Source organism: Oncorhynchus mykiss, chromosome 9, assembly GCF_013265735.2.
Source record: "Oncorhynchus mykiss isolate Arlee chromosome 9, USDA_OmykA_1.1, whole genome shotgun sequence".
Lineage (NCBI taxonomy): Eukaryota > Metazoa > Chordata > Actinopteri > Salmoniformes > Salmonidae > Oncorhynchus > Oncorhynchus mykiss.
Genome location: NC_048573.1, coordinates 4318844 through 4463022, shown reverse-complemented (window position 1 = coordinate 4463022; position 144179 = coordinate 4318844). Strand labels below are relative to the sequence as shown.

The 144179-nt window shown below is 42.3% G+C and overlaps 3 protein-coding genes and 2 long non-coding RNA genes across 9 annotated transcripts; 2 read left to right on the top strand and 3 right to left on the bottom strand.

Moving 5' to 3' along the window:
* Nucleotides 1-15021: 15021 nt before the first annotated feature.
* Nucleotides 15022-17299, top strand: LOC110515470 (endonuclease domain-containing 1 protein). Its single transcript, XM_036989234.1, has 2 exons — nt 15022-15979; nt 16375-17299. Exons 1-2 carry the CDS (start codon nt 15647-15649, stop codon nt 17062-17064), a joined length of 1023 nt encoding a protein of 340 aa, XP_036845129.1. The 5' UTR covers nt 15022-15646; the 3' UTR covers nt 17065-17299.
* Nucleotides 17300-42463: 25164 nt separating this feature from the next.
* On the bottom strand, nt 42464-44600 carry LOC118965973 (endonuclease domain-containing 1 protein-like). Its single transcript, XM_036987130.1, has 2 exons — nt 44056-44600; nt 42464-43830 (listed from the first exon to the last, which is right to left on the bottom strand). Exons 1-2 carry the CDS (start codon nt 44383-44385, stop codon nt 43252-43254), a joined length of 909 nt encoding a protein of 302 aa, XP_036843025.1. The 5' UTR covers nt 44386-44600; the 3' UTR covers nt 42464-43251.
* A 25108-nt stretch (nt 44601-69708) lies between these two features.
* On the top strand, nt 69709-119529 carry LOC110515469 (butyrophilin subfamily 1 member A1). Of its 5 annotated transcripts, none has more exons than XM_036987122.1 (5): nt 69709-69864; nt 108620-109003; nt 109339-109623; nt 109746-109888; nt 118116-119529. In XM_036987122.1, exons 1-5 carry the CDS (start codon nt 69789-69791, stop codon nt 118239-118241), a joined length of 1014 nt encoding a protein of 337 aa, XP_036843017.1. In that variant the 5' UTR covers nt 69709-69788; the 3' UTR covers nt 118242-119529. The 5 variants fall into 5 exon arrangements, with proteins under 5 accessions (XP_036843017.1, XP_036843020.1, XP_036843021.1 ...); XM_036987125.1 differs by having other exon boundaries at nt 69712-69864; nt 108620-108940; XM_036987126.1 differs by lacking the exons at nt 69709-69864; nt 109339-109623; nt 109746-109888; nt 118116-119529 and adding exons at nt 84360-84526; nt 89414-89734; nt 94368-94649; nt 94767-94899 and having other exon boundaries at nt 108620-108703.
* On the bottom strand, nt 108386-137845 carry LOC118965972. The gene is made up of 2 exons (XR_005053145.1): nt 137675-137845; nt 108386-109852 (listed from the first exon to the last, which is right to left on the bottom strand). It is a non-coding gene; the product is annotated as an uncharacterized LOC118965972 (long non-coding RNA).
* Nucleotides 120028-120501, bottom strand: LOC110531312. The gene is made up of 2 exons (XR_005053144.1): nt 120465-120501; nt 120028-120389 (listed from the first exon to the last, which is right to left on the bottom strand). It is a non-coding gene; the product is annotated as an uncharacterized LOC110531312 (long non-coding RNA).
* Nucleotides 137846-144179: the final 6334 nt, after the last annotated feature.

Sequence of the window (144179 nt, the reverse complement as noted above, 5' to 3'; positions counted from 1 at the left end):
CAGACAGACACACAGACAGACAGACAGAATGACAGACAGATACACAGACAGACAGATACACACACAGACAGACAGACAGAAAGTCAAGATATCAGACAGGGGAGGTGATATAACACTGATCAAATGAGAATGTTTTGGGATTTTCACCCTCCAGACATTATTCCCTAAAGGTCTTAATGATGAAATGTCCATGCATGTTATGTTGTAAATGTGGACATGAATTAATGCCTCCACTTCAGACGACTCTGACATTTCTAACCTGTTCTAACCTGCTAACCTGTTAACGTTAGTGATTAAAACAGTAGCCTAACCTAACCTGATAACGTTAGTGATTAAAACAGTAACCTAACCTAACCTGATAACGTTAGTGATTAAAACAGTAGCCTAACCTAACCTGTTAACGTTAGTGATTAAAACAGTAGCCTAACCTAACCTGATAACGTTAGTGATTAAAACAGTAGCCTAACTTAACCTGTTAACGTTAGTGATTAAAACAGTAGCCTAACCTAACCTGATAACGTTAGTGATTAAAACAGTAGCCTAACCTGATAACGTTAGTGATTAAAACAGTAGCCTAACCTAACCTGATAACGTTAGTGATTAAAACAGTAACCTTTTCGGTGGCAAACTACAATAAGAGGATGGGGAACGGGGAGAGAGTGGAGAGACCAAGGCTTGTCGATTCCAAGCAAAACGATGCAGCCTTCTGTTTTTTTGCGGCAAACTATTTTCACACGAGTCCAAATCTGCGTTGGTCAGGGATGGAACCAGGGACTGGAAGAATCAGTGTCACCTCATCAGCCTCTCATGAGAAGTCGCATGACCACCCAGGTAGTTTCCAGAGGTGGAAGGAGCTGGAGATCAGGCTGGTGTCCAAGCAAACTCACATGATTTGATTTCAGGACCCCGGACAGCTACCGAGAGAAAACATCTCTGACTGCAATGCAGCACCACAGCAGAGGAAAGAGGTCACTACACAATAAATACATGTTGATGATGGACAATCACATTCAACATGTAAATAAAATACATTTGTTAAGGCTATTTTACACTGCTCCAGCGAAACGAGGCATTTATAACGAGGCCCACCATGTATTTATAACGAGGCCCACCATGTATTTATAACGAGGCCCACCATGCATTTATAACGAGGCCCACCATGTATTTATAACGAGGCCCACCATGCATTTATAACGAGGCCCACCATGTATTTATAACGAGGCCCACCATGCATTTATAACGAGGCCCACCATGCATTTATAACGGGGCCCACCCATTTATAACGAGGCCCACCATGCATTTATAACGAGGCCCACCATGCATTTATAACGAGGCCCACCCATTTATAACGAGGCCCACCATGCATTTATAACGAGGCCCACCATGCATTTATAACGAGGCCCACCATGCATTTATAACGAGGCCCACCATGCATTTATAACGAGGTCCACCATCCATTTATAACGAGGCCTTGATGCATTTATAACGAGGCCCACCATGCATTTATAACGAGGCCCACCATGCATTTATAACGAAGCCCACCATGCATTTATAACGAGGCCCACCATGCATTTATAACGAGGCCCACCATGCATTTATAACGAGGTCCACCATGTATTTATAATGAGGCCCACCATGCATTTATAACGAGGCCCACCATGCATTTATAACGAGGCCCACCATGCATTTATAACGAGGCCCACCATGCATTTATAACGAGGCCCACCATGCATTTATAACGAGGCCCACCATGCATTTATAACGAGGCCCACCATGCATTTATAACGAGGCCCACCATGCATTTATAACGAGGCCCACCATGCATTTATAACGAGGCCCACCATGCATTTATAACGAGGCCCACCATGTATTTATAACGAGGCCCACCCATTTATAACGAGGCCCACCCATTTATAACGAGACCCACCCATTTATAACGAGGCCCACCATGCATTTATAACGAGGCCCACCATGCATTTATAACGAGGCCCACCATGCATTTATAACGAGGCCCACCCATTTATAACGAGGCCCACCATGCATTTATAACGAGGCCCACCCATTTATAACGAGGCCCACCACTCATTTATAACGAGGCCCACCCATTTATAACGAGGCTCACCCATTTATAACGAGGCCCACCATGCATTTATGAAAGCGCTTGTTACCAAAGCTCAAATAATCTTACTCTGTTTTACAGTTCGACAGTAATATTAAAATATATACTAAATATGTTATATAAAGGTGTTTTTTCTATTGTAATTGTAACATTTATGGAGTCGTACCATGTGTGATAACAGGTGGGATATTATTAATCAGAAACTCATCCTACTGTAGGTAGTAGGTTACATAGTGACAGCAACATTGTAACTACTCGTTGTCCTACTGTAGGTAGGAGGTTACATAGTGACAGCAACATTGTAACTACTCGTTGTCCTACTGTAGGTAGTAGGTTACATAGTGACAGCAACATTGTAACTACTCGTTGTCCTACTGTAGGTAGTAGGTTACATAGTGACAGCAACATTGTAACTACTTTTAATCATTTAAACCAGGTGATGTCATCGCATGTGTGATAGGTGGAATTAGTTTTAAATAAGGCGTATTGAGTAGGGCTGTAGGCGCCACAGTGAAATAAGGCCATAGTCACTAACCAAAACAGAAATGGACAAGGCATATTGACGTTAGCGAGAGGCATGCGTATCCGAGTGAATCATAGGAGTCCAGTGAATGGCTTCAGGCAGCTAGAGGGCCGGGGCTAGCAGAAAGGGCCTTAGAGGGATGTCGCGAAGGATGAAAGTCTGTTGTGGCCCCCTCGTGCTATTACGTCGGCAGATGTATCAGCAGGGCTCCGTGTGGTAAACCAGGCCAATTGGCAAAATAGGTATGGTGGCCAAAGAATTTGTCCGAAGGGCCTCTGGTTTGAGTCGTGCTGTGCAGACTGGTGAAAGTTGTCCGTGGTAGCTGATGACCGCAAGCAGTGGCTAGCTTACTACAAGCTAATAGCTAGTAAGCTGGCTAGCTTCCATTGGGGTTCCAGTTCGGAGGAAGGATCAGCAGGGCTCTGTGTGGTAAACCAGGCCAATTGGCAAACTAGGTATAGTGGCCAAAGAATTTGCCAAATGGACCGCTTAAGCTAACAGTCCGATGTGCTTTAGACAGCTAGCGGGCCGTGGTTAGCTAGTAGCCAGTTAGCTGGTAGCCAGTAAGCTAGTAGCCAGTTAGCTGGTAGCCAGTTAGCTAGTAGCCAGTTAGCTGGTAGCCAGTTAGCTAGTAGCCAGTTAGCTGGTAGCCAGTAAGCTAGTAGCCAGTTAGCTAGTAGCCAGTTAGCTGGTAGCCAGTTAGCTGGCTAGCTTTTGATGGGAATTCTGGATTCTTAAAAGTATAAAAATAGCAGATCCACATCGGGTGAGGCGGGTTGCAGGAGAGTATATTCAGTCCGTAGATGGAAAGTGAGATTAAAATGTATCCGAAATACATACGAAGAAAAATATAGAAACATGGGACGGGACAAGACAAACAGACGTCCGACTGCTACGCCATCTTGGAAGATACACGTCATGCATTTCATTAGGTGAGGACGTGTTTACAAACACGTCATGCATTTCTACAACACTTATTTTTTTATTTTTAGAAATAAGCGAATGATCATCAGTTATCAAATAATGCTTGCTGGTGTGTGAACCTATTTTGAATGATTTTATTGATTTATGTGTAGATACATTTAGTCAATTTAATCAAATTAACTTTGAATTAAATTGCCAGTTGGATGCGGCGCCCTGCCTCTACCCTCTCTCTCTCTTTTCTCCGTCCTCGACCTATTCTCTCTCCTCAATCTATTATCTCTCCTCGACCTATTCTCTCTCCTCAATCTATTATCTCTCCTCGACCTATTCTCTCTCCTCGATCTATTATCTCTCCTCGACCTATTCTCTCTCCTCGACCTATTCTCTCTTCTCGACCTATTCTCTCTCCTCGATCTATTATCTCTCCTCGACCTATTCTCTCTTCTCAACCTATTCTCTCTTCTCGACCTATTCTCTCTTCTCAACCTAATCTCTTCTCGACCTATTCTGGTAGAAAAACGTTTTAGGATAAAAACATGGCTTTACTCAGCATAGAGTCTGTCAGAAGATACACATCACACTATTACAACAGTGGGACTGTTCTGGAATTACGGTTGCTGAGTTCACATTCAGTAACATCATCAAGGCTTAGCGCCTCTGACACAACAACTCAAAGAAGTAACACTTGCATTTCCCTTGACCAGCAAGTCAACATATTTAGCATGATGTCTCAAAGGCCTCACATACATTACAGATACGTGTCCTACTGAATGAAACAGAGGAAGATGTGTCCAACTGACTGAAATGGAGGAAGATGTGTCCAACTGAATGAAATGGAGGAAGATGTGTCCTACTGAATGAAATGGAGGAAGATGTGTCCTACTGAATGAAACAGAGGAAGATGTGTCCTACTGAATGAAATGGAGGAAGATGTGTCCAACTGAATGAAATGGAGGAAGATGTGTCCTACTGAATGAAATGGAGGAAGATGTGTCCTACTGAATGAAACAGAGGAAGATGTGTCCTACTGAATGAAATGGAGGAAGATGTGTCCTACTGAATGAAATGGAGGAAGATGTGTCCTACTGAATGAAATGGGGGAAGATGTGTCCTACTGAATGAAATGGAGGAAGATGTGTCCTACTGAATGAAATAGAGGAAGATGTGTCCTACTGAATGAAATGGAGGAAGATGTGTCCTACTGAATGAAATGGAGGAAGATGTGTCCTACTGAATGAAACGGAGGAAGATGTGTCCTACTGAATGAAACGGAGGAAGATGTGTCCTACTGAATGAAACGGAGGAAGATGTGTCCTACTGAATGAAATGGAGGAAGATGTGTCCTACTGAATAAAACGGAGGAAGATGTGTCCTACTGAATGAAATGGAGGAAGATGTGTCCTACTGAATAAAACGGAGGAAGATGTGTCCTACTGAATGAAATGGAGGAAGATGTGTCCAACTGAATGAAATGGAGGAAGATGTGTACAACTTGATGTATTCTAATAATGGATGTTTAATTTATTGGTGTTGTTTATGTTGGTGTATCTGTAGTCTGACCACTGCTGAGTTTATCACCAGTAACTGAAGTGGTTCACAGTAACAGCTGACACAAGGCTGTGTATGTAGAGTTAGAAAATGTGTTTCCTAACAACACTGTGGTCAGAGCAGCACTGGGCTGTTTAACACCTCAGACTCAGCAGCTGTAGATTCTTCAGTTGAGGCCTTTTCTCAGTAAGAGTAGAGGAGACTGGGGAACAGACTAACACTTTTAGACTTTAGACACTAAGTATGTTCCCAGGAAGTACCAGTCATTTACAATTCAACCAAAAGTGGTGGGAATTAAATGTTACAATTGACCCACAACAGATATGTGTATTTATTTTACCACAGTACCCTCTGATATGTGTATTTATACTACCACAGTACCCTCTGATATGTGTATTTATACTACCACAGTACCCTCTGATATGTGTATTTATACTACCACAGTACCCTCTGATATGTGTATTTATACTACCACAGTACCCTCTGATATGTGTATTTATACTACCACAGTACCCTCTGATATGTGTATTTATTTTACCACAGTACCCTCTGATATGTGTATTTATACTACCACAGTACCCTCTGATATGTGTATTTATACTACCACAGTACCCTCTGATATGTGTATTTATACTACCACAGTACCCTCTGATATGTGTATTTATACTACCACAGTACCCTCTGATATGTGTATTTATACTACCACAGTACCCTCTGATATGTGTATTTATACTACCACAGTACCCTCTGATATGTGTATTTATACTACCACAGTACCCTCTGATATGTGTATTTATACTACCACAGTACCCTCTGATATGTGTATTTATTTTACCACAGTACCCTCTGATATGTGTATATATACTACCACAGTACCCTCTGATGTGTATTTATACTACCACAGTACCCTCTGATATGTGTATTTATACTACCACAGTACCCTCTGATATGTGTATATATACTACCACAGTACCCTTTATGTGTATTTATACTACCACAGTACCCTCTGATATGTGTATTTATACTACCACAGTACCCTTTATGTGTATTTATACTACCACAGTACCCTCTGATATGTGTATTTATACTACCACAGTACCCTCTGATATGTGTATTTAAACTACCACAGTACCCTCTGATATGTGTATTTAAACTACCACAGTACCCTCTGATATGTGTATTTATACTACCACAGTACCCTCTGATATGTGTATTTATACTACCACAGTACCCTCTGATATGTGTATTTATACTACCACAGTACCCAACCCTCTGATATGTGTATTTATACTACCACAGTACCCTCTGATATGTGTATTTATACTACCACAGTACCCTCTGATATGTGTATTTATACTACCACAGTACCCAACCCTCTGATATGTGTATTTATACTACCACAGTACCTTCTGATATGTGTTTTTATACTACCACAGTACCCTCTGATATGTGTATTTATACTACCACAGTACCCTCTGATATGTGTATTTATACTACCACAGTACCCAACCCTCTGATATGTGTATTTATACTACCACAGTACCCTCTGATATGTGTATTTAAACTACCACAGTACCCTCTGATATGTGTTTTTATACTACCACAGTACCCTCTGATATGTGTATTTATACTACCACAGTACCCAACCCTCTGATATGTGTATTTATACTACCACAGTACCCTCTGATATGTGTATTTAAACTACCACAGTACCCTCTGATATGTGTTTTTATACTACCACACAACCCTCTGATATGTGCACTTATACTACCACAGTAGCCTCTGATATGTGTATTTATACTACCACAGTACCCTCTGATATGTGTATTTATACTACCACAGTAGCCTCTGATGTGTATTTATACTACCACAGTACCCTCAGATATGTGTATTTATACTACCACAGTACCCTCTGTTATGTGTATTTATACTACCACAGTACCCTCTGATATGTGTATTTATACTACCACAGTACCCTCTGATATGTGTATTTATACTACCACAGTACCCTCTGATATGTGTTTTTATACTATCACAGTACCCTCTGATATGTGTATTTATACTACCACAGTACCCTCTGATATGTGTATTTATACTACCACAGTACCCTCTGATATGTGTATTTATACTACCACAGTACCCAACCCTCTGATATGTGTATTTATACTACCACAGTACCCTCTGATATGTGTATTTATACTACCACAGTACCCTCTGATATGTGTATTTATACTACCACAGTACCCTCTGATATGTGTATTTATACTACCACAGTACCCTCTGATATGTGTATTTATACTACCACAGTACCCTCTGATATGTGTATTTATAATACCACAGTACCCTCTGATATGTGTATTTATACTACCACAATACCCTCTGATATGTGCACTTATACTACCACAGTACCCTCTGATATGTGTATTTATACTACCACAGTACCCTCTGATATGTGTATTTATACTACCACAGTACCCTCTGATATGTGTATTTATACTACCACAATACCCTCTGATATGTGCACTTATACTACCACAGTACCCTCTGATATGTGCACTTATACTACCACAGTACCCTCTGATATGTGTATTTATACTACCACAGTACCCAACCCTCTGATATGTGTATTTATACTACCACAGTACCCTCTGATATGTGTATTTATACTACCACAGTACCCTCTGATATGTGTATTTATACTACCACAGTACCCTCTGATATGTGTATTTATACTACCACAGTACCCTCTGATATGTGTTTTTATACTACCACAGTACCCTCTGATATGTGTATTTATACTACCACAGTACCCTCTGATATGTGTATTTAAACTACCACAGTACACTCTGATATGTGTATTTATACTACCACAGTACCCTCTGATATGTGTATTTATACTACCACAGTACCCTCTGATATGTGTATTTATACTACCACAGTACCCTCTGATGTGTGTATTTATACTACCACAGTACGTTCTGATATGTGTATTCATACTACCACAGTACCTTCTGATATGTGTATTTATACTACCACAGTACCCAACCCTCTGATATGTGTATTTATACTACCACAGTACCCTCTGATATGTGTATTTAAACTACCACAGTACCCTCTGATATGTGTTTTTATACTACCACAGTACCCTCTGATATGTGTATTTATACTACCACAGTACCCAACCCTCTGATATGTGTATTTATACTACCACAGTAGCCTCTGATATGTGTATTTATACTACCACAGTACCCTCTGATATGTGTATTTATAATACCACAGTACCCTCTGATATGTGTATTTATACTACCACAGTACCCTCTGATATGTGTATTTATACTACCACAATACCCACCCCTCTGAAATGTGTATATATACTACCACAGTACCCTCTGATATGTGTATTTATTCTACCACAGTACCCAACCTTCTGATATGTGTATTTATACTACCACAGTACCCTCTGATATGTGTATTTATACTACCACACAACCCTCTGATATGTGCACTTATACTACCACAGTAGCCTCTGATATGTGTATTTATACTACCACAGTACCCTCTGATATGTGTATTTATACTACCACAGTAGCCTCTGATGTGTATTTATACTACCACAGTACCCTCAGATATGTGTATTTATACTACCACAGTACCCTCTGTTATGTGTATTTATACTACCACAGTACCCTCTGATATGTGTATTTATACTACCACAGTACCCTCTGATATGTGTATTTATACTACCACAGTACCCTCTGATATGTGTTTTTATACTATCACAGTACCCTCTGATATGTGTATTTATACTACCACAGTACCCTCTGATATGTGTATTTATACTACCACAGTACCCTCTGATATGTGTATTTATACTACCACAGTACCCAACCCTCTGATATGTGTATTTATACTACCACAGTACCCTCTGATATGTGTATTTATACTACCACAGTACCCTCTGATATGTGTATTTATACTACCACAGTACCCTCTGATATGTGTATTTATACTACCACAGTACCCTCTGATATGTGTATTTATACTACCACAGTACCCTCTGATATGTGTATTTATACTACCACAGTACCCTCTGATATGTGTATTTATACTACCACAATACCCTCTGATATGTGCACTTATACTACCACAGTACCCTCTGATATGTGTATTTATACTACCACAGTACCCTCTGATATGTGTATTTATACTACCACAGTACCCTCTGATATGTGTATTTATACTACCACAATACCCTCTGATATGTGCACTTATACTACCACAGTACCCTCTGATATGTGCACTTATACTACCACAGTACCCTCTGATATGTGTATTTATACTACCACAGTACCCAACCCTCTGATATGTGTATTTATACTACCACAGTACCCTCTGATATGTGTATTTATACTACCACAGTACCCTCTGATATGTGTATTTATACTACCACAGTACCCTCTGATATGTGTATTTATACTACCACAGTACCCTCTGATATGTGTTTTTATACTACCACAGTACCCTCTGATATGTGTATTTATACTACCACAGTACCCTCTGATATGTGTATTTAAACTACCACAGTACACTCTGATATGTGTATTTATACTACCACAGTACCCTCTGATATGTGTATTTATACTACCACAGTACCCTCTGATATGTGTATTTATACTACCACAGTACCCTCTGATGTGTGTATTTATACTACCACAGTACGTTCTGATATGTGTATTCATACTACCACAGTACCTTCTGATATGTGTATTTATACTACCACAGTACCCAACCCTCTGATATGTGTATTTATACTACCACAGTACCCTCTGATATGTGTATTTAAACTACCACAGTACCCTCTGATATGTGTTTTTATACTACCACAGTACCCTCTGATATGTGTATTTATACTACCACAGTACCCAACCCTCTGATATGTGTATTTATACTACCACAGTAGCCTCTGATATGTGTATTTATACTACCACAGTACCCTCTGATATGTGTATTTATAATACCACAGTACCCTCTGATATGTGTATTTATACTACCACAGTACCCTCTGATATGTGTATTTATACTACCACAATACCCACCCCTCTGAAATGTGTATATATACTACCACAGTACCCTCTGATATGTGTATTTATTCTACCACAGTACCCAACCTTCTGATATGTGTATTTATACTACCACAGTACCCTCTGATATGTGTATTTATACTACCACACAACCCTCTGATATGTGCACTTATACTACCACAGTAGCCTCTGATATGTGTATTTATACTACCACAGTACCCTCTGATATGTGTATTTATACTACCACAGTAGCCTCTGATGTGTATTTATACTACCACAGTACCCTCAGATATGTGTATTTATACTACCACAGTACCCTCTGTTATGTGTATTTATACTACCACAGTACCCTCTGATATGTGTATTTATACTACCACAGTACCCTCTGATATGTGTATTTATACTACCACAGTACCCTCTGATATGTGTTTTTATACTATCACAGTACCCTCTGATATGTGTATTTATACTACCACAGTACCCTCTGATATGTGTATTTATACTACCACAGTACCCTCTGATATGTGTATTTATACTACCACAGTACCCAACCCTCTGATATGTGTATTTATACTACCACAGTACCCTCTGATATGTGTATTTATACTACCACAGTACCCTCTGATATGTGTATTTATACTACCACAGTACCCTCTGATATGTGTATTTATACTACCACAGTACCCTCTGATATGTGTATTTATACTACCACAGTACCCTCTGATATGTGTATTTATACTACCACAGTACCCTCTGATATGTGTATTTATACTACCACAATACCCTCTGATATGTGCACTTATACTACCACAGTACCCTCTGATATGTGTATTTATACTACCACAGTACCCTCTGATATGTGTATTTATACTACCACAGTACCCTCTGATATGTGTATTTATACTACCACAATACCCTCTGATATGTGCACTTATACTACCACAGTACCCTCTGATATGTGCACTTATACTACCACAGTACCCTCTGATATGTGTATTTATACTACCACAGTACCCAACCCTCTGATATGTGTATTTATACTACCACAGTACCCTCTGATATGTGTATTTATACTACCACAGTACCCTCTGATATGTGTATTTATACTACCACAGTACCCTCTGATATGTGTATTTATACTACCACAGTACCCTCTGATATGTGTTTTTATACTACCACAGTACCCTCTGATATGTGTATTTATACTACCACAGTACCCTCTGATATGTGTATTTAAACTACCACAGTACACTCTGATATGTGTATTTATACTACCACAGTACCCTCTGATATGTGTATTTATACTACCACAGTACCCTCTGATATGTGTATTTATACTACCACAGTACCCTCTGATGTGTGTATTTATACTACCACAGTACGTTCTGATATGTGTATTCATACTACCACAGTACCTTCTGATATGTGTATTTATACTACCACAGTACCCAACCAGGAGTCTCCTACAGAGCTCACAGTTCATCACTGTCCTTTTCCTGGTGGGGAGAAGACCAGAAGAGGATGATATCCTTCCTGTCTCCAAGTTCTGCCTCAAAATGTGCTGGGGTGAGTTTTTCCATAATAAATGAGAACCTTAGATATGGTAATTTAGTATTTCCTTCTCTCATGATCTATCAATGTCTCAATGTTCACCCAATGGCGTCCTTTTTAACTAAATTATTATATATTCTGTGATGATATCTGGGTGAAGATGAGTCCTGTCTGATATAATTAGAGGTCAAGACTGGACAAGGAGGTTGGATAAACTCCTCTCTATGAAGATGAGTCCTGTCTGGTATAATTAGTGGTCAAGACTGGACAAGGAGGGTTGGATAAACTCCTCTCTATGAAGATGAGTCCTGTCTGGTATAATTAGAGGTCAAGACTGGACAAGGAGGTTGGATAAACTCCTCTCTATGAAGATGAGTCCTGTCTGGTATAATTAGTGGTCAAGACTGGACAAGGAGGGTTGGATAAACTCCTCTCTATGAAGATGAGTCCTGTCTGGTATAATTAGAGGTCAAGACTGGACAAGGAGGGTTGGATAAACTCCTCTCTATGAAGATGAGTCCTGTCTGGTATAATTAGAGGTCAAGACTGGACAAGGAGGGTTGGATAAACTCCTCTCTATGAAGATGAGTCCTGTCTGGTATAATTAGAGGTCAAGACTGGACAAGGAGGGTTGGATAAACTCCTCTCTATGAAGATGAGTCCAGTCTGGTATAATTAGAGGTCAAGACTGGACAAGGAGGGTTGGATCAACTCCTCTCTATGAAGATGAGTCCTGTCTGGTATAATTAGAGGTCAAGGCTGGACAAGGAGGGTTGGATAAACTCCTCTCTATGAAGATGAGTCCAGTCTGGTATAATTAGAGGTCAAGACTGGACAAGGAGGGTTGGATCAACTCCTCTCTATGAAGATGAGTCCTGTCTGGTATAATTAGTGGTCCAGACTGGACAAGGAGGGTTGGATAAACTCCTCTCTATGAAGATGAGTCCTGTCTGGTATAATTAGAGGTCCAGACTGGACAAGGAGGGTTGGATCAACTCCTCTGTATGTGGAACAGGTGTGACTATTTATCATGTGTAACAATCAAACCTCCCTATTGGCTGTGTGTTCCACATTCTAAAGTAGAACCATCATTTTACTTGCTGGAATTTTGTCCAGAAAGGACCTCATTGGACAGAAAGGGGAACTCCTCCCACACGCATGTTGAACAGATATAATGTTTCCCTGAAACAAAGGATTCCTGTAGTTTAATGAAATAAGAAACTGATTCATAGTATATCATACATCATACAAGCCAACGTTCAATAGCAACACTGCTATTGGTTGTTTAGTTTCTCTACATGACCAAGAGGTTTTGTTTAAATCCATTGATGACTTTTAGTTTTATTGACCCAAAAAATGTTTTGAGGCCCTAAAGTAAATATACTTTTGTTAAATTATTGACCTGTGGAACATTCACCTACTGGGTCAATTGTAACATCTAATTTCTACCACTTGGTTGAATTGTAAATGACTGGTACGTCCTGGGAACATACTAACTGTGTAATGGGAGCTGAGATATGTTGTTTGTATTAAAATATGATGAATCTAACTTAAATAATATTTTCATAATAAACTAAAGTCTAAAAGTGTTAGTTTGTTCCCCAGTCTCCTCTACTCTCACTGAGAAAAGGCCTCAACTGAAGAATCTACAGCTGCTGAGTCTGAGGTGTTAAACAGCCCAGTGCTGCTCTGACCACAGTGTTGTTAGGAAACACATTTTCTAACTCTACATACACAGCCTTGTGTCAACTCTTACTGTGAACTACTTCAGTTACTGGTAATAAACTCAGCAGTGTTCAGACCACAATACATCAACATAAACAACACCAATAAATGAAACCATTATTGACATCTTCTGGTTTCCATTAAATGTGTTAGAGGCCAAATCAGAGGTGGAATCTTGATTGACATTTGTTTGCTTCCTCCGTTTCATTCAGTAGGACACATCTTCCTCCATTTCATTCAGTTGGACACATCTTCCTCTGTTTCATTCAGTTGTACACATCTTCCTCTGTTTCATTCAGTTGGACACATCTTCCTCCATTTCATTCAGTTGGACAAAACTTCCTCCATGTCATTCAGTAGGACACATCTTCCTCCATGTCATTCAGTTGTACACATCTTCCTCCATTTCATTCAGTAGGACACATCTTCCTCTGTTTCATTCAGTTGGACACATCTTCCTCCATTTCATTCAGTTGGACACATCTTCCTCTGTTTCATTCAGTTGGACACATCTTCCTCCATTTCATTCAGTTGTACACATCCTCCTCTGTTTCATTCAGTTGGACACATCTTCCTCCGTTTCATTCAGTAGGACACATCTTCCTCTGTTTCATTCAGTTGGACACATCTTCCTCCGTTTCATTCAGTAGGACACATCTTCCTCTGTTTCATTCAGTTGGACACATCTTCCTCCATTTCATTCAGTTGGACACATTTTCCTCCTCCATTTCATTCAGTTGGACACATCTTCCTCCATTTCATTCAGTAGGACACATCTTCCTCCATTTCATTCAGTAGGACACATCTTCCTCCATTTCATTCAGTTGGACACATCTTCCTCTGTTTCATTCAGGAGGACACATCTTCCTCCATTTCATTCAGTAGGACACATCTTCCTCTGTTTCATTCAGTTGGACACATCTTCCTCCGTTTCGTTCTGTAGGACACATCTTCCTCTGTTTCATTCAGGAGGACACATCTTCCTCCGTTTCATTCAGTAGGACACATCTTCCTCTGTTTCATTCAGTTGGACACATCTTCCTCCATTTCATTCAGTTGGACACATCTTCCTCCTCCATTTCATTCAGTAGGACACATCTTCCTCCTCCATTTCATTCAGTTGGACACATCTTCCTCCTCCATTTCATTCAGTTGGACACATCTTCCTCCATTTCATTCAGTTGGACACATCTTCCTCTGTTTCATTCAGTTAGACACATCTTCCTCCGTTTCATTCAGTAGGACACATCTTCCTCTGTTTCATTCAGTTGGACACATCTTCCTCCGTTTCATTCAGTAGGACACATCTTCCTCTGTTTCATTCAGTTGGACACATCTTCCTCCATTTCATTCAGTTGGACACATCTTCCTCCATTTCATTCAGTTGTACACATCTTCCTCCATTTCATTCAGTAGGACACATCTTCCTCTGTTTCATTCAGTAGGACACATCTTCCTCCATTTCATTCAGTTGGACACATCTTCCTCCATTTCATTCAGATGGACACATCTTCCTCCATTTCATTCAGATGTAGCAACCGTTTTTGAGTCAGAGACGCTAAGCCTTGTGGGATATTACTGAATGTGAACTCAGCAACCGTAATTCCAGAACAGTCCCACTGTTGTAATAGTGTGATGTGTATCTTCTGACAGACTCTATGCTGAGTAAAGTCATGTTTTTATCCTAAAACGTTTTTCTACCAGAACCAAAGTGTGGATGCAGTCACTATTTAGAGCAGTCTAATCTCATTAACCCAGAACTATAATCTCATTAACCCAGAACTATAATCTCATTAACCCAGAACTATAATCTCATTAACCCAGAACTATAATCTCATTAACCCAGAACTATAATCTCATTAACCCAGAACTATAATGTCATTAACCCAGAACTATAATCTCATTAACCCAGAACTATAATCTGTGTGATTAAATTCTGGGTCCATACGTGTTAGAAACTACAGTAGGTGAGTCACATGTTATTTGTTACATCAGTTTCCATGGAAACATACAGAGGAGTTTATGCAAATCAACCCTTTCTGTCTTGACACATGAAGGAGGAGTCTCTGAAAACCTATTTAAAGCAGTCTGTCCTGACTCAGCTCAACAGTCTCCAGTCTACCAACTGGTCTCTGTAACTTCATCTTTGTCTCTGTGGTGTACAGTCTTCAGGTGATGATGGGGGTATTGAATCATCTCTCTACTCTCCTCCTCCTCTCTCTCCTTCCTCCTGCTCTCTCTCATGTAGTGGATAAGTTCAGTGATGTTCCACAGTGCAAGACGTTCTTCCTGAAGGAGACAACTCCAAATCTCCCAGGTATTTTGGTTGGTGGGACAGTCCAGGACCAGAACCGCTACAAGCCGATTTGCCAGAAGTACAAGAACAACTACAGGTTTGCAACTCTCTACGACACGACCAACAAGATCCCTGTGTTCTCAGCCTACACCTTCTCTGGTCCTCCTACAGACCCCAGACCAAAATATCAACCCTGGATGATCGAGCCCCAGGTAGGACTAATGTTTTGTCATATAACATGTGTATTTGTTTACTGCTATAGACATACACTATCTTTGAGACACAAATGTGTTGCAACCATTTTCGGCTTAAGTCTGGATTGTTAAATTAGGACTTCTTTTTACGAGTTAATGTCTAAATTTGTTAAAGAGTTTTAATGTCTAAACTTGTTAAAGAGTTTTAATGTCTAAACTTGTTAAAGAGTTTTAATGTCTAAACTTGTTAAAGAGTTTTAATGTCTAAACTTGTTAAAGAGTTTTAATGTCTAAACGTGTTAAAGAGTTTTAATGTCTAAACGTGTTAAAGAGTTTTAATGTCTAAACGTGTTAAAGAGTTTTAATGTCTAAACGTGTTAAAGAGTTTTTATGTCTGACCGATGTTTCTGCAGCTTGAAGATGTAGAAGATGTAGAAGAGATGAAAACCCAACGTGAGGTGCTTAATAATAACAAAAGAGCCAACCATCAGGCTGTGGACGCAGACTACGATGCAACAATAAGTAGCATGGATCTGGACAGAGGTCACCTGTTCCCATGTAACGCCGCACCTGATGATGCTACCATGAGGTCCACTTTCACCCTGACAAACGCCGTTCCCCAGGAAAGAGGCTTTAACCGAGGCAGATGGTGTAAAATGGAGGGCAGAGTCAGAGAAGCTCTTGTGAATAACTGTAAGAATAACAACAACAAGATAGAAGCCTATGTGGTGACTGGAGCAGTGCCCAGCAACAACAACAACAACAAACTGAACCAACGATTGAACATCCCAGATCTCATGTGGACAGCCTTCTGCTGTTACAACAAGGACAAAAAGTGGACGGTCGGAGCATACTGGGGGGAGAACAAAAACGACAATGGGAAAATATTGAACCTGGAAACCTTGGGAGAACTCGAAGCCAAGTTGAAGCAAAGCTACAATGGTGGTGATGTCAAGGTGTTTCACGATAACTGTCCAAGAAACGTTAAAGTACAACAGGTTAACACGACAGGGAAAAAGAGGACCAGGGAAGGGATGGCGATAGCATCAGGGAAGGATTGTGATGCCGAGGATGGATGTGATTGTGACTGTGATGAAAAGTAATGAGTTTTGTCCAGTGGTAATTCCCACAACTATTCAGTACACATTCCCTACGTTACAAGGGTTATAATGGTTAAGTTATAAGGGTTATAAGGGTTAAGTTATAATGGCTATAAGGGTTTAATGGTTATAAGGGTTATAAGGGTTTCATGGTTATAAGGGTTATAAGGGTTAAGTTACAAGGGTTATAATGGTTTAATGGCTATAAGGGTTAAAGTGGTTATAGTGGTTATATTGGTTATAATGGTTATAGTGGTAATAAAGGTTATAAGGGTTATAGTGGTAATAAAGGTTATAAGGGTTATAGTGGTAATAAAGGTTATAAGGGTTATAGTGGTTACAGTGGTTATAGGAGTAATAAGGGTTATAAGCCATGGTTATAATGGTTATAATTAAACAGGTTTAAGGGTTGTGAAGGTTAAAGACACGCTACATTACTTTGGCGACTAAGAAAGTATTTTTTTAAACCTCCCACTTTGGGCTTGATGTGTCAATGTGTTGTTCATACATGCAGAGTCTATGAGCAGAATGACTATTTCCCTACATTTCACCCCCCCTAGCAATTTGAGTCTGAGCCAATGAGCATCAGCCCCTCACATTTGAGTGAAAACTAGTGTGGTGGCAGAATTTGTGTTGAACTGTTGTAACTTCTCAAGGGACATGTTCTGTGTTGGACTGTGATGTCATGCCTTTCATAGAGTCCTGGTGTGTCTGTACATTAAACACACCTTAAACACAAGGCCATTGTGTTCTAGAACTGTTGCTGGTATAAATAACTGTTGTGCAACAATCTGATGATATTATCACCTCCCACTATATCAGGGACATGGAACCATTTACTCAGGAGGTTCTTCCCTGTGAAATCAGAATCATGTCCCCTGCAGCTGCTTGATTAAAGATGTTTCTATACAATTAAAAAGTCTCTGCCTTCATCTTTGGCTCTAATTTTCCACAATATTTGGTGCCGTGACCCAGATGGACTCGGACATCACTCTGGCCACAACTTTAAAAAGACTGTCTGTTGTCCAGCCGAGCATTAATGGTGAAAGAACTCTTGTCCTCCTCAGCCACAAAATGTTGGTGTTCAATTTGGCAGAACTGTCTCTTCCCTATAATAATGAATCTAACCGGTTAACATTAATCAATGGGAGCACAGTGGTGTCTCCAATAGTAGGGATTGGTTTACCTATAATCACCTGAAACATACTGTTGGACCAGTATATTAGGAGGGATTGGTTTACCTATAATCACCTGAAACATACTGTTGGACCAGTATATTAGGAGGGATTGGTTTACCTATAATCACCTGAAACATACTGTTGGACCAGTATATTAGGAGGGATTGGTTTACCTATAATCACCTGAAACATACTGTTGGACCAGTATATTAGGTGGGATTGGTTTATCTATAATCACCTGAAACATACTGTTGGACCAGTATATTAGGAGGGATTGGTTTGGCTACAGTAGGAACTGAATAGCCTACAGTAGGAACTGAATAGCCTACAGTAGGAACTGAATAGCCTACAGTAGAAATTGAATAGCCTACAGTGCAGGTTAACTGGTCTAGGAACAGTGGGTTAACTGGTCTAGGAACAGTGGGTTAACTGGTCTAGGAACAGTGGGTTAACTGGTTTTGGAACAGTGTGTCACGTTCTGACCATCGTTCGTGTGTGTTTTCCTTGTTTTAGTGTTGGTCAGGACGTGAACTGGGTGGGCATTCTATGTTACATGTCTAGTTTGTCTAGTTCTATGTTCGGCCTGATATGGTTCTCAATCAGAGGCAGGTGTTTGTCATTGTCTCTGATTGGGAACCATATTTAGGTAGCCTGGGTTTCACTGTGTGTTTGTGGGTGATTGTCCTTAGTGTCCTTAGTGTTAGTTTGCACCAGTTTAGGCTGTTTCGGTTTTCATTACGTTTATTATTTTGTAGTGTTTGTATTTTGATTCGTGTTGCTATAGTCACAATAAACATGGATCGTAAACCACACGCTGCATTTTGGTCCGACTCTCCTTCTCATAAAGAAAACCGTTACACAGTGGGTTAACTGGTCTAGGAACAGTGGGTTAACTGGTCTAGGAACAGTGGGTTAACTGGTCTAGGAACAGTGGGGTTAACTGGTCTAGGAACAGTGGGTTAACTGGTCTAGGAACAGTGGGTTAACTGGTCTAGGAACAGTGGGTTAACTGGTCTAGGAACAGTGGGTTAACTGGTCTAGGAACAGTGGGTTAACTGGTCTAGGAACAGTGGGGTTAACTGGTCTAGGAACAGTGGGGTTAACTGGTCTAGGAACAGTGGGTTAACTGGTCTAGGAACAGTGGGTTAACTGGTCTAGGAACAGTGGGTTGACTGGTCTAGGAACAGTGGGTTAACTGCCTTGTTCAGTGGCAGAACAACATTCTCAGGGATTCGATCTAGCTACAGTTTATTTATTATATGTGCAAAAGTACTATCTCACAACCTGACGAAACATTTAGAAACAAAACATGCTAATTTTAAAATAAGCCACAGGAGTATTTTGAGCGAGAATTACGAACAACTTTCAAGTAGTAAGACATGTATGAAAACAACAGATATCATTAATAAGAAGGGGCTAGAAGCGTCTTATATGGTGAGCTACCGAGTGGATAGGACAGGCAAGTCCCATACTATTGTGGAGGACTGGCTAGGACAGGCAATTGGAGGTGTACCTGTGGATGTATTTCAAGGCCTACCTTCAAACTCAGTGCCTCTTTGCTTGACATCGTGGGAAAATCAAAAGAAATCAGCCATGACCTCAGAAAAAAATGTAGACCTCCACAAGTCTGGTTCATCCTTGGGAGCAATTTCCAAATGCCTGAAGGTACCACGTTCATCTGTACAAACAATAGTACACAAGTATAAACACCATGGGACCACGCAGCCGTCATACCACTCAGGAAGGAGACGCCTTCTTTCTCCTAGAGATGAACGTACTTTGGTGCGAAAAGTGCAAATCAATCCCAGAACAACATCAAAGCTATAAAGGCTATAAAAGATCTTTGTCATTTTCTGTAGTCACTTTCAATGGTTCATTAGAGATAGCGCATCATTGAAAGTCAAAAGGCTATGGCAAAGCTCTTATTATTAAAGATGTAGTTTAAGTATAACTCTGACTGGTGTATGAAATTTTACATGAAGTTTAATTATGTGACCTGCTTCAGCTGGTAATTGAAGAATTTAAAAATGTTTTACTTAAGCGAAGCAGTCATTTTAAATATTATACATGAAGGTAGGTTAGACTGGGGAACAAAGTAACACAGCTAAATAACTCCAATTAGAAACCACGTAGAAAGCTCTTATTCAATGTGATAATGGTTGTGTCACGACTCCTACCGAAGGTGGCTCCCCTTCCCGTTCAGGTGGCGCTCGGCGGTCGTCGTCACCGGTCTACCAGCTGCTACCGATCCCTTTTCCCCTTTTCGTTTTGTTGGGTCTAATTGGTTTCACCTGTTCCTTGTTTGGGGTTTCGGGTTGAGGTTATTTAAGTTCAGTTAGCCCGCCTGTGTTCGTGCTTGTTTGCTGATTTTGGTCAAGGAGTGTTCCTGTCTTTTGGTTTGTCCGCTGTACAGCGTATGTACCTGCGTAGTACATTTTTGGAGTGTTGTAGGCCTGAGTTCGGCGTCATCCTCTTTGTGCGCAGTGTTTGTATGGAAATAAAGTGTTTTTCCGAATCCTCTGCTCTCTGCGCCTGACTCCACACCCATCACTCTTCGAGCCGTGACAGGTTGGTTAGTTTCTCTACATGACCAAGAGGTTTAGTTTAAATCCATTGATTACTTTTAGTTTTATTGAAGAAGAAAAAGGGCTTTGAGGCCCTAAAATAAATATTCTTGCCACGTCTCCTGTTTTAAATTATTGACTTGTGGAACATTCACGTACTGGGTCAATTGTAACATTTAATTCCTGCGACTCGGTTGAATTGTAATTGACTGGTACGTCCTAGTAACATACTTAGTGTGTAATAGTAGCCATGATACTTTATGTTATTTACTTACTTAAATAATAATTTCACAGTAAACTAAAGTGTTAGTTTGTTCCCCAGTCTCCTCTACTCTTACTGAGAAAAGGCCTCAACTGAAGAATCTACAGCTGCTGAGTCTGAGGTGTTAAACAGCCCAGTGCTGCTCTGACCACATTTTCTAACTCTACATACACAGCTTTGTGTCAGCTGTTACTGTGAACTACTTCAGTTACTGGAAATAAACTCAGCAGTGGTCAGACGACAGAATGCACCAAGTTGTACACATCTTCCTCCTTTTCATTCAGTAGGACACATCTTCCTCCATTTCATTCAGTAGGACACATCTTCCTCCATTTCATTCAGTAGGACACATCTTCCTCCATTTCATTCAGTAGGACACATCTTCCTCTGTTTCATTCAGTAGGACACATCTTCCTCCATTTCATTCAGTAGGACACATCTTCCTCCATTTCCTTCAGTTGGACACATCTTCCTCCATTTCATTCAGTAGGACACATCTTCCTCCATTTCATTCAGTAGGACACATATTCCTCTGTTTCATTCAGATGTAAACATATCTGTAATGTAGGTAAGGCCTTTATGAGACATCATACTAAACATTTGGACTTCTTTGAGTTTTTGTGTCGGAGGCCTTGTGGAATATTAATGAATGTGATCTCAGCAACCGTAACCAAGCAGAGACACATCTGGTCCCATTTTTTACAGTCTTTGGTATGACTCAACCAGGGATCAAACCCCAATCCCCTATCAGGGTGGACACTCTACCCACTAGGCAACTAAGATGGCGTCAGATGATTATGCCAGACAGGACTCATTTAAACAGACAAGTACAGGTTTTCTGGTCAATGTAATAAACAAAATGAAAAGGAAGTTGACTGCTTGCAGGCCGGGTGCTCTGTTTACTTCAGACACACCTTCTCCCAGAAATCATGACAGAAGAGTTCCTCATTCAGTAAGATAATATTTAATCAGTGACATCCTGAGGCATTGATACATCATGAGAGAAGAGTTCCTCATCCAGTAAGATAATATTTACTCAGTGGCATCCTGAGGCATTGATAGATCATGAGAGAGGAAGAAAAACTCTCAGTGTAGACAGTCACTACATCCGGGTTCAGCATCTAGGAGAACAGAGAGGGTACATTCATTCTGCATTAAACTAACAAGTCAAGGTTCATCTGGGGAATTTGATAATCAGTTTGCCAGACAACCGTCAGGAGAAGGAAGGGCAGGAGATTAAAAACATTCAACATGACTTTTCCTCCTAAGATTTTGTTTATGAAATCATGTTCAAACAAAGTCAATGTGTTAAAAGTTCACTTTGGTCCAAAACGCAAAAATAACAGCTTGCAACTGTACAGCTGATGAATGCGAATGAGAAGATCAATTCCTGACTGATCTCTACAGCTTCGATCCAAAAACAAATACCCATTTCTTTAAAACACTTATCTAGGAAAAGCCTAGCTTACTAGGGCTCTTTCATACCGTCCCTAGGAGGGATCCGTCACTTGAGTGGGTTGAGTCACTGATGTGATCTTCCTGTCTGGGTTGGCGCCCCCCCTTGGGTTTTGCCGTGGTGAAGATCTTTGTGGGCTATACTCGGCCTTGTCTCAGGATGGTAAGTTGGTGGTTGAAGATATCCCTCTAGTGGTATGGGGGCTGTGCTTTGGCAAAGTGGGTGGGGTTATATCCTTCCTGTTTGGCCCTGTCCGGGGGTGTCATCTGACCCCTCCTGTCTCAGCCTCCAGTATTTATGCTGCAGTAGTTTATGTGTCGGGGGCCTAGGGTCAGTTTGTTATATCTGGAGTACTTCTCCTGTCCTATTCGTTGTCCTGTGTGAATTTAAGTTTTATCTCTCTAATTCTCTCTTTCTTTCTCTCTCTCAGAGGACCTGAGCCCTAGGACCATGCCTCAGGACTACTTGACATGATGACTCCTTGCTGTCCCCAGTCCACCTGGCCGTGCTGCTGCTCCAGTTTCAACTGTTCTGCCTGTGATTATTATTATTGGACCATGCTGGTCATTTATGAACATTTGAACATCTTGGCCATGTTCTGTTATAATCTCCACCCGGAACAGCCAGAAGAGGACTGGCCACCCCACATAGCCTGGTTCCTCTCTAGGTTTCTTCCTAGGTTTTGGCCTTTCTAGGGAGTTTTTCCTAGCCACCGTGCTTCTACACCTGCATTGCTTGCTGTTTGGGGTTTTAGGCTGGGTTTCTGTACAACATTTTGAGACATCAGCTGATGTAAGAAGGGCTTTATAAATACATTTGATTTGAATTGATTTGATTTGATTTGACATGACATTCTCAATGGCAGATTTACATGAAAATGTATAATTCCCATGGAATAGGCCTATAGGAGGTGAGTCAGTCCCATGGAATAGGCCTATAGGAGGTGAGTCAGTCCCATGGAATAGACCTATAGGAGGTGAGTCAGTCCCATGGAATAGGCCTATAGGAGGTGAGTCAGTCCCATGGAATAGGCCTATAGGAGGTGAGTCAGTCCCATGGAATAGGCCTATAGGAGGTGAGTCAGTCCCATGGAATAGGCCTATAGGAGGTGAGTCAGTCCCATGGAATAGGCCTATAGGAGGTGAGTCAGTCCCATGGAATAGGCCTATAGGAGGTGAGTCACATTTGATTAGTTACAGCATTTTCCATGGAAACGTACAGAGGAGTTTATACAAATCAACCCTATGTGTTTTGACACCTGAAGGAGGAGTCTCTGAAAACCTATTTAATAAATCAGTCTGTCCTGACTCAGCTCAGCGGTCTCTCCAGTATACCAACTGGTCTCTGTAATAACTATGTAAATCAGTCTGTCCTGACTCAGCTCAACAGTCTCCAGTCTACCAACTGGTCTCTAATAACTATTTAAATCAGTCTGTCCTGACTCAGCTCAACAGTCTCCAGTCTACCAACTGGTCTCTGTAATAACTATTTAAATCAGTTCATCTTTGTCTCTGTGGTGTACAGTCTTCAGGTGATGATGGGGGTATTGAATCATCTCTCTACTCTCCTCCTCCTCTCTCTCCTTCCTCCTGCTCTCTCTCATGTAGTGGATAAGTTCAGGTTATTTTATTGTCCCCAGTAGACAGCATCATCCATATCCCTGGTGAGGCTCTGTGCACATATTCACTCTTTATTATTGGGTCAGTCAGAGACACTTGAAACTTAGTTGTTGGACAATAATTTCCTCGTCCAGGTTAGATGGACTTCACGTTGCACAAATTGTGTCTTTTCCTTTTCATAGATGATGTGGATGCAGACAAGGTGGTTTTTATTGATCTGTTCAAATCAAATATTGGTCACATACACATATTTAGCAGATGTTATTGCAGGTGTTTGCGGGTGGAGCGAAATGCTTGTTTGTTAGTGTCAGCAGTAGCCTATAGGTCTATACTACCCTGTGTCAGCAGTAGCCTATAGGTCTATACTACCCTGTGTCAGCAGTAGCCTATAGGTCTATACTACCCTGTGTCAGCAGTAGTCTATAGGTCTATACTACACTGTGTCAGCAGTAGCCTATAGGTCTATACTACCCTGTGTCAGCAATAGCCTATACTACCCTGTGTCAGCAGTAGACTATACTACCCTGTGTTAGCAGTAGACTATACTACCCTGTGTCAGCAGTAGCCTATAGGTCTATACTACCCTGTGTCAGCAGTAGTCTAAAGGTCTATACTACACTGTGTCAGCAGTAGCCTATAGGTCTATACTACCCTGTGTCAGTAGTAGACTATACTACCCTGTGTCAGCAGTAGTATATAGGTCTATACTACCCTGTGTCAGCAGTATATAGGTCTATACTACCCTGTGTCAGCAGTAGTCTATAGGTCTATACTACCCTGTGTCAGCAGTAGCCTATAGGTCTATACTACCCTGTGTCAGCAGTAGCCTATAGGTCTATATTACCCTGTGATTTTTGTTGTAATAAAAAAGATACTGCTAATGTCTGGAGACATAAGGTGAATTAGAAATGTTGGTAAGACTCCAGAACTCCCATCAAAAGCTAGCCAGCTTACTCTGGCTACCAGAGATCTGCATGGAGGAATGGGCCAAAATACAAGCAACAGTGTGTGAAAACCTTGTGAAGACTTACAGAAAGTATTGAGATAAACTTATGTTATTGACCAAATACTTATTTTCCACCATAATTTGCAAATAAATTCATTAAAAATCCTACAATGTGATTTTCTGGATTTTTTTTCTAATTTTGTCTGTCATAGTTGAAGTGTACCTATGATGAAAATTACAGGCCTCTCTCATCTTTTAAAGTGGGAGAACTTGCACAATTGGTGGCTGACTAAATGCTTTTTTTGCCCCACTATATATATACAATGTTTTCTCTCCGCTCCCCTTTCACTATAAGGTCTGTCGTGTTCTGTTGAATTCGGCGCATGTGACAAATAACATTTGGTTTGATTAGGGGAGAGAAAACAACAGCTGGTGCACGATATCTAAGGAAGTCTCGAGTCATTGTGTCATGTACTGTCATGTTGTGTCTTGTCTCTGTCCTTTCCCTTCACCCTGTCTCCCTCTGCTGGTCGTTGTTAGGTTACCTTTTCTCCCCCTCTTTCCCCCAGCTGTGCCTTGTTTCCTCCTAACCACCTCATCACCCCTTTTCCCACCTGTTCCCTTTTTCCCTCTGATTAGGTCCCTATATCTCTCTCTGTTTCTGCTCCTGTCCTTGTCGGATTCTTGTTTGTTGTGTTTCATGCCTGAACCAGACTGTCGTCATGTTTGCTGTAACCTTGTCTTGTCCTGTCGGAATCTGCCGGTCCGTCTGAGCCTACCTATGTTTGGTAATTAAAGAAGCTCTGTTTAAGTTAATTCGCTTTTGGGTCCTCATTCACGCACCGTAACAGAAGAATCCGACCCAGAATGGACCCAGCGACTTCGGATCCTCTCCACTCAGCCGTCGGGATCCAGGGAGCGATGCTAGGCAGACACGAGCAGGAACTGTCTGCTGCTCGACATGCCGTTGAGACCCTGGCCACCCAAGTCTCCAACCTCACAGAACAGGTTCACCATCTCCGCCTCGATCCACCGGCCACTTCCAGGGCTTTCGAATCTCCGGAGCCCAGAATCAATAACCCGCCGTGTTACTCTGGGGAGCCCACTGAATGCCGCTCGTTCCTCACCCAGTGTGATATTGTGTTTTCTCTCCAGCCCTACACTTTCTCCAGGAGCACTGCTCGTGTCGCCTACGTCATATCTCTCCTTATTGGACGGGCTCGTGAGTGGGGCACGGCAATCTGGGAGGCAAGGGCTGAGTGTACTAACCAGTATCAGGACTTTAAGGAGGAGATGATACGGGTTTTTGATCGATCTGTTTTTGGGGAGGAGGCTTCCAGGGCCCTGTCTTCCCTATGTCAAGGTAATCGATCCATAACAGACTACTCTATTGAGTTTCGCACTCTTGCTGCCTCCAGTGGCTGGAACGAGCCGGCTTTGCTCGCTCGTTTTCTGGAGGGTCTCCGCGCAGAGGTAAAGGATGAGATTCTCTCCCGGGAGGTTCCTTCCAGCGTGGATTCCTTGATTGAACTCGCTATTCGCATTGAGCGACGGGTTGATCTTCGTCACCGAGCTCGTGGAAAGGAGCTCGCGTTCTCCGTTGCCCCCCTCTCCGCATCACTACCATCTTCCTCTGCCGGCTCGGGTGCTGAGCCCATGCAGCTGGGAGGTATCCGCATCTCGACTAAGGAGAGGGAACGGAGAATCACCAACCGCCTCTGTCTCTATTGCGGTTCCGCTGGTCATTTTGTCACTTCATGTCCAGTAAAAGGCCAGAGCTCATCAGTAAGCGGAGGGCTACTGGTGAGCGCTACTACTCCTGTCTCTCCTTCAAGATCCTGCACTACCTTGTCGGTCCATCTACGCTGGACCGGTTCGTCAGCTTCCTGCAGTGCCTTAATAGACTCTGGGGCGGAGGGCTGTTTTATGGACGAGACCTGGGCTCGGGAACATGACATTCCTCTCAGACAGTTAAAGGAGCCCACGGCCTTGTTCGCCCTGGATGGTAGTCCTCTCCCCAGGATTCAGCGTGAGACGCTACCTTTAACCCTCACTGTTTCTGGTAATCATAGTGAAACCATTTCTTTTTTAATTTTTCGTTCACCTTTTACACCTGTTGTTTTGGGCCATCCCTGGCTAGTTTGTCATAATCCTTCCATTAATTGGTCTAGTAATTCTATCCTCTCCTGGAACGTCTCTTGTCATGTGAAATGTTTAATGTCTGCTATCCCTCCTGTTTCCTCTGTCTCTTCTTCACAGGAGGAGCCTGGTGATTTGACAGGGGTGCCGGAGGAATATCACGATCTGCGCACGGTGTTCAGTCGGTCCAGGGCCACCTCTCTTCCTCCACACCGGTCGTATGATTGTAGTATTGATCTCCTTCCGGGAACCCCCCCCCCCCCCCCCCCCGGGGTAGACTATACTCTCTGTCGGCTCCCGAACGTAAGGCTCTCGAAGATTATTTGTCTGTAGCTCTTGACGCCGGTACCATAGTCCCCTCCTCCTCTCCCGCCGGAGCGGGGTTTTTTTTTGTCAAGAAGAAGGACGGGTCTCTGCGCCCCTGCATAGATTATCGAGGGCTGAATGACATAACAGTGAAGAATCGTTATCCGCTTCCTCTTATGTCTTCAGCCTTCGAGATCCTGCAGGGAGCCAGGTTTTTCACTAAGTTGGACCTTCGTAACGCTTACCATCTCGTGCGCATCAGGGAGGGGGACGAGTGGAAGACGGCGTTTAACACTCCGTTAGGGCACTTTGAATACCGGGTTCTTCCTTTCGGCCTCGCTAACGCTCCAGCTGTCTTTCAGGCATTAGTCAATGATGTCCTGAGAGACATGCTGAACATCTTTGTTTTCGTTTACCTTGACGATATCCTGATTTTTTCACCGTCACTCCAGATTCATGTTCAGCACGTTCGACGTGTCCTCCAGCGCCTTTTAGAGAATTGTCTTTTTGTGAAGGCTGAGAAGTGCACTTTTCATGCCTCCTCCGTCACATTTCTCGGTTCTGTTATTTCCGCTGAAGGCATTAAGATGGATCCCGCTAAGGTCCAAGCTGTCATTGATTGGCCCGTCCCTAAGTCACGCGTCGAGCTGCAGCGCTTTCTCGGCTTCGCGAACTTCTATCGTCGTTTCATCCGTAATTTCGGTCAGGTGGCAGCTCCTCTCACAGCCCTTACTTCTGTCAAGACGTGCTTTAAGTGGTCCGTTTCCGCCCAGGGAGCTTTTGATCTCCTCAAGAATCGTTTTACATCCGTTCCTATCCTTGTTACACCTGACGTCTCTAGACAGTTCGTTGTCGAGGTTGACGCGTCAGAGGTGGGCGTGGGAGCCATTCTTTCTCAGCGCTCCCTCTCTGACGACAAGGTCCACCCATGCGCGTATTTTTCTCATCGCCTGTCGCCGTCGGAACGTAACTATGATGTGGGTAACCGCGAACTGCTCGCCATCCGGTTAGCCCTAGGCGAATGGCGACAGTGGTTGGAGGGGGCGACCGTTCCTTTTGTCGTTTGGACTGACCATAGGAACCTTGAGTACATCCGTTCTGCCAAACGACTTAATGCGCGTCAGGCGCGTTGGGCGCTGTTTTTCGCTCGTTTCGAGTTCGTGATTTCTTATCGTCCGGGCTCTAAGAACACCAAGCCTGATGCTTTGTCTCGTCTCTTCAGTTCTTCAGTAGCCTCCACTGACCCCGAGGGGATTCTCCCTGAGGGGCGTGTTGTCGGGTTGACTGTCTGGGGAATTGAGAGGCAGGTAAAGCAAGCGCTCACTCACACTCCGTCGCCGCGCGCTTGTCCTAGGAACCTTCTTTTCGTTCCCGTTCCTACTCGTCTGGCCGTTCTTCAGTGGGCTCACTCTGCCAAGTTAGCCGGCCACCCTGGCGTTCGGGGTACGCTTGCTTCCATTCGCCAGCGTTTTTGGTGGCCCACCCGGGAGCATGACACGCGTCGTTTCGTGGCTGCTTGTTTGGTCTGCGCGCAGACTAAGTCCGGTAACTCTCCTCCTGCCGGCCGTCTCAGGCCGCTTCCTATTCCCTCTCGACCGTGGTCTCACATCGCCTTAGATTTTGTCACCGGACTGCCTTCGTCAGCGGGGAAGACTGTTATTCTTACGGTTGTCGATAGGTTCTCTAAGGCGGCTCATTTCATTCCCCTTGCTAAGCTTCCTTCTGCTAAAGAGACGGCACAAATCATCATCGAGAATGTTTTCAGAATTCATGGCCTTCCGTCAGACGTCGTTTCGGACAGAGGTCCTCTTCAGGCTTTCACCCCCAGTCTAACGGTCAAGCAGAACGGGCCAATCAGACTATTGGTCGCATCTTACGCAGTCTTTCTTTTCGCAACCCTGCGTCTTGGTCAGAACAGCTCCCCTGGGCAGAATACGCCCACAACTCGCTTCCTTCGTCTGCGACCGGGCTATCTCCTTTTCAGAGTAGCCTCGGGTACCAGCCTCCGCTGTTCTCATCTCAGTTCGCCGAGTCCAGCGTCCCCTCCGCTCAGGCTTTTGTCCAACGTTGCGAGCGCACCTGGAAGAGGGTCAGGTCTGCACTTTGCCGTTATAGGACGCAGACTGTGAGGGCTGCTAATAAGCGTAGAACTAAGAGTCCTAGATATTGTCGCGGTCAGAGAGTTTGGCTCTCCACTCAGAACCTTCCCCTTAAGACGGCTTCTCGCAAGTTGACCCCGCGGTTCATTGGTCCGTTCCGTATTTCTCGGGTCATTAATCCTGTCGCAGTTCGACTTCTTCTTCCGCGATACCTTCGTCGCGTCCACCCGGTCTTCCATGTCTCCTGCATCAAGCCCGTCCTTCGCGCCCCCGCTCGTCTTCCCCCCCCCCCCCCCCATCCTTGTCGAGGGCGCACCCATCTACAGGGTCCGTAGAATTTTGGACATGCGTCCTCGGGGCCGTGGTCACCAGTACCTCGTAGATTGGGAGGGGTACGGTCCTGAGGAGAGGAGTTGGGTTCCCTCTCGGGACGTGCTGGACCGTGCGCTGATCGAGGATTTCCTCCGTTGCCGCCAGGTTTCCTCCTCGAGTGCGCCAGGAGGCGCTCGGTGAGTGGGGGGGTACTGTCATGTACTGTCATGTTGTGTCTTGTCTCTGTCCTTTCCCTTCACCCTGTCTCCCTCTGCTGGTCGTTGTTAGGTTACCTTTTCTCCCCCTCTTTCCCCCAGCTGTGCCTTGTCTCCTCCTAACCACCTCGTCACCCCTTTTCCCACCTGTTCCCTTTTTCCCTCTGATTAGGTCCCTATATCTCTCTCTGTTTCTGCTCCTGTCCTTGTCGGATTCTTGTTTGTTGTGTTTCATGCCTGAACCAGACTGTCGTCATGTTTGCTGTAACCTTGTCTTGTCCTGTCGGAATCTGCCGGTCCGTCTGAGCCTACCTATGTTTGGTAATTAAAGAAGCTCTGTTTAAGTTAATTCGCTTTTGGGTCCTCATTCACGCACCGTAACACATTGCTCGACTGAGGTAGAGTTTCTCATGATAAGCTGTAGACCACATTACCTACTGAGAGAGATTTTTATCTATATTCTTTGCAACTGTTTACATACCACCACAGTCAGAGGCTGGAACCAAGATAGCATTGAATGAGCTGTACTCCGCCATAAGCAAACAAAAAACCCTCACCCAGAGGCGGCGCTCCTACAGGGAAACTTAAATCCATTTTACCTAATTTCTATCAGCATGTTAAATGTGCAACCAGAGGGAAACAAAGTCTAGACCACAATACTCCACACACAGAGATGCATACAAAGTTCTCCCTCGCCCTCCATTTGGCAAATCTGACCATAGTTCTATCCTCCTGATTCCTGTATACAAGCAAAAATGAAAGCAGGAAGCACCAGTGACAAGATCAATAAAAAAGTGGTCAGATGAAGCAGATGCTAAGCTACAGGACTGTTTTGCACAGACTGGAATATGTTCTGGGATTCCTCCGATGGCGTTGAGGATTACAACACATCTGTTATGAGCTTCTTCAATAAGTGCATTGACGACGTCATCCCCACAGTGACCGTACGAACATATACCGACCAGGAAATTGCAGGCAACATCTTCATCGAGCTAAAGGCTAGAGATGCCACTTTCAAGGAGCGGGACTCGAACCCACAAGCTTATAAGATATTCCACCAGTCCCTCCAATGAACCATCAAACAGGCAAAGCGTCAATACAGGACTAAGATGAAGTCGTACTACACCGGCTCTGACAATCGTCTGATGTTGCAGGGCCTGCAAACCATTACAGACTACAAAGGGAAGCACAGCCGAGAGCTGCCCAGTGACACGAGCCTACCAGACGAACTAAACTACTTCTATGATCACACTGAAACATGCATTAGAGCATCAGCTGTTCCGGAAGACTGTGTGATCGTGCTCTCCGCGGGCGAGGTGAGTAAGACCTTTAAACAGGTCAACATTCACAAGGCCGCAGAGCCGGATGGATTACCAGGACGTGTACTGCGAGCATGTGCTGAACAACTGTCTTCACTGACCTTTTCAACCTCTCCCTGTCCGAGTCTGTAATACCAACATGTTTTAAGCAGACCACCATAGTCTGTGCCCAAGAACACGAAGGTAACCTGCCTAAATGTCTACCTGACCAGTAGCACTCACGTCTGTAGCCATGAAGTGCTTTGACAGGCTGGTCATGGCTCACATCAATACACATCGATGAAGTTCTTCATGGAGGGGACAACTCCAAATCTATTATTTTGGTAAGTGTGACAGTCCAGGATCAAAACCGCGACAAGCCGATTTGCCAGTTGTTCAACAACATCTGGATCACTTGATATTCACCAGAAGAGGTTGAGAAGAGAATAGGTCGAGAAGAGTTCAAGAAGAGAATAGGTCAAGAAGAGAGAATAGGTCGAGAAGAGAGAATAGGTCGAGAAGAGAATAGGTCGAAGAGAGAGAATAGGTCGAAGAGAGAGAATAGGTCGAGGAGAGAGAGAATAGGTCGACAAGAGAGAATAGGTCGAGGAGAGAGAATAGGTTGAGAAGAGAGAATAGGTCGAGAAGAGAGAATAGGTCGAGAAGAGAGAGAATAGGTCGAGAACAGAATAGATCGAGGACGAAGAAAAGAGAGAGAGAGGGTAGAGGCAGGGCGCCGCATCCAACTGGCAACTTAATTCAAAGTTAATTTGATTAAATTGACTAAATGTATCTACACATAAATCAATAAAATCATTCAAAATAGGTTCACACACCAGCAAGCATTATTTGGCAACAGATGATCATTCGCTTATTTCTAAATATAAAAAATAAGTGTTGTAGAAATGCATGACGTGTTTGTAAACACGTCCTCACCTAATGAAATGCATGACGTGTATCTTCCAAGATGGCGTAGCAGTCGGACGTCTGTTTGTCTTGTCCCGTCCCATGCTTCTATATTTTTCTTCGTATGTTTTTCGGATATATTTTAATCTCACTTTCCATCTACGGACTGAATATACTCTCCTGCAACCCGCCTCACCCGATGTGGATCTGCTATTTTTATACTTTTAAGAATACAGAATTCCCATCAAAAGCTAGCCAGCTAACTGGCTACCAGCTAACTGGCTACCAGCTAACTGGCTACCAGCTAACTGGCTACTAGCTAACTGGCTACTAGCTTACTGGCTACCAGCTAACTGGCTACTAGCTAACTGGCTACTAGCTAACTGGCTACTAGCTTACTGGCTACCAGCTAACTGGCTACTAGCTAACCACGGCCCGCTAGCTGTCTAAAGCACATCGGACTGTTAGCTTAAGCGGCCCATTTGGCAAATTCTTTGGCACCTATACCTAGTTTGCCAATTGGCCTGGTTTACCACACAGAGCCCTGCTGATCTGTCCCCAATGGAAGCTAGCCAGCTAACTAGCTATTAGCTTGTAGTAAGCTAGCCACTGCTTGCGGTCATCAGCTACCACGGACAACTTTCACCAGTCTGCACAGCACGACTCAAACCAGAGGTAATCGGACAAATATATATTTTCTTCTCCATATCAAGCTCTGAACCTTTTTCTTTTGTTCTTCACCTGGATCATCTCAGTTAGCTAGCTGCTATCCAAGTGGCCACTACTGTCTAACGTCCCTGTCCGGAAGCAATAACAAATTAGCCTGGAGTTAGCCTTGCCAGGCCATCTGCTAAACCAATCTCCCTGCTAGCCAATAGAGGTCCATCAGCCATTCCCTGGGCTACAATTACCTATTTTTTTTTGCCAACTGGCCCGGTCCCGTACCGACCCATCACGACTGGACCACTGACGTGATTTGCCCGCATCGTCCCCCTGAATGCCCATCCGTTAGCCTGTTAGCCGCAGCCTGCTAGCTGTCCAGAGCACATCGGACTGTTAGCTTAAGAGGCCCTTCGGACAAATTCTTTGGCCACCATACCTATTTTGCCAATTGGCCTGGTTTACCACACGGAGCCCTGCTGATACATCTGCCGACGTAATAGCACGAGGGGGCCACAACAGACTTTCATCCTTCGCGACATCCCTCTAAGGCCCTTTCTGCTAGCCCCGGCCCTCTAGCTGCCTGAAGCCATTCACTGGACTCCTATGATTCACTCGGATACGCATGCCTCTCGCTAACGTCAATATGCCTTGTCCATTTCTGTTTTGGTTAGTGACTATGGCCTTATTTCACTGTGGCGCCTACAGCCCTACTCAATACGCCTTATTTAAAACTAATTCCACCTATCACACATGCGATGACATCACCTGGTTTAAATGATTAAAAGTAGTTACAATGTTGCTGTCACTATGTAACCTACTACCTACAGTAGGACAACGAGTAGTTACAATGTTGCTGTCACTATGTAACCTACTACCTACAGTAGGACAACGAGTTTCTGATTAATAATATCCCACCTGTTATCACACATGGTACGACTCCATAAATGTTACAATTACAATAGAAAAAACACCTTTATATAACATATTTAGTATATATTTTAATATTACTGTCGAACTGTAAAACAGAGTAAGATTATTTGATCTTTGGTGTGGGCCTCGTTATAAATGGGTGGGCCTCATTATAAATGGGTGGGCCTCGTTATAAATGAGTGGTGGGCCTCGTTATAAATGGGTGGGCCTCGTTATAAATGGGTGGGCCTCGTTATAAATGAGTGGTGGGCCTCGTTATAAATGGGTGGGCCTCGTTATAAATGGGTGGGCCTCGTTATAAATGAGTGGTGGGCCTCGTTATAAATGGGTGGGCCTCATTATAAATGGGTGGGCCTCGTTATAAATGAGTGGTGGGCCTCGTTATAAATGGGTGGGCCTCGTTATAAATGAGTGGTGGGCCTCGTTATAAATGGGTGGGCCTCGTTATAAATGGGTGGGCCTCGTTATAAATGAGTGGTGGGCCTCGTTATAAATGGGTGGGTCTCGTTATAAATGAGTGGTGGGCCTCGTTATAAATGAGTGGTGGGCCTCGTTATAAATGGGTGGGCCTCGTTATAAATACATGGTGGGCCTCGTTATAAATGGGTGGGCCTCGTTATAAATGGGTGGGCCTCGTTATAAATGCATGGTGGGCCTCGTTATAAATGCATGGTGGGCCTCGTTATAAATGCATGGTGGGCCTCGTTATAAATGCATGGTGGGCCTCGTTATAAATGGGTGGGCCTCGTTATAAATGGGTGGGCCTCGTTATAAATGCATGGTGGGCCTCGTTATAAATGCATGGTGGGCCTCGTTATAAATGCATGGTGGGCCTCGTTATAAATGCATGGTGGGCCTCGTTATAAATGCATGGTGGGCCTCGTTATAAATGCATGGTGGGCCTCGTTATAAATACATGGTGGGCCTCGTTATAAATGCATGGTGGGCCTCGTTATAAATACATGGTGGGCCTCGTTATAAATGCATGGTGGGCCTCGTTATAAATGCATGGTGGGCCTCGTTATAAATGGGTGGGCCTCGTTATAAATGGGTGGGCCTCGTTATAAATGGGTGGGCCTCGTTATAAATGGGTGGGCCTCGTTATAAATGCATGGTGTGCCTCGTTATAAATGCATGGTTGACCTCGTTATAAATGCATGGTGGGCCTCGTTATAAATGGGTGGGCCTCGTTATAAATGGGTGGGCCTCGTTTCGCTGGAGCAGTGTAAAATAACCCAGCCTTAACAAATGTATTTTATTTACATGTTGAATGTGATTGTCCATCATCAGCATGTATTTATTGTGTAGTGACCTCTTTCCTCTGCTGTGGTGCTGCATTGCAGTCAGAGATGTTTTCTCTCGGTAGCTGTCCGGGGTCCTGAAATCAAATCATGTGAGTTTGCTTGGACACCAGCCTGATCTCCAGCTCCTTCCACCTCTGGAAACTACCTGGGTGGTCATGTGACTTGTCATGAGAGGCTGATGAGGTGACACTGATTCGTCCAGTCCCTGGTTCCATCCCTGACCAACGCAGATTTGGACTCTGTGTGAAAAAAAGTTTGCCGCAAAAATCAGAAGGCTGCATCGTTTTGCTTGGAATCGACAACCCTTGGTCTCTCCACTCTCTCCCCGTTCGCCATCCTCCTATTGTAGTTAGCCACCGAAAACGTTCGTTGCCCCTCATCTCATGGTAAATTCCCCTCCTTATCCTGATGTGGCCCAGCCTGCACTAACATATCCCGTAAAGATCCATTCACATATTTTGTCCACTCACCGGGATCTTCTATGTTTTTTCGTCTGGGAGTCGGATTTAGCAGCAGCACCACCACTGTCACCGGGGACGGGGAGCGACGAATCTGAGTCTGGGTCCAAGATAGTAGGGTCTTCGCCGGCATTGTTTGGAGGTGTAGCCTGGCCTGGTGCGACCACCTGTTCTTGTCCAGACAGAGAGCTGTCATCATCGGTGGAAGTGCATGGCTCGGACTCCTCCGGTTTGTCCTCTTCGCTGCTAGAATCAGCTAACGGGGGCTCGTCGTTCTCGGCAAATTAATGGCCTGTCCTCGTAGGCTTGTAATTTTCACACCGGCTGATGGACATTGTTGCACACTGATACATTTCACCAGAGAATTTCTTTGGTTAGGAGATTGTGCCTCTTTTCTCAAAGTTAAAAATAAATTCCCTTCCTGATATTTTTTTATATTTTTTGTCTAGACATGGTAGCATATTGTTTGAAATCTCTACAGATTTATCTAGAGTGATATCCACTAGCAGTAGCTAGCTAACGTTATCAGGTTAGGTTAGGCTACTGTCTTAATCACTAAAGTTAACAGGTTAGGTTAGGCTACTGTTTTAATCACTAACGTTATCAGGTTAGGTTAGGCTACTGTTTTAATCACTAACGTTATCAGGTTAGGTTAGGCTACTGTTTTAATCACTAACGTTATCAGGTTAGGTTAGGCTACTGTTTTAATCACTAACGTTAACAGGTTAGGTTATGTTACTGTTTTAATCACTAACGTTATCAGGTTAGGTTAGGCTACTGTTTTAATCACTAACGTTATCAGGTTAGGTTAGGCTACTGTTTTAATCACTAACGTTAACAGGTTAGGTTAGGTTACTGTTTTAATCACTAACGTTATCAGGTTAGGTTAGGCTACTGTTTTAATCACTAACGTTAACAGGTTATGTTAGGCTGCTGTTTTAATCTCTAACGTTATCAGGTTAGGTTAGGCTACTGTTTTAATCACTAACGTTAACAGGTTAGGTTAGGCTACTGTTTTAATCACTAACGTTAACAGGTTATGTTAGGCTGCTGTTTTAATCTCTAACGTTAACAGGTTAGGTTAGGTTACTGTTTTAATCACTAACGTTATCAGGTTAGGTTAGGCTACTGTTTTAATCACTAACGTTAACAGGTTAGGTTAGGCTACTGTTTTAATCACTAACGTTATCAGGTTAGGTTACTGTTTTAATCACTAACGTTAACAGGTTAGGTTAGGCTACTGTTTTAATCACTAACGTTAACAGGTTAGGCTACTGTTTTAATCACTGACGTTATCAGGTTAGGCTACTGTTTTAATCACTAACGTTATCAGGTTAGGTTAGGCTACTGTTTTAATCACTAATGTTATCAGGTTAGGTTAGGCTACTGTTTTAATCACTAACGTTAACAGGTTAGGTTACTGTTTTAATCACTAACGTTATCAGGTTAGGTTAGGCTACTGTTTTAATCACTAACGTTAACAGGTTAGGTTAGGCTACTGTTTTAATCACTAACGTTAACAGGTTAGGCTACTGTTTTAATCACTAACGTTATCAGGTTAGGTTAGGCTACTGTTTTAATCACTAACGTTAACAGGTTAGGTTAGGTTACTGTTTTAATCACTAACGTTATCAGGTTAGGTTAGGCTACTGTTTTAATCACTAACGTTAACAGGTTATGTTAGGCTGCTGTTTTAATCTCTAACGTTATCAGGTTAGGTTAGGCTACTGTTTTAATCACTAACGTTAACAGGTTAGGTTAGGCTACTGTTTTAATCACTAACGTTAACAGGTTATGTTAGGCTGCTGTTTTAATCTCTAACGTTAACAGGTTAGGTTAGGTCACTGTTTTAATCACTAACGTTATCAGGTTAGGTTAGGCTACTGTTTTAATCACTAACGTTAACAGGTTAGGTTAGGCTACTGTTTTAATCACTAACGTTATCAGGTTAGGTTACTGTTTTAATCACTAACGTTAACAGGTTAGGTTAGGCTACTGTTTTAATCACTAACGTTAACAGGTTAGGCTACTGTTTTAATCACTGACGTTATCAGGTTAGGCTACTGTTTTAATCACTAACGTTATCAGGTTAGGTTAGGCTACTGTTTTAATCACTAATGTTATCAGGTTAGGTTAGGCTACTGTTTTAATCACTAACGTTAACAGGTTAGGTTACTGTTTTAATCACTAACGTTATCAGGTTAGTTTAGGCTACTGTTTTAATCACTAACGTTAACAGGTTAGGTTAGGCTACTGTTTTAATCACTAACGTTAACAGGTTAGGCTACTGTTTTAATCACTAACGTTATCAGGTTAGGTTAGGCTACTGTTTTAATCACTAACGTTAACAGGTTAGGTTAGGCTACTGTTTTAATCACTAACGTTATCAGGTTAGGTTAGGCTACTGTTTTAATCACTAACGTTATCAGGTTAGGTTAGGCTACTGTTTTAATCACTAACGTTAACAGGTTAGGTTAGGCTACTGTTTTAATCACTAACGTTATCAGGTTAGGTTAGGCTACTGTTTTAATCACTAACGTTAACAGGTTATGTTAGGCTACTGTTTTAATCACTAACGTTAACAGGTTAGGTTAGGCTACTGTTTTAATCACTAACGTTATCAGGTTAGGTTAGGCTACTGTTTTAATCACTAACGTTATCAGGTTAGGTTAGGCTACTGTTTTAATCACTAACGTTAACAGGTTATGTTAGGCTACTGTTTTAATCACTAACGTTAACAGGTTAGGTTAGGCTACTGTTTTAATCTCTAACGTTATCAGGTTAGGTTAGGCTACTGTTTTAATCACTAACGTTATCAGGTTAGGTTAGGCTACTGTTTTAATCACTAACCTTAACAGGTTAGGTTAGGCTACTGTTTTAATCACTAACGTTATCAGGTTAGGTTAGGCTAATGTTTTAATCACTAACGTTATCAGGTTAGGTTAGGCTACTGTTTTAATCACTAACGTTATCAGGTTAGGTTAGGCTACTGTTTTAATCACTAACGTTAACAGGTTATGTTAGGCTACTGTTTTAATCACTAACGTTAACAGGTTAGGTTAGGCTACTGTTTTAATCACTAACGTTATCAGGTTAGGTTAGGCTACTGTTTTAATCACTAACGTTATCAGGTTAGGTTAGGCTACTGTTTTAATCACTAACCTTAACAGGTTAGGTTAGGCTACTGTTTTAATCACTAACGTTAACAGGTTAGGTTAGGCTACTGTTTTAATCACTAACGTTATCAGGTTAGGTTAGGCTACTGTTTTAATCACTAACGTTATCAGGTTAGGTTAGGCTACTGCCTTAAATCACTAATCGTCTTCCTCAAAAATACAATAATTTATTTGGCAGATTTATTTATTCATGTTTCCCAATTGGATAATCCCATATAAAGACAGACATCACCATTCCTACCAAGGATAGTGTGAGTGAACTTCGGGAGAAGGGGCAATGGGGTGGGGGGGGGGGGGGGACTGTAGCAACACTATGAGCTGGTGGCTGGGCGCCGCGGGCGGTGTAGTGACCGAACAGGGGCGGCGGAGGGCGGCAGACAATTGTCAAAATATCGCCTCAATTTCAGGTGCTGCCATAGGCGACGGTCTAATGGGAGGGCTGGCCCTGATCCCGTCTGTAAACCCACAATGAGGACATCAAGAAAGTTTTCATAAATCATTGGGTTCCGTCCAAGAAGAAACGTCAGAGTCGTCTGAAGTGGAGGCATTAATTCATGTTCACATTTACAACATAACATGCTTGGACATTTCATCATTAAGACCTTTAGGGAATAATGTCTGGAGGGTGAAAATCCCAAAACATTCTCATTAGATCAGTGTTATATCACCTCCCCTGTCTGATATCTTGACTTTCTCTCTGTCACACAACCTACAGGTAGAAATGTCATGTTTTAGGTCATTACAATGTACTGCGACTGGATAATCCCGGTCTTTACTCCTGATTGAACTTTTATAATTCTCTGAGATAACGAGAGGGTTTACCTACATAACACAGCCCACATAGACATTTAATCATGTAGATAACATGGGTGGTGTTTACCTACATAACACAGCCCACATGGATAGATAACATGGGTGGTGTTTACCTACATAACACAGCCCACATGAACATTTAATCATGTAGATAACATGGGTGGTGTCTACCTACATAACACAACCCACATGGATATTTAATCATGTTGATAACATGGGTGGTGTTTACCTACATAACAGCCCACATGGACATTTAATCATGTAGATAACATGGGTGGTGTTTACCTACATAACACAGCCCACATGGACATTTAATCATGTAGATAACATGGGTGGTGTTTACCTACATAACACAACCCACATGGACATTTAATAACGTAGATAACATGGGTGGTGTTTACCTACATAACACAACCCACATGGATAGATAACATGGGTGGTGTCTACCTACATAACACAACCCACATGGACATTTAATCATGTAGATAACATGGGTGGTGTTTACCTACATAACACAGCCCACATAGACATTTAATCATGTAGATAACATGGGTGGTGTCTACCTACATAACACAGCCCACATGGATAGATAACATGGGTGGTGTTTACCTACATTACACAGCCCACATAGACATTTAATCATGTAGATAACATGGGTGGTGTCTACCTACATAACACAGCCCACATAGACATTTAATCATGTAGATAACATGGGTGGTGTCTACCTACATAACACAGCCCACATAGACATTTAATCATGTAGATAACATGGGTGGTGTTTACCTACATAACACAGCCCACATGGACATTTAATAATGTAGATAACATGGGTGGTGTTTACCTACATAACACAACCCACATGGACATTTAATAATGTAGATAACATGGGTGGTGTTTACCTACATAACACAACCCACATGGATAGATAACATGGGTGGTGTCTACCTACATAACACAACCCACATGGACATTTAATAATGTAGATAACATGGGTGGTGTTTACCTACATAACACAGCTCACATGGACATTTAATCATGTAGATAACATGGGTGGTGGAACACGTAATAATGTCATTTATTTGGAACCGTGTTCCTGTATTTGGGTGGCAGAAACATTCACACTTCATCATATTGTTGCACTGGGCTCAGCATCTGCATTTACAGCAACCAATCAGAAGAGGGCGGAAAAGAGCCTGTCTCGTTTTCTTTTGTGGCTGGAGGTTTGGCTTGGACCAATTTGTTGCATAAATTGCAACCTCTCCTATATACAATACAGGGTGGGTTCTTAAATTTACCTGACCTCTCCTATATACAATACGGGGTGGGTTCTTAAATTTACCCGACCTCTCCTATATACAATACAGGGTGGGTTCTTAAATTTACCTGACCTCTCCTATATACAATACGGGGTGGGTTCTTAAATTTACCCGACCTCTCCTATATACAATACAGGGTGGGTTCTTAAATTTACCCGACCTCTCCTATATAGTATGTGGTGGGTTCTTAAATTTACCCGACCTCTCCTATATAGTATGTGGTGGGTTCTTAAATTTACCCGACCTCTCCTATATACAGTAAGTGGTGGGTTGTTAAATTTACCCGACCTCTCCTATATAGTATGTGGTGGGTTCTTAAATTTACCCGACCTCTCCTATATACAGTAAGTGGTGGGTTGTTAAATTTACCCGACCTCTCCTATATAGTATGTGGTGGGTTCTTAAATTTACCCGACCTCTCCTATTTACAATACAGGGTGGGTTGTTAAATTTACCCGACCTCTCCTATATACAGTAAGTGGTGGGTTGTTCAATTTACCCGACCTCTCCTATATACAATACTGGGTGGGTTCTTAAGTTCAGCTGGCAGAACTGGATCCGATAAAACATGACAATGGTTCTTGACAGCATCTCCCACTTTGTGCGAGTTCAAAGTCTACGTGGTGGTGAACATTACAGAGTTCTTTACCTCTAGGGGCTCTTTGTTGTAGCAGTTCATCTCATGTTTTCCCTAATGCCACATTAAGAGCTTCATCCACACATTGTGGAGAGTAGCCTCTTAGGAACGTATTGGCATCTCCGCTGCTTTTTCTAAAGAGTCCTCGGTGGACTGGCATAAACCACGCAGTCTGAAAAACGGGCTTCTTGGAGGTTCTCTTTTTAAAGCCTCAGGGTGGAATCTGTCTCCCTGTAATAGAGTATTGTCTCAGGGTGGAATCTGTCTCCCTGTAATAGAGTATTGTCTCAGGGTGGAATCTGTCTCCCTGTAATAGAGTATTGTCTCAGGGTTGAATCTGTCTCCTGTAATATAGTATTGTCTCAGGGTGGAATCTGTCTCCTGTAATAGAGCATTGTCTCAGGGTGGAATCTGTCTCCTGTAATAGAGCATTGTCTCAGGGTGGAATCTGTCTCCCTGTAATAGAGTATTGTCTCAGGGTGGAATCTGTCTCCCTGTAATAGAGTATTGTCTCAGGGTGGAATCTGTCTCCCTGTAATAGAGTATTGTCTCAGGGTGGAATCTGTCTACCTGTAATAGAGTATTGTCTCAGGTGGAATCTGCTAGCTGGTATGCTGGACTGGTTGGACACATAGTCATGGCAAAGTTTGAATGAATAACTGACAACTAAAATAGTGCTTTCAATCATTTATATTTTTAGCTCAAATAACGTTGTTTAATGTTGAATTGGAACATTTTGGAGTCACTTGGTTACATTTAAACACCATGAGAACAAAACACCAGACTCTCACAAGCTTCATTCATTATAGATGTTTATTCCTTCAGATGGGAAGAAGATGGATACATACAGTGATAGAATTACATTCAGAACATATAATAGTATCTCCATGGTAACAGTCATAAGGAAGTCACAACCTGACAAACTGTAGGCCAGTGTTGGGGTTAATTCCATTTCAATTCCAAATGTTCCTCATTGAAAAGCATGGCAGAGAAATGGATTTCCAGTGTACTTCTAGAACTGACTGGAATTGAAATGGAATTGACCTCAACCCTGCTGTAAACCTAATTATTAATATTAACAAGAGTAATGGCAGCACATCATCAAGGAATTCAACTGTATTTTATTTATTAAAATAGAATTCTGTCCCCTTACATACTTTTTATATTTGATATCAACAGAGAAGAGTATAGACTATAGATATCTATAGACATAGAAGAGATGGGTAGAGGGAAGAGAATAGACTATAGATATATATAGACATAGAAGAGAAAAGTATTACAATTGAAAGTGTACATATGTTCAACCTTCATTACCATTGTAACCCTTATTACCATAACAACCCCGTTACCATAACAACCCCCGTTACCATAACAACCCTCGTTACCATTACAACCCTCGTTACCATTACAACCCTCGTTACCATTATATACCCTCATTACCAATTTAACCCTGATAATCATTACTCTAACAGTAACGATAGTTTGTTGATATGGTGAGAGCATCTGTACCCAGATCATCCAAAGAACCTTCCAGAACTATGTCTAATGGAATTGTAAAGATTCCTCACTACGGAATAAATTCTTCCAACTAGGTTAGGAGGAAGTGGTAGGTTTAGTAACTCTTGGACAATCTCCTGGGAACACCTTGACAGTTATATTTTTACCTTTGTGATATTTTTTCAACTTCTCTTCGAGTGCTCCCAAGGTTAGTTGATTCAATGCCTCCCCCTTTTTGTTCAACCCCCAGTGTGCTCCGGCAATCCACTTCTTGTTCTTCATGTACATCTTGTTTTTACAGCAGAAGGCTGTCCACATGAGATACGGGATGTTCACTCTGTTGTTCAGTTTGTTGTTGTTGTTGTTGGGCACTGCTCCAGTCACCACATAGGCTTTTATCTGGTCGTTACTAAAACAGTCCGTCATCAGCTTTTCTCTGACATTTCTCTCCATTTCTTTCCAGCTGCCCCCGTTGAAGGACACCACCTGGGGAACGATGTTGGTCAGGGTAAAGGTGGACTTCTGAGTATCAAGGTAATGAGCATGTGAATTTGGGAAGAGATGACCTCTGTTCAGCCATTTATTTTGTGAGTCTCTATAGTCATTTTGCACAGCCTGGTGTTCGTAACTGCCTCCCTCTTGTTTCTGCATTTCAGGGCGGTCGATCCCGTCGAGCTGCAGGAAACAATCATTCGATCACAAGGTTTCCGTCCAGTAACCTCTATTTTCTGTACAATAACCCCTCTTTTCAGAGGGGGGGGGGGGTCACAATCCACAATTCACAATCAAGTCTCTATACCCTCCATAGTGGTACTTCTATATTCTGTAACATAAATGTCTGTGATAAATAACAGTAAACAAATATAAATGTGATGTTATATGACAAAACATGAGGCGAACCTGGGGTTCGATCATCCAGGGATCTTTTGGTCTGGGGCCAGTAGGAGGACCGGAGAAGGTGTAGGCTGAGAACACAGGGATCCTGTTGAACGTGTCGTAGAGAGTTGCAAACCTGTAGGTGTTGTTGAACAACTGGCAGATCGGCTTGTAGCGGTTCTGGTCCTTGACTATCCCACCAACCAAAATACCTGGGAGATTTGGAGTTGTCCCATCCAGGAAGAACTTCTGGCACTGTGGAACATCGCTGAACTTATCCACTACACGAGAGAGAGCAGGAGGAAGGAGAGAGAGGAGGAGGAGAGTAGAGAGATGATTCAATACTCCCATCATCACCTGAAGACTGTTCACCACAGAGACAAAGATGAAGTTACAGAGACCAGTTGGTAGACTGGAGACTGTTGAGCTGAGTCAGGACAGACTGATTTAAATAGTTATATCAGAGACCAGTTGGTAGACTGGAGACTGTTGAGCTGAGTCAGGACAGACTGATTTAAATAGTTATCACAGAGACCAGTTGGTAGACTGGAGACTGTTGAGCTGAGTGAGGACAGACTGTTTTAAATAGGTTTTCAGAGACTCCTCCTTCAGATGTCAAGACAGATAGGGCTGATTTGCATAAACTCCTCTGTATGTTTCCATGGAAACTGATGTAACAAATAACATGTGACTCACCTACTGTAGTTTCTGACTCGTATGGACCCAGAACATAAATCACACAGATTATAGTTCTGGATTAATGAGATTATAGTTCTGGGTTAATGAGATTATAGTTCTGGGTTAATGAGATTATAGTTCTGGGTTAATGAGATTATAGTTCTGGGTTAATGAGATTATAGTTCTGGGTTAATGAGATTATAGTTCTGGATTAATGAGATTATAGTACTGGGTTAATGAGATTATAGTTCTGGGTTAGTGAGATTATAGTTCTGGGTTAATGAGATTATAGTTCTGGGTTAATGAGATTATAGTTCTGGGTTAATGAGATTAGACTGCTCTAAATAGTGACTGCATCCACACTTTGGTTCTGGTAGAAAAACGTTTTAGGATAAAAACATGACTTTACTCAGCATAGAGTCTGTCAGAAGATACACATCACACTATTACAACGGTGGGACTGTTCTGGAATTACGGTTGCTGAGTTCACATTCAGTAATATCCCACAAGGCTTAGCGCCTCTGACACAACAACTCAAAGAAGTAACACTTGCATTTCCCTTCACCAGCAAGTCAACATATTTAGTATGATGTCTCAAAGGCCTCACATACATTACAGATACGTGTCCTACTGAATGAAATGGAAGAAGATGTGTCCTACTGAATGAAATGGAGGAAGATGTGTCCTACTGAATGAAATGGAGGAAGATGTGTCCTACTGAATGAAATGGAGGAAGATGTGTCCTACTGAATGAAATGGAGGAAGATGTGTCCAACTGAATGAATTGGAGGAAGATGTGTCCAACTGAATGAATTGGAGGAAGATGTGTCCAACTGAATGAATTGGAGGAAGATGTGTCCTACTGAATGAAACGGAGGAAGATGTGTCCTACTGAATGAAACAGAGGAAGATGTTTCCTACTGAATGAAACGGAGGAAGATGTGTCCTATTGAATGAAACGGAGGAAGATGTGTCCTACTGAATGAAATGGAGGAAGATGTGTACAACTGAATGAAATGGAGGAAGATGTGTCCTACTGAATGAAATGGAGGAAGATGTGTCCTACTGAATGAAACGGAGGAAGATGTGTCCATCTGAATGAAATGGAGGAAGATGTGTCCTACTGAATGAAATGGAGGAAGATGTGTCCTACTGAATGAAACGGAGGAAGATGTGTCCAACTGAATGAAATGGAGGAAGATGTGTCCTACTGAATGAAATGGAGGAAGATGTGTCCTACTGAATGAAATGGAGGAAGATGTGTCCTACTGAATGAAATGGAGGAAGATGTGTCCTACTGAATGAAATGGAGGAAGATGTGTCCAACTGAATGAATTGGAGGAAGATGTGTCCAACTAAATGAATTGGAGGAAGATGTGTCCAACTGAATGAATTGGAGGAAGATGTGTCCTACTGAATGAAACGGAGGAAGATGTGTCCTACTGAATGAAACAGAGGAAGATGTGTCCTACTGAATGAAATGGAGGAAGATGTGTCCTATTGAATGAAACGGAGGAAGATGTGTCCTACTGAATGAAATGGAGGAAGATGTGTACAACTGAATGAAATGGAGGAAGATGTGTCCTACTGAATGAAATGGAGGAAGATGTGTACAACTGAATGAAATGGAGGAAGATGTGTCCTACTGAATGAAATGGAGGAAGATGTGTCCTACTGAATGAAACGGAGGAAGATGTGTCCAACTGAATGAAATGGAGGAAGATGTGTCCAACTGAATGAAATGGAGGAAGATGTGTCCTACTGAATGAAATGGAGGAAGATGTGTCCAACTGAATAAAATGGAGGAAGATGTGTCCTACTGAATGAAACGGAAGAAGCAAACACATGTCAATCACCTTTCCACCTCTGATTTGGCCTCTAACACATTTAATGGAAACCAGAAGATGTCAATAATGGTTTCATTTATTGGTGTTCTTTATGTTGATGTATTGTGGTCTGAACACTGCTGAGTTTATTACCAGTAACTGAAGTAGTTCACAGTAACAGCTGACACAAGGCTGTGTATGTAGAGTTAGAAAATGTGTTTCCTAACAACACTGTGGTCAGAGCAGCACTGGGCTGTTTAACACCTCAGACTCAGCATCTGTAGATTCTTCAGTTGAGGCCTTTTCTCAGTGAGAGTAGAGGAGACTGGGGAACAGACTAACACTTTTAGACTTTAGTTTATTATGAAAATATGATTTAAGTTATAGATTCATCATATTTTTATGTAAATAACATACATACTGTATCTCACCTACCATTACACACTAAGTACCAGTCGTTTACAATTCGACCAAAAGTGGTGGGAATTAAATGTTACAATTGACCCAGTAGGTGAATGTTGCACAGGTCAATAATTTAACAAAAAGAGAGGAGGCAAGAATATTTACTTTAGGGCCTCAAAACCCTTTTTCTTCTTCAATAAAACTAAAAATCATCAATGGATTTAAACAAAACCTCTTGGTCATGTAGAGAAACTAACCAACCATTATCACATTGAATAAGAGCTTTCTACCTGGTTTCTAATTGGACTTATTTATCTGTTACAACTGACCCTGTGTTACTTTGTTCCCCAGTCTACCCTACCTGCATGTTTAATATTTAAAATGACTGCTTCGCTTCAGTAAAACATGTTTAACTTCTTCACCTACATACAAATGTTAAACAGCTGAAGCAGGTCACACAATTCTACTTCCTGTAAAAATGCCTTTGTTGATGTGATTTCAAGGTGTAGACGTTAATTTGCTAATTGTTTATGTAAAAGTGTTACCTTGAATGTTGGCTTGTATGATGTATGATATACTATGAATCAGTTTCATATTTCATTAAACTACAGGAATCCTTTGTTTCAGGGAAACATTATATCTGTTCAACATGCGTGTGGGAGGAGTTCCCCTTTCTGTCCAATGAGGTCATTTCTGGACAATATTTCAGCAAGTAAAATGATGGTTCTACTTTAGAATGTGGAACACACAGCCAATAGGGAGGTTTGATTGTTACACATGATAAATAGTCACACCTGTTCCACACACAGAGGAGTTTATCCAACCCTCCTTGTCCAGTCTTGACCAATAATTATACCAGACAGGACTCATCTTCATAGAGAGGAGTTGATCCAACCCTCCTTGTCCAGTCTTGACCTCTAATCATACCAGACAGGACTCATCTTCACACAGAGGAGTTGATCCAACCCTCCTTGTCCAGTCTGGACCACTAATTATACCAGACAGGACTCATCTTCATACAGAGGAGTTGATCCAACCCTCCTTGTCCAGTCTTGACCAATAATTATACCAGACAGGACTCATCTTCACCCCGATATCATCACAGAATATATAATAATTTAGTTAAAAAGGACGCCATTGGGTGAACATTGAGACATTGATAGATCATGAGAGAAGGAAATACTAAATTACCATATCTAAGGTTTTCATTTATTATTGAAAAACTCACCCCAGCACATTTTGAGGCAGAACTTGGAGACAGGAAGGACATCACCCTCTTCTGGTCTTCTCCCCACCAGGGAAAGGACAGTGATGAACTGTGAGCTCTGTAGGAGACTCCTGGTTGGGTACTGTGGTAGTATAAATACACATATCAGAACGTACTGTGGTAGTATAAATACACATATCAGAGGGTACTGTGGTAGTATATATACACACATCAGAGGGTTGGGTTCTGTGGTAGTATAAATACACACATCAGAGGGTACTGTGGTAGTATAAATACACATATCAGAGGGTACTGTGGTAGTATAAGTACACATATCAGAGGGTTGGGTACTGTGGTAGTATAAATACACACATCAGAGGGTACTATGGTAGTATAAAAACACATATCAGAGGGTTAGGTACTGTGGTAGGATAAATACACATATCAGAGGGTACTGTGGTAGTATAAATACACATATCAGAGGGTACTGTGGTAGTATAAATACACATATCAGAGGGTACTGTCTGTGATGGTTCTTGTTAAAAGGCCTGGAGGTCTGATCACCACACAGTGCCAGGAAGTAGGACGACAGTAGGTTTATATCTGATTGGTCACACCAGTCCCAGGAAGTAGGACGAAAGTAGGTTTATATCTGATTGGTCACACCAGTCCCAGGAAGTAGGACGACAGTAGGTTTATATTTGATGTGTCACACCAGTTCTAGTTCATTTTCCCTTTCCTGAAGAATTATATTTCCTGACAATAATATATAGACTGTCATTTTAGTTTTCATTAATGGAAACCAGAAGATATTAATAATGGTTTCATTTATTGGTGTTGTTTATGTTGGTGTATCTATAGTCTGACCACTACTGAGTTTATTACCAGTAACTGAAGTAGTTCACAGTAACAGCTGACACAAAGTTGTGTATGTAGAGTTAGAAAATGTGGATCCTAACAACACTGTGGTCAGAGCAGCACTGGGCTGTTTAACACCTCAGACTCAGCAGCTGTAGATTCTTCAGTTGAGGCCTTTTCTCAGTGAGAGTAGAGGAGACTGGGGAACAGACTAACACTTTTAGACTTTAGTTTATTATGAAAATATGATTTAAGTTATAGATTCATCATATTTTTATGTAAATAACATACATACTGTATCTCACCTACCATTACACACTAAGTACCAGTCGTTTACAATTCAACCAAAAGTGGTGGGAATTAAATGTTACAATTGACCCAGTAGGTGAATGTTCCACAGGTCAATCATTTAAAGAATATTTACTTTAGGGCCTCAAAACCCTTTTTCTTCTTCAATAAAACTAAAAATCATCAATGGATTAAAACAAAACCTCTTGGTCATGTAGAGAAACTAACCAACCATTATCCCATTGAATTAGAGCTTTCTACCTGGTTTCTAATTGGACTTATTTATCTGTTACAACTGACCCTGTGTTACTTTGTTCCCCAGTCTACCCTACCTGCATGTTTAATATTTAAAATGACTCCTTCGCTTAAGTAAAACATTTTTAATTTCTTAAACAGCTGAAGCAGGTCACACAGTTCTACTTCCTGTAAAAATGCCTTTGTTGATGTGATTTCAAGGTGTAGACGTTAATTTGCTAATTGTTTATGTAAAAGTGTTACCTTGAATGTTGGCTTGTATGATGTATGATAAACTATGAATCAGTTTCATATTTCATTAAACTACAGGAATACTTTGTTTCAGGGAAACATTATATCTGTTCAACATGTGTGTGGGAGGAGTTCCCCTTTCTGTCCAATGAGGTCATTTCTGGACAATATTTCAGCAAGTAAAATGATGGTTCTACTTTAGAATGTGGAACACACAGCCAATAGGGAGGTTTGATTGTTACACATGATAAATAGTCACACCTGTTCCACACACAGAGGAGTTTATCCAACCCTCCTTGTCCAGTCTTGACCTCTAATTATATCAGACAGGACTCATCTTCATAGAGAGGAGTTTATCCAACCCTCTTTGTCCAGTCTGGACCTCTAATTATACCAGACAGGACTCATCTTCATAGAGAGGAGTTTATCCAACCCTCCTTGTCCAGCCTTGACCTCTAATTATATCAGACAGGACTCATCTTCATAGAGAGGAGTTTATCCAACCCTCCTTGTCCAGTCTTGACCTCTAATTATACCAGACAGGACTCATCTTCATAGAGAGGAGTTTATCCAAACCTCCTTGTCCAGCCTTGACCTCTAATTATATCAGACAGGACTCATCTTCATAGAGAGGAGTTTATCCAACCCTCCTTGTCCAGTCTTGACCTCTAATTATACCAGACAGGACTCATCTTCATAGAGAGGAGTTTATCCAACCCTCCTTGTCCAGCCTTGACCTCTAATTATATCAGACAGGACTCATCTTCATAGAGAGGAGTTTATCCAACCCTCCTTGTCCAGTCTTGACCTCTAATTATACCAGACAGGACTCATCTTCATAGAGAGGAGTTTATCCAACCCTCCTTGTCCAGCCTTGACCTCTAATTATATCAGACAGGACTCATCTTCATAGAGAGGAGTTTATCCAACCCTCCTTGTCCAGCCTTGACCTCTAATTATACCAGACAGGACTCATCTTCATAGAGAGGAGTTTATCCAACCCTCCTTGTCCAGCCTTGACCTCTAATTATATCAGACAGGACTCATCTTCATAGAGAGGAGTTTATCCAACCCTCCTTGTCCAGTCTTGACCTCTAATTATACCAGACAGGACTCATCTTCATAGAGAGGAGTTTATCCAACCCTCCTTGTCCAGCCTTGACCTCTAATTATATCAGACAGGACTCATCTTCATAGAGAGGAGTTTATCCAACCCTCCTTGTCCAGCCTTGACCTCTAATTATACCAGACAGGACTCATCTTCATAGAGAGGAGTTTATCCAACCCTCCTTGTCCAGCCTTGACCTCTAATTATACCAGACAGGACTCATCTTCATAGAGAGGAGTTTATCCAACCCTCCTTGTCCAGCCTTGACCTCTAATTATACCAGACAGGACTCATCTTCATACAGAGGAGTTTATCCAGCTGTAGATTCCTCAGTTGAGGCCTTTTCTCAGTAAGAGTAGAGGAGACTGGGGAACAGACTAACACTTTTAGGCTTTAGATTATTATGAAAAAATTATTTAAGTTAGATTCATCATATTTTTGTTTAAATCCATTGATGATTTTAGTTTTATTGAAGAAGAAAAAGGGTTTTGAGGCCCTAAAGTAAATATACTTGTCACCTCTCCTTTTTGTCAAATTATTGACCTGTGGAACATCCACCTGCTGGGTCAATTGTAACATTTCATTCCCACCACTTTTGGTTGAATTGTAAATGACTGGTACTTCCTGGGAACATACTTAGTGTCTAAAGTCTAAAAGTGTTAGTCTGTTCCCCAGTCTCCTCTACTCTTACTGAGAAAAGGCCTCAACTGAAGAATCTACAGCTGCTGAGTCTGAGGTGTTAAACAGTCCAGTGCTGCTCTGACCACAGTGTTGTTAGGAAACACATTTTCTAACTCTACATACACAGCCTTGTGTCAGCTGTTACTGTGAACCACTTCAGTTACTGGTGATAAACTCAGCAGTGGTCAGACTACAGATACACCAACATAAACAACACCAATAAATGAAACATCCATTATTAGAATACATCAAGTTGTACACATCTTCCTCCATTTCATTCAGTTGGACACATCTTCCTCCATTTCATTCAGTAGGACACATCTTCCTCCGTTTCATTCAGTAGGACACATCTTCCTCCATTTCATTCAGTAGGACACATCTTCCTCCGTTTCATTCAGTAGGACACATCTTCCTCCATTTCAATCAGTAGGACACATCTTCCTCCGTTTCATTCAGTAGGACACATTTTCCTCCATTTCATTCAGTAGGACACATCTTCCTCCATTTCATTCAGTAGGACACATCTTCCCCCATTTCATTCAGTAGGACACATCTTCCTCCATTTCATTCAGTAGGACACATCTTCCTCCATTTCATTCAGTAGGACACATCTTCCTCCATTTCATTCAGATGGACACATCTTCCTCCGTTTCATTCAGTAGGACACATCTTCCTCCATTTCATTCAGTAGGACACATCTTCCTCCATTTCATTCAGTAGGACACATCTTCCTCCATTTCATTCAGTAGGACACATCTTCCTCCATTTCATTCAGTAGGACACATCTTCCTCCATTTCATTCAGTAGGACACATCTTCCCCCATTTCATTCAGTAGGACACATCTTCCTCCATTTCATTCAGTAGGACACATCTTCCTCCATTTAATTCAGTAGGACACATCTTCCTCTGTTTCATTCAGTAGGACACATCTTCCTCCGTTTCATTCAGTAGGACACATCTTCCTCCATTTCATTCAGTAGGACACATCTTCCTCCATTTCATTCAGTTGGACACATCTTCCTCCATTTCAGTCAGTTGGACACATCTTCCTCTGTTTCATTCAGTAGGACACGTATCTGTAATGTATGTGAGGCCTTTGAGACATCATGCTAAATATGTTGACTTGCTGGTCAAGGGAAATGCAAGTGTTACTTCTTTGAGTTGTTGTGTCAGAGGCGCTAAGCCTTGATGATATTACTGAATGTGAACTCAGCAACCGTAATTCCAGAACAGTCCCACTGTTGTAATAGTGTGATGTGTATCTTCTGACAGACTCAATGCTGAGTAAAGCCATGTCTTTATCCTAAAACGTTTTTCTACCAGAATAGGTCGAGAAGAGAATAGGTTGAGAAGAGAGAATAGGTCGAGAAGAGAGAATAGGTTGAGAAGAGAGAATAGGTCGAGGAGAGATAATAGATCGAGGAGAGAGAATAGGTCGAGAAGAGAGAATAGGTCGAGGAGAGATAATAGATCGAGGAGAGAGAATAGGTCGAGGAGAGATAATAGATTGAGGAGAGAGAATAGGTCGAGGACGGAGAAAAGAGAGCGAGAGGGTAGAGGCAGGGCGCCGCATCCAACTGGCAATTTAATTCAAAGTTAATTTGATTAAATTGACTAAATGTATCTACACATAAATCAATAAAATCATTCAAAATAGGTTCACACACTCCAGCAAGCATTATTTGATAACAGATGATCATTCGCTTATTTCTAAAAATAAAAAAATAAGTGTTGTAGAAATGCATGACGTGTTTGTAAACACGTCCTCACCTAATGAAATGCATGACGTGTATCTTCCAAGATGGCGTAGCAGTCGGACGTCTGTTTGTCTTGTCCCGTCCCATGCTTCTATAGTTTTCTTCGTATGTATTTCGGATATATTTTAATCTCACTTTCCATCTACGGACTGAATATACTCTCCTGCAACCCGCCTCACCCGATGTGGATCTGCTATTTTTATACTTTTAAGAATCCAGAATTCCCATCAAAAGCTAGCCAGCTTACTGGCTACCAGCTAACTGGCTACCAGCTAACTGGCTACTAGCTAACTGGCTACTAGCTAACTGGCTACCAGCTAACTGGCTACCAGCTAACTGGCTACTAGCTAACTGGCTACTAGCTTACTGGCTACCAGCTAACTGGCTACTAGCTTACTGGCTACCAGCTAACTGGCTACTAGCTAACTGGCTACTAGCTAACTGGCTACCAGCTAACTGGCTACTAGCTAACTGGCTACTAGCTAACTGGCTACCAGCTAACTGGCTACCAGCTAACTGGCTACTAGCTAACTGGCTACTAGCTAACTGGCTACCAGCTAACTGGCTACTAGCTAACTGGCTACTAGCTAACTGGCTACTAGCTTACTGGCTACTAGCTAACTGGCTACCAGCTAACTGGCTACTAGCTAACTGGCTACCAGCTAACTGGCTACTAGCTAACCACGGCCCGCTAGCTGTCTAAAGCACATCGGACTGTTAGCTTAAGCGGCCCATTTGGCAAATTCTTTGGCACCTATACCTAGTTTGCCAATTGGCCTGGTTTACCACACAGAGCCCTGCTGATCTGTCCCCAATGGAAGCTAGCCAGCTAAATAGCTATTAGCTTGTAGTAAGCTAGCCACTGCTTGCGGTCATCAGCTACCACGGACAACTTTTGTCAGTCTGCACAGCACGACTCAAACCAGAGGTAATCGGACAAATATATATTTTTTCTCCATATCAAGCTCTGAACCTTTTTCTTTTGTTCTTCACCTGGATCATCTCAGTTAGCTAGCTGCTATCCAAGTGGCCACTCCTGTCTAACGTCCCTGTCCGGAAGCAATAACAAATTAGCCTGGAGTTAGCCTTGCCAGGCCATCTGCTAAACCAATCTCCCTGCTAGCCAATAGAGGTCCATCAGCCATTCCCTGGGCTACAATTACCTATTTTTTTTTGCCAACTGGCCCGGTCCCCTACCGACCCATCACGACTGGACCACTGACGTGATTTGCCCGCATCGTCCCCCTGAATGCCCATCCGTTAGCCTGTTAGCCGCAGCCTGCTAGCTGTCCAGAGCACATCGGACTGTTAGCTTAAGAGGCCCTTCGGACAAATTCTTTGGCCACCATACCTATTTTGCCAATTGGCCTGGTTTACCACACGGAGCCCTGCTGATACATCTGCCGACGTAATAGCACGAGGGGGCCACAACAGACTTTCATCCTTCGCGACATCCCTCTAAGGCCCTTTCTGCTAGCCCTGGCCCTCTAGCTGCCTGAAGCCATTCACTGGACTCCTATGATTCACTCGGATACGCATGCCTCTCGCTAACGTCAATATGCCTTGTCCATTTCTGTTTTGGTTAGTGACTATGGCCTTATTTCACTGTGGCGCCTACAGCCCTACTCAATACGCCTTATTTAAAACTAATTCCACCTATCACACATGCGATGACATCACCTGGTTTAAATGATTAAAAGTAGTTACAATGTTGCTGTCACTATGTAACCTACTACCTACAGTAGGACAACGAGTAGTTACAATGTTGTTGTCACTATGTAACCTACTACCTACAGTAGGACAACGAGTAGTTACAATGTTGCTGTCACTATGTAACCTACTACCTACAGTAGGACAACGATTAGTTACAATGTTGTTGTCACTATGTAACCTACTACCTACAGTAGGACAACGAGTAGTTACAATGTTGCTGTCACTATGTAACCTACTACCTACAGTAGGACAACGAGTAGTTACAATGTTGCTGTCACTATGTAACCTACTACCTACAGTAGGACAACGAGTAGTTACAATGTTGCTGTCACTATGTAACCTACTACCTACAGTAGAACAACGAGTAGTTACAATGTTGCTGTCACTATGTAACCTACTACATACAGTAGGACAACGAGTAGTTACAATGTTGCTGTCACTATGTAACCTACTACCTACAGTAGGACAACGAGTAGTTACAATGTTGTTGTCACTATGTAACCTACTAACTACAGTAGGACAACGAGTAGTTACAATGTTGCTGTCACTATGTAACCTACTACCTACAGTAGGACAACGAGTTTCTGATTAATAATATCCCACCTGTTATCACACATGGTACGACTCCATAAATGTTACAATTACAATAGAAAAAACACATATTTAATATATATTTTAATATTACTGTCGAACTGTAAAACAGAGTAAGATTATTTGAGCTTTGGGAACAAGCGCTTTCATAAATGCATGGTGGGCCTCGTTATAAATGGGTGGGCCTCGTTATAAATGGGTGGGCCTCGTTATATATGGGTGGGCCTCGTTATAAATGGGTGGGCCTCGTTATAAATGCATGGTGGGCCTCGTTATAAATGGGTGGGCTTCGTCATAAATGGGTGGGCCTCGTTATAAATGGATGGTGGGCCTCGTTATAAATGCATGGTGGGCCTCGTTATAAATGCATGGTGGGCCTTGTTATAAATGGGTGGGCCTCGTTATAAATGGGTGGGCCTCGTTATAAATGGGTGGGCCTCGTTATAAATGGGTGGGCCTCGTTATAAATGCATGGTGGGCCTTGTTATAAATGGGTGGGCTACGTCATAAATGGGTGAGCCTCATTATAAATGGGTGGTGGGCTTCGTTATAAATGGGTGGGCCTCGTTATAAATGGGTGGGCCTCGTTATAAATGGGTGGGCTTCGTTATAAATGGGTGGGCCTCATTATAAATGGGTGGGCCTCGTTATAAATGAGTGGTGGGCCTCGTTATAAATGGGTGGGCCTCGTTATAAATGAGTGGTGGGCCTCGTTATAAATGGGTGGGTCTCGTTATAAATGGGTGGGCCTCGTTATAAATGAGTGGTGGGCCTCGTTATAAATGGGTGGGTCTCGTTATAAATGAGTGGTGGGCCTCGTTATAAATGAGTGGTGGGCCTCGTTATAAATGGGTGGGCCTCGTTATAAATGGGTGGGCCTCGTTATAAATGCATGGTGGGCCTCGTTATAAATGCATGGTGGGCCTCGTTATAAATACATGGTGGGCCTCGTTATGAATGCATGGTGGGCCTCGTTATAAATACATGGTGGGCCTCGTTATAAATACATGGTGGGCCTCGTTATAAATGCATGGTGGGCCTCGTTATAAATGCATGGTGGGCCTCGTTATAAATACATGGTGGGCCTCGTTATAAATGCATGGTGGGCCTCGTTATAAATGCATGGTGGGCCTCGTTATAAATGGGTGGGCCTCGTTATAAATGGGTGGGCCTCGTTATAAATGGGTGGGCCTCGTTATAAATGCATGGTGTGCCTCGTTATAAATGCATGGTTGACCTCGTTATAAATGCATGGTGGGCCTCGTTATAAATGGGTGGGCCTCGTTATAAATGGGTGGGCCTCGTTTCGCTGGAGCAGTGTAAAATAACCCAGCCTTAACAAATGTATTTTATTTACATGTTGAATGTGATTGTCCATCATCAGCATGTATTTATTGTGTAGTGACCTCTTTCCTCTGCTGTGGTGCTGCATTGCAGTCAGAGATGTTTTCTCTCGGTAGCTGTCCGGGGTCCTGAAATCAAATCATGTGAGTTTGCTTGGACACCAGCCTGATCTCCAGCTCCTTCCACCTCTGGAAACTACCTGGGTGGTCATGTGACTTGTCATGAGAGGCTGATGAGGTGACACTGATTCTTCCAGTCCCTGGTTCCATCCCTGACCAACGCAGATTTGGACTCTGTGTGAAAAAAAGTTTGCCGCAAAAATCAGAAGGCTGCATCGTTTTGCTTGGAATCGACAAGCCTTGGTCTCTCCACTCTCTCCCCGTTCGCCATCCTCCTATTGTAGTTAGCCACCGAAAACGTTCCTTGCCCCTCATCTCATGGTAAATTCCCCTCCTTATCCTGATGTGGCCCAGCCTGCACTAACATATCCCGTAAAGATCCATTCACATATTTTGTCCACTCACCGGGATCTTCTATGTTTTTTCGTCTGGGAGTCGGATTTAGCAGCAGCACCACCACTGTCACCGGGGACGGGGAGCGACGAATCTGAGTCTGGGTCCAAGATAGTAGGGTCTTCGCCGGCATTGTTTGGAGGTGTAGCCTGGCCTGGTGCGACCACCTGTTCTTGTCCAGACAGAGAGCTGTCATCATCGGTGGAAGTGCATGGCTCGGACTCCTCCGGTTTGTCCTCTTCGCTGCTAGAATCAGCTAACGGGGGCTCGTCGTTCTCGGCAAATTAATGGCCTGTCCTCGTAGGCTTGTAATTTTCACACCGGCTGATGGACATTGTTGCACACTGATACATTTCACCAGAGAATTTCTTTGGTTAGGAGATTGTGCCTCTTTTCTCAAAGTAAAAAATAAATTCCCTTCCTGATATTTTTTGTCTGTTAGACATGGTAGCATATTGTTTGAAATCTCTACAGATTTATCTAGAGTGATATCCACTAGCAGTAGCTAGCTAACGTTATCAGGTTAGGTTAGGCTACTGTCTTAATCACTAAAGTTAACAGGTTAGGTTAGGCTACTGTTTTAATCACTAACGTTATCAGGTTAGGTTAGGCTACTGTTTTAATCACTAACGTTAACAGGTTATGTTAGGCTACTGTTTTAATCACTAACGTTATCAGGTTAGGTTAGGTTACTGTTTTAATCACTAACGTTATCAGGTTAGGTTAGGCTACTGTTTTAATCACTAACGTTATCAGGTTAGGTTAGGCTACTGTTTTAATCACTAACGTTAACAGGTTATGTTAGGCTACTGTTTTAATCACTAACGTTATCAGGTTAGGTTAGGTTACTGTTTTAATCACTAACGTTAACAGGTTAGGTTAGGCTACTGTTTTAATCACTAACGTTATCAGGTTAGGTTAGGCTACTGTTTTAATCACTAACGTTATCAGGTTAGGTTAGGCTACTGTTTTAATCACTAACGTTATCAGGTTAGGTTAGGCTACTGTTTTAATCACTAACGTTAACAGGTTATGTTAGGCTACTGTTTTAATCACTAACGTTATCAGGTTAGGTTAGGCTACTGTTTTAATCACTAACGTTAACAGGTTAGGTTAGGCTACTGTTTTAATCACTAACGTTATCAGGTTAGGTTAGGCTACTGTTTTAATCACTATAGTTAACAGGTTAGGTTAGGCTACTGCCTTAAATCACTAATCGTCTTCCTCAAAAATACAATAATTTATTTGGCAGATTTATTTATTCATGTTTCCCAATTGGATAATCCCATATAAAGACAGACATCACCATTCCTACCAAGGATAGTGTGAGTGAACTTCGGGAGAAGGGGGAATGGGGTGGGGGGGGGGAACTGTAGCAACACTATGAGCTGGTGGCTGGGTGCCGCGGGCGGTGTAGTGACCGAACAGGGGCGGCGGAGGGCGGCAGACAATTGTCAAAATATCGCCTCAAATTCAGGTGCTGCCATAGGCGACGGTCTAATGGGAGGGCTGGCCCTGATCCCGTCTGTAAACCCACAATGAGGACATCAAGTAAGTTTTCATAAATCATTGGGTTCCGTCCAAGAAGAAACGTCAGAGGCGTCTGAAGTGGAGGCATTAATTCATGTTCACATTTACAACATAACATGCTTGGACATTTCATCATTAAGACCTTTAGGGAATAATGTCTGGAGGGTGAAAATCCCAAAACATTCTCATTAGATCAGTGTTATATCACCTCCCCTGTCTGATATCTTGACTTTCTCTCTGTCACACAACCTACAGGTAGAAATGTCATGTTTTAGGTCATTACAATGTACTGCGACTGGATAATCCCGGTCTTTACTCCTGATTGAACTTTTATAATTCTCTGAGATAACGAGAGGGTTTACCTACATAACACAGCCCACATGAACATTTAATCATGTAGATAACATGGGTGGTGTTTACCTACATAACACAGCCCACATGAACATTTAATCATGTAGATAACATGGGTGGTGTTTACCTACATAACACAACCCACATGGATAGATAACATGGGTGGTGTTTACCTACATAACACAACCCACATGGACATTTAATCATGTAGATAACATGGGTGGTGTTTACCTACATAACACAGCCCACATGAACATTTAATCATGTAGATAACATGGGTGGTGTTTACCTACATAACACAACCCACATGGATAGATAACATGGGTGGTGTTTACCTACATAACACAACCCACATGGACATTTATTCATGTAGATAACATGGTGGTGTTTACCTACATAACACAGCCCACATGGACATTTAATCATGTAGATAACATGGGTGGTGTTTACCTACATAACACAACCCACATGGACATTTAATCATGTAGATAACATGGGTGGTGTTTACCTACATAACACAGCCCACATGGACATTTAATCATGTAGATAACATGGGTGGTGTTTACCTACATAACACAGCCCACATGGACATTTAATCATGTAGATAACATGGGTGGTGTCTACCTACATAACACAGCCCACATGGACATTTAATCATGTAGATAACATGGGTGGTGTCTACCTACATAACACAGCCCACATGGACATTTAATCATGTAGATAACATGGGTGGTGTTTACCTACATAACACAGCCCACATGAAAATGTAATCATGTAGATAACATGGGTGGTGTCTACCTACATAACACAGCTCACATGGACATTTAATCATGTAGATAACATGGGTGGTGTCTACCTACATAACACAGCCCACATGAACATTTAATCATGTAGATAACATGGGTGGTGTCTACCTACATAACACAGCCCACATGGACATTTAATAATGTAGATAAAATGGGTGGTGTCTACCTACATAACACAGCTCACATGACCATTTAATCATGTAGATAACATGGGTGGTGTTTACCTACATAACACAGCCCACATGGACATTTAATCATGTAGGTAACATGGGTGGTGTTTACCTACATAACACAACCCACATGAACATTTAATCATGTAGATAACATGGGTGGTGTTCACCTACATAACACAGCCCACATGGACATTTAATCATGTAGATAACATGGGTGGTGTTTACTTACATAACACAGCCCACATGGACATTATACATGTAGATAACATGGGTGGTGTCTACCTACATAACACAGCCCACATGGACATTTAATCATGTAGATAACGTGGGTGGTGTTTACCTACATAACACAGCCCACATGGACATTTAATCATGTAGATAACGTGGGTGGTGTTTACCTACATAACACAGCCCAGCCCACATGGACATTTAATAATGTAGATAACATGGGTGGTGTCTACCTACACAACACAACCCACATGGACATTTAATCATGTAGATAACATGGGTGGTGTCTACCTACATAACACAGCCCACATGGACATTTAATCATGTAGATAACATGGGTGGTGTCTACCTACATAACACAGCCCACATGGATAGATAACATGGGTGGTGTTTACCTACATAACACAGCCCAGCCCACATGGACATTTAATCATGTAGATAACATGGGTGGTGTCTACCTACATAACACAGCCCACATGGACATTTAATCATGTAGATAACATGGGTGGTGTTTACCTACATAACACAGCCCACATGGATAGATAACATGGGTGGTGTTTACCTACATAACACAGCCCACATGGATAGATAACATGGGTGGTGTTTACCTACATAACACAGCCCACATGGATAGATAACATGGGTGGTGTTTACCTACATAACACAGCCCACATGGACATTATACATGTAGATAACATGGGTGGTGTTTACCTACATAACACAGCCCACATGGACATTTAATCATGTAGATAACATGGGTGGTGTTTACCTACATAACACAGCCCACATGGACATTTAATCATGTAGATAACATGGGTGGTGTCTACCTACATAACACAGCCCACATGGACATTTAATCATGTAGATAACATGGGTGGTGTCTACTTACATAACACAGCCCACATGGACATTTAATCATGTAGATAACATGGGTGGTGTCTACCTACATAACACAACCCACATGGACATTTAATCATGTAGATAACATGGGTGGTGTTTACCTACATAACACAACCCACATGGACATTTAATCATGTAGATAACATGGGTGGTGTTTACCTACATAACACAGCCCATAAGGACATTTAATCATGTAGATAACATGGGTGGTGTTTACCTACATAACACAACCCACATGGACATTTAATCATGTAGATAACATGGGTGGTGTTTACCTACATAACACACCCCACATGGATAGATAACATGGGTGGTGTCTACCTACATAACACAGCCCACATGGATAGATAACATGGGTGGTGTTTACCTACATAACACAGCCCACATGGACATTTAATCATGTAGATAACATGGGTGGTGTCTACCTACATAACACAACCCACATGAACATTTAATAATGTAGATAACATGGGTGGTGTTTACCTACATAACACAGCCCACATGGATAGATAACATGGGTGGTGTCTACCTACATAACACAGCCCACATGAATAGATAACATGGGTGGTGTCTACCTACATAACACAACCCACATGGACATTTAATCATGTAGATAACATGGGTGGTGTTTACCTACATAACACAACCCACATGGACATTTAATCATGTAGATAACATGGGTGGTGTTTACCTACATAACACAGCCCACATGAACATTTAATCATGTAGATAACATGGGTGGTGTTTACCTACATAACACAGCCCACATGGACATTTAATCATGTAGATAACATGGGTGGTGTCTACCTACATAACACAACCCACATGAACATTTAATAATGTAGATAACATGGGTGGTGTTTACCTACATAACACAGCCCACATGGATAGATAACATGGGTGGTGTCTACCTACATAACACAGCCCACATGAATAGATAACATGGGTGGTGTCTACCTACATAACACAACCCACATGGACATTTAATCATGTAGATAACATGGGTGGTGTTTACCTACATAACACAACCCACATGGACATTAAATCATGTAGATAACATGGGTGGTGGAACACGTAATAATGTCATTTATTTGGAACCGTGTTCCTGTATGTGGGTGGCAGAAACATTCACACTTCATCATATTGTTGCACTGGGCTCAGCATCTGCATTTACAGCAACCAATCAGAAGAGGGAGTAAAAGAGTCTGGCTCGTTTTCTTTTGTGGCTGGAGGTTTGGCTTGGACCAATTTGTTGCATAAATTGCAACCTCTCCTATATACAATACGGGGTGGGTTGTTAAATTTACCTGACCTCTCCTATATACAATACTGGGTGGGTTGTTAAATTTACCTGACCTCTCCTATATACAGTACAGGGTGGGTTGTTCAATTTACCTGACCTCTACTATATACAATACAGGGTGGGTTGTTAAATTTACCTGACCTCTACTATATACAATACTGGGTGGGTTGTTAAATTTACCTGACCTCTACTATATACAATACAGGGTGGGTTGTTAAATTTACCTGACCTCTACTATATACAATACTGGGTGGGTTGTTAAATTTACCCCACCTCTCCTATATACAATACAGGGTGGGTTGTTAAATTTACCTGACCTCTCCTATTTACAATACTGGGTGGGTTGTTAAATTTACCTGACCTCTACTATATACAATACAGGGTGGGTTGTTAAATTTACCCGACCTCTTCTATATAGTATGTGGTGGGTTGGTAAATTTACCTGACCTCTCCTATATACAATACTGGGTGGGTTGTTAAATTTACCTGACCTCTCCTATATACAATACAGGGTGGGTTCTTAAATTTACCTGACCTCTCCTATTTACAATACTGGGTGGGTTGTTAAATTTACCTGACCTCTACTATATACAATACAGGGTGGGTTGTTAAATTTACCCGACCTCTCCTATATACAATACAGGGTGGGTTGTTAAATTTACCCGACCTCTCCTATATACAATACAGGGTGGGTTGGTAAATTTACCTGACCTCTACTATATACAATACAGGGTGGGTGGGTTGTTAAATTTACCTGACCTCTCCTATATACAATACAGGGTGGGTGGGTTGTTAAATTTACCGCACCTCTCCTATATACAATACAGGGTGGGTGGGTTGTTAAATTTACCCCACCTCTCCTATATACAATACTGGGTGGGTTGTTAAATTTACCCCACCTCTCCTATATACAATACAGGGTGGGTTGTTAAATTTACCCGACCTCTCCTATTTACAATACTGGGTGGGTTGTTAAATTTACCTGACCTCTCCTATATACAATACAGGGTGGGTGGGTTGTTAAATTTACCCGACCTCTCCTATATACAATACAGGGTGGGTGGGTTGTTAAATTTACCCGACCTCTCCTATATACAGTAAGTGGTGGGTTGTTAAATTGACCCGACCTCTCCTATTTACAATACTGGGTGGGTTGTTAAATTTACCTGACCTCTCCTATATACAGTAAGTGGTGGGTTGTTAAATTAACCCGACCTCTCCTATATACAATACTGGGTGGGTTGTTAAATTTACCTGACCTCTCCTATATACAGTAAGTGGTGGGTTGTTAAATTGACCCGACCTCTCCTATTTACAATACTGGGTGGGTTGTTAAATTTACCTGACCTCTCCTATATACAGTAAGTGGTGGGTTGTTAAATTAACCCGACCTCTCCTATATACAATACTGGGTGGGTTGTTAAATTTACCCCACCTCTCCTATATACAATACTGGGTGGGTTGTTAAATTTACCCCACCCCTCCTATTTACAATACTGGGTGGGTTGTTAAATTGACCCGACCTCTCCTATTTACAATACTGGGTGGGTTGTTAAATTTACCCCACCTCTCCTATATAATAAGTGGTGGGTTGTTAAATTTACCCGACCTCTCCTATATACAGTAAGTGGTGGGTTGTTAAATTTACCCGACCTCTCCTATATACAGTAAGTGGTGGGTTGTTAAATTTACCCGACCTCTCCTATATAGTATGTGGTGGGTTGTTAAATTTACCCGACCTCTCCTATATAATAAGTGGTGGGTTGTTAAATTTACCTGACCTCTCCTATATAATAAGTGGTGGGTTGTTAAATTTACCCGACCTCTCCTATATAATAAGTGGTGGGTTGTTAAATTTACCTGACCTCTCCTATATAATAAGTGGTGGGTTGTTAAATTTACCTGACCTCTCCTATATAATAAGTGGTGGGTTGTTAAATTTACCTGACCTCTCCTATATAATAAGTGGTGGGTTGTTAAATTTACCTGACCTCTCCTATATACAGTATGTGGTGGGTTCTTAAATTTACCTGACCTCTCCTATATACAATACAGGGTGGGTTGTTAAATTTACCTGACCTCTCCTATATACAATTCTGGGTGGGTTGTTAAATTTACCCCACCTCTACTATATACAATACTGGGTGGGTTGTTAAATTTACCTGACCTCTACTATATACAATACAGGGTGCGTTGTTAAATTTACCTGACCTCTACTATATACAATACAGGGTGGGTTGTTAAATTTACCTGACCTCTACTATATACAATACTGGGTGGGTTGTTAAATTTACCTGACCTCTACTATATACAATACTGGGTGGGTTGTTAAATTTACCTGACCTCTCCTATATACAATACAGGGTGGGTTGTTAAATTTACCTGACCTCTACTATATACAATACTGGGTGGGTTGTTAAATTTACCCCACCTCTCCTATATACAATACAGGGTGGGTTGTTAAATTTACCTGACCTCTCCTATTTACAATACTGGGTGGGTTGTTAAATTTACCCGACCTCTCCTATTTACAATACAGGGTGGGTTGTTAAATTTACCCGACCTCTCCTATATAGTATGTGGTGGGTTGTTAAATTGACCCGACCTCTCCTATATACAGTAAGTGGTGGGTTGTTAAATTTACCCGACCTCTCCTATATAGTATGTGGTGGGTTGTTAAATTTACCTGACCTCTCCTATATAATAAGTGGTGGGTTGTTAAATTTACCCCACCTCTCCTATATAATAAGTGGTGGGTTGTTAAATTTACCCGACCTCTCCTATATACAGTAAGTGGTGGGTTGTTAAATTTACCCGACCTCTCCTATATAGTATGTGGTGGGTTGTTAAATTTACCTGACCTCTCCTATATAATAAGTGGTGGGTTGTTAAATTTACCCGACCTCTCCTATATAATAAGTGGTGGGTTGTTAAATTTACCTGACCTCTCCTATATAATAAGTGGTGGGTTGTTAAATTTACCCGCCCTCTCCTATATACAGTATGTGGTGGGTTCTTAAATTTACCTGACCTCTCCTATATACAATACAGGGTGGGTTGTTAAATTTACCTGACCTCTCCTATATACAATACTGGGTGGGTTGTTAAATTTACCCCACCTCTCCTATTTACAATACTGGGTGGGTTGTTAAATTTACCCCACCTCTCCTATATACAATACTGGGTGTGTTGTTAAATTTACCCCACCTCTCCTATTTACAATACTGGGTGGGTTGTTAAATTTACCTGACCTCTCCTATATACAATACTGGGTGGGTTGTTAAATTTACCCCACCTCTCCTATTTACAATACTGGGTGGGTTGTTAAATTGACCCGACCTCTCCTATATACAATACAGGGTGGGTTGTTAAATTTACCTGACCTCTACTATATACAATACAGGGTGGGTTGTTAAATTTACCTGACCTCTACTATATACAATACAGGGTGGGTTGTTAAATTTACCCGACCTCTCCTATATAGTATGTGGTGGGTTGTTAAATTTACCCGACCTCTCCTATATAGTAAGTGGTGGGTTGTTAAAGTCAGCTGGCAGAACTGGGTCTGATAAAACATGTCAATGGTTCTAAGGAGTTTTCTGTCTGTGTATCTGTCTGTCTGTGTATCTGTCTGTCTGTGTATCTGTCTGTCTGTCATTCTGTCTGTGTGTCTGTCTGTCTGTGTATCTGTCTGTCTGTCATTCGGTCTGTGTATCTGTCTGTCTGTCATTCTGTCTCTGTATCTGTCTGTCTGTGTATCTGTCTGTGTGACTCTGTCTAGATTTAGGTTCCCAAGGAAGGTACTCCTGATAGCCCTCAAACCCGTCTGGATCTTGACACTCTGAACACGCGTTCTGCATCATATCTCTCACACCAGATAAGATATGTTTTGTAAAAGGGTATTTTCTTTTTGTTTGCTGCAAAAACTGAAAAACCTGCTTGGAAGGAAATACTGCTGTGAAACCTACAGGAGCCGTATCTTAATTTGATCATCCTGTTGTTGTAGGAATTTTCCTGCACAGAATGAAATGCTAATTTGTAATGTATTCCAGGTTAAAAAGGCTTAAAAACAACATACCAATTTCCTGTTGCTGCAGGATCATTTCTGTTGTGTGAAACTGTCTCAAATGAATATATGACATATCTCTCTCTCTGCCTCCATCTTTCTATATCTGTCTCCATCTCTCTCTCTTTGCTTCTCTCTCTCTGCCTCCATCTCTCTCTCTCTGCCTCTCTCTCTCTACCTCCTTTGCTCTCTGTCTCGCTTTCTCTCTGCCTCTGCCTCTCTCTCTCTAACTCTGCCTCTCTCTCTCTTTGCCTCTCTCTCTGCCTCCCTCTCTCTCTCTTGATTTATTTCTGCCTCTCTCTCTCTCTCTCTGCCTCTCTCCCTCCCTATCTCTGCCTCCCTCTCTGTCTCTCTCGATCTATCTCTGCCTCCCTCCCTATCTCTGCCTCCCTCCCTCCCTATCTCTGCCTCCCTCTCTGTCTCTCTCGATCTATCTCTGCCTCCCTCTCTGTCTCTCTCTATCTATCTCTGCCTCCCTCTCTGTCTCTCCATCTCTGCCTCCCTCTCTGTCTCTCCATCTCTGCCTCCCTCTCTGTCTCTCCATCTCTGCCTCTCTCATCCAAGGTCTTTTTTTCTATACACTACTGAAGTGACACGTCATTTTCCAGGAAGTAGCCTTGTAGTCCTGTCCACAGAGGTCATGGATTGGAGGTTTGAAAACTGAAACAAGGCTGACCCCTGCTGGTGAGATGATTTGAGAACACTGCTTGAAAATCCTTTTTTTTAATAATTTAACCTTTATTTAACTAGGCAAGTCAGTAAAGAACAAATTCTTATTTCCTTATTTCTATTGGAGTCACTTGGTTACATTTAAACAGCATGAGAACAAAACACCAGACTCTCACAAGCTTCATTCATTATAGATGTTTATTCCTTCAGATGGGAAGAAGATGGATACATACAGTGATAGAATTACATTCAGAACATATAATAGTATCTCCATGGTAACAGTCATAAGGAAGTCACAACCTGACAAACTCTAGGCCAGTGTTGGGGTTAATTCCATTTCAATTCCAAATGTTCCTCATTGAAAAGCATGGCAGAGAAATGGATTTCCAGTGTACTTCTAGAACTGACTGGAATTGAAATGGAATTGACCTCAACCCTGCTGTAAACCTAATTATTAACATTAACAAGAGTAATGGCAGCACATCATCAAGGAATTCAACTGTATTTTATTTATTAAAATAGAATTCTGTCCCCTTACATACTTTTTATATTTGATATCAACAGAGAAGAGTATAGACTATAGATATATATAGACATAGAAGAGATGGGTAGAGAGGGAGTGTATAGATATATATAGACATAGAAGAGAAGAGTATAGAGGGGAGAGAAGTGTATATACTATAGATATATATAGACATAGAAGAGATGGGTAGAGAGGGAAGAGTATAGACTATAGATATATATAGACATAGAAGAGATGGACAGAGAGGGAAGAGAAGAGTATAGACGATAGATACAGTGCCTTGCGAAAGTATTCGGCCCCCTTGAACTTTGCGACCTTTTGCCACATTTCAGGCTTCAAACATAAAGATATAAAACTGTATTTTTTTGTGAAGAATCAACAACAAGTGGGACACAATCATGAAGTGGAACGACATTTATTGGATATTTCAAACTTTTTTAACAAATCAAAAACTGAAAAATTGGGCGTGCAAAATTATTTATTTATTTACTTTAACCCCTTTTTCTTCTTTAATAAAACTAAAAGTCATCAATGGATTTAAACAAAACCTCTTGGTCATGTAGAGAAACTAACCAACCATTATCACATTGAATTAGAGCTTTCTACCTGGTTTCTAATTGGACTTATTTATCTGTTAGCTGTTGTTGTTGGGCATGTAGCGACTAGAGCTGGGCGATATGTTCAAAATATCATATCATTATATTTTTCTAATTTTTGACGCTATTGTTAAACAGCCACCACTAACATTGAGTGGCTGCTGCCAACACACTGACTCAACTCCAGCCACTTTAATAATGGGAATTGATGGGAAATTATGTAAAATATATCACTAGCCACTTTAAACAATGCTACCTAATATAATGTTTACATACCCTACATTATTCATCTCATATTTCTATGTATATACTGTACTCTATATAATCTACTGCATCTTCATGTAATACATGTATCACTAGCCACTTTAAACTATGCCACTTTGTTTACATACTCATCTCATATGTATATACTGTACTCAATACCATCTACTGCATCTTGCCTATGCCGCTCTGTACCATCACTCATTCATATATCTTTATGTACATATTCTTTATCCCTTTACACTTGTGTGTATAAGGTAGCTGTTGTGGAACTGTTAGGTTAGATTACTCGTTGGTTATTACTGCATTGTCGGAACTAGAAGCATAAGCATTTCGCTACACTCGTATTAACATCTGCTAACCATGTGTATGTGACAAATACAATGTGATTTGATTTGATTTGCTATTTCAAGTACAGAGGAAAGTCGTGTAGGGGAGGACGGCAGGAAGGCACAGAAGAGAGGAGGCTAATTTTACAAGATTAAGGGGTTGAGACCTTAAATGTGATAGGAAAGCATCCAACGGGAAAGTGTGAATGTTGCCAGGAAACAGAGACCCTGGAGCATGTATAGCTACAGTGTGTTCAGTATCAGAGGGAAAGAGAGAGGCTGAGATCTATTATGAGGGACAAGGGTATACAGGAAAGTAGTTTAAAGAGTATATTGACAAGAACGTCTTAGATATAGTCTAAAATATTTTTGCTATCTTTTTTTAAGAGCAACGGGGCTGGAAGGTAGGATTTAGTTTCTCCCAGTTCCTCCACTACGGTAGGAGGCGGTAACGCACCATGACATTGGACAACAACTGCTGATAAACATCCGTCACCGGGTCACAGCCAGCGACGGATGAGAATATATTTGTTATTTTGAACCTTTATTTAACTAGGCAAGTCAGCCAATATGAAGACTTCTTTGCCCTTCTGGTTGTGTACAATGTCAATGATCGGAATATCATCAACATCTAGTGATACAGTTGGTAAGTAAGTTAGCTTCTGTAGAATTGGATAGGGCCAGGTGGGTATAATTTGTGGAACGTTCCAACAGGAATCCGTTCCAAAAACTTTGTAAATAACAAGGTTGCCAACAAGCAACGCATACAGAGTCGTATAACAGTAGAATGAGATACCGGGTAGGGAGTGAGCTATGTCATTACGTTTTTCACTCACCACGTTTATTCGGAAAAAAATTATCTTCGTTCTGGTAGCCTCCACCATTTCTCATTCATTGGTTTAGTTATTATTTCCGGTGTTCCTGCATTTGCGGGTGAACTCTGTTTCAACTACTCCATCTTAATTAATGTGAAAATAAGTTTGTTCTCTGCCCACTTCATTTTATGGACAAAGAATCTTCCATGAAAGATAAACAAATTAACAATGAAAGTTAAAATAGGGTGAATATTATGTTTCGAAATAAAACCTAATATCAGTCTTTAAAATTAACATTAACAGTTGTTTCTTTTTAAAATAATTATATTCTAACTCCAAAATCTTCTGACATAAGAGCAGTCCTAATATAAATGGTCAAGAGTCTCTGGGTCACAACCACAAAATACACATTTGTTGTCAAAAGCTATTTTAAATCTGTGTATAATAAAGGTCTTTACAGGGTAGATTCTATGAATGAGTTATGATACTTCTTTCACTTTATTAGATATACAATATTTACCAGACAACAACCAGACATTGTTCCAGTTCACTTGTCCTAAGGGCTGCATTCCAGGTCACTTGTCCTAGGGCTGCATTCCAGGTCACTTGTCCTAGGGCTGCATTCCAGGGCACTTGTCCTAGGGCTGCATTCCAGTTTCACTTGTCCTAGGGCTGCATTCCAGGTTCACTTGTCCTAGGGCTGCATTCCAGGGCACTTGTCCTAGGGCTGCATTCCAGTTTCACTTGTCCTAGGGCTGCATTCCAGGTCACTTGTCCTAGGGCTGCATTCCAGGGCACTTGTCCTAGGGCTGCATTCCAGGTTCACTTGTCCTAGGGCTGCATTCCAGGGCACTTGTCCTAGGGCTGCATTCCAGGTCACTTGTCCTAGGGCTGCATTCCAGTTTCACTTGTCCTAGGGCTGCATTCCAGGTTCACTTGTCCTAGGGCTGCATTCCAGGGCACTTGTCCTAGGGCTGCATTCCAGGGCACTTGTCCTAGGGCTGCATTCCAGGGCACTTGTCCTAGGGCTGCATTCCAGGTTCACTTGTCCTAGGGCTGCATTCCAGGTTCACTTGTCCTAGAGTACATTCCAGGTTCACTTGTCCTAGGGCTGCATTCCAGGTCACTTGTCCTAGGGCTGCATTCCAGGTTCACTTGTCCTAGGGCTGCATTCCAGGGCACTTGTCCTAGGGCTGCATTCCAGGTTCACTTGTCCTAGGGCTGCATTCCAGGGCACTTGTCCTAGGGCTGCATTCCAGGGCACTTGTCCTAGGGCTGCATTCCAGGGCACTTGTCCTAGGGCTGCATTCCAGGTTCACTTGTCCTAGGGCTGCATTCCAGGTTTACTTGTCCTAGGGCTGCATTCCAGGTTCACTTGTCCTAGGGCTGCATTCCAGGTCACTTGTCCTAGGGCTGCATTCCAGGGCACTTGTCCTAGGGCTGCATTCCAGGTCCACTTGTCCAAGGGCTGCATTCCAGGGCACTTGTCCTAGGGCTGCATTCCAGGGCACTTGTCCTAGGGCTGCATTCCAGGGCAGTTGTCCTAGGGCTGCATTCCAGGTCACTTGTCCTAGGGCTGCATTCCAGGTTCACTTGTCCTAGGGCTGCATTCCAGGTTCACTTGTCCTAGGGCTGCATTCCAGGTTCACTTGTCCTAGGGCTGCATTCCAGGTCCACTTCTCCTAGGGCTGCATTCCAGGTCCACTTGTCCTAGGGCTGCATTCCAGGTCCACTTGCCCTAGGGCTGCATTCCAGGTCCACTTGTCCTAGGGCTGCATTCCAGGCCACTTGTCCTAGGGCTGCATTCCAGGGCACTTGTCCTAGGGCTGCATTCCAGGGCAGTTGTCCTAGGGCTGCATTCCAGGTCACTTGGCCTAGGGCTGCATTCCAGGTTCACTTGTCCTAGGGCTGCATTCCAGGTTCACTTGTCCTAGGGCTGCATTCCAGGTTCACTTGTCCTAGGGCTGCATTCCAGGTCCACTTCTCCTAGGGCTGCATTCCAGGTCCACTTGTCCTAGGGCTGCATTCCAGGTCCACTTGCCCTAGGGCTGCATTCCAGGTCCACTTGTCCTAGGGCTGCATTCCAGGTCACTTGTCCTAGGGCTGCATTCCAGGTCACTTGTCCTAGGGCTGCATTCCAGGTCCCTTGTCCTAGGGCTGCATTCCAGGTTCACTTGTCCTAGGGCTGCATTCCAGGTCCACTTGCCCTAGGGCTGCATTCCAGGTCCACTTGTCCTAGGGCTGCATTCCAGGTCACTTGTCCTAGGGCTGCATTCCAGGTTCACTTGTCCTAGGGCTGCATTCCAGGTCCCTTGTCCTAGGGCTGCATTCCAGGTTCACTTGTCCTAGGGCTGCATTCCAGTACATTTTAGCAGTGGGAATAGTAACATATTGACATAGTTTCCTTATAAACATGTTATTACATTTATAGTTTAAAATGTCAATTCCTTCTAGTTGTATTGAGGCTACAAAATCCTCAACAGTTGCACTTGGAGTACTGTTATATTCTCCTAAGAGAAGAATAGCACCTTTAGGGACAGCTCTCACAACAATTTGATACTCCTCAGGAGTGAATGTAACATTGTGTGTTCTAATAAATTCTGGATAATCATATAGTTGTCCATCATTATTCAATAATTGTATAACCAGATATCGTTACCCCATTGATTTTTCCAAAAAGAACAAGCATGAGTCTCTTGTAAAAAGTAAAAGTCTGCATTAAACTGTTTGCAATACAGGACAATAGCCTTACATTTTAGTAAATTACAAATACCCCCGACATTAATTGAACAAAGAGATAAAGACAAACGTCAACCAACAACCTTGTTATGCTAATATAACCTTTTCCTAAGGATATGTAACTCAAAAGGATTCCCATCCCATTATTAACCTCTCCAACAAAAAAAACAAACAAAAAATATTGGTCATAAAGTTACCAAAGTATTCTTACTCCCACAAGGGGGAGACATTGTGTAGACTTTACAATAAGCAGTTATTCACCTTTCGTCCCCTACCTCCACCTTGACTTTCGGGTTTCCCTCGAAGCATTTCAACCCCTGTTCTCACCTACGGTAGATTAGCCACAGAAGTCTTTTGTCAACGTTTTTACTTCTGACACCAATGTAATGACCTGACTAGATCATAAAGGAACACTTGTCCAGACAGAGGTTTGAGTTTACGAAATGACGGTCTATTAACCCAACTTCACACTTCCTTGTAACTGGGGTTGTAACATCAAATTCAGGTTGGAACATTCCAGATTTATGACCTTTTCCTGTCCTTCTGATTCTGGAAATCTTTCAACAGGATTTCTGGAAAACCAGTATTGATCTGTCTCATGTTATGAACCAGTATTGGTCTGTCTCATGTTATGAACCAGTATTGGTCTGTCACATGTTATAAACCTGTATTGGTCTGTCACATGTTATAAACCAGTATTGATCTGTCATGTTATGAACCAGTATTGGTCTGTCTCATGTTATGAACCAGTATTGGTCTGTTAAATGTTATGAACCAGTATTGGTCTGTCACATGTTATGAACCAGTATTGGTCTGTCACATGTTATGAACCAGTATTGGTCTGTCACATGTTATGAACCAGTATTGGTCTGTGATGTTATGAACCAGTATTGGTCTGTCATGTTATGAACCAGTATTGGTCTGTCACATGTTATGAACCAGTATTGGTCTGTCACATGTTATAAACCAGTATTGGTCTGTCACATGTTATAAACCAGTATTGGTCTGTCATGTTATGAACCAGTATTGGTCTGTCTCATATTATGAACCAGTATTGGTCTGTCACATGTTATAAACCAGTATTGGTCTGTCATGTTATGAACCAGTATTGGTCTGTCTCATATTATGAACCAGTATTGGTCTGTCACATGTTATAAACCAGTATTGGTCTGTCATGTTATGAACCTGTATTGGTCTGTCACATGTTATGAACCAGTATTGGTCTGTTATGTTATAAACCAGTATTGGTCTGTTATGTTATGAACCAGTATTGGTCTGTCTCATATTATGAACCAGTATTGGTCTGTCACATGTTATAAACCAGTATTGGTCTGTCATGTTATGAACCTGTATTGGTCTGTCACATGTTATGAACCAGTATTGGTCTGTTATGTTATAAACCAGTATTGGTCTGTTATGTTATGAACCAGTATTGGTCTGTCACATGTTATGAACCAGTATTGATCTGTCTCATGTTATGAACCAGTATTGGTCTGTCACATGTTATAAACCAGTATTGGTCTGTCTCATATTATGAACCAGTATTGGTCTGTCACATGTTATAAACCAGTATTGGTCTGTCATGTTATGAACCAGTATTGGTCTGTCACATGTTATGAACCAGTATTGGTCTGTCATGTTATGAACCTGTATTGGTCTGTCACATGTTATGAACCAGTATTGGTCTGTCATGTTATGAACCAGTATTGATCTGTCATGTTATGAACCTGTATTGGTCTGTTAAATGTTATGAACCAGTATTGGTCTGTCACATGTTATAAACCAGTATTGGTCTGTCACATGTTATGAACCAGTATTGGTCTGTCATGTTATGAACCTGTATTGGTCTGTTAAATGTTATGAACCAGTATTGGTCTGTCACATGTTATAAACCAGTATTGGTCTGTCACATGTTATGAACCAGTATTGGTCTGTCATGTTATGAACCAGTATTGGTCTGTCACATGTTATAAACCAGTATTGGTCTGTCACATGTTATGAACCAGTATTGGTCTGTCACATGTTATAAACCAGTATTGGTCTGTCTCATATTATGAACCAGTATTGGTCTGTCTCATGTTATGAACCAGTATTTGTCTGTCACATGTTATAAACCAGTATTGGTCTGTCACATGTTATAAACCAGTATTGGTCTGTCTCATGTTATGAACCAGTATTGGTCTGTCACATGTTATGAACCAGTATTGGTCTGTCTCATATTATGAACCAGTATTGGTCTGTCTCATGTTATGAACCAGTATTGGTCTGTCACATGTTATAAACCAGTATTGGTCTGTCACATGTTATAAACCAGTATTGGTCTGTCACATGTTATGAACCAGTATTGGTCTGTCACATGTTATGAACCAGTATTGGTCTGTCACATGTTATAAACCAGTATTGGTCTGTCACATGTTATAAACCAGTATTGGTCTGTCTCATGTTATGAACCAGTATTGGTCTGTCACATGTTATGAACCAGTATTGGTCTGTCTCATATTATGAACCAGTATTGGTCTGTCTCATATTATGAACCAGTATTGGTCTGTCTCATGTTATGAACCAGTATTGGTCTGTCACATGTTATAAACCAGTATTGGTCTGTCACATGTTATAAACCAGTATTGGTCTGTCACATGTTATGAACCAGTATTGGTCTGTCACATGTTATAATCCAGTATTGGTCTGTCACATGTTATAAACCAGTATTGGTCTGTTAAATGTTATGAACCAGTATTGGTCTGTCATGTTATGAACCAGTATTGGTCTGTCACATGTTATAAACCAGTATTGGTCTGTCACATGTTATGAACCAGTATTGGTCTGTCACATGTTATAATCCAGTATTGGTCTGTCACATGTTATAAACCAGTATTGGTCTGTCACATGTTATAAACCAGTATTGGTCTGTCTCATGTTATGAACCAGTATTGGTCTGTCACATGTTATGAACCAGTATTGGTCTGTCTCATATTATGAACCAGTATTGGTCTGTCTCATGTTATGAACCAGTATTGGTCTGTCACATGTTATAAACCAGTATTGGTCTGTCACATGTTATAAACCAGTATTGGTCTGTCACATGTTATGAACCAGTATTGGTCTGTCACATGTTATAATCCAGTATTGGTCTGTCACATGTTATAAACCAGTATTGGTCTGTTAAATGTTATGAACCAGTATTGGTCTGTCATGTTATGAACCAGTATTGGTCTGTCACATGTTATGAACCAGTATTGGTCTGTAATGTTATAAACCAGTATTGGTCTGTCTCATGTTATAAACCAGTATTGGTCTGTCACATGTTATAAACCAGTATTGATCTGTCATGTTATGAACCAGTATTGGTCTGTCTCATATTATGAACCAGTATTGGTCTGTCACATGTTATGAACCAGTATTGGTCTGTCTCATGTTATGAACCAGTATTGGTCTGTCACATGTTATGAACCAGTATTGGTCTGTCACATGTTATGAACCAGTATTGGTCTGTTATGTTATAAACCAGTATTGGTCTGTCACATGTTATAAACCAGTATTGGTCTGTCACATGTTATGAACCAGTATTGGTCTGTAATGTTATAAACCAGTATTGGTCTGTTATGTTATGAACCAGTATTGGTCTGTCTCATGTTATGAACCAGTATTGGTCTGTCATGTTATGAACCAGTATTGGTCTGTCATGTTATGAACCAGTAGTGGTCTGTTAAATGTTATGAACCAGTATTTGTCTGTCTCATGTTATGAACCAGTATTGGTCTGTTAAATGTTATGAACCAGTATTGGTCTGTCATGTTATGAACCAGTATTGGTCTGTCACATGTTATGAACCAGTATTGGTCTGTCACATGTTATAAACCAGTATTGGTCTGTCACATGTTATGAACCAGTATTGGTCTGTCATGTTATGAACCTGTATTGGTCTGTTAAATGTTATGAACCAGTATTGGTCTGTCACATGTTATGAACCAGTATTGGTCTGTCATGTTATGAACCTGTATTGGTCTGTTAAATGTTATGAACCAGTATTGGTCTGTCACATGTTATAAACCAGTATTGGTCTGTCACATGTTATGAACCAGTATTGGTCTGTCATGTTATGAACCAGTATTGGTCTGTCACATGTTATAAACCAGTATTGGTCTGTCACATGTTATGAACCAGTATTGGTCTGTCACATGTTATAAACCAGTATTGGTCTGTCTCATATTATGAACCAGTATTGGTCTGTCTCATGTTATGAACCAGTATTGGTCTGTCACATGTTATAAACCAGTATTGGTCTGTCACATGTTATAAACCAGTATTGGTCTGTCTCATGTTATGAACCAGTATTGGTCTGTCACATGTTATGAACCAGTATTGGTCTGTCTCATATTATGAACCAGTATTGGTCTGTCTCATGTTATGAACCAGTATTGGTCTGTCACATGTTATAAACCAGTATTGGTCTGTCACATGTTATAAACCAGTATTGGTCTGTCACATGTTATGAACCAGTATTGGTCTGTCACATGTTATAATCCAGTATTGGTCTGTCACATGTTATAAACCAGTATTGGTCTGTCACATGTTATAAACCAGTATTGGTCTGTCTCATGTTATGAACCAGTATTGGTCTGTCACATGTTATGAACCAGTATTGGTCTGTCTCATATTATGAACCAGTATTGGTCTGTCTCATGTTATGAACCAGTATTGGTCTGTCACATGTTATAAACCAGTATTGGTCTGTCACATGTTATAAACCAGTATTGGTCTGTCACATGTTATGAACCAGTATTGGTCTGTCACATGTTATAATCCAGTATTGGTCTGTCACATGTTATGAACCAGTATTGGTCTGTTAAATGTTATGAACCAGTATTGGTCTGTCATGTTATGAACCAGTATTGGTCTGTCACATGTTATAAACCAGTATTGGTCTGTCACATGTTATGAACCAGTATTGGTCTGTCACATGTTATGAACCAGTATTGGTCTGTAATGTTATAAACCAGTATTGGTCTGTCTCATGTTATAAACCAGTATTGGTCTGTCACATGTTATAAACCAGTATTGATCTGTCATGTTATAAACCAGTATTGGTCTGTCTCATATTATGAACCAGTATTGGTCTGTCACATGTTATGAACCAGTATTGGTCTGTCTCATGTTATGAACCAGTATTGGTCTGTCACATGTTATGAACCAGTATTGGTCTGTCACATGTTATGAACCAGTATTGGTCTGTCACATGTTATGAACCAGTATTGGTCTGTCACATGTTATAAACCAGTATTGGTCTGTCACATGTTATGAACCAGTATTGGTCTGTAATGTTATAAACCAGCATTGGTCTGTTATGTTATGAACCAGTATTGGTCTGTCTCATGTTATGAACCAGTATTGGTCTGTTAAATGTTATGAACCAGTATTGGTCTGTCACATGTTATGAACCAGTATTGGTCTGTCATGTTATGAACCAGTATTGGTCTGTCATGTTATGAACCAGTATTGGTCTGTTAAATGTTATGAACCAGTATTTGTCTGTCTCATGTTATGAACCAGTATTGGTCTGTTAAATGTTATGAACCAGTATTGGTCTGTCATGTTATGAACCAGTATTGGTCTGTCACATGTTATAAACCAGTATTGGTCTGTCACATGTTATGAACCAGTATTGGTCTGTCACATGTTATGAACCAGTATTGGTCTGTAATGTTATAAACCAGTATTGGTCTGTCTCATGTTATGAACCAGTATTGGTCTGTCTCATGTTATGAACCAGTATTGGTCTGTCTCATATTATAAACCAGTATTGGTCTGTTACATGTTATGAACCAGTATTGGTCTGTCACATGTTATGAACCAGTATTGGTCTGTCTCATGTTATGAACCAGTATTGGTCTGTTAAATGTTATGAACCAGTATTGGTCTGTCACATGTTATAAACCAGTATTGGTCTGTTACATGTTATGAACCAGTATTGGTCTGTCACATGTTATAAACCAGTATTGGTCTGTTACATGTTATGAACCAGTATTGGTCTGTCACATGTTATAAACCAGTATTGGTCTGTTACATGTTATGAACCAGTATTGGTCTGTCACATGTTATAAACCAGTATTGGTCTGTCACATGTTATGAACCAGTATTGGTCCGTCTCATGTTATGAACCAGTATTGGTCTGTCACATGTTATGAACCAGTATTGGTCTGTAATGTTATAATCCAGTATTGGTCTGTTATGTTATGAACCAGTATTGGTCTGTCTCATGTTATGAACCAGTATTGGTCTGTCTCATGTTATGAACCAGTATTGGTCTGTTAAATGTTATGAACCAGTATTGGTCTGTCACATGTTATGAACCAGTATTGGTCTGTCTCATGTTATGAACCAGTATTGGTCTGTTAAATGTTATGAACCAGTATTGGTCTGTCACATGTTATGAACCAGTATTGGTCTGTCACATGTTATGAACCAGTATTGGTCTGTCATGTTATGAACCAGTATTGGTCTGTTAAATGTTATGAACCAGTATTGGTCTGTCTCATGTTATGAACCAGTATTGGTCTGTCATGTTATGAACCAGTGTTGGTCTGTTAAATGTTATGAACCAGTATTGGTCTGTTATGTTATGAACCAGTATTGGTCTGTTACATGAATTAAACAAAATGTTAATGATTAATTCATTATGCTAAATCCTGCAAATATAACTTGTCTGTGTATAGCCGTATATAAGACAACTGCTGGGTCTGACCAGGCAGAGCTCCTGATTGACATGTGTACTATGGTGACTACTATTGAGTTGGGTCTGTCCAGGGAAAGCTCCTGATTGGTACATTGAGTTTGTTGGAACCTCTCCAGCACACTGACAGCAGACAATGATTCATTTTAGATTGACTTTGAGTGTGTCTGTGAAAGAATTTTCCAAATAGAAGGTTGTGGGAACATTAGTTTATAAAGTAACCACAATGTTGAAGGAATGTTAACGTTATGCCCTAATGTTGTGGGAACAACAGACACACACCTGTTATATTCACTCACCTGAGTTATAAACACACACCTGTTATATTTAATCACCTGAGTTATAAACACACACCTGTTATATTCACTCACCTGAGTTATAAACACACACCTGTTATATTCACTCACCTGAGTTATAAACACACACCTGTTATATTCACTCACCTGAGTTATAAACACACACCTGTTATATTCACTCACCTGAGTTACAAACACACACCTGTTATATTCACTCACCTGAGTTATAAACACACACCTGTTATATTTAATCACCTGAGTTATAAACACACACCTGTTATATTCACTCACCTGAGTTATAAACACACACCTGTTATATTTAATCACCTGAGTTATAAACACACACCTGTTATATTTAATCACCTGAGTTATAAACACACACCTGTTATATTTAATCACCTGAGTTATAAACACACACCTGTTATATTCACTCACCTGAGTTATAAACACACACCTGTTATATTCACTCACCTGAGTTATAAACACACACCTGTTATATTCACTCACCTGAGTTATAAACACACACCTGTTATATTTAATCACCTGAGTTACAAACACACACCTGTTATATTCACTCACCTGAGTTATAAACACACACCTGTTATATTCACTCACCTGAGTTATAAACACACACCTGTTATATTTAATCACCTGAGTTATAAACACACACCTGTTATATTCACTCACCTGAGTTATAAACACACACCTGTTATATTTAATCACCTGAGTTATAAACACACACCTGTTATATTCAATCACCTGAGTTATAAACACACACCTGTTATATTTAATCACCTGAGTTATAAACACACACCTGTTATATTCACTCACCTGAGTTATAAACACACACCTGTTATATTTAATCACCTGAGTTATAAACACACACCTGTTATATTTAATCACCTGAGTTATAAACACACACCTGTTATATTCACTCACCTGAGTTATAAACACACACCTGTTATATTCACTCACCTGAGTTATAAACACACACCTGTTATATTTAATCACCTGAGTTATAAACACACACCTGTTATATTCACTCACCTGAGTTATAAACACACACCTGTTATATTCACTCACCTGAGTTATAAACACACACCTGTTATATTTAATCACCTGAGTTATAAACACACACCTGTTATATTTAATCACCTGAGTTACAAACACACACCTGTTATATTCACTCACCTGAGTTATAAACACACACCTGTTATATTTAATCACCTGAGTTATAAACACACACCTGTTATATTTAATCACCTGAGTTATAAACACACACCTGTTATATTCACTCACCTGAGTTATAAACACACACCTGTTATATTTAATCACCTGAGTTATAAACACACACCTGTTATATTTAATCACCTGAGTTATAAACACACACCTGTTATATTTAATCACCTGAGTTATAAACACACACCTGTTATATTCACTCACCTGAGTTACAAACACACACCTGTTATATTCACTCACCTGAGTTATAAACACACACCTGTTATATTCACTCACCTGAGTTATAAACACACACCTGTTATATTCAATCACCTGAGTTATAAACACACACCTGTTATATTCAATCACCTGAGTTATAAACACACACCTGTTATATTCACTCACCTGAGTTATAAACACACACCTGTTATATTCACTCACCTGAGTTATAAACACACACCTGTTATATTTAATCACCTGAGTTATAAACACACACCTGTTATATTCACTCACCTGAGTTATAAACACACACCTGTTATATTCACTCACCTGAGTTATAAACACACACCTGTTATATTTAATCACCTGAGTTATAAACACACACCTGTTATATTCAATCACCTGAGTTATAAACACACACCTGTTATATTTAATCACCTGAGTTATAAACACACACCTGTTATATTTAATCACCTGAGTTACAAACACACACCTGTTATATTTAATCACCTGAGTTATAAACACACACCTGTTATATTCACTCACCTGAGTTATAAACACACACCTGTTATATTTAATCACCTGAGTTACAAACACACACCTGTTATATTTAATCACCTGAGTTATAAACACACACCTGTTATATTTAATCACCTGAGTTATAAACACACACCTGTTATATTCACTCACCTGAGTTATAAACACACACCTGTTATATTCACTCACCTGAGTTATAAACACACACCTGTTATATTTAATCACCTGAGTTATAAACACACACCTGTTATATTTAATCACCTGAGTTACAAACACACACCTGTTATATTTAATCACCTGAGTTACAAACACACACCTGTTATATTTAATCACCTGAGTTATAAACACACACCTGTTATATTCAATCACACAACCAACCTTTAGATACAGGATGTAGTGATGAGTATTAAACCTGAGGACCAGCCAACCTTTAGGTACAGGATGTAGTGATGAGTATTAAACCTGAGGACCAGCCAACCTTTAGATACAGGATGTAGTGATGAGTATTAAACCTGAGGACCAGCCAACCTTTAGATACAGGATGTAGTGATGAGTATTAAAACTGTCGCCTGTGATAAAGTGAAGGGTGCCGTGGTAAACTGCAAATGGCAGACATCAAGCTCTGATGAACTGTCTGGAAAAACATGAACAGGATATTAGATACATCACAGCCCTATGCAGCAGATAATGTCAACTTTGGAAAAACATCTTTCCTTTTACCAGTTAGTGCCAACAATCATTCTGAAAGAAAATGACCCAACTCACATAGCTCATAATGCCTGCGATCAGCAGTCAGTGGATATTGATCTTGTTTTCAAGATCTACAGCCACTCCTCAGCACAGTGGGGCAAAAAAGTATTTAGTCAGCCACCAATGGTGCAAGTTCTCCCACTTAAAAAGATGAGAGAGGCCTGTAATTTTCATCATAAACAAGTTCTCCCACTTAAAAATCATATCATCATAGGTACACTTCAACTATGACAGACAAAATGAGGGAAAAAAATCCAGAAAATCACATTGTCGGATTTTTAATGAATTTATTTGCAAATTATGGTGGAAAATACAAAAGTGGTGTTATGTTTTAGTTATCTGCCCAGATCTTAAATACCCATCTAGGACAGTAATGATAGTATTCTGAAATTGGGAAGTGGGGTCACTTCTGAGTTTCTTGTAAAAGGTGTTGTCAAGCAGCTGTCTATGACCCTCATTTACATAAACGGTCCTATCCATGAGTACAACTGACCCACCCTTATCAGCAGGGAGGGTAAGGACCAACTATCGGATTGTAAATCAAGCAAAGCTTGTTTATCATCCTGAGGTAAATTATGGTAAGAGATGTTCTCCTGTTTGTTCTCCTGTAGATTAACACCAAAGAGATTGTGATTGGCTGGCGGTACAAAATACCTCTTACTTCTGAAAGGAGTCTGAGAATGTGCAGGTGTAACAGATGTATATGTACTCTCCATGCGTTGTGTTTTCTCAAAATAAATCACTTCGGCCAGTGGTCCCAGTTGAGCATTTATTTCTGCTGTTGTTAAATGGGAAACAGCACGTTAGTTGTGCAGGGTTTAACGGTATTGATGGCTGTCGATGTTATCGGTGTAAGATGGCACAGTGATGCCATCTGTTGGTAAATGTTCATTACTGCAACTCTTGTGTTTTACCGGGGTGCTTGAGATACCCGGATGTGTTGTCATGTACCGAACAAGACTGGTTACTCGCATCAATGCCTCTGTCTCGTCATTTAACATTCAAACAGTCGATGGCATTAATATGTAGCATGAAGACAACTGTGTTAGCAGTGGCTTATGTGACCATTACATCGGTGTATGCTAGCTAACACACTTATTTACAGTAATCATACGCCAAAGCACATCCCAGAAAGCCCCTCAATCCCTAACAGGTACCATATACCCACACATGTATAAATCAGTAACGTACAGCAAACTTGTACACATTGTAAAATAGGAAACAGTATTCAGAGCGTGACCTACCCATTGCATCACATTTACATACTGGGGAGACCTGACGTTCGCGATCTGCCCCTATCTGCAAGCGGGGCCAATCACAACACACCTTATTGTCATCAATGTTGAACTAACCAATAAGAATGTTTGAACATTAAATACACATTTCTTTAGAGGCAAGTGGAAACATAACCAACCCTGTTACACAGGTGAGAAACCAACACGTTCAGCTGAAATATCATGATTTGGGGATCTTAAATATTCCCTTAAACGCATGTTTCTAAATAAATAAAAAACGTAACTTAGACATGTCTATCTTGTGGGATTCTGTATTTTACAATATTTTACATTATAGCCATTACCATATATATATATATATGATTAAATATTATCTGATGTTGGCTGTGTGAAGTATCTTAGACATGTCGAAATCGTTGCACTGAGTTGTAGACACAAAATGCTGAGTAATGGGGTGGGTGAGATCACTCGTTATTGGTTTCCCGGCCACCACACATGTGTTGACCAATCATATCGAGTGCTTCCCATGACGACTTTGGCGCTATGCGACAGTCTTCAACAGAGAGGGAGGATGGGGGAGAGCAGGCTATAAAACAGTGTTTGCTGCAGTTCAGCGGTTTCAGGTCGATGTATCCTGTCACGCTGATATGTTGACATGATCCTATAGTTCTACATGACTTCTGTCTTTAACCGGACAATATGAGGATTTATTCGGTCTGCATGTTGTGTTCACTAATTATTATATCATCAACAGCAAGTGACACAGGCGGTAAGTACGTTTTCTAGCTAGTGATAATGTGGGTTTTGCAGTTGTAACGTTACTTTCTAGGTCAAACAACGAATACCAAGTCGTATAGCGGCAGAGTAAGATACCAGGTAGAGAGTGAGACATTTAGTTACGTTTTTCTCTCACCACGTTTATTCCGGGAAATGTCTGTCCTCACTCTGGTAGTTATGGACAAACATGAATAAACTACGTGGTGAGTTGATGCCTATTCGTCAACTAGTTGAATTGATCGTGATACTTGTTTGAATGTTAAATGACGAGACAGAGGCATTGATGCGAGTAACCAGTCTTGTTCAGTACGTCACAATCTGGGCATCTCAAACACACCAGGAAAAAACATGACTTCAGTAATGAACATTTACCAATAGATGGCATCACTGTGCCATTTTACACTCATAACACTACTTTGCATGCGTTGTTTGTTGGTAACCTTGTTATTTACGAAGTTGGGACGTTACACAAATTATATCCACCCAGACAATCTGGCCGTGTACCAGGGATGCAAACTAGTCACCTTTAGGCGAAATTCACCGCGTTGAATCCAAGATACGTGACCAACGTGATTCCTCTAGATCCGATGACGGTGGGCTGCGAACGAAGGCTTCATAATTCATCAAGGTATTTTTCTTTGTAATCAATGTCTGCAGTAACAAGCTGTGTGTATATGTATGTATATGTATATGTATGTATACATATACACACACACTGGGGAGAACAAGTATTCGATACACTGCCGATTTTTGCAGGTTTTCCTACTTACAAAGCATGTAGAGGTCTGTAATTTTTATCATAGGTACACTTCAACTGTGAGAGATGGAATCTAAAACAAAAATCCAGAAAATCACATTTTTATGATTAAGTAATTCATTTGCATTTTATTATGAGTCTCTGAGGTGTGTGTCGTGTCATTGACCGAGCCATCTATTCAGGCTTTCAGTACAGCTGACACCCTAATGGTGTGTGTATGCATTGAGCTAAAAGCCTTTCCCAGAAAAAAACTGTCAACTAAGGAAGGCCATATCACACACACACACACACACTGATTTTGCAGGTCATCAAATACTTGTTCTCCATATTTATATGTAAATATACTCAGCAAAAAAAGAAATGTCCTCACTGTCAACTGTGTTTATTTTCAGCAAACTTAACATGTGTAAATATTTGTATGAACATAAGATTCAACAACTGAGACATAAACTGAACAAGTTCCACAGACATGTGACTAACAGAAATTGAATAATGTGTCCCTGAACAAAGGGGGGAGGGGTCAAAATCAAAAGTAACAGTCAGTATCTGGTGTGGCCATCAGCTGCATTAAGTACTGCAGTGCATCTCCTCCTCATGGACTGCACCCGATTTGCCAGTTCTTGCTGTGAGATGTTACCCCACTCTTCCACCAAGGCACATGCAAGTTCCCGGACATTTCTGGGGGGAATGGCCCTAGCCCTCACCCTCCGATCCAACAGGTCCCAGACGTGCTCAACGGGATTGAGATCCGGGCTCTTCGCTGGCCATGGCAGAACACTGACATTCCTGTCTTACAGGATGAGCAGTATAGCTGGTTGCATTGTCATGCTGGAGGGTCATGTCAAGATGAGCCTGCAGGAAGGGTACCACATGAGGGAGGAGGATGTCTTCCCTGTAACGCACAGCTTTGAGATTGCCTGCAATGACAACAAGCTCAGTCCGATGATGCTGTGACACACCGCCCCAGACCATGACGGTCACTCCACCTCCAAATCGATCCCGCTCCAGAGTACAGGCCTCGGTGTAACGCTCATTCCTTCCACGATAAACGCTAATCTGACCATCATCCCTGGTGAGACAAAACCAAGACTTGTCATTGAAGAGCACTATTTGCCAGTCCTGTCTGGTCCAGCGATAGTGGGTTTGTGCCCATAGGTGACATTGTTGCCGGTGATGTCTGGTGAGGACCTGCCTTACAACAGGCCGACAAGCCCTCAGTCCAGCCTCTCTCAGCCTATTGTGGACAGTCTGAGCACTGATGGAGGGATTGTGCATTCCTGGTGTAACTCGAGCAGTTGTTGCCATCCTGTACCTGTTGTCGTGGAAATTTCCTCTATTTACCAAATCATGAGCGCAAACCACACACGTCAGAGTTAGTTATCAAAGTCCATCTTTAATTATATGAGCTCTATCACAACCCTGTGACTCTCAGATCAATTCAGTGTCTATCAATGAATTCTCTGAAAGCCCCTCTACATTGCAACTGAGATCCTTTAATAGCAAAGAACACACATAGTCAGACAGCATAGACATAATAAATCGTTCAGCTTTGTCTCCTTACTCAAACCCAGAACCATAAACCAATCCTCCATATCAACAGGCATATATCAAATTGTCATTAAGATACAACCAATTCTAAATACAACCAATCCTGGACAAGCTCACGGGGAGCATAGAATGATTCCAGACTCTGCCATCCTCCTCTCCCCGATGGGAAAAGTAGGGAGTGACTGGCACACACACAGTGGAGCAAAATATATGTTTACACATGACACCTTGACCTCTCCCCTCACTGCGGGCCATGCAACTTAGTCTTGACATAGAACAGATAACTGCCAATGGCCACCACTATAGTACAACAAAATACATTCTTATGAGAAATAACTCATAAGCATATCATGAAAATAAAACATCTTATCTATGTTACCTACCAATTCTGATTATTCCCCAACACTGTCCTGCAGGTGTGATGTTCGGATGTACCGATCCTGTGCAGGTGTTACACGTGGTCTGCCACTGCGAGGGTTGATCAGCTGTCCGTCCTGTCTCCCTGTAGCACCGTCTTAGCACTGTCTCACAGTACGGACTTTGCAATTTATTTCCCTGGCCATGTCTGCAGTCCTCATGCCTCCTTGCAGCAGTCCTCATGCCTCCTTGCAGCAGTCCTCATGCCTCATTGCAGCAGTCCTCATGCCTCATTGCAGCAGTCCTCATGCCTCCTTGCAGCAGTCCTCATGCCTCCTTGCAGCAGTCCTCATGCCTCCTTGCAGCAGTCCTCATGCCTCCTTGCAGCAGTCCTCATGCCTCCTTGCAGCAGTCCTCATGCCTCCTTGCAGCAGTCCTCATGCCTCCTTGCAGCAGTCCTCATGCCTCCTTGCAGCAGTCCTCATGCCTCCTTGCAGCAGTCCTCATGCCTCCTTGCAGCAGTCCTCATGCCTCCTTGCAGCAGTCCTCATGCCTCCTTGCAGCAGTCCTCATGCCTCCTTGCAGCAGTCCTCATGCCTCATTGCAGCAGTCCTCATGCCTCCTTGCAGCAGTCCTCATGCCTCCTTGCAGCAGTCCTCATGCCTCCTTGCAGCAGTCCTCATGCCTCCTTGCAGCAGTCCTCATGCCTCCTTGCAGCAGTCCTCATGCCTCCTTGCAGCAGTCCTCATGCCTCCTTGCAGCAGTCCTCATGCCTCCTTGCAGCAGTCCTCATGCCTCCTTGCAGCAGTCCTCATGCCTCCTTGCAGCAGTCCTCATGCCTCCTTGCAGCAGTCCTCATGCCTCCTTGCAGCAGTCCTCATGCCTCCTTGCAGCAGTCCTCATGCCTCCTTGCAGCAGTCCTCATGCCTCCTTGCAGCAGTCCTCATGCCTCCTTGCAGCAGTCCTCATGCCTCCTTGCAGCAGTCCTCATGCCTCCTTGCAGCAGTCCTCATGCCTCCTTGCAGCAGTCCTCATGCCTCCTTGCAGCAGTCCTCATGCCTCCTTGCAGCAGTCCTCATGCCTCCTTGCAGCAGTCCTCATGCCTCATTGCAGCAGTCCTCATGCCTCCTTGCAGCAGTCCTCATGCCTCCTTGCAGCAGTCCTCATGCCTCATTGCAGCAGTCCTCATGCCTCCTTGCAGCAGTCCTCATGCCTCCTTGCAGCAGTCCTCATGCCTCCTTGCAGCAGTCCTCATGCCTCCTTGCAGCAGTCCTCATGCCTCCTTGCAGCAGTCCTCATGCCTCCTTGCAGCAGTCCTCATGCCTCCTTGCAGCAGTCCTCATGCCTCCTTGCAGCAGTCCTCATGCCTCATTGCAGCAGTCCTCATGCCTCATTGCAGCAGTCCTCATGCCTCCTTGCAGCAGTCCTCATGCCTCCTTGCAGCAGTCCTCATGCTTCCTTGCAGCAGTCCTCATGCCTCCTTGCAGCAGTCCTCATGCCTCATTGCAGCAGTCCTCATGCCTCATTGCAGCAGTCCTCATGCCTCATTGCAGCAGTCCTCATGCCTCCTTGCAGCAGTCCTCATGCCTCCTTGCAGCAGTCCTCATGCCTCCTTGCAGCAGTCCTCATGCCTCCTTGCAGCAGTCCTCATGCCTCCTTGCAGCAGTCCTCATGCCTCCTTGCAGCAGTCCTCATGCCTCCTTGCAGCAGTCCTCATGCCTCCTTGCAGCAGTCCTCATGCCTCCTTGCAGCAGTCCTCATGCCTCCTTGCAGCAGTCCTCATGCCTCCTTGCAGCAGTCCTCATGCCTCCTTGCAGCAGTCCTCATGCCTCCTTGCAGCAGTCCTCATGCCTCCTTGCAGCAGTCCTCATGCCTCCTTGCAGCAGTCCTCATGCCTCCTTGCAGCAGTCCTCATGCCTCCTTGCAGCAGTCCTCATGCCTCCTTGCAGCAGTCCTCATGCCTCCTTGCAGCAGTCCTCATGCACGTTCACCCAGATGAACAGCGTGCATGTTCATTAATTGTTCATGGTTCTTTGAACAAGCATGGAAAACAGTGTTTACAACCCTTTTACAATGAAGATCTGTGATGTTATTTGGATTTTTACAATGTATCTTTAAAAGACAGCGTCCTGAAAAAGGGACGTTTCTTTTTTTGCTGAATATATCTTGCTTTGTCTCAAAGTATATGAATCTGTAATCTGTTTTTCTCACGGACAGTTCAACCCATTGTGGCCTTAGTTGGTGATGACGTCATCCTACCTTGCACCCTGAGACACACCGTCAGTGCTGTGTATCAGTCAGTAGAGTGGCAGAGACCGGACCTAAAACCAAAAGAGGTCCATCTTTACAGAGATGAGAAGGACGATCTGGTGCTCCAGAATCCAGTCTTCAGGGGAAGGACGTCACTGTTCAAAGAGGAACTAGAGAACGGCAACACTAGTTTAAAGTTGACCAGAGTGAAACTCTCTGATGCTGGAAACTACACCTGTTACATTCCACTGCTGGACCACCAGAAAACCATCATTAAACTCCTTGTTGGTGAGTCAACACACCTGCTGACCACCCAAACCCCCTTAAGAGACAGATCGCATGAAATCAAGGGTGAGTTCAATGTCAAGTCCATTGCATGATGAGTATTAGTTACATACTGTAGATTGGTTAGACTACATACTTACCTTAACCCAAGTCCATGTACAATGCTGTGATCTATTGTTAGTTCCTCTTTTAATTTAACCTGTTATGGCTGCAAGTGTGTTAATCTTATCAAAAGAATCTTGGTAATCAAACTCCGTTTTCCAATTTAAAATAGCTATCACAGAGAACAAATCCCATGCTTTTGTTTGAGAAGAGCAATCAACAACAGAAACATTTTCCACCATGACAGTTTTTACATACTATTCACATCTGAAGGTAAAATTATGACTTACTTTCTGATATCTTGCTCTTATTTCTCTTCCTGAGTGTCCAATTGATCAAATGAAGTGCCGTTTTCTTTGATAAAATCAATTTTTATAGCCTATATCTATACATTTTGTAAACCGTTTGTGTAGTGAATTCCATCTCTATCATTTTTTTTACGGAGCATTCGGCGTGATTACACACGGTAAACCAACGTTTATCTAGTCATGGTTGGTTTCAGTGCATTCCTCTGGATGTTTGCAACACAGCCAAAGTTCATTGTTTTTTCTTGCGGGGAGCCGAAGTGACCGAAGTGAATTGATTTGACGACAACGAGCAATTACTCCCTTACGCACCAATAATTTTAGTGAAGCTTCAATGATTGACTGTATTTCTGCCCAATGACCACTGATCTTCTTGAAATCTAGCTGGGTAGATAGCCAATGAGCTGAGGTAAATGCCAGTATGTAATGGTTTGGGGTTGGACCACCATTCCTTGTTTGTAATCGCATGCGTAACGAGCTCCGTTCTCGCCATTGACTGCAGAGTCGTTGCAGTCGCACTTGTTACGCGCAGCTCTGTTTGGGAGAGCAGTATTTTTGAAAGTGTTTTTTTCAACGATTTCATTGAAGACATTGGCAAATAAATCAGGAAAGTCTAAGTATACAGATTTGCACCAGATTATAGACGAGATTGATCGGCAAAGTGAAACAGATTTATTTGAAGAATCTTTGAGTGAACACAGCTATGATTCGAAAATTGAGGAGCTGTTTCTGCAAGGACAGGACTTACTTCTGGACTGGTAAGTGCAAATGCCGTTTTATGAAATATTATTATTATATAAAAAAAAAATTGCAATTTGCAATGAAATGTGTACGGTACACATTGGCTATAGTGTGTGTATGTATGTGTACGACCCATAACCTGTGTGTTTGGTGGTTTGTGTGTGTGTGTTATATATATTCCATTTTTTATTCAAATGGAATGGAGTAGAATGGCAAATGGCCACTGCGCCTGCTACTCCTCGCCATTACCATATGAAATACCCATTGGGTGCTGTTGGGGGGGAAGGCAGGCCCACATTGTTGAATGGAACAGCACTTCACCTTAGTGACTGTTCCCTCTGCTCTATACAATACATATCTGTTTATTTTATGTGATGATAAAAGCTCATACAATACAATTTTTAAAAAATGTTTTCTTTCACAGTGATAGCGACTCTGACTGGGAGGCCCAGGTGCCCATCCCCCACTGAAGCTGGTTCATACAGCCAGACTCTTGCTGTCTCCGGATACACACCTACCCCCGCCCGGCCATCTAGAGGTGTGAAGACAGGTAGAGGGGCAATGGCACTCTGTGCTGGAGAAGGATGTGGAGCCACATCCTCCAATATTCCGACCAAAAAGGCCACCAGGACCTCAACATGACATCAAAATACAGCCCCATGCAACTTTTTCAATTGTTTTTCACACCAGCAGTTGTTGATTCCCTGGTGTGTAATACTAACAAGTATGGGGCTAGGAAGCAAGCAGGAAAGAAAGTAGCATGGAAGACCATTTCCATGTCAGACCTTTTCTGCTACTTTTCACTGGTCATTTACATGGGGCCAGTGAAGTTAAAAACCCTAAAGGATTACTGGAAAACATCCCCACTCTATCACCTGCCTTCCCCCCCACTGTCATGTCCTCTACAAGGTTTCTAAATATCTCACGGGCGCTTCACATCAGTGACCCAGATGTTGATGAGGAGAATGACAGGAGGAGAGGCACCGCAAGGTTTGACAGGCTCTGCAAAGTCAAACCTCTCTACCCCAGCATGGTTGAAGCCTGCAAGATCCATTTTCAGCCCGCCCAGAACTTGTCCATAGATGAGAGGATGGTCAGAATTGGCCTAAAACAATAGATGCGTAACAAACCAACTAAGTGGGGTTACAAGCTGTCTGTTTGTGATTCTGTGTGTGCCTACAAATGCAATTTTTTTTGTCTATGAGGGGAAGAACACGTGTGCGACTGGTAAAGGACTTAGCTATGACTCTGTAATGGAGTTATTGGATTTTCAACTGCTGGGGAAGGGCTACAAACTCTTTGTGGACAACTTCTACACAAGCCCTGCCCTGTTTGCAGACCTGAGGAAGCTGGAGGTGTGGGCTTGTGTCACCATTCGGACCAACAGAGTGGGCTTTCCAAAGACCAAGGTAAATGACATGCCTAAGTGGGCTGAGTGGGGGACCCTGCGATGGATTCGTAAAGATGGCCTGCTGTTTGTGAAGTGGATGGACACCAGAGAGGTGGTGATGTGCTCCACTATCCACAAGTCCTTCAGTGGCGATCACGTCGTCAGGCGTGTGAAGGACGCTACTGGGGCATGGACCACCAAAAATGTCCCCATTCCAACTGCAGTAAAGGACTACAACAAGAGCATGGGAGGTGTGGACCTGTCCGACGCACTTATAGGGTACTACAATGTTCTACATAAGACAAAGAAATGGTACAAGACATCGTTTTACCATTTCATTGACATTGCTGTGGTGAATTCCTTCATCCTCCAGAAGGAAATGGCCAAGAGCTGTGGACAGCCCCCCCCATCTCACAGCTAGTCTTCAGGGAGCTGCTCATCCAGGAGCTTGCTGGCTACAGCAAGTCCACTGCATCACCTTCTGCCGCCTCTACCTCCTCTACCTCTGCTGCCTCTACTCCTGCCTCCAGTGGTGTTCATATGCCACATTTCATTACTGCAGGCATGACTGTACCTCAGGGCCAAAAGGGCAAAGCATGGAGGCGCCGTTGTGTTCTGTCACATGAAGTCCCCCATCACCTGCACCAGTTGTTCAGTTTGCCTCTGCTTTACAGCAGAAATAGACTGCTATGGGACATGGCACAGGCAGCAAAAGATTGTGTAGAGAGAGGGCTTCTGAACGGTGTTTTTTTTAAAATATATTTTGAAAACATTTGTATATATATATATATTTTTTTTTGTGTTAGAATTGCATTTTGATATGTTGTATATAGTTATTTGCACTGTTGTATATAGTTATAGGTCATTTCACCAATTCGGCCACTTGGGTACATTTGGGCAACTTGTGTGGGACACCTGGGTGACTTCATGCTAAATGTCATGTAGCTCACCCATTCCTGAAGTTATCAGTCTGAAACTTTGCACACCTACAGTTTCCCTCTTGTGTTATCCATCAAAATGATCTCCAGCATCCTATCTGACTGTGTGGCTATTCTAGTACATGTGAAAGATGACGCTACAACAATAAAAAACAGAAAACGTATGCTCTTTCTTTCTCTTTTCTTCCACCAGATCTACTGTGTTATATTCTCCTACATTCAATTAACATTTCCACAAACTTCAGAATGTTTCCATTCAAATGATACCAAGAATATGCATATCCTTGCCTCTGGGGCTGAGCTACAGGCAGTTAAATGTGGGTATGTCTTCAGGTGGAAATTGAGAACAAACGGATGCAGCCATTACAGGTCCATGAATATCAACAAACCCTTGTGTTATATTTAAGCAATAAGGCCCGGGGGGGGTGTGGTATATGGCCGATATATCACGGCTATGGCCTGTCCTTATGCACGATACAGCCATTAGCCGTGGTATATTGGCCATATACTACTAACCCCGAGTTGCCTTATTGCTGTTGTAAACTGGTTACCAAGGTAACAGAACAGTTAAAAAGTATTGTTTTTGCCTCCCGGGTGGCGCAGTGGTTAAGGGCGCTGTACTGCAGCGCCAGCTGTGCCATCAGAGTCCCTGGGTTCGCGCCCAGGCTCTGTCGTAACCGGCCGCGACCGGGAGGCCCGTGGGGCGACGCACAATTGGCCTAGCGTCGCCCGGGTTAGGGAGGGCTTGGTCGGTAGGGGTGTCCTTGTCTCATCGCGCACCAGCGACTCCTGTGGCGGGCTGCGCGCAGTGTGCGCTAACCAAGGTGGCCAGGTGCACGGAGTTTCCTCCGGCGCATTGGCTTCCGGGTTGGATGCGTGCTGTGTTAAGAAGCAGTGCAGCTTGGTTGTGTATCGGAGGACGCACGACTTTCAACCTTCGTCTCTCCCAAGCCCGTACGGGAGTTGTAGCAATGAGACAAGATAGTAGCAACAAATGGATACCACGAAATTGGGGAGAAAAAGGGGTAAAATTAAATAAAAAAAATAATAAAAAGTATTGTTTTGTCATACCTGTGGTATATGGTCTGATATCACAAACAAGGTTTGAGCCCTGAATGCTGATTGGCTGAAAGCCGTGGTATATCTGTGTATCTATATAGCTGTGTCCAGACCAGTTATCATCATTGAGCGAATGGAAGGCGATGAGGTGGTCCTGCGGTGTGAGGCTGAAGGCTGCTACCCAGAGCCTGTCATGGAGTGGTGTGACGCGTGTGAACGTGTCCTCCCTGCTGCTGGACCTACAGAGACGTCCAGAGACCGTGAAGGCTGCTACACTGTGACAAGCCATGTCATCGTCCCGAACTCTGACAACAACACCTTCACCTGTCGCGTTCAACAGTTGGAGATCAAACACATGAAGGAGAGACAGGTTCATGTTCCAGGTGAGAGTTTTGGATATTTGAATGAAGGCACTATCTGTAAAAAATTTCCTGTTTTAAAAGTCATTTCATGTGTAATAAGCATTAGGTATTGTAATAATTCTACATCCTGTGTTTCAGATCAAATGTTTCCTAAGACGTGTCATTCCTGCTGGCTGACAGTTCTTGGAGCCGTTCTTGTTACAGTTCTTGTTGAAGCTGTAGCTGGAGGTCTCTACTTGTTGATAAGAAAAGGATATTGACCTTCAGAAAGGTAAGTCACACTTCCTGGTGTGGTAGTGTTATCAAATCAAATTCATTTATATAGCCCTTCGTACATCAGCTGATATCTCAAAGTGCTGTACAGAAACCCAGCCTAAAACCCCAAACAGCAAGCAATGCAGGTGTAGAAGCACGGTGGCTAGGAAAAACTCCATAGAAAGGCCAAAACCTAGGAAGAAACCTAGAGAGGAACCAGGCAATGTGGGGTGGCCAGTCCTCTTCTGGCTGTGCCGGGTGGAGATTATAACAGAACATGGCCAAGATGTTCAAATGTTCATAAATGACCAGCATGGTCCAATAATAATAAGGCAGAACAGTTGAAACTGGAGCAGCAGCACAGTCAGGTGGACTGGGGACAGCAAGGAGTCATCATGTCAGGTATTCCTGGGGCATGGTCCTAGGGCTCAGGTCCTCCGAGAGAGAGAAGGAGAGAATTAGAGAACGCACACTTGGATTCACACAGGACACCGAATAGGACAGGAGAAGTACTCCAGATATAACAAACTGACCCTAGCCCCCCGACACAAACTACTGCAGCATAAATACTGGAGGCTGAGACAGGATGGGTCAGGAGACACTGTGGCCCCATCCGAGGACACCCCCGGACTGGGCCAAACAGGAAGGATATAACCCCACCCACTTTGTCAAAGCACAGTCCCCACACCACTAGAGGGATATCTTCAACCACCAACTTACCATCCTGAGACAAGGCTGAGTATAGCCCACAAAGACCTCCGCCACGGCACAACCCAAGGGGGGGGGGGGGGCGCCAACCCAGACAGGATGACCACATCAGTGAATCAACCCACTCAGGTGACGCACCCCCTCCAGGGACGGCATGAGAGAGCCCCAGTAAGCCAGTGACTCAGCCCCTGTAATAGGGTTAGAGGCAGAGAATCCCAGTGGAAAGAGGGAAACCGGCCAGGCAGAGACAGCAAGGGCGGTTCGTTGCTCCAGAGCCTTTCCGTTCACCTTCCCACTCTTGGGCCAGACTACACTCAATCATATGACCCACTGAAGAGATGAGTCTTCAGTAGAGACTTGAAGGTTGAGACCGAGTTTGCGTCTCTGACATGGGTAGGCAGACCGTTCCATAAAAATGGAGCTCTATAGGAGAAAAGCCCTGCCTCCAGCTGTTTGCTTAAAAATTCTAGGGACAATTAGGAGGCCTGCGTCTTGTGACCGTAGCGTACGTGTAGGTATGTACGGCAGGACCAAATCAGAGAGATGGGTAGGAGCAAGCCCATGTAATGCTTTGTAGGTTAGCAGTAAAACCTTGAAATCAGCCCTTGCTTTGACAGGAAGCCAGTGTAGAGAGGCTAGCACTGGAGTAATATGATCCAATTTTTTGGTTCTAGTCAGGATTCTAGCAGCCGTATTTAGCACTAACTGAAGTTTATTTAGTGCTTTATCCGGGTAGCCGGAAAGTAGAGCATTGCAGTAGTCTAACCTAGAAGTGACAAAAGCATGGATTAATTTTTCTGCATCATTTTTGGACAAAGTTTCTGATTTTTGCAATGTTACGTAGATGGAAAAAAGCTGTCCTTGAAATGGTCTTGATATGTTCTTCAAAAGAGAGATCAGGGTCCAGAGTAACGCCGAGGTCCTTCACAGTTTTATTTGAGACGACTGTACAACCATTAAGATTAATTCAGATTCAACAGAAGAGCTCTTTGTTTCTTGGGACCTAGAACAAGCATCTCTGTTTTGTCTGAGTTTAAAAGTAGAAAGTTTGCAGCCATCCACTTCCTTATGTCTGAAACACAGGCTTCTAGCAAGGGCAATTTTCGGGCTTCACCATGTTTCATTGAAATGTACAGCTGTGTGTCATCCGCATAGCAGTGAAAGTTAACATTATGTTTTCGAATAACATCCCCAAGAGGTAAAATATATAGTGAAAACAATAGTGGTCCTAAAACGGAACCTTGAGGAACACCGAAATTTACAGTTGATTTGTCAGAGGACAAACCATTCACAGAGACAAACTGATATCTTTCCGACAGATAAGATCTAAACCAGGCCAGAACTTGTCCGTGTAGACCAATTTGGGTTTCCAATCTCTCCAAAAGAATGTGGTGATCGATGGTATCAAAAGCAGCACTAAGGTCTAGGAGCACGAGGACAGATGCAGAGCCTCGGTCCGATGCCATTAAAATGTAATTTACCACCTTCACAAGTGCCGTCTCAGTGCTATGATGGGGTCTGAAACCAGACTGAAGCATTTCGTATACATTGTTTGTCTTCAGGAAGGCAGTGAGTTGTTGCGCAACAGCCTTTTCTAAAATTTTTGAGAGGAATGGAAGATTCGATATAGGCCGATAGTTTTTTATATTTTCTGGGTCAAGGTTTGGCTTTTTCAAGAGAGGCTTTATTACTGCCACTTTTAGTGAGTTTGGTACACATCCGGTGGATAGAGAGCCGTTTATTATGTTCAACATAGGAGGGCCAAGCACAGGAAGCAGCTCTTTCAGTAGTTTAGTTGGAATAGGGTCCAGTATGCAGCTTGAAGGTTTAGAGGCCATGATTATTTTCATCATTGTGTCAAGAGATATAGTACTAAAACACTTGAGCGTCTCTCTTGATCCTGGGTCCTGGCAGAGTTGTGCAGACTCAGGACAACTGAGCTTTGAAGGGATACGCAGATTTAAGGAGGAGTCCATAATTTGCTTTCTAATAATCATAATCTTTTCCTCAAAGAAGTTCATGAATTTATCACTGCTAAAGTGAAAGTCATCCTCTCTTGGGGAATGCTGCTTTTTAGTTAGCTTTGCGACGGTATCAAAAAGGAATTTCAGATTGTTCTTATTTTCCTCAATTAAGTTAGAAAAATAGGATGATCGAGCAGCAGTAAGGGCTCTTCGGTACTGCACGGTACTGTCTTTCCAAGCTACTCGGAAGACTTCCAGTTTGGTATGGCGCCATTTCCGTTCCAATTTTCTGGAAGCTTGCTTCAGAGCTCGGGTATTTTCTGTGTACCAGGGAGCTAGTTTCTTATGAGAAATGTTTTTAGTTTTTAGGGGTGCAACTGCATCTAGGGTATTGCGCAAGGTTAAGTTGAGTTCCTCAGTTAGGTGGTTAACTGATTTTTGTCCTCTGGCGTCCTTGGGTAGACAGAGGGAATCTGGAAGGACATCAAGGAATCTTTGTGTTGTCTGTGAATTTATAGCACGACTTTTGATGATCCTTGGTTGGGGTCTGAGCAGATTATTTTTTGCAATTGCAAACGTAATAAAATGGTGGTCCGATAGTCCAGGATTATGAGGAAAAACATTAAGATCCACAACATTTATTCCATGGGACAAAACTAGGTCCAGCGTATGACTGTGACAGTGAGTGGGTCCAGAGACATGTTGGACAAAACCCACTGAGTCGATGATGGCTCCGAAAGCCTGTGGACTTTTCCATGTGAATATTAAAGTCACCAAAGATTAGAATATTATCTGCTATGACTACAAGGTCCGATAGGAATTCAGGGAACTCAGTGAGGAACGCTGTATATGACCCAGGAGGCCTGTAAACAGTAGCTATAAAAAGTGATTGAGTAGGCTGCATAGATTTCATGACTTGAAGCTCAAAAGACGAAAACGTCTTTTTTTTTTTTTTGTAAATTGAAATTTGCTATCGTAAATGTTAGCAACACCTCCGCCTTTGCTGGATGCACGGGGGATATGGTCACTAGTGTAACCAGGAGGTGAGCCCTCATTTAACACAGTAAATTCATCAGGCTTACGCCATGTTTCAGTCAGGCCAATCACATCAAGATTATGATCAGTGATTAGTTCATTGACTATAATTGCCTTTGAAGTAAGGGATCTAACATTAAGTAGCCCTATTTTGAGATGTGAGGTCATGATCTCTTTCAATAATGACAGGAATGGAGGTGGTCTTTATCCTAGTGAGATTGCTAAGGCGAACACCGCCATGTTTAGTTTTGCCCAACCTAGGTCGAGGCACAGACACGGTCTCAATGGTGATAGCTGAGCTGACTACACTGACTGTGCTAGTGGCAGACTCCACTATGCTGGCAGGCTGGCTAACAGCCTGCTGCCTGGCCTGCACCCTATTTCATTGTGGAGCTAGAGGAGTTAGAGCCCTGTCTATGTTGGTAGATAAAATGAGAGCACCCCTCCAGCTAGGATGGAGTCCGTCACTCCTCAGCAGGTCAGGCTTGGTCCTGTTTGTGGGTGAGTCCCAGAAAGAGGGCCAATTATCTACAAATTCTATCTTTTGGGAGGGGCAGAAAACAGTTTTCAACCAGCGATTGAGTTGTGAGACTCTGCTGTAGAGCTCATCACTCCCCCTAACTGGGAGGGGGCCAGAGACAATTACTCGATGCCGACACATCTTTCTAGCTGATTTACACGCAGAAGCTATGTTGCGCTTGGTGATCTCTGACTGTTTCATCCTAACATCGTTGGTGCCGACGTGGATAACAATATCTCTATACTCTCTACACTCGCCAGTTTTAGCTTTAGCCAGCACCATCTTCAGATTAGCCTTAACGTCGGTAGCCCTGCCCCCTGGTAAACAGTGTATGATCGCTGGATGATTCGTTTTAAGTCTAATACTGCGGGTAATGGAGTCGCCAATGACTAGAGTTTTCAATTTGTCAGAGCTAATGGTGGGAAGCTTCGGCGTCTCAGACGGAAAATGATGTGGATATTATGAAGCAACATCTCAAGACATCAGTCAGGAAGTTAAAGCTTGGTCGCAAATGGGTCTTCCAAATGGACAATGACCCCAAGCAGACTTCCAAATTTGTGGCAAAATGGCTTAAGGACAACAAAGTCAAGGTATTGGAGTGGCCATCACAAAGCCCTGACCTCAGTCCTATAGAAAATGTGTGGGCAGAACTGAAAAAGCATGTGTGAGCAAGGAGGTCTACAAACCTGACTCAGTTACACCAGCTCCGTCAGGAGGAATGGGCCGAAATTCACCCAACTTATTGTGGGAAGCTTGTGGAATGCTACCTGAAACATTTGACCCAAGTTAAACAATTTAAAGGCAATGCTAGCAAATACTAATTGAGTGTATGTAAACTTCTGTCCCACTGGGAATGTGATAAAAAAATTAAAAAGCTGAAATAAATCATTCTACTATAATTCAGACATTGAGTACAACCACCCCTGTAGCTGTAATGAATGAGTACAACCACCACTGTAGCTGTAATGAATGAGTACAACCACCACTGTAGCTGTAATGAATGAGTACAACCACCACTGTAGCTGTAATGAATGAGTACAACCACCCCTGTAGCTGTAATGAATGAGTACAACCACCACTGTAGCTGTAATGAATGAGTACAACCACCACTGTAATGAATGAGTACAACCACCACTGTAGCTGTAATGAATGAGTACAACCACCACTGTAATGAATGAGTACAACCACCACTGTAATGAATGAGTACAACCACCACTGTAGCTGTAATGAATGAGTACAACCACCCCTGTAGCTGTAATGAATGAGTACAACCACCACTGTAGCTGTAATGAATGAGGACAACCACCCCTGTAGCTGTAATGAATGAGGACAACCACCCCTGTAGCTGTAATGAGTACAACCACCCCTGTAGCTGTAATGAATGAGTACAACCACCCCTGTAGCTGTAATGAATGAGTACAACCACCACTGTAGCTGTAATGAATGAGGACAACCACCCCTGTAGCTGTAATGAATGAGTACAACCACCACTGTAGCTGTAATGAATGAGTACAACCACCACTGTAGCTGTAATGAATGAGTACAACCACCCCTGTAGCTGTAATGAATGAGTACAACCACCACTGTAGCTGTAATGAATGAGTACAACCACCACTGTAGCTGTAATGAATGAGTACAACCACCCCTGTAGCTGTAATGAATGAGTACAACCACCACTGTAGCTGTAATGAGTACAACCACCACTGTAGCTGTAATGAGTACAACCACCACTGTAATGAATGAGTACAACCACCACTGTAGCTGTAATGAATGAGGACAACCACCCCTGTGGCTGTAATGAATGAGTACAACCACCCCTGTAGCTGTAATGAGTACAACCACCACTGTAGCTGTAATGAGTACAACCACCACTGTAATGAATGAGTACAACCACTGTAATGAATGAGGACAACCACCACTGTAGCTGTAATGAATGAGTACAACCACTGTAATGAATGAGGACAACCACCCCTGTAGCTGTAATGAGTACAACCACCACTGTAATGAATGAGTACAACCACCACTAGCTGTAATGAATGAGTACAACCACCCCTGTAGCTGTAATGAATGAGTACAACCACCACTGTAATGAATGAGGACAACCACCACTGTAGCTGTAATGAATGAGTACAACCACCACTGTAGCTGTAATGAATGAGTACAACCACCACTGTAGCTGTAATGAGTACAACCACCCCTGTAGCTGTAATGAATGAGTACAACCACCCCTGTAGCTGTAATGAATGAGTACAACCACCACTGTAGCTGTAATGAATGAGTACAACCACCACTGTAGCTGTAATGAATGAGTACAACCACTGTAGCTGTAATGAATGAGGACAACCACCACTGTAGCTGTAATGAATGAGGACAACCACCACTGTAGCTGTAATGAATGAGTACAACCACCACTGTAGCTGTAATGACTGAGTACAACCACCACTGTAGCTGTAATGAGGACAACCACCACTGTAGCTGTAATGAGTACAACCACCACTGTAGCTGTAATGAATGAGTACAACCACCACTGTAGCTGTAATGAATGAGTACAACCACCACTGTAGCTGTAATGAATGAGTACAACCACCCCTGTAGCTGTAATGAATGAGGACAACCACCCCTGTAGCTGTAATGAATGAGTACAACCACCACTGTAGCTGTAATGAATGAGTACAACCACCACTGTAATGAATGAGTACAACCACCCCTGTAGCTGTAATGAGTACAACCACCACTGTAGCTGTAATGAATGAGTACAACCACCACTGTAGCTGTAATGAATGAGTACAACCACCACTGTAGCTGTAATGAATGAGTACAACCACCACTGTAATGAATGAGGACAACCACCACTGTAGCTGTAATGAATGAGTACAACCACCACTGTAGCTGTAATGAATGAGTACAACCACCACTGTAGCTGTAATGAATGAGGACAGTTGACTGTTAGTTGACTGATCATGTGAGGTTCTATTAGACAGGTCTGTTAGTTGACTGATCATGTGAGGTTCTATTAGACAGGTCTGTTAGTTGACTGATCATGTGAGGTTCTATTAGACAGTTATGTTAGTTGACTGTGTTCATGTGAGGTTGCCACTCCATATATGGAACTAGTCTACCTGCCACTCCATATATTCCACTAGTCTACCTGCCACTCCATATATACCACTAGTCTACCTGCCACTCCATCCATATATGGCACTAGTCTACCTGCCCCTCCATATATAGCACTAGTCTACCTGCCCCTCCATATATAGCACTAGTCTACCTGCCACTCCATATATGGCACTAGTCTACCTGCCACTCCATATATGGCACTAGTCTACCTGCCACTCCATATATAGCACTAGTCTACCTGCCACTCCATATATGGCACTAGTCTACCTGCCACTCCATATATGGCACTAGTCTACCTGCCACTCCATATATGGCACTAGTCTACCTGCCACTCCATATATGGCACTAGTCTACCTGCCACTCCATATATGGCACTAGTCTACCTGCCACTCCATATATGGCACTAGTCTACCTGCCACTCCATATATGGCACTAGTCTACCTGCCCCTCCATATATGGCACTAGTCTACCTGCCACTCCATATATGGCACTATGTCAGAAGCATTAGTTTTTTATATCAGACATCTTTGGTGTAGTTTATGTAGTCTGTAAAAGGTGCTGATTTATTTGACAGGGACAATGTATATAGTGAAAGGACCAGCTATTGCATACAGAAGCAATCGATGCCTGGCTGAGTTGGTGAGAGACTTCTGTGATGCCAGGGTCGCGACAGAGGTCACACGTAGGGAGATGCAGAAGGGACAGTCTTATCAGGCTCTTCTCAGGTACTAAGATTTGTCTCTGGGGTCGTAATGACCTTTAACTGTGCCCAAGAGGGGCATTGTAACTTCACTGCCAAAATCACCAGGTGCTCTTATCTATTACCTTAAACGTAGACTAGAGAAGAATGGGAGAAACTCCCCAAATACAGGTGTGCCAAGCTTGTAGCGTCACACCCAGGAAGACTCAAGTCTGTAAACGCTGCTTCAACGAAGTACTGAGTAAAGGGTCTGAATACTTTTGTTAATGTGATTTCTTTTTTTTTGTGCAAAAATGTCTAAAACCTGTTTTTCCTTTGTCATTATGGGGAATTGTGTGACTGAAAAAAACAACAACAACGATTTAATCCATTTTAGAATAAGGTTGTAAATGTCACAAAATGTGGGAAAAGTCAAGGGGTCTAAATACTTTCTGAATGCAGCTGGGGGATTCGATCCAGCAACCTTTCGTTTACGGGGAGCTGTTCTGAGACCATACTGCTGGTGTCCTTTAGGAGGGGAACTGTTCTGAGATCATACTGCTGGTGTCCTTTACAAAGGAGGGGAGCTGTTCTGAGATCATACTGCTGGTGTCCTTTACAAAGGAGGGGAGCTGTTCTGAGACCAGACTGCTGGTGTTCTTTAGGAGGGGAGCTGTTCTGAGATCATACTGCTGGTGTCCTTTAGGAGGGGAGCTGTTCTGAGATCATACTGCTGGTGTCCTTTACAAAGGAGGGGAGCTGTTCTGCGAATGGTCTAATAAAAAAGTCAACATAAGTCGATTGAGGAACATCAATGCCCCCTACAATAGGGGCTGTTACTGCATCAATGCCCCCTACAATAGGGGCTGTTACTGCATCAATGCCCCCTACAATAGGGGCTGTTACTGCATCAATAGGGACTGTTACTGCATCAATGCCCCCTACAATAGGGGCTGTTACTGCATCAATGCCCCCTACAATAGGGACTGTTACTGCATCAATGCCCCCTACAATAGGGGCTGTTACTGCATCAATAGGGGCTGTTACTGCATCAATGCCCCCTACAATAGGGGCTGTTACTGCATCAACGCCCCCTACAATAGGGGCTGTTACTGCATCAACGCCCCCTACAATAGGGGCTGTTACTGCATCAACGCCCCCTACAATAGGGGCTGTTACTGCATCAACGCCCCCTACAATAGGGGCTGTTACTGCATCAATGCCCCCTACAATAGGGGCTGTTACTGCATCAATGCCCCCTACAATAGGGACTGTTACTGCATCAATGCCCCCTACAATAGGGGCTGTTACTGCATCAACGCCCCCTACAATAGGGGCTGTTACTGCATCAACACCCCCTACAATAGGGGCTGTTACTGCATCAATAGGGGCTGTTACTGCATCAATGCCCCCTACAATAGGACGCCCTGGAGATTTTGTAACATTGTTGTGTAATTTCGGCAAAGTATAGAAAGTGGCAATTCCAGGGTGTTGAACAGCCCAAAAGTGGTGTTATGTTTTAGTTATCTGACCAGATCTGAAATACCCATCTAGGACAGTAAAGATAGTATTCTGAAATTGGGAAGTGGGGTCACTTCTGAGTTTCTTTTAAAAGGTGTTGTCAAGCAGCTGTCTATGACCCTCATTTACATAAACGGTCCTATCCATGAGTACAACTGACCCACCCTTATCAGCAGGGAGGGTAAGGACCAACTATCGGATTGTAAATCAAGCAAAGCTTGTTTATCATCCTGAGGTAAATTATGGTAAGAGATGTTCTCCTGTTTGTTCTCCTGTAGATTAACACCAAAGAGATTGTGATTGGCTGGCGGTACAAAATACCTCTTACTTCTGAAAGGAGTCTGAGTATGTGCAGGTGTAACAGATGTATATGTACTCTCCATGCGTTGTGTTTTCTCAAAATAAATCACTTCGGCCAGTGGTCCCAGTTGAGCATTTATTTCTGCTGTTGTTAAATGGGAAACAGCACGTTAGTTGTGCAGGGTTTAACGGTATTGATGGCTGTCGATGTTATCGGTGTAAGATGGCACAGTGATGCCATCTGTTGGTAAATGTTCATTACTGCAACTCTTGTGTTTTACCGGGGTGCTTGAGATACCCGGATGTGTTGTCATGTACCGAACAAGACTGGTTACTCGCATCAATGCCTCTGTCTCGTCATTTAACATTCAAACAGTCGATGGCATTAATATGTAGCATGAAGACAACTGTGTTAGCAGTGGCTTATGTGACCATTACATCGGTGTATGCTAGCTAACACACTTATTTACAGTAATCATATGCCAAAGCACATCCCAGAAAGCCCCTCAATCCCTAACAGGTACCATATACCCACACATGTATAAATCAGTAATGTACAGCAAACTTGTACACATTGTAAAATAGAAAACAGTATTCAGAGCGTGACCTACCCATTGCATCACATTTTCATGTTCGCGATCTGCCCCTATCTGCAAGCGGGGCCAATCACAACACACCTTATTGTCATCAGAGTTGAACTAACCAATAAGAGTGCTTGAACATTAAATACACATTTCTTTAGAGGCAAGTGGAAACATAACCAACCCTGTTACACAAGTGAGAAACCAACATGTTCAGCTGAAATATCATGATTTGGGGATCTTAAATATTCCCTTAAACGCATGTTTCTAAATAAATAAAAACCGTAACTTAGACATGTCTATCTTGTGGGATTCTGTATTTTACATTATAGCCAATACCATATACCAATACCAAATATTATTTGATGTTGGCTGTGTGAAGTATCTTAGACATGTCAATGTAAACTCCGCTTCCTACTCTTTCGAACGCAGTATCGAGTGGTTATGCGAATTTCGACTGCATTATACCAAGGATGCAGACAGGGGAGGAGACTATAAGACCGTGTGTTTACTGCAGCTCAGCGGTTACGCCAATGTATCCTGTCACGTTGACATGATCCTATAGTTCTACATGACTTCTGTCTTTAACCGGACAATATGAGGATTTATTCGGTCTGCATGTTGTGTTCACTAATTATATCATCAACAGCAAGTGACACAGGCGGTAAGTACGTTTTCTAGCTAGTGATAATGTGGGGTTTGCAGTTGTAACGTTACTTTCTAGGTGAAACAACGAATACCAAGTCGTATAGCGGCAGAGTAAGATACCAGGTAGAGAGTGAGACATTTAGTTACGTTTTTCTCTCACCACGTTTATTCCGGAAAATGTCTGTCCTCACTCTGGTAGTTATGGACAAACATGAATCATGAGTCACAATCTGGGCATCTCAAACACGCCAGGAAAAAACATGACTTCAGTAATGAACATTTACCAATAGATGGCATCACTGTGCCATTTTACACCCATAACACTACTTTGCATGCGTTGTTTGTTGGTAACCTTGTTATTTACGAAGTTTAAGTACACAGATTCCTGTTGGAATGTTCCACAAATGATATCCACCCAGACAATCTGGCCGTGTACCAGGGATGCAAACTGGTCACCTTTAGGCGAAATTCACCGTTTTGAATCCAAAATATTCGTGTAGATCCAATGATAAAAGTTGAGGGGAGGGCTACACTTTTCAAATGTCCTTTTTTTTCACCTGTCCATTTGTGTTTTTACAGGCGATTTGAACACTTGTTATGGTAATTTTACACACGTTCATTACACCTGTCCAGCCTATTGGGGAAGGAATGGCGTTTTTGTCGTTTTTATTTGGTAGCTAACATCACTTTTTAAAACAATGTTTTAAGCATTTATGTTTTGACAAAAAAAAAGCACAAAGGCTTCATAATTCATCGAGGTAATTTTGATTATCCATACTTTTTCTTTCAAGTATTTTTCATTTTATTTAACATTTATTTAACCAGGAAGGCCAGTTGAGAACACCTTTATTTAACCAGGTAGGCCAGTTGAGAACACCTTTATTTAACCAGGTAGGCTAGTTGAGAACACCTTTATTTAACCAGGTAGGCTAGTTGAGAACACCTTTATTTAACCAGGTAGGCTAGTTGAGAACAAGTTCTCATTTACAACTGCGACCTGGCCAAGAATAAAGCGTAGCAGTTCGACACATTCAACAACAGAGTTACACATGGAGTAAAGTAACAAACATACAATAAGGAACAAGTCTATATACAGTGTGAGCAAATGAGGATAAGGGAGTTAAGGCAATAAATAGGCCATGGTGGCGAAGTAGTTACAATATGGCAATTAAACACTGGAATGGTAGATGTGCAGAAGATGAATGGGCAAGTACAGATACTGGGGTGCAAAGGAGCAAGCTAAGTATCATATATATATATATATATATATATATATATACTGCTAAAAAAAATAAAGGGAACACTTAAACAACACAATGTAACTCCAAGTCAATCACACTTCTGTGAAATCAAACTGTCCACTTAGGAAGCAAAACTGATTGACAAATTTCACATGCTGTTGTGCAAATGGAATAAACCACAGGTGGAAATTATAGGCAATTAGCAAGACACCCCCAATAAAGGAGTGGTTCTGCAGGTGGTGACCACAGACCACTTCTCAGTTCCTATGCTTCCTAGCTGATGTTTTGGTCACCTTTGAATGCTGGCGGTGCTTTCACTCTAGTGGTAGCATAAGACGGAGTCTACAACCCACACAAGTGGCTCAGGTAGTGCAGCTCATCCAGGATGGCACATCAATGCAAGCTGTGGCAAGAAGGTTTGCTGTGTCTGTCAGCGTAGTGTCCAGAGCATGGAGGCGCTACCAGGAGACAGGCCAGTACATCAGGAGATGTGGAGGAGGCCGTAGGAGGGCAACCACCCAGCAGCAGGACCGCTACCTCCGCATTTGTGCAAGGAGGAGCAGGAGGAGCACTGCCAGAGCCCTGCAAAATGACCTCCAGCAGGCCACAAATGACAAATGTGTCTGTTTCTGACCATTTCAGCAGACTCCATGAGGGTGGTATGAGGGCCCGACGTGCAGAGGTGGGGGTTGTGCTTACAGCCCAACACCGTGCAGGACGTTTGAAATTTGCCAGAGAACACCAAGATTGGCCAATCGCCACTGGCGCCCTGTGCTCTTCACAGATGAAAGCAGGTTTACACTGAGCACATGTGACAGAGTCTGGAGATGCCGTGGAGAACGGATTTACGCAACTCTAACAATCTTCACATCGAAATCGTTGCACTGAGTTGTCGACACAAAATATAAGCCATTACAGGCTGTTGCTGAGTAATGGTGTGTGTGTGTGAGAACACTAGTTATTGGGGCGGCAGGGTAGCCTAGTGGTTAGAGCGTTGGACTAGTAACCGCGAGTTCAAACCCCTGAGCTGACAAGGTACAAATCTGTCGTTCTGCCCCTGAACAGGCAGTTAACCCACTGTTCCTAGTCCGTCATTGAAAATAAGAATTTGTTCTTAACTGACTTGCCTGGTTAAATAAATAAAGGTAAAATAAATAAATAAAAACACCTCCGATCAACTCATCAATAAACCGATTGTTCTAACTGATCCCTACTATTTAGTGAGACGCTTTATTGAATTGTGTATGAGAGTAAAGTTCACATTTGTAGGATTGATGTTAGTCAATGTTCATAGACCATTTCATGGTTCAAATGACCTTAGCTGTTGTGGGAGTCACTATCCACCTGCTCAACATTCAGTAGGCATATGTCTTGCTTTGTCTCAAAGTATATGAATCTGTAATCTGTTTTTCTCACGGACAGTTCAACCCATTGTGGCCTTAGTTGGTGATGACGTCATCCTGCCCTGCACCCTGAGACACACCGTCAGCGCTGTGCATCAGTCAGTAGAGTGGCAGAGACCGGACCTAAACCCAAAAGAGGTCCATCTTTACAGAGATGAGAAGGACGATCTGGTGCTCCAGAATCCAGTCTTCAGGGGAAGGACGTCACTGTTCAAAGAGGAACTAGAGAACGGCAACACTAGTTTAAAGTTGACCAGAGTGAAACTCTCTGATGCTGGAAACTACACCTGTTACATTCCACTGCTGGACCACCAGAAAACCATCATTCAACTCCTTGTTGGTGAGTCAACACACCTGCTGACCACCCAAACCCCCTTAAGAGACAGATCTCATGAAATCAAGGGTGAGTTCAATGTCAAGTCCATTGCATGATGAGTATTAGTTACATACTGTAGATTGGTTAGACTACATACTTAGCTTAACCCAAGTCCATGTAACTGTGGTATACGGTCTGATATCACAAACATTATAAACTAGGTGGTTTGAGCCCTGAATGCTGATTGGCTGAAAGCCGTGGTATACGGTCTGATATCACAAACATTATAAACTAGGTGGTTTTAGCCCTGAATGCTGACTGGCTGAAAGCTGCTGTATATGGTCTGATATCACAAACATTATAAACTAGGTGGTTTTAGCCCTGAATGCTGACTGGCTGAAAGCCGTGGTATATCTGTATAGGTGCTGTGTCCAGACCAGTTATCATCATTGAGAGAATGGAAGGCGATGAGGTGGTCCTGCGCTGTGAGGCTGAAGGCTGCTACCCAGAGCCTGTCATGGAGTGGTTTGACGCTCAGGGACGTGTCCTCCCTGCTGCTGGACCTACAGAGACGTCCAGAGACCGTGAAGGCTGCTACACTGTGACAAGCCATGTCATCGTCCCGAACTCTGACAACAACACCTTCACTTGTCGCGTTCAACAGTTGGAGATCAAACACATGAAGGAGAGACAGGTTCATGTTCCAGGTGAGTCTGTTTTGGATATTTGAATGAAGGCACTATCTGTAAAAAAAAAAGTCCTGTTTTAAAAGTCATTTCATGTGTAATAAGCATTAGGTATTGTAATAATTCTACATCCTGTGTTTCAGATCAAATGTTTCCTAGGACTTGTCATTCCTGCTGGCTGACAGTTCTTGTAGCAGTTCTTGGAGCAGTTCTTGTTGAAGCTGTAGCTGTAGCTGGAGGTCTCCTCTACCTGTTGATAAAAAAAGGGATATTGACCTTCAGAAAGGTAAGTCACACTTCCTGGTGTGGTAGTGTTATGGGGTGGAGTTACTTCCTGGTGTGGTAGTGTTATGGGGTGGATCTACTACTTTATCACCTGAAGGTACCATGTTCATCTGTACAAACAATAGTACACACACAACCAGCCGTCATACCGCTCACGAAGGAGACGCGTTCTGTCTCCTAGAGATGAACGTACTTTGGTGCGAAAAGTGCAAATCAATCCCAGAACAACAGCAAACGACCTTGGGAAGATGCTGGAGGAAACAGGTACAAAAGTATCTATTTCCACAGTAAAACGAGTCCAATAGCGACATAACCTGAAAGGCCACTCAGCAAGGAAGAAGCCACTGCTCCAAAACTGGCATAAAAAAGCCAGACTACAGTTTGCAACTGCACATGGGGACAAAGATCGTACTTTTAAGAAGAAATGTCCTCTGGTCTGATGAAACAAAAATAGAACTGTTTGGCCATAATGACCATCGTTATGTTTGGAGGAAAAAGGGGGAGGCTTACAAACCGAAGAATAAATTGCATCATGAAGAAGGAAAATTATGTGGATATTATGAAGCAACATCACAAGACATAAGTTAAAGCTTGGTTGCAAATGGGTCTTCCAAATGGACAATGATCCCAAGCAGACTTCCAAAGTTGTGGCAAAATGGCTTAAGGACAACAAAGTCAAGGTATTGGAGTTGGCATCACAAAGCCCTGACCTCAATCCTATAGAAAATTTGTGGGCAGAACTGAAAAAGCGTGTGCAAGCAAGGAGGCCTACAAACCTGACTCAGTTACACCAGCTCTGTCAGGAGGAATGGGCCAAAATTCACCCAACTTTTTGTGGGAAGCTTGTGGAAGGCTACCCGAAACGTTTGACCCAAGTCAAACAATTTAAAGGCAATGCTACCAAATACTAATTGAGTGTATGTAAACTTCTGACCCTCTGGGAATGTGATTTAAAAAAATAAAAAGCTGAAAATAAATCTCTCTCTACTATAATTCAGACATTTCATATTCTTAAAATAAAGTGGTGATCCTAACTGACCTCAAGACAGTGAATTTTTACAACGATTAAATGTCAGGAATTGTGAAAAACAGAGTTTAAATGTATTTGGCTAAGGTGTATGTAAACTTCTGACTTCAACTGTAAGGTAGAGTTCTGCCTAAGTGGCAGGCCCAGAGAGCAAATCAAGTGCACCTATAGGCCTACCGCTGGCCAATCAGATAACTCAGATGAATGTCTGCATGGTTTATTCATGCCATAGGCTGTTAAACAAAGGCTCTAACACGCATCAAATACTGTGAGATTTCAAAACCATGACGAGAGACTCAACCAACACAGCAAAGAGCTGCTGCTTTTATGAGTAAATTCACATGTTGTTATTCAGCACTGTCTTAGTTCAACACTTTTATAAGATAAGATCTTATAAAATATATATAAGATATATATAATATATATAAAATATATATAAGATATAATATAAGATCTCCCTACTTCCACTCACGCTACAACCACCACTGTAATGAATGAGGACAACCACCACTGTAATGAATGAGGACAACCACCCCTGTAGCTGTAATGAATGAGGACAACCACCCCTGTAGCTGTAATGAATGAGGACAACCACCACTGTAATGAATGAGGACAACCACCACTGTAGCTGTAATGAGTACAACCACCCCTGTAGCTGTAATGAATGAGGACAACCACCACTGTAATGAATGAGGACAACCACCCCTGTAGCTGTAATGAATGAGGACAACCACCCCTGTAGCTGTAATGAGTACAACCACCCCTGTAGCTGTAATGAATGAGGACAACCACCACTGTAATGAATGAGTACAACCACCCCTGTAGCTGTAATGAATGAGGACAACCACCACTGTAGCTGTAATGAATGAGTACAACCACCCCTGTAATGAATGAGTACAACCACCCCTGTAGCTGTAATGAATGAGGACAACCACCCCTGTAATGAATGAGGACAACCACCCCTGTAGCTGTAATGAGTACAACCACCACTGTAGCTGTAATGAATGAGTACAACCACCACTGTAGCTGTAATGAATGAGTACAACCACCACTGTAGCTGTAATGAGTACAACCACCACTGTAGCTGTAATGAATGAGGACAACCACCACTGTAGCTGTAATGAATGAGTACAACCACCACTGTAGCTGTAATGAATGAGTACAACCACCACTGTAGCTGTAATGAATGAGTACAACCACCACTGTAGCTGTAATGAATGAGTACAACCACCACTGTAGCTGTAATGAATGAGGACAACCACCACTGTAGCTGTAATGAATGAGTACAACCACCACTGTAGCTGTAATGAATGAGTACAACCACCACTGTAGCTGTAATGAGTACAACCACCACTGTAGCTGTAATGGATGAGTACAACCACCACTGTAATGAATGAGTACAACCACCACTGTAGCTGTAATGAGTACAACCACCACTGTAATGAATGAGTACAACCACCCCTGTAGCTGTAATGAATGAGTACAACCACCACTGTAGCTGTAATGAGTACAACCACCACTGTAATGAATGAGTACAACCACCACTGTAGCTGTAATGAATGAGTACAACCACCACTGTAGCTGTAATGAATGAGTACAACCACCACTGTAGCTGTAATGAATGAGTACAACCACCCCTGTAATGAATGAGTACAACCACCCCTGTAATGAATGAGTACAACCACCACTGTAATGAATGAGTACAACCACCCCTGTAGCTGTAATGAATGAGTACAACCACCCCTGTAGCTGTAATGAATGAGTACAACCACCACTGTAGCTGTAATGAATGAGGACAACCACTAATGAATGAGTACAACCACCACTGTAGCTGTAATGAATGAGTACAACCACCCCTGTAGCTGTAATGAATGAGTACAACCACCACTGTAGCTGTAATGAATGAGTACAACCACCCCTGTAGCTGTAATGAATGAGTACAACCACCACTGTAATGAATGAGGACAACCACCACTGTAATGAATGAGGACAACCACCACTGTAGCTGTAATGAATGAGTACAACCACCACTGTAATGAATGAGTACAACCACCACTGTAATGAATGAGGACAACCACCACTGTAATGAATGAGTACAACCACCACTGTAGCTGTAATGAATGAGGACAACCACCACTGTAATGAATGAGTACAACCACCACTGTAATGAATGAGTACAACCACCCCTGTAGCTGTAATGAATGAGTACAACCACCACTGTAGCTGTAATGAATGAGGACAACCACCACTGTAGCTGTAATGAATGAGGACAACCACCACTGTAGCTGTAATGAATGAGGACAACCACCACTGTAGCTGTAATGAATGAGTACAACCACCACTGTAGCTGTAATGAATGAGTACAACCACCACTGTAGCTGTAATGAATGAGTACAACCACCCCTGTAGCTGTAATGAATGAGGACAACCACCACTGTAGCTGTAATGAATGAGTACAACCACCACTGTAGCTGTAATGAATGAGGACAACCACCACTGTAGCTGTAATGAATGAGGACAACCACCACTGTAGCTGTAATGAATGAGTACAACCACCACTGTAGCTGTAATGAATGAGGACAACCACCACTGTAGCTGTAATGAATGAGTACAACCACCACTGTAGCTGTAATGAATGAGTACAACCACCCCTGTAGCTGTAATGAATGAGGACAACCACCACTGTAATGAATGAGGACAACCACCACTGTAGCTGTAATGAATGAGTACAACCACCCCTGTAGCTGTAATGAATGAGGACAACCACCACTGTAGCTGTAATGAATGAGTACAACCACCACTGTAGCTGTAATGAATGAGTACAACCACCACTGTAGCTGTAATGAATGAGGACAACCACCACTGTAATGAATGAGGACAACCACCACTGTAGCTGTAATGAATGAGTACAACCACCCCTGTAGCTGTAATGAATGAGGACAACCACCACTGTAATGAATGAGGACAACCACCACTGTAGCTGTAATGAATGAGTACAACCACCCCTGTAGCTGTAATGAATGAGGACAACCACCACTGTAGCTGTAATGAATGAGTACAACCACCACTGTAATGAATGAGTACAACCACCACTGTAATGAATGAGGACAACCACCACTGTAATGAATGAGTACAACCACCACTGTAGCTGTAATGAATGAGGACAACCACCACTGTAATGAATGAGTACAACCACCCCTGTAGCTGTAATGAATGAGGACAACCACCACTGTAGCTGTAATGAATGAGTACAACCACCACTGTAGCTGTAATGAATGAGTACAACCACCCCTGTAGCTGTAATGAATGAGGACAACCACCCCTGTAGCTGTAATGAATGAGTACAACCACCACTGTAGCTGTAATGAATGAGGACAACCACCACTGTAGCTGTAATGAATGAGTACAACCACCCCTGTAGCTGTAATGAATGAGTACAACCACCCCTGTAGCTGTAATGAATGAGGACAACCACCACTGTAGCTGTAATGAATGAGGACAACCACCACTGGTCTACACGGCCAATAGGGGACCACTGGTCTACACAGCCAATAGGGGACCACTGGTCAATAGGGGACCACTGGTCTACACGGCCAATAGGGGACCACTGGTCAATAGGGGACCACTGGTCTCATTGGTCAATAGGGGACCACTGGTCAATAGGGGACCACTGGTCTACATGGTCAATAGGAGACCACTGGTCTCATTGGTCAATAGGGTACCACTGGTCTACACGGCCAAGAGGGGACCACTGGTCTACACGGCCAATAGGGGACCACTGGTCTACACGGCCAATAGGGGACCACTGGTCTACACGGCCAATAGGGGACCACTGGCCAATAGGGGACCACTGGTCTACACGGTCAATAGGAGACCACTGGTCTACACGGTCAATAGGAGACCACTGGTCTACACGGTCAATAGGAGACCACTGGTCTACACGGCCAATAGGAGACCACTGGTCAATAGGGGACCACTGGTCAATAGGGGACCGCTGGTCTCATTGGTCAATAGGGGACCACTGGTCTACATGGTCAATAGGGGACCGCTGGTCAATAGGAGACCACTGGTCTACACGGCCAATAGGTGACCACTGGTCTACACGGTCAATAGGTGACCACTGGTCTACACGGCCAATAGGTGACCACTGGTCTACACGGTCAATAGGTGACCACTGGTCAATAAGGGACCACTGGTCAATAGGGGACCACTGGTCTACACGGTCAATAGGTGACCACTGGTCTCATTGGTCAATAGGTGACCACTGGTCTCATTGGTCAATAGGTGACCACTGGTCTACACGGCCAATAGGGGACCACTGGTCTACACGGCCAATAGGTGACCACTGGTCTACACGGCCAATAGGGGACCACTGGTCAATAGGGGACCACTGGTCTACACGGTCAATAGGGGACCACTGGTCAATAGGGGACCACTGGTCTACACGGTCAATAGGGGACCACTGGCCAATAGGGGACCACTGGTCTACACGGTCAATAGGAGACCACTGGTCTACACGGCCAATAGGGGACCACTGGTCAATAGGGGACCACTGGTCAATAGGGGACCGCTGGTCTCATTGGTCAATAGGGGACCACTGGTCTACATGGTCAATAGGGGACCGCTGGTCAATAGGAGACCACTGGTCTACACGGCCAATAGGTGACCACTGGTCTACACGGTCAATAGGTGACCACTGGTCTACACGGCCAATAGGTGACCACTGGTCTACACGGTCAATAGGTGACCACTGGTCAATAAGGGACCACTGGTCAATAGGGGACCACTGGTCTACACGGTCAATAGGTGACCACTGGTCTCATTGGTCAATAGGTGACCACTGGTCTCATTGGTCAATAGGGGACCACTGGTCTACATGGTCAATAGGGGACCACTGGTCTACACGGCCAATAGGGGACCACTGGCCAATAGGGGACCACTGGTCAATAGGGGACCACTTGTCTACATGGTCAATAGGGGACCACTGGTCTACACGGCCAATAGGGGACCACTGGCCAATAGGGGACCACTGGTCTACATGGTCAATAGGGGACCACTGGTCTACATGGTCAATAGGGGACCGCTGGTCAATAGGAGACCACTGGTCTACACGGCCAATAGGTGACCACTGGTCTACACGGTCAATAGGTGACCACTGGTCTACACGGCCAATAGGTGACCACTGGTCTACACGGTCAATAGGTGACCACTGGTCAATAAGGGACCACTGGTCAATAGGGGACCACTGGTCTACACGGTCAATAGGTGACCACTGGTCTCATTGGTCAATAGGTGACCACTGGTCTCATTGGTCAATAGGGGACCACTGGTCTACATGGTCAATAGGGGACCACTGGTCTACACGGCCAATAGGGGACCACTGGCCAATAGGGGACCACTGGTCAATAGGGGACCACTTGTCTACATGGTCAATAGGGGACCACTGGTCTACACGGCCAATAGGGGACCACTGGCCAATAGGGGACCACTGGTCTACATGGTCAATAGGGGACCACTGGTCTACACGGCCAATAGGGGACCACTGGCCAATAGGGGACCACTGGCCAATAGGGGACCACTGGTCTACACGGTCAATAGGGGACCACTGGTCTACACGGTCAATAGGGGACCGCTGGTCAATAGGGGACCACTGGTCTACACGGTCAATAGGGGACCACTGGTCTACACGGTCAATAGGGGACCACTGGTCTACACGGTCAATAGGGGACCACTGGTCTACACGGTCAATAGGGGACCACTGGTCTACACGGTCAATAGGGGACCACTGGTCAATAGGGGACCACTGGTCTACACGGCCAATAGGGGACCACTGGTCAATAGGGGACCACTGGTCTACACGGTCAATAGGGGACCACTGGTCTACACGGTCAATAGGGGACCACTGGTCTACACAGTCAATAGGGGACCACTGGTCTACACGGCCAATAGGGGACCACTGGTCAATAGGGGACCACTGGTCTACATGGTCAATAGGGGACCACTGGTCTACACGGTCAATAGGGGACCACTGGTCTACACGGTCAATAGGGGACCACTGGTCTACACGGTCAATAGGGGACCACTGGTCTACACGGTCAATAGGGGACCACTGGTCTACACGGTCAATAGGGGACCACTGGTCTACACGGTCAATAGGGGACCACTGGTCTACACGGTCAATAGGGGACCACTGGTCTACACGGTCAATAGGGGACCACTGGTCTACACGGTCAATAGGGGACCACTGGTCTACACGGTCAATAGGGGACCACTGGTCTACACGGCCAATAGGGGACCACTGGTCTACACGGCCAATAGGGGACCACTGGTCTACACGGCCAATAGGGGACCACTGGTCTACACGGCCAATAGGGGACCACTGGTCTACACGGCCAATAGGGGACCACTGGTCTACACGGCCAATAGGGGACCACTGGTCTACACGGCCAATAGGGGACCACTGGTCAATAGGGGACCACTGGTCAATAGGGGACCACTGGTCAATAGGGGACCACTGGTCTACACGGTCAATAGGGGACCACTGGTCTACACGGTCAATAGGGGACCACTGGTCTACACGGTCAATAGGGGACCACTGGTCTACACGGTCAATAGGGGACCACTGGTCTACACGGTCAATAGGGGACCACTGGTCTACACGGTCAATAGGGGACCACTGGTCTACACGGTCAATAGGGGACCACTGGTCTACACGGCCAATAGGGGACCACTGGTCAATAGGGGACCACTGGTCTACACGGTCAATAGGGGACCACTGGTCTACACGGTCAATAGGGGACCACTGGTCTACACGGTCAATAGGTGATGTCAACCATATTATACTCCTATATGAAATTAATTAGTGTTTCGTTTTTTTAAAATGTTTCTTAGTTTACTGATCATGTGAGGTTCTATTAGACAGTTCTGTTAGTTGACTGATCGTGTGAGGTTCTATTAGACAGTTCTGTTAGTTGACTGATCATGTGAGGTTCTATTAGACAGTTCTGTTAGTTGACTGATCATGTGAGGTTCTATTAGACAGTTCTGTTAGTTGACTGATCATGTGAGGTTCTATTAGACAGTTCTGTTAGTTGACTGATCATGTGAGGTTCTATTAGACAGTTCTGTTAGTTGACTGTGTTCATGTGAGGTTCTATTAGACAGTTCCGTTCTAATCCTGTCTCTCATCCCGTTTAAACAGGAAGCGTGGACGTCAGAAATGAACAAGGAAACGACGAAGAATGAGGAAGATGAGGCCAATGAATCCCAGTCTGTCATTGGTTTAGATGTGAAATTATCTATATTAATAGTATTATGTGTCATTTAACAGAAATGTTTGGATGGTCCCAGGAATCAAACCCACTATCCTGGAGTTACAAGGACCTTAACTATGACTACATAGGAATATGCATGGCTATATTTACATTTTAGTAATTTAGCAGACGCTCTTATCCAGAGCAACTTACAGGAACAATTAGGGTTAAGTGCCTTGCTCAAGGGTACATTGGCAGACTTTTCATCTTGTTGGTTCAGGGATTTGAACTAATGACGATCATTGGTTAATAATCAAATATTAAAATGTCATTCAAAGAACAGCATACAAACAAATGGATAGCATACGATCATAGATTAATTTGACTATACAAGTTTACACACAATTACAATGGCAAAGTCACAATAATCACAAGAATGGCGTCTGATCAAAGTCTACGTTGAGACCGAAGGACTCTGATAGAGGTGCTGGTTTAGATACAGTGCCTTCGGAAGGTATTCACACCCCTTCCCCTTTTCCACATTCTGTTACTTTACAGACGTTCTAAAATGGATTAAATAAAATCGTCATCAATCTAGACACAATACCCCATAATGACATCACAATACCCCATAATGACATCACAATACCCCATAATGACATCACAATACCCCATAATGACAAAACAGGTTTTTAGAATCTTTAGCAAATTTATTAAAAATAAAACCTGAAATAACTTATTTACAGCGCCAGGTAAAGGGTACCAAAGAATGCAAAAAACGATTTAATCCATTTTAGAATAAGGTTGTAAATGTCAAAAAATGTGGGAAAAGTCAAGGGGTCTAAATATTTTCTGAATGCAGCTGGGGGATTCGATCCAGCAACCTTTCGTTTACTGGCCCAATGCTTTTCTCTAGGCTACCTGCCGCCCCATGGCTCTAGGTAGTAAGGTGCTCGCAATGGGCTTATATGATAAACTTAGCACAATGCACTAAGATTTGAGGAACTGGTGCCTCTAGGGCATTTTATTGTTTTTTAAATTGTAACCTTTATTTAACTAGTCAAGCCCGCTAAGAACAAATTCTTATGGGACTCCTAAGCACGGCCGGATGTGATACAGCCTGGATTCGAACCAGGTACTGCATTGACACCTCTTGTTCTGAGATGCAGTGCCTTAGAAAACTGAGCCACTCTGATGCCTGTCTGTTTTATATGATCGTATTGTAGTGTATAATTATATTTATTTGAAGGTGTCATATGTGTTTATTGTAGTGTGGTGCTGTACAGGGCTCACTTGGAAAAAGAGACCTTTGTCTCAGCATGACTCAAAATAAAGGTGAAATTAAAATGTGATTGAAAGGTTCCTTTTTGGTTCAATGATTTGTATGAATTATTTTTTTTAATTCTCTGATGGTATTCCTCAGAGCGAGTTTAGAGAGGAGAGAAGAGCGCCACATTCTGGTCCACACATTTTCTTTCTGTGTGTAAATGTCTCAATGCACATCATATAGTGAAAGGACCAGCTATTTCAGGCCATGTTTTTTTGTTGCAGGCCATCTAATAATTTGGTAAAAATTTCAACTCCCATTTCACCATCTGACATAATGGTAGTCAACGTTTTAGAATTTGTATGGACTATTTTGTCATGATTTCCCCATTTCTAAGCCATACTGAACGATCAGCCGTTCGGGAGCCGAGTGAACGTCTCTTTTTAGGTGAACCGAGACAAATGATCCGGCTCACAGAAGACTGAATGACCATCACTACACAACAGAGGGAAAATTACCATATTTTATCATATAAATGAAAACATCTCATTTTAGAGTGAATAATAACTGGTATTAACACATTATAAATAATGACTAATCAGGAAGTGAGACCAACCCCAGGCTTCTGGACCTTTTAATAATATAATACCAATCAGGAAGTGAGACCAACCCCAGGCTTCTGGACCTTTTAATAATATAATACCAATCAGGAAGTGAGACCAACCCCAGGCTTCTGGACCTTTTAATAATATAATACCAACCAGGAAGTGAGACCAACCCCAGGCTTCTGGACCTTTTAATAATATAATACCAACCAGGAAGTGAGACCAACCCCAGGCTTCTGGACCTTTTAATAATATAATACCAATCAGGAAGTGAGACCAACCCCAGGCTTCTGGACCTTTTAATAATATAATACCAATCAGGAAGTGAGACCAACCCCAGGCTTCTGGACCTTTTAATAATATAATACCAATCAGGAAGTAGCCAGTGGGGTAAATGCAGATGGACCAATCCCAGGCTTCAGTACCTTTTCTAGCCACTATGCTGCATCAGTTGTTCTACAGATTATCATGGTTATTGTTCATAGGACATCTGATAGTCGACTATTGATGGGCTGTATGGTCCACTATGTTACACTATAGATGGGCTGTATGGTCCACTATGTTACACTATAGATGGGCTGTATGGTCCACTATGTTACACTATAGATGGGCTGTATGGTCCACTATGTTACACTATAGATGGGCTGTATGGTCCACTATGTTACACTATAGATGGGCTGTATGGTCCACTATGTTACAATAATACACTATAGATGGGCTGTATGGTCCACTGTGTTACACTATAGATGGGCTGTATGGTCCACTATGTTACACTATAGATGGGCTGTATGGTCCACTATGTTACACTATAGATGGGCTGTATGGTCCACTATGTTACAATAATACACTATAGATGGGCTGTATGGTCCACTGTGTTACACTATAGATGGGCTGTATGGTCCACTATGTTACACTATAGATGGGCTGTATGGTCCACTATGTTACACTATAGATGGGCAGTATGGTCCACTATGTTACAATAATACACTATAGATGGGCTGTATGGTCCACTATGTTACACTATAGATGGGCTGTATGGTCCACTATGTTACACTATAGATGGGCAGTATGGTCCACTATGTTACAATAATACACTATAGATGGGCTGTATGGTCCACTGTGTTACACTATAGATGGGCTGTATGGTCCACTATGTTACACTATAGATGGGCTGTATGGTCCACTATGTTACAATAATACACTATAGATGGGCTGTATGGTCCACTGTGTTACACTATAGATGGGCTGTATGGTCCACTATGTTACACTATAGATGGGCTGTATGGTCCACTATGTTACAATAATACACTATAGATGGGCTGTATGGTCCACTGTGTTACACTATAGATGGGCTGTATGGTCCACTATGTTACACTATAGATGGGCTGTATGGTCCACTATGTTACACTATAGATGGGCTGTATGGTCCACTATGTTACAATAATACACTATAGATGGGCTGTATGGTCCACTGTGTTACACTATAGATGGGCAGTATGGTCCACTATGTTACAATAATACACTATAGATGGGCTGTATGGTCCACTATGTTACACTATAGATGGGCAGTATGGTCCACTATGTTACAATAATACACTATAGATGGGCTGTATGGTCCACTGTGTTACACTATAGATGGGCTGTATGGTCCACTATGTTACAATAATACACTATAGATGGGCTGTATGGTCCACTATGTTACAATAATACACTATAGATGAGCTGTATGGTCCACTGTGTTACACTATAGATGGGCTGTATGGTCCACTATGTTACACTATAGATGGGCTGTATGGTCCACTATGTTACAATAATACACTATAGATGGGCTGTATGGTCCACTGTGTTACACTATAGATGGGCTGTATGGTCCACTATGTTACACTATAGATGGGCTGTATGGTCCACTATGTTACACTATAGATGGGCTGTATGGTCCACTGTGTTACACTATAGATGGGCTGTATGGTCCACTGTGTTACACTATAGATGGGCTGTATGGTCCACTGTGTTACACTATAGATGGGCTGTATGGTCCACTATGTTACACTATAGATGGGCTGTATGGTCCACTATGTTACACTATAGATGGGCTGTATGGTCCACTATGTTACACTATAGATGGGCTGTATGGTCCACTATGTTACACTATAGATGGGCTGTATGGTCCACTATGTTACACTATAGATGGGCTGTATGGTCCACTATGTTACACTATAGATGGGCTGTATGGTCCACTATGTTACACTATAGATGGGCTGTATGGTCCACTATGTTACACTATAGATGGGCTGTATGGTCCACTATGTTACACTATAGATGGGCTGTATGGTCCACTATGTTACAATAATACACTATAGATGGGCTGTATGGTCCACTATAGATGGGCTGTATGGTCCACTGTGTTACACTATAGATGGGCTGTATGGTCCACTATGTTACACTATAGATGGGCTGTATGGTCCACTATGTTACAATAATACACTATAGATGGGCTGTATGGTCCACTATGTTACAATAATACACTATAGGTGGGCTGTATGGTCCACTATGTTACACTATAGATGGGCTGTATGGTCCACTATGTTACACTATAGATGGGCTGTATGGTCCACTATGTTACACTATAGATGGGCTGTATGGTCCACTATGTTACACTATAGATGGGCTGTATGGTCCACTATGTTACACTATAGATGGGCTGTATGGTCCACTATGTTACACTATAGATGGGCTGTATGGTCCACTATGTTACACTATAGATGGGCTGTATGGTCCACTATGTTACACTATAGATGGGCTGTATGGTCCACTATGTTACACTATAGATGGGCTGTATGGTCCACTATGTTACACTATAGATGGGCTGTATGGTCCACTATGTTACACTATAGATGGGCTGTATTGTCCACTGTGTTACACTATAGATGGGCTGTATGGTCCACTATGTTACACTATAGATGGGCTGTATGGTCCACTATGTTACACTATAGATGGGCTGTATGGTCCACTATGTTACAATAATACACTATAGGTGGGCTGTATGGTCCACTATGTTACAATAATACACTATAGATGGGCTGTATGTTCCACTATGTTACACTATAGATGGGCTGTATGGTCCACTATGTTACACTATAGATGGGCTGTATGGTCCACTATGTTACAATAATACACTATAGGTGGGCTGTATGGTCCACTATGTTACAATAATACACTATAGGTGGGCTGTATGGTCCACTATGCTACACTATAGATGGGCTGTATGGTCCACTATGTTACACTATAGATGGGCTGTATGGTCCACTATGTTACACTATAGATGGGCTGTATGGTCCACTATGTTACACTATAGATGGGCTGTATGGTCCACTATGTTACAATAATACACTATAGATGGGCTGTATGGTCCACTATGTTACAATAATACACTATAGATGGGCTGTATGGTCCACTGTGTTACACTATAGATGGGCTGTATGGTTCACTGTGTTACACTATAGATGGGCTGTATGGTTCACTATGTTACAATAATACACTATAGGTGGGCTGTATGGTCCACTATGTTACACTATAGATGGGCTGTATGGTCCACTATGTTACACTATAGATGGGCAGTATGGTCCACTATGGTACAATAATACACTATAGATGGGCTGTATGGTCCACTGTGTTACACTATAGATGGGCTGTATGGTCCACTGTGTTACACTATAGATGGGCTGTATGGTCCACTATGTTACAATAATACACTATAGATGGGCTGTATGGTCCACTATGTTACAATAATACACTATAGATGGGCTGTATGGTCCACTGTGTTACACTATAGATGGGCTGTATGGTCCACTGTGTTACACTATAGATGGGCTGTATGGTCCACTATGTTACAATAATACACTATAGATGGGCTGTATGGTCCACTATGTTACAATAATACACTATAGATGGGCTGTATGGTCCACTATGTTACACTATAGATGGGCTGTATGGTCCACTATGTTACAATAATACACTATAGATGGGCTGTATGGTCCACTATGTTACAATAATACACTATAGATGGGCTGTATGGTCCACTATGTTACACTATAGATGGGCTGTATGGTCCACTATGTTACACTATAGATGGGCTGTATGGTCCACTATGTTACACTATAGATGGGCTGTATGGTCCACTATGTTACAATAATACACTATAGATGGGCTGTATGGTCCACTATGTTACAATAATACACTATAGATGGGCTGTATGGTCCACTATGTTACAATAATATACTATAGATGGGCTGTATGGTCCACTATGTTACAATAATACACTATAGATGGGCTGTATGGTCCACTGTGTTACACTATAGATGGGCTGTATGGTCCACTGTGTTACACTATAGATGGGCTGTATGGTCCACTGTGTTACACTATAGATGGGCTGTATGGTCCACTGTGTTACACTATAGATGGGCTGTATGGTCCACTATGTTACACTATAGATGGGCTGTATGGTCCACTATGTTACACTATAGATGGGCTGTATGGTCCACTATGTTACACTATAGATGGGCTGTATGGTCCACTATGGTACAATAATACACTATAGATGGGCTGTATGGTCCACTGTGTTACACTATAGATGGGCTGTATGGTCCACTGTGTTACACTATAGATGGGCTGTATGGTCCACTATGGTACAATAATACACTATAGATGGGCTGTATGGTCCACTGTGTTACACTATAGATGGGCTGTATGGTCCACTATGTTACAATAATACACTATAGATGGGCTGTATGGTCCACTATGTTACAATAATACACTATAGATGGGCTGTATGGTCCACTGTGTTACACTATAGATGGGCTGTATGGTCCACTATGTTACAATCATACACTATAGATGGGCTGTATGGTCCACTGTGTTACACTATAGATGGGCTGTATGGTCCACTGTGTTACACTATAGATGGGCTGTATGGTCCACTATGTTACAATAATACACTATAGATGGGCTGTATGGTCCACTATGTTACACTATAGATGGGCTGTATGGTCCACTATGTTACACTATAGATGGGCTGTATGGTCCACTGTGTTACACTATAGATGGGCTGTATGGTCCACTATGTTACAATAATACACTATAGGTGGGCTGTATGGTCCACTATGTTACAATAATACACTATAGATGGGCTGTATGGTCCACTATGTTACACTATAGATGGGCTGTATGGTCCACTATGTTACACTATAGATGGGCTGTATGGTCCACTATGTTACAATAATACACTATAGATGGGCTGTATGGTCCACTGTGTTACACTATAGATGGGCTGTATGGTCCACTGTGTTACAATAATACACTATAGATGGGCTGTATGGTCCACTATGTTACACTATAGATGGGCTGTATGGTCCACTGTGTTACACTATAGATGGGCTGTATGGTCCACTGTGTTACACTATAGATGGGCCGTATGGTCCACTATGTTACAATAATACACTATAGATGGACTGTATGGTCCACTATGTTACAATAATACACTATAGATGGGCTGTATGGTCCACTATGTTACACTATAGATGGGCTGTATGGTCCACTATGTTACACTATAGATGGGCTGTATGGTCCACTATAGATGGGCTGTATGGTCCACTGTGTTACACTATAGATGGGCTGTATGGTCCACTATGTTACACTATAGATGGGCTGTATGGTCCACTATGTTACACTATAGATGGGCTGTATGGTCCACTATGTTACACTATAGATGGGCTGTATGGTCCACTATGTTACACTATAGATGGGCTGTATGGTCCACTGTGTTACACTATAGATGGGCTGTATGGTCCACTATGTTACACTATAGATGGGCTGTATGGTCCACTATGTTACACTATAGATGGGCTGTTGTTGGGCTACAGGTGTCAAGGCTCTGATAATTTGAACATGCATTATTGTTAATTCATTAGGTGTAGAAGGTTCCTTTAAAAAGTAAAACTGTCAGGACACCAGATCCTCAATGGGATCGGAATTGGTCCAACTCGCAGTGTAAAACATGTACAAAATGATCCTCTCCGTTACGTGGACGGGGAGGTTAACTTGGCCCCAGACGACTCATCAGATCCACTTGAGCTTCAGTAATGGGATTTGTCTTGTTGTTGCTTTTTATGTTGTTGCAGAGAAATAAAAAAAATGTTGCTTTTTCCTTTTCCTATTTTTGACCGTCATGCGTTTCATCATACAGGAAGTGTTGTAGCTGTTTATAGTAAACATACTGGATGTGGACTGGAGTCAAATCTTCATCTATTACCATTCCAGTGTTTTACTTGCTATATTGTATTTACCTTGCTACCATGGCCTTTTTTGCCTTTACCTCCCTTCTCACCTCATTTGCTCACATCGTATATAGACTTGTTTATACTGTATTATTGACTGTATGTTTGTTTTACTCCATGTGTAACTCTGTGTCGTTGTATCTGTCGAACTGCTTTGCTTTATCTTGGCCAGGTCGCAATTGTAAATGAGAACTTGTTCTCAACTAGCCTACCTGGTTAAATAAAGGTCAACTAGCCTACCTGGTTAAATAAAGGTCAACTAGCCTACCTGGTTAAATAAAGGTCAACTAGCCTACCTGGTTAAATAAAGGTCAACTAGCCTACCTGGTTAAATAAAGGTCAACTAGCCTACCTGGTTAAATAAAGGTCAACTAGCCTACCTGGTTAAATAAAGGTCAACTAGCCTACCTGGTTAAATAAAGGTCAACTAGCCTACCTGGTTAAATAAAGGTCAACTAGCCTACCTGGTTAAATAAAGGTCAACTAGCCTACCTGGTTAAATAAAGGTCAACTAGCCTACCTGGTTAAATAAAGGTCAACTAGCCTACCTGGTTAAATAAAGGTCAACTAGCCTACCTGGTTAAATAAAGGTCAACTAGCCTACCTGGTTAAATAAAGGTCAACTAGCCTACCTGGTTAAATAAAGGTCAACTAGCCTACCTGGTTAAATAAAGGTCAACTAGCCTACCCGGTTAAATAACGGTGTTCTCAACTAGCCTACCTGGTTAAATAAAGGTCAACTAGCCTACCTGGTTAAATAAAGGTGTTCTCAACTAGCCTACCTGGTTAAATAAAGGTGTTCTCAACTAGCCTACCTGGTTAAATAACGGTGTTCTCAACTAGCCTACCTGGTTAAATAAAGGTGTTCTCAACTAGCCTACCTGGTTAAATAAAGGTGTTCTCAACTAGCCTTCCTGGTTAAATAAAGGTGTTCTCAACTAGCCTACCTGGTTAAATAAAGGTGTTCTCAACTGGCCTACCTGGTTAAATAAAGGTGTTCTCAACTAGCCTCCCTGGTTAAATAAAGGTGTTCTCAACCGGCCTACCTGGTTAAATAAAGGTCAACTAGCCTACCTGGTTAAATAAAGGTCAACTAGCCTACCTGGTTAAATAAAGGTCAACTAGCCTACCTGGTTAAATAAAGGTCAACTAGCCTACCTGGTTAAATAAAGGTCAACTAGCCTACCTGGTTAAATAAAGGTCAACTAGCCTACCTGGTTAAATAAAGGTCAACTAGCCTACCTGGTTAAATAAAGGTCAACTAGCCTACCTGGTTAAATAAAGGTCAACTAGCCTACCTGGTTAAATAAAGGTCAACTAGCCTACCTGGTTAAATAAAGGTCAACTAGCCTACCTGGTTAAATAAAGGTCAACTAGCCTACCTGGTTAAATAAAGGTCAACTAGCCTACCTGGTTAAATAACGGTGTTCTCAACTAGCCTACCTGGTTAAATAAAGGTCAACTAGCCTACCTGGTTAAATAAAGGTGTTCTCAACTAGCCTACCTGGTTAAATAAAGGTGTTCTCAACTAGCCTACCTGGTTAAATAACGGTGTTCTCAACTAGCCTACCTGGTTAAATAAAGGTGTTCTCAACTAGCCTACCTGGTTAAATAAAGGTCAACTAGCCTACCTGGTTAAATAAAGGTCAACTAGCCTACCTGGTTAAATAAAGGTCAACTAGCCTACCTGGTTAAATAAAGGTCAACTAGCCTACCTGGTTAAATAACGGTGTTCTCAACTAGCCTACCTGGTTAAATAAAGGTCAACTAGCCTACCTGGTTAAATAAAGGTGTTCTCAACTAGCCTACCTGGTTAAATAAAGGTGTTCTCAACTGGCCTTCCTGGTTAAATAAAGGTGTTCTCAACTGGCCTTCCTGGTTAAATAAAGGTGTTCTCAACTAGCCTTCCTGGTTAAATAAAGGTGTTCTCAACTAGCCTACCTGGTTAAATAAAGGTGTTCTCAACTGGCCTACCTGGTTAAATAAAGGTGTTCTCAACTAGCCTCCCTGGTTAAATAAAGGTGTTCTCAACTAGCCTACCTGGTTAAATAAAGGTCAACTAGCCTACCTGGTTAAATAAAGGTCAACTAGCCTACCTGGTTAAATAAAGGTCAACTAGCCTACCTGGTTAAATAAAGGTCAACTAGCCTACCTGGTTAAATAAAGGTCAACTAGCCTACCTGGTTAAATAAAGGTCAACTAGCCTACCTGGTTAAATAAAGGTCAACTAGCCTACCTGGTTAAATAAAGGTGTTCTCAACTAGCCTACCTGGTTAAATGAAGGTGTTCTCAACTAGCCTACCTGGTTAAATAAAGGTGTTCTCAACTAGCCTACCTGGTTAAATAAAGGTGTTCTCAACTAGCCTACCTGGTTAAATAAAGGTCAACTAGCCTACCTGGTTAAAATAAAGGTCAACTAGCCTACCTGGTTAAATAAAGGTCAACTAGCCTACCTGGTTAAATAAAGGTCAACTAGCCTACCTGGTTAAATAAAGGTCAACTAGCCTACCTGGTTAAATAAAGGTCAACTAGCCTACCTGGTTAAATAAAGGTCAACTAGCCTACCTGGTTAAATAAAGGTCAACTAGCCTACCTGGTTAAATAACGGTGTTCTCAACTAGCCTACCTGGTTAAATAAAGGTCAACTAGCCTACCTGGTTAAATAAAGGTGTTCTCAACTAGCCTACCTGGTTAAATAAAGGTGTTCTCAACTAGCCTACCTGGTTAAATAACGGTGTTCTCAACTAGCCTACCTGGTTAAATAAAGGTGTTCTCAACTAGCCTACCTGGTTAAATAAAGGTCAACTAGCCTACCTGGTTAAATAAAGGTCAACTAGCCTACCTGGTTAAATAAAGGTCAACTAGCCTACCTGGTTAAATAACGGTGTTCTCAACTAGCCTACCTGGTTAAATAAAGGTCAACTAGCCTACCTGGTTAAATAAAGGTGTTCTCAACTAGCCTACCTGGTTAAATAAAGGTGTTCTCAACTGGCCTTCCTGGTTAAATAAAGGTGTTCTCAACTGGCCTTCCTGGTTAAATAAAGGTGTTCTCAACTAGCCTTCCTGGTTAAATAAAGGTGTTCTCAACTAGCCTACCTGGTTAAATAAAGGTGTTCTCAACTGGCCTACCTGGTTAAATAAAGGTGTTCTCAACTAGCCTCCCTGGTTAAATAAAGGTGTTCTCAACTGGCCTACCTGGTTAAATAAAGGTGTTCTCAACTAGCCTTCCTGGTTAAATAAAGGTGTTCTCAACTAGCCTACCTGGTTAAATAAAGGTGTTCTCAACTAGCCTCCCTGGTTAAATAAAGGTGTTCTCAACTAGCCTACCTGGTTAAATAAAGGTGTTCTCAACTGGCCTCCCTGGTTAAATAAAGGTCAACTAGCCTACCTGGTTAAATAAAGGTCAACTAGCCTACCTGGTTAAATAAAGGTCAACTAGCCTACCTGGTTAAATAAAGGTCAACTAGCCTACCTGGTTAAATAAAGGTCAACTAGCCTACCTGGTTAAATAAAGGTGTTCTCAACTAGCCTACCTGGTTAAATAAAGGTGTTCTCAACTGGCCTACCTGGTTAAATAAAGGTGTTCTCAACTAGCCTACCTGGTTAAATAAAGGTGTTCTCAACTAGCCTACCTGGTTAAATAAAGGTCAACTAGCCTACCTGGTTAAATAAAGGTCAACTAGCCTACCTGGTTAAATAAAGGTCAACTAGCCTACCTGGTTAAATAAAGGTCAACTAGCCTACCTGGTTAAATAAAGGTCAACTAGCCTACCTGGTTAAATAAAGGTCAACTAGCCTACCTGGTTAAATAAAGGTCAACTAGCCTACCTGGTTAAATAAAGGTCAACTAGCCTACCTGGTTAAATAAAGGTCAACTAGCCTACCTGGTTAAATAAAGGTGTTCTCAACTAGCCTACCTGGTTAAATGAAGGTGTTCTCAACTAGCCTACCTGGTTAAATAAAGGTGTTCTCAACTAGCCTACCTGGTTAAATAAAGGTCAACTAGCCTACCTGGTTAAAATAAAGGTCAACTAGCCTACCTGGTTAAATAAAGGTCAACTAGCCTACCTGGTTAAATAAAGGTCAACTAGCCTACCTGGTTAAATAAAGGTGAAATAAATTTTTTTTTTAACTATATGCATAGCATAGCTAATCCTAATGTACCCATCTACAACGGGTGTTTTCAATGTCTGAGACAGAGGGCTTCTCTTCATACATCAAGACAAACCCTCAAATCACATGGTATTTGTCACATGCACCGAATACAACAGGTGTAGTAGACCTTACAGTGAAATGCTGAATACAACAGGTGTAGTAGACCTTACAGTGAAATGCTGAATACAACAGGTGTAGTAGACCTTACAGTGAAATGCTGAATACAACAGGTGTAGTAGACCTGACAGTGAAATGCTGAATACAACAGGTGTAGTAGACCTTACAGTGAAATGCTGAATACAACAGGTGTAGTAGACCTTACAGTGAAATGCTGAATACAACAGGTGTAGTAGACCTCACAGTGAAATGCTGAATACAACAGGTATAGTAGACCTTACAGTGAAATGCTGAATACAACAGGTGTAGTGGACCTTACAGTGAAATGCTGAATACAACAGGTGTAGTAGACCTTACAGTGAAATGCTGAATACAACAGGTGTAGTAGACCTCACAGTGAAATGCTGAATACAACAGGTGTAGTAGACCTGACAGTGAAATGCTGAATACAACAGGTGTAGTAGACCTTACAGTGAAATGCTGAATACAACAGGTGTAGTAGACCTCACAGTGAAATGCTGAATACAACAGGTATAGTAGACCTTACAGTGAAATGCTGAATACAACAGGTGTAGTAGACCTCACAGTGAAATGCTGAATACAACAGGTATAGTAGACCTTACAGTGAAATGCTGAATACAACAGGTGTAGTTAGACCTTACAGTGACATGCTGAATACAACAGGTGTAGTAGACCTTACAGTGAAATGCTGAATACAACAGGTGTAGTAGACCTGACAGTGAAATGCTGAATACAACAGGTGTAGTAGACCTCACAGTGAAATGCTGAATACATCAGGTGTAGTAGACCTTACAGTGAAATGCTGAATACAACAGGTGTAGTAGACCTCACAGTGAAATGCTGAATACAACAGGTATATATGTAAACACACACTGGACAGGTGTAATGAACGTGTGTAAAATGCTCATAACACATGTTCAAATCGCCTGTAAAGACACACATATAATTTGTGGAACATTCCAACAGGAATCTGTTAACTAAAACTTCGTAAATAACAAGGTTACCAACAAACAACGCATGCAAAGTAGTGTTATGTGTGTAAGATAGCACAGTGATGCCATCTATTGGTAAATGTTCATTACTGAAAGTCATGTTTTTTCCTGGTGTGTTTGAGATACAACATTGGACACTCTATGGAACAAAAAGCCTTAACTATATCATCCTGGAATATCCAAGGCCTGAGGTCATCTGCCTTTGGCCTAAAGAGCAGGAACCCGGACTTCACCAAAGAAATCGGTAATACAGACATTGTCATCCTGCAAGAAACCTGGTATAGAGGAGACATACCCACTGGTTGCCCTCTAGGTTACAGAGAGCTGGTAGTCCCATCCACCAAACTACCAGGTGTGAAACAGGGAAGGGACTCAGGGGGTATGCTAATTTGGTATAGAGCAGACCTAACTCACTCCATTAAATTAATCAAAACAGAAACATTCTACATTTGGCTAGATATTCAAAAGGAAATTATCCTAACAGAGAAAAATGTCCTCCTGTGTGCTACCTATATCCCCCCCGACCTAAATGCCAGAACCGGACAAGAACCTGACACCCTCAGCACACGGGGACAAACACCTGCCTGGAGGTGACAGCATTCCCTCCCACATATGCCCCCCTAGGTACAACTATGACAACACAGCCAACAAAAACGGGTCACAACTCCTGCAGCTCTGTTGCACGCTGGGTATGTACATAGTCAACGGTAGGCTTCGAGGGGACTCCTATGGTAGGTACACCTATAGCTCATCTCTTGGCAGTAGTACTGTAGACCACTTTATCACTGACCTCAACCCAGAGTCTCTCAGAGCGTTCACAGTCAGCCCACTGACACCCCTATCAGACCACAGCAAAATCACAGTCTACTTGAACAGAGCAATACTCAATCATGAGGCATCAAAGCCAAAGGAACTGAGTAACATTAAGAAATGCTATAGATGGAAGGAATGCAGTTTGGAAACCTACCAAAAAACAATTAGGCAACAACAAATTCAATCCCTTTTAGACAATTTCCTGGGTAAAACGTTCCACTGTAATAGTGAAGGTGTAAACTTGGCAGTAGAAAATCTTAACAGTATATTTGACCTCTCAGCTTCCCTATCAAATCTAAAAATCTCAAATAGAAAACTGAAGAAAATTAACAATAATGACAAATGGTTTGATGAAGAATGCAAAAATCTAAAAGAAATTGAGAAACCTGTCCAACCAAAAACATAGAGACCCGGAAAACCTGAGTCTACGCCTTCACTATGGTGAATCACTAAAACAATACAGAAATACACTACGGAAAAAGAAGGAACAGCACGTCAGAAATCAGCTCAATGTAATTGAAGAATCCATAGACTAACCACTTCTGGGAAAATTGGAAAACACTAAACAAACAACAACACGAAGAATTATCTATCCAAAATGGAGATGTATGGATAAACCACTTCTCCAATCTTTTTGGCTCTATAACAAAGAATAAAGAGCAAAAACATATACATGATCAAATACAGATCTTAGAATCAACTATTAAAGACTACCAGAACCCACTGGATTCTCCAATTACATTGAATGAGTTACAGGACAAAATAAAAACCCTCCAACCCAAAAAGGCCTGTGGTGTTGATGGTATCCTCAATGAAATGATCAATTATACTGACAACAAATTCCAATTGGCTATACTAAAACTCTTTAACATCATCCTTAGCTCTGGCATCTTCCAAAATATTTGGAACCAAGGACTGATCACCCCAATCCACAAAAGTGGAGACAAATTTGACCCCAATAACTACAACAGCAACCTTGGGAAAATCCTCTGCATTATCATTAACAGCAGACTCGTACATTTCCTCAATGAAAACAATGTACTGAGCAAATGTCAAATTGGCTTTTTACCAAATTACTGTACAACAGACCACGTGTTCACCCTGCACACCCTAATTGATAACCAAACAAAACAAAGGCAAAGTCTTCTCATGCTTTGTTGATTTCAAAAAAGCCTTTGACTCAATTTGGCATGAGGGTCTGCTATACAAACGGGTAAAACTTACGACATTATAAAAGCCATGAACACAAACAACAAGTGTGTGGTTAAAATTGGCAAAAACACACATTTCTTCACACAGGGTCGTGGGTTGAGACAGGGATGCAGCTTAAGCCCCACCCTCTTCAACATATATATCAATAAATTGGCGCGGGCACTAGAAAAGTCTACAGCACCCGGCCTCACCCTGCTAGAATCCGAAGTCAAATGTCTGCTGTTTGCTGATAATCTGGTGCTTGTCACCAACCAAGGAGGGCCTACAGCAGCACCTAGATCTTATGCACAGATTCTGTCAGACCTGGGCCCTGACAGTAAATCTCAGTAAGACCAAAATAATGGTGTTCCAAAAAAGGTCCAGTCACCAGGACGACAAATATAAATTCCATCTAGACACTGTTGCCCTAGAGCACACAAAAAACTATACATACCTTGGCCTAAACATCAGCGCCACAGGTAACTTCCACAAAGCTGTGAACGATCTGAGAGACAAGGCCAGAAGGGCCTTCTATGCCATCAAAAGGAATATAAATGTCAACATACCAATTAGGATTTGGCTAAAAATACTTGAATCAGTCATAGAGCCCATTGCCCTTTATGGTTGCGAGGTCTGGGGTCCGCTCACCAACCAAGACTTCACAAAATGGGACAAACACCAAATTGAGACTCTGCACGCAGAATTCTGCAAAAATATCCTCCGTGTACAACGTAGAACACCAAATAATGCATGCAGAGCAAAATTAGGCCGATACCCGCTAATTATCAAAATCCAGAAAAGAACCGTTAAATTCTATAACCACCTAAAAGGAAGCGATTCCCAAGCCTTCCATAACAAAGCCATCACCTACAGAGAGATGCACCTGGAGAAGAGTCCCCTAAGCAAGCTGGTCCTGGGGCTCTGTTCACAAACACAAACACACCCTACAGAGCCCAAGGACAGCAGCACAATTAGACCCAACCAAATCATGAGAAAACAAAAAGATAATTACTTGACACATTGGAAAGAATTAACAAAAAACAGAGCAAACTAGAATGCTATTTGGCCCTAAACAGAGAGTACACAGCGGCAGAATACCTGACCACTGTGACTGACCCAAAATTAAGGAAAGCTTTGACTATGTACAGACTCAGTGAGCATAGCCTTGCTATTGAGAAAGGCCGCCGTAGGCAGACCTGGCTCTCAAGAGGAGACAGGCTATGTGCTCACTGCCCACAAAATGAGGTGGAAACTGAGCTGCACTTCCTAACCTCCTGCCCAATGTATGACCATATTAGAGAGACATATTTCCCTCAGATTACACAGATCCACAAAGTATTCAAAAACAAATCCAATTTTGATGAACTCCCAAATCTACTGGGTTAAATTCCACAGTGTGCCATCACAGCAGCAAGATGTATGACCTGTTGCCACGAGAAAAGGGCAACCAGTGAAGAACACACACCATTGTAAATACAACCCATATTTATGTTTATTTACAGTGCCTTGCGAAAGTATTCGGCCCCCTTGAACTTTGCGACCTTTTGCAACATTTCAGGCTTCAAACATAAAGATATAAAACTGTATTTTTTTGTGAAGAATCAACAACAAGTGGGACACAATTATTGGATATTTCAAACTTTTTTAACAAATCAAAAACTGAAAACTTGGGCGTGCAAAATTATTCAGCCCCATTAAGTTAATACTTTGTAGCGCCACCTTTTGCTGCGATTACAGCTGTAAGTCGCTTGGGGTATGTCTCTATCAGTTTTGCACATCGAGAGATTGACATTTTTTCCCATTCCTCCTTGCAAAACAGCTCGAGCTCAGTGAGGTTGGATGGAGAGCATTTGTGAACAGCAGTTTTCAGTTCTTTCCACAGATTCTCGATTGGATTCAGGTCTGGACTTTGACTTGCCCATTCTAACACCTGGATATGTTTATTTTTTAACCATTCCATTGTAGATTTTGCTTTATGTTTTGGATCATTGTCTTGTTGGAAGACAAATCTCTGTCCCAGTCTCAGGTCTTTTGCAGACTCCATCAGGTTTTCTTCCAGAATGGTCCTGTATTTGGCTCCATCCATCTTCCCATCAATTTTAACCATCTTCCCTGTCCCTGCTGAAGAAAAGCAGGCCCAAACCATGATGCTGCCACCACCATGTTTGACAGTGGGGATGGTGTGTTCAGCTGTGTTGCTTTTACGCCAAACAAAACGTTTTGCATTGTTGCCAAAAAGTTCAATTTTGGTTTCATCTGACCAGAGCACCTTCTTCCACATGTTTGGTGTGTCTCCCAGGTGGCTTGTGGCAAACTTTAAACAACACTTTTTATGGATATCTTTAAGAAATGGCTTTCTTCTTGCCACTCTCCCATAAAGGCCAGATTTGTGCAATATACGACTGATTGTTGTCCTATGGACAGAGTCTCCCACCTCAGCTGTAGATCTCTGCAGTTCATCCAGAGTGATCATGGGCCTCTTGGCTGCATCTCTGATCAGTCTTCTCCTTGTATGAGCTGAAAGTTTAGAGGGACGGCCAGGTCTTGGTAGATTTGCAGTGGTCTGATACTCCTTCCATTTCAATATTATCGCTTGCACAGTGCTCCTTGGGATGTTTAAAGCTTGGGAAATATTTTTGTATCCAAATCCGGCTTTAAACTTCTTCACAACAGTATCTCGGACCTGCCTGGTGTGTTCCTTGTTTTTCATGATGCTCTCTGCGCTTTTAACGGACCTCTGAGACTATCACAGTGCAGGTGCATTTATACGGAGACTTGATTACACACAGGTGGATTGTATTTATCATCATTAGTCATTTAGGTCAACATTGGATCATTCAGAGATCGTCACTGAACTTCTGGAGAGAGTTTGCTGCACTGAAAGTAAAGGGGCTGAATAATTTTGCACGCCCAATTTTTCAGTTTTTGATGTGTTAAAAAAGTTTGAAATATCCAAGAAATGTCGTTCCACTTCATGATTGTGTCCCACTTGTTGTTGATTCTTCACAAAAAAATACAGTTTTATATCTTTATGTTTGAGGCCTGAAATGTGGCAAAAGGTCGCAAAGTTCAAGGGGGCCGAATACTTTCGCAAGGCACTGTATTTTACCCTTTAACCATTTGTACATTGTTAAAACACTGTGTGTGTGTGTGTGTGTGTGTATATATATATATATTTATATATTTATATATATATATATATATATATATTATGACATTTGTAATGTCTTTATTGTTTTGAAACTTCTCTATGTGTAATGTTTACTGTTAATTTTTATTGTTTATTTCACTTTATATATTATCTACCTCACTTGCTTTGGCAATGTTAACACGTTTCCCATGCCAATAAAGCCCTTGAATTGAACATTCCAACAGGAATCTGTTTACTAAAACTTCGTAAATAACAAGGTTACCAACAAACAACGCATGCAAAGTAGTGTTATGGGTGTAAAATGGCACAGTGATGCCATTTATTGGTAAATGTTCATTACTGATAAACGGATTGTGATGTGACATACTGAACAATACTGGTTACTCGCATCAATGCCTCTGTCTCGTCATTTAACATTCAAACAAGTATCACGATCAATTCATCTAGTTTACGAATAGGCATCAACTGTTTGAATGTTAAATGACGAGACAGAGGCATTGATGCGAGTAACCAGTCTTGTTCAGTACATGACAACACATCCGGGTATCTCAAGCACCCCGGTGAAACACAAGAGTTGCAGTAATGAACATTTACCAACAGATGGCATCACTGTGCCATCTTACACCCATAACATCAACAACATCAACCCACCACGTACCTTTATTCATGTTTGTCCATAACTACCAGAGTGAGGACAGACATTTTCCGGAATAAACGTGGTGAGAGAAAAACGTAACTAAATGTCTCACTCTCTACCTGGTATCTTACTCTGCCGCTATACGACTTGGTATTCGTTGTTTCACCTAGAAAGTAACGTTACAACTGCAAACCCCACATTATCACTAGCTAGAAAACGTACTTACCGCCTGTGTCACTTGCTGTTGATGATATAATTAGTGAACACAACATGCAGACCGAATAAATCCTCATATTGTCCGGTTAAAGACAGAAGTCATGTAGAACTATAGGATCATGTCAACGTGACAGGATACATTGGCGTAACCGCTGAGCTGCAGTAAACACACGGTCTTATAGTCTCCTCCCCCTGCCTGCAGCAGGGAGTATCCTTGTTAACGCACTTCGTGCCCCGATCCTCCCTCTCTGCTTAAGAATGTCGCATAGCGTCAAATTCGTCATGGGAACCACTCGATATGATTGGTCAACACACAGTGGTCGGTACTGTATTAGGGAGTGGTGTTTACCCACGTGCTATTTTACAGGCCGGGAGCCAATAACTAGTGCTCACACACACACACACACACACACACCATTACTCAGCAACAGCCTGTAATGGCTTATATTTTTGTGTCTACAACTCAGTGCAACGATTTCGATGTGAAGATGTCTAAGATACTTCACACAGCCAACATCAGATATTATTTAATCATATATATTGGCTATATAATATATATATATAATGGCTATAATGTAAAATACAGAATCCCACAAGATAGACATGTCTAAGTTACTGTTTTTATTTATTTAGAAACATCCGTTTAAGGGAATATTTAAGATCCCCAAATCATGATATTTCAGCTGAACATGTTGGTTTCTCACTTGTGTAACAGGGTTGGTTATGTTTCCACTTGCCTCTAAAGAAATGTGTATTTAATGTTCAAGCATTCTTATTGGTTAGTTCAACTTTGATGACAATAAGGTGTGTTGTGATTGGCCCCGCTTGCAGATAGGGGCAGATCGCGAACATGAAAATGTGATGCAATGGGTAGGTCACGCTCTGAATACTGTTTTCTATTTTACAATGTGTACAAGTTTGCTGTACATTACTGATTTATACATGTGTGGGTATATGGTACCTGTTAGGGATTGAGGGGCTTTCTGGGATGTGCTTTGGCATATGATTGCTGTAAATAAGTGTGTTAGCTAGCATACACCGATGTAATGGTCACATAAGCCACTGCTAACACAGTTGTCTTCATGCTACATATTAATGCCATCGACTGTTTGAATGTTAAATGACGAGACAGAGGCATTGATGCGAGTAACCAGTCTTGTTCGGTACATGACAACACATCCGGGTATCTCAAGCACCCCGGTAAAACACAAGAGTTGCAGTAATGAACATTTACCAACAGATGGCATCACTGTGCCATCTTACACCGATAACATCGACAGCCATCAATACCGTTCAGCCCTGCACAACTAACGTGCTGTTTCCCATTTAACAACAGCAGAAATAAATGCTCAACTGGGACCACTGGCCGAAGTGATTTATTTTGAGAAAACACAACGCATGGAGAGTACATATACATCTGTTACACTTGCACATACTCAGACTCCTTTCAGAAGTAAGAGGTATTTTGTACCGCCAGCCAATCACAATCTCTTTGGTGTTAATCTACAGGAGAACAAACAGGAGAACATCTCTTACCATCATCTACCTCTGGATGATGAACAAGCTTTGCTCGATTTACAATCCGATAGTCGGTCCTTACCCTCCCTGCTGATAAGGGTGGGTCGGTTGTACTCATGGATAGGACCGTTTATGTAAATGAGGGTCATAGACAGCTGCTTGACAACACCTTTTACAAGAAACTCAGAAGTGACCCCACTTCCCAATTTCAGAATACTATCTTTACTGTCCTAGATGGGTATTTCAGTTCTGGTCAGATAACTAAAACATAACACCACTTTTGGGCTGTTCAACACCCTGGAATTGCCACTTTCTATACTTTGCCGAAATTACACAAGAATGTTACAAAATCTCCAGGGCGTCCTATTGTAGGGGGTGTTGATGCAGTAACAGCCCCTATTGTAGGGGGCATTGATGCAGTAACAGTCCCTATTGTAGGGGGCATTGATGCAGTAACAGCCCCTATTGTAGGGGGCATTGATGCAGTAACAGCCCCTATTGATGCAGTAACAGCCCCTATTGTAGGGGGCATTGATGCAGTAACAGCCCCTATTGTAGGGGGTGTTGATGCAGTAACAGTCCCTATTGTAGGGGGCATTGATGCAGTAACAGTCCCTATTGTAGGGGGTGTTGATGCAGTAACAGCCCCTATTGTAGAGGGCATTGATGCAGTAACAGTCCCTATTGTAGGGGGCATTGATGCAGTAACAGTCCCTATTGTAGAGGGCATTGATGCAGTAACAGCCCCTATTGTAGGGGGTATTGATACAGTAACAGTCCCTATTGTAGGGGGCATTGATGCAGTAACAGTCCCTATTGATGCAGTAACAGTCCCTATTGATGCAGTAACAGTCCCTATTGTAGGGGGCATTGATGCAGTAACAGTCCCTATTGTAGGGGGCATTGATGCAGTAACAGTCCCTATTGTAGGGGGCATTGATGCAGTAACAGTCCCTATTGTAGGGGGCATTGATGCAGTAACAGTCCCTATTGTAGGGGGCATTGATGCAGTAACAGCCCCTATTGATGCAGTAACAGCCCCTATTGTAGAGGGTATTGATGCAGTAACAGTCCCTATTGTAGGGGGCATTGATGCAGTAACAGTCCCTATTGTAGGGGGCATTGATGCAGTAACAGTCCCTATTGTAGGGGGCATTGATGCAGTAACAGTCCCTATTGATGCAGTAACAGTCCCTATTGATGCAGTAACAGTCCCTATTGATGCAGTAACAGTCCCTATTGTAGGGGGCATTGATGCAGTAACAGTCCCTATTGTAGGGGGCATTGATGCAGTAACAGTCCCTATTGTAGGGGGCATTGATGCAGTAACAGCCCCTATTGTAGGGGGCATTGATGCAGTAACAGTCCCTATTGTAGGGGGCATTGATGCAGTAACAGTCCCTATTGTAGGGGGCATTGATGCAGTAACAGCCCCTATTGTAGGGGGCATTGATGCAGTAACAGTCCCTATTGTAGGGGGTATTGATGCAGTAACAGTCCCTATTGATGCAGTAACAGTCCCTATTGTAGGGGGCATTGATGCAGTAACAGTCCCTATTGTAGGGGGCATTGATGCAGTAACAGTCCCTATTGTAGGGGGCATTGATGCAGTAACAGCCCCTATTGTAGGGGGCATTGATGCAGTAACAGTCCCTATTGTAGGGGGCATTGATGCAGTAACAGTCCCTATTGTAGGGGGCATTGATACAGTAACAGTCCCTATTGTAGGGGGTATTGATGCAGTAACAGTCCCTATTGTAGGGGGCATTGATGCAGTAACAGTCCCTATTGTAGGGGGCATTGATGCAGTAACAGTCCCTATTGTAGGGGGCATTGATGCAGTAACAGTCCCTATTGATGCAGTAACAGTCCCTATTGTAGGGGGCATTGATGCAGTAACAGTCCCTATTGTAGGGGGCATTGATGCAGTAACAGTCCCTATTGTAGAGGGTATTGATGCAGTAACAGTCCCTATTGTAGAGGGCATTGATGCAGTAACAGTCCCTATTGTAGGGGGCATTGATGCAGTAACAGTCCCTATTGTAGAGGGCATTGATGCAGTAACAGTCCCTATTGTAGGGGGCATTGATGCAGTAACAGTCCCTATTGTAGAGGGCATTGATGCAGTAACAGTCCCTATTGTAGGGGGCATTGATGCAGTAACAGTCCCTATTGTAGAGGGCATTGATGCAGTAACAGCCCCTATTGATGCAGTAACAGTCCCTATTGTAGGGGGCATTGATGCAGTAACAGCCCCTATTGTAGGGGGCATTGATGCAGTAACAGTCCCTATTGTAGAGGGTATTGATGCAGTAACAGCCCCTATTGTAGGGGGTATTGATGCAGTAACAGTCCCTATTGATGCAGTAACAGTCCCTATTGTAGAGGGCATTGATGCAGTAACAGCCCCTATTGATGCAGTAACAGCCCCTATTGATACAGTAACAGCCCCTATTGATACAGTAACAGCCCCTATTGATACAGTAACAGCCCCTATTGTAGGGGGCATTGATGCAGTAACAGTCCCTATTGTAGGGGGCATTGATGCAGTAACAGTCCCTATTGTAGAGGGCATTGATGCAGTAACAGCCCCTATTGATGCAGTAACAGCCCCTATTGTAGGGGGTATTGATGCAGTAACAGTCCCTATTGTAGGGGGCGTTGATGCAGTAACAGCCTCTATTGTAGGGGGCATTGATGCAGTAACAGCCCCAATTGTAGGGGGTATTGATGCAGTAACAGCCCCTATTGTAGGGGGCATTGATGCAGTAACAGCCCCAATTGTAGGGGGTATTGATGCAGTAACAGCCCCTATTGTAGAGGGTATTGATGCAGTAACAGTCCCTATTGTAGGGGGCATTGATGCAGTAACAGTCCCTATTGTAGGGGGCATTGATGCAGTAACAGTCCCTATTGATGCAGTAACAGCCCCTATTGTAGGGGGTATTGATGCAGTAACAGTCCCTATTGTAGGGGGCATTGATGCAGTAACAGTCCCTATTGTAGGGGGTATTGATGCAGTAACAGTCCCTATTGTAGAGGGCATTGATGCAGTAACAGTCCCTATTGTAGGGGGCATTGATGCAGTAACAGTCCCTATTGTAGGGGGCATTGATGCAGTAACAGTCCCTATTGTAGAGGGCATTGATGCAGTAACAGTCCCTATTGTAGGGGGCATTGATGCAGTAACAGTCCCTATTGTAGGGGGCATTGATGCAGTAACAGTCCCTATTGTAGAGGGTATTGATGCAGTAACAGTCCCTATTGTAGAGGGCATTGATGCAGTAACAGTCCCTATTGTAGAGGGTATTGATGCAGTAACAGTCCCAGTCCCTGTAGTCTAAACGCCCTGACCTATTAGATGGCCTGTAACAAAAAACATGGACTGAACAAATGAGAGTGGACCAGAATGATGCACCGTCCTCTCTATATAGTTCCTGCCCTGAGGAACATGGACTGAACCAGAACGCCGTCCTCTCTATATAGTTCCTGCCCTGAGGAATTACATCTTCAGAGAATGTTTTGATCATTTATCTGCAGATAATCCATGTCTGGAGCTCAACAAGCAACAGTTACAGTTTACAAATCATGGAGCCAAATTAACATTTCTTTCACATTTGTGTATTTTGACAGGAAATTAATGAGACAGGTCTCTTTTCCAGGTGAGCCCTGTATATCACCACAATACACTACACATTTTATTTATTTAACCAGGAAGGGCTCATTGAGATTAAAATCCCTGGCCAAGATAGGCAGCACCAAGTCATTACAAAAAAAACTACAGACAGACAAGATGAAAAACTACAAGTAATCTAGTAAAAACCATTGAATTCACAAGAGTATAAAACCGCTAAATAAAAACATTGACAGGTCAGGGAATCAGCCTCAATCCTTCATCAGTGATTTAAAAACACCAATCAGGACAAGTTCTTCCAGTTTAAAAGTATTTTGTAAGGCGTTCCAAGACGATGGTGCAGAGTACATGAAAGCCCTTTTACCAAATTCAGTTGAGACATTTGGAACAGTTAGCAGGATAAAGTCCAGCGAACGAAGAGACGACCCACCACATTTCTGAACAATAAAAATGCCCAAATAAAAAGGTAGTAAACCCAAAATGGCTTTGTAAATAAAGTATACCAGTGACTGAGCCTACGAACGACTAGAGAAGGCCAGCCAACCCTGGTATACAAAGTGCAGTGGTGCGTAAGGGTTTTTCAGTTTCAAATAAATCTCAAAGTGCCATGGTAAAGAGTATCAATTGATCTCAAACACTGAGTGGAAGCATTCATATATAAAATATCCCCATAGTCTAGTAAAGGCATAAATGTAGCTGATACTAGCCTCCTTCTGGCTTCAAAAGAAAAACAGGCCTTATTCCTAAAATAAAATCCTAATTTCAGCTTCAATTTTTTTGTAAGTTGTTGAATATGCAATTTAAGAGAGGCCGTCATCAATTAAAATCCCAAGATATTTACATGAGGTTACAACCTTCTAGATCCGTAACAACTGCTCTCCTTCAATTGCATTATGAATTGTTGTGCTTTAACTGCTCGTCAGAATATATTTCTCTCCATTTTCTGACTTGACCAGCAGCTACACAAATATTATTGCTATATATTCAGCCTGCTAGCCTAGCGCGCTAAGTTATTACCTTTGCTAGCTGTATATATTGTGTGCTAAATTTATCATATAAGCCCATTGCGAACACCTTACTACATAGAGCCATGGGGCGGCAGGTCGCCTAGAGAAAAGCGTTGGGCCAGTAAACGAAAGGTTGCTGGATCGAATCCCCCAGCTGCATTCAGAAAGTATTTAGACCCCCTGACTTTTCCCACATTTTGTGACATTTACAACCTTATTCTAAAATGGATTAAATCGTTGTTGTTTTTTTCAATCTACACACAATTCCCCATAATGACAAAGCAAAAACAGGTTTTAGACATTTTTGCACAAAAAAAAAGAAATCACATTAACAAAAGTATTCAGACCCTTTACTC

What these genes read in the sequence shown, in the direction of transcription:
- LOC110515470 (XM_036989234.1), top strand. Translation starts at nt 15,647, where the DNA reads ATGATGGGGGTATTGAATCATCTCTCTACTCTCCTCCTCCTCTCTCTC. An exon ending in CCTGGATGATCGAGCCCCAG is followed by an intron (nt 15,980 to 16,374) that starts GTAGGACTAATG and finishes ATGTTTCTGCAG; the next exon opens with CTTGAAGATGTAGAAGATGT.
- LOC118965973 (XM_036987130.1), bottom strand. Translation starts at nt 44,385, where the DNA reads ATGATGGGAGTATTGAATCATCTCTCTACTCTCCTCCTCCTCTCTCTC. An exon ending in CCTGGATGATCGAACCCCAG is followed by an intron (nt 43,831 to 44,055) that starts GTTCGCCTCATG and finishes TGTTTCCTGCAG; the next exon opens with CTCGACGGGATCGACCGCCC.
- LOC110515469 (XM_036987122.1), top strand. Translation starts at nt 69,789, where the DNA reads ATGAAGACTTCTTTGCCCTTCTGGTTGTGTACAATGTCAATGATCGGA. An exon ending in AACATCTAGTGATACAGTTG is followed by an intron (nt 69,865 to 108,619) that starts GTAAGTAAGTTA and finishes TCTCACGGACAG; the next exon opens with TTCAACCCATTGTGGCCTTA. An exon ending in GAGACAGGTTCATGTTCCAG is followed by an intron (nt 109,624 to 109,745) that starts GTGAGTCTGTTT and finishes CCTGTGTTTCAG; the next exon opens with ATCAAATGTTTCCTAGGACT.